The sequence below is a fragment of the Hibiscus syriacus genome, unplaced genomic scaffold (assembly GCF_006381635.1).
Source record: "Hibiscus syriacus cultivar Baekdansim isolate YM2019G1 unplaced genomic scaffold, ASM638163v2 tig00111540_pilon, whole genome shotgun sequence".
Classification (NCBI taxonomy): domain Eukaryota; kingdom Viridiplantae; phylum Streptophyta; class Magnoliopsida; order Malvales; family Malvaceae; genus Hibiscus; species Hibiscus syriacus.
In genome coordinates this window covers 1,529,398-1,654,514 of record NW_024063114.1, presented here as the reverse complement: position 1 = coordinate 1,654,514, position 125,117 = coordinate 1,529,398, and the positions used below count along the sequence as shown (strand labels likewise).

The following is a 125,117-nucleotide window of genomic DNA, read 5'->3' as shown; positions in this document are numbered from 1 at the left end:
GAATAATTTTATAAAAGTTTTATAACTAGTATTTCTTTTTCAAAATGATGATGATGATAATAATAAATATTTTATAATTTAAAAAATAATAAATTTTATATATTAAATTCTAATTTTATTAAAAATGAATAAACATTATTAATTTTAAAAGTTTATTTTAATATTTTTTATATTTTTAAACAATTAATTTTAAAAGTCAATAAATTTTTTAAAAATTTATAAAATTTATAATTTTTTAAATTATAAAATATTTATTATCATCATCATCATCATTTTGAAAAAGAAATACTAGTTATAAAACTTTTATAAAATTATTTATATTTTAAAATACTTACCCTCAAAGTTTTCATATACTATGTTATACATATTGTGTAATTTAATGCAAAAATCTTATAATTGATAGATCAAATGAATTATTATTCACTTTTTTAAAAAAAACCAATAAAAATGTAATAAAAAATAATTAAAAGTGAATAAAATTCAATAGAAAAAGAATATAAAGTAAAAAAAAAATCAAAAATTTATAAAATTTATAATTTTTTAAATTATAAAATTTTATCATCATCATCATTTTGAAAAAGAAATACTAGTTATAAAACTTTTATAAAATTATTCATATTTTAAAATATTTACTCTCAAAATTTTCATATACTAGATTATACGTATTGTGTAATTTCATGCAAAAATAAAAATTTGTCGAGTTATAAAATAATTTGCAAATGAATATTTAAAGATTTTAATATATAAAGTTTTTTTTTACAAAAACAAAAAACAAAGTTGATGTTTTTACATAAATATCACTCTAACATAAATTAATTACATATTAGGCACTATTTTAAAAATATTTACAAAATTAACACCTGAGTTTTTTACACGTTCAATAAGGCGCGTTTCAGGGGTGCGTCTTTCTGCAAAGGGTGTTAGATCGAGAAATAAAGTCCAAAAGGTACCTGATAGGGAATAAAAAAAATTAGGGTGATTTTTCAGGAATTCGCCATAACTACGTGATTTCTTCTATTTTAAATGAGAAAATATTTTAATGACTCTGCTCACCACATTATCCATAATTTTAGTAAATGACAGTAATAAATTTTAAAATAATTTTTGAAGAACAATCCACTTTTTATTTATATGTAAGAAAGGTGAAAATTCGTTTTAGAAAAAATGATATGGACAAATGTTATTAATTAGAATCACGAATGATGTGGACATCATTTTTTCATTTAAGTACTAAAGTAATTTTTTGGTCTAAATAAGTACCCAAAGTTATATTTTTGGTCAAAATAGGTATCTAAACTATTTTTGGTCAAAATAGGTACATAAAGTATTCATTTTTTTCATCTAAGTACCTAAAATATTCTTTAATTAATGTCACATGTCAACTTTTTTAGAAATTAAATGAGAATGTTTGAATAGTTTAAGTACCTATTTTGACATAAAATATTTTTAGATACCTATTTTGACCAAAAAGATAACTTTAGATATTTATTTTGATAAAAAAAACTTTAAGTACTTAAATGAAGAAGAAAACATACTTTAGGTACTTATTTGTGATAATCCTTATAAAATGCATTAATTATAATATAAATCATGAGATATAATTGAAAATTTTATAACATCATAAAACATTATGAAAATATATTTATAACATCAATTATAACATTTTTATAAAACTTGTTATTTATATTTATATTTAAGAAAAATATATTAAATTTAATATAAATTATAAAATATTAGAAGAATCTAATCTTAATATGTGTAAATTAAAAGAGCGTTCGATGAACTGTTCGTGAACCATTCATATAGTGTTTGTTTATTTTCATTTATTAAGTTAAATGAACGAGTATGAAGTACATTTTTATGTTCATTTAATAAACGAACAAACATGAACAAATGTGTGTTCGAATCATTTATGTTACGTGCAAACTCATTTGAAATATCATTTATCAACTCGTTTATAAGCTTGTTTATTTGGTTCTATTTTCCTTTTATTTTTTTCAAATATTATGGAAGGCATGGACTAAAATGAACACATTGTGAACTTTGAAGTTTAAACTGTAAGGCCTAAAAAGCTTAAGGACTAGTGGCATAATTTCATCATTTTTTGAACATATAAACTAACAAGTTCGTGAATGTTAAACGAACATATTCTTGAACGCTAAACGAACCGAACACGAACACCTTAAAAAATAAATAAATGAACATGATATTAAAAGTTTAAATGAATGCGAACCAAACATAAAAAAACTTCAAAAATAAATAAACGAACATGAACACAACCTTACTTGTTCAAGCTTGATTCATCTATCCCATTAATTCTTTCAGTGACAACTTATCTTTTTCACCAATAAAATAATAAAATGTGTCATCAACTTATATAATATTAATGTAATAAATAAAAATATTTTTATTTACCTAATACTATGTCACATACTCAATTAAACACATGAAAATAGCACGTTAATACTTGAGCACATGTGAATGTGTCGTATTAACAGCAAATATCAATCGTTAGTCAACTAACCGTTTATACAATAATATGATCATTTTGATAAAAAAAAATAAAACATTAATGACTAAAATATTTTAAATAATAATAATGGTGATTATTATAACAAATGTTAAAGAAAAACTTTAACTAATGATACATTATTAATGTTTCTCTTTGGCTTCGGCATTTTTAAGCCATTGTATTTAAAGCTTATCGATTGTTGAATTTTACTCTCTGTTATTGTTATTTATTGTATTTATTAATTTAGTTTATTATTTGCACGACAATTTAGAGGCGGTTATAAGATGATATATATTTATAATTTTTCTTAATCATTGTTAATGTACACACTCTACACACCCAACTGTTCTAACCTAAGATCTTAAGAGAGAAAAATATTCTTTTTTAACCACTGAAACCGTTCAATGGGTTCGTAACACCTCAAGTTTCAAACAAATATTAAATTAAAAGGTTTGCCAATTGATTATATAAAAGTGTTAATATGCAAAGTTACGAGCATGGTATAAATTTCATAAATAAAATTTATGAACACCGAGTGTATCAATGATAAAGTAGGGAGAAATTCATGAAGTAAACCAGAGTAGCTATCATGTTGTACACAATATTCAACGGGCATTTAATCAAGTGTGTCAAATCTTGTTGATGGTTAAGAAGATGGGACGTGTGTTGACTTTGATAAAGTTTAATTAATGCATCATGTGAGCCAAAGTCAAGGTTTGTGGGACAAATGGAGGCCAATTAGTTGGAAGCTTCGGCGTCAACTCTATCTTTAAAATGAAAATGAAAAGTTGACAAATAAGGAAAGCTTTGCTGTCCACTTGAGCTTAAGCTGCTTCAAATCTTTTAGGTGACCATAGAGTCGACATTTCTTTTGTGGTCCGTAAATCATAATTGTTCCTTTACATCAAATTTGGATCAAGTTGGAGTGTTTTGCATTGAAATTTTATTTGTCTACCAAGAGTGCTTGCTGCACTTAATATTATAATACAATTTGAATTCAGACAGTCGATGGAGGACGGAGTGAGAATCAAATACTGGAAGAGACAAAATACTTAATTTCAAAATGATAAGGACTTATTATGTATTTAATCTAAAAAAATTAGGAAATAAAAGTCTAATTTTACTTGAATTTAAACTAATAAGGACATAAAAATGCGATTAAACTATAAATTTTAGGGGAGGCAAGAACCCCTCTCACTCCCTATATAGCTTAGTCCCTAGATGAGGCAGTTGTTCCTATTAAAATTTTAATTTCTCTTATATTTTTTATTTTTTTTGTAATTTTTATTGATACTATATTTTCATCTTCTAAAAGTTTATAAGTTTATTTTTCTTTAAAATTTTATAAATTGACCATCTAATATAAGATAATGCGGCCGTTTTTAGTTATATTAATAATAAAAATGACAATAAAATTACAATCTCTCTTAAACTAAATAAAAAGTGATATGCGAAAATTGGCATAATGATATGAGGTATGATTTAGGATTAAATTAAAATATTCTTTACCAACAATTAGTTAATCTAACGGAATGAGACACTTGATTCTTTAAGTAATATCAAAGGTACAAATTTTCAAGATGTGAATAAAACAAATTGGATTGGGAGAACCGTCTTTATAATGAACTTCTATAAAATATTATCTAGATTAATCAATTAATTGACCGAATACTGGTAGTTAATTAAAAAGTAAAATATTCTTTTTATAAAAAATAATTGTCCTACTACATTAGTTAGGATCTCTAAATATAAGTGGCATATTATTAGAATTTAACAGTACTATATTTTAGTATTTTTGTACATTTTAGGATCTGTTTTAGAGATGATCATAAGATTTTATACATTATGACATTTATATGCACCCTAAAAGACTATATCACCTTATTTAATTTTAATTTATTTGTAAACATATGATGATTAGTGTATTTGAATTTGTTTAATTGAATTAATTGGAGTTTATTGATTCTAATGGTAGAAGGGAATGTTGATCTTCCTATAGATCATGGGTTCGTGTAACATCGCCTATAAAGTGTATACGTTGTCAATATGTTAAGAAAATTCTAAACAAACGCTAACTTATAATCACTCAAAACTATTAAAAAAATGACACGTTAAACAATTCAAGCAAAAGTTGTGTGATAAAATTACAATATTAAATGTGTTTTATTGTTATCCTTATTTGGTGCACTATAAGCATCGTTATTCATTGAACGTAAAATTAAACATTCAATTTATTTTCACACGTAAATTTCTAAATGACAGATGTCTAAAATGCTTATACATCAACTCGAGTCGCAATCCCTTCTCAACTGTATTTTAATTCAATATTTTATTATATTAATAGTAAAAATAAGACTTTTAAGTCATGTTTGACAATTCCATTCGCCTAACATTATGCTCTTTTATATATTTGACCTTAATGACCTAAAGTCCATACCATGGTTTGTAGTTATAAGCTAAAGTCATGTGTGAAATGGGTCGTATAAGTTATATGAACAGAAAATTATAGTTGAAATTGGTGTGATTTTAATTAAACCATATATGGTAAAATTGACCCTTTTCATGAATAAAGATATTAGGCCTGTAAACGAACAGAACGCACACGAACGGATGTATGTTCATGTTCGTTCATTTAATAAATAAACGAACATAAGCGAACATGAACATAAATGAACAAATTTTTTTTGTTCATGTTCGTTCATTAAGGAATATAACTTGTTCATTAAAGAATATAGCTTGTTCATGTTCGTTCATTTAAATAATAAACGAACATAAACGAACACAATAAACGAACATAAACGAACACAATAAACGAACATAAACGAATAAAAAAAAACTTATTCGAACACAACAAACGAATGTAAAAAAAGTAAACAACAAGAATAACAACTTAAAATTCATTAATATAACCTGCTACTTTAGAGTTAATTTGTTCGAATACAACAAAAACATACATAAATCATAAATAAGTTATATGAACATAATAAAGTCTTAAAAGTTAATTTGTTCAACAAAACAATCTTCTTGAAATCCAAACAACTTCAATAATCTTCGTAACATATTCAACTTGCCCTCTGTTCGAACATAAATGAACATAAATGAACGAACATAAACGAACATATAATCGAACGTTCACGAACGTAAATGAACGAACGAGCCCTTTGTTCATGTTCGTTCATTTAATTAAACGAACGCAAAATCTTGTTCATGTAATAAATAAACGAATATAAACAAACTTCCCGCCGCACGGTTCATGATCGGTTCGCTGAACATTCAGTTCATTTACATCCCTAAAAGATATGTTAGAATACTGGCATAATTTAATCGATTTTAAACAAATTAATTATGACTTTTAAAATTAGTGAGTTTAATTGTGTCATTTTAGCTAAGGGAAACATTTTTAGTTTAATCATTGAACTTGGAATTCAATTTAATTGATTGGAGTTATTAGGCGTGGATTTTTGTATACCAGTTTATTGCGTGAGTTCAAATTTAAAAGAAAATAAGTTTAATTTGAAGATGAATGGATAATTAATATCAATTCACAAGGCCATAAAAAAAAATGCATGAAATTGTATTTCATCCTTATAAAAAGAAACTTGCACGCAATAAAGAAAATCTGGTATTCAAATCTAATCTAAAGGTCCAAAGCAAGGTAGATTACAATATATCAAATAAGCAGCACCTTGATCAGTCGTAATGATGTAAAATCAATCATTAAAAAAAGATAAATAAAAAACGGACAAAGAATCGAAAAACATGTCAAAAAGCATAAGAAAACGTATCACAAAGGAAGATGAAAACATGCAACACGAACAGACTTATTGAAAATAAAAAAACAAAAGAAAATAAAGATACGATATAGAAAAGAAAAATAAAAAAAATAAAGAATATTGACGGTCGACAGCCAACATTAAAGTTGATGCGTCTGTCGATCGAAAAAGACAAAAAAATAAAAGAGATAAACAACATACCAATGAGAGAAAAACTAAGTTTTTAGGGTTTTTTTCAAGATTTACTTTGTTTTGATTCCATTCATAGTTAAATGTGTATTTTTTTTTCTTAAAAAAGTACATGTAAGTTAATTATTATTATCAATGATTAATAATTTTGACTTAAGAGTTATTTTTATCTCTATAGTAGACTCAATTTATTATTTTCGCATCTATATTATTTTTGCATCAATTTAATCATCAAAGTTGTTTAATTGCATAACTGTATACCTTCCCATAACTTACTGAATTATAAATCACAAGTTAGTGTTTAGGGTTTAAGATTTATAGTTTCGAGGTAATAGGGTTATGGTTCATAATTTATAATTTAGAGTTTTAAATTAGGATATGATATAGAATGATGTAATTGAGTAACTTCGAGGGCTAAATTGATACGAAAATACGACAAGGGCGAAAGTGGTAAATTAGGTCTACTATACAGTAGCATATCCTTTTGCGAATAATTTTTATCATTAAATTTAAACAATTTTATAAAGCGTGAAAAATTATGTTAAAAGAATATTCAGGTATCAAATTCGTGTATGATATATGATTTCAATGTAAAATAAAATGACTCGAATATATTAAAAAATTATAATTCAAACCAAGTGGCATCTGTAGTAAAGTAATTATTATTCTTCTTTGAATATCCAGATTTGAACACCATAAATACCAGATGTATAAGTATTCAATGTCAAAGGGTTCGAACACTAAAATTGATTATTCCTAAGGTGTATAATTTTTTTTCAATTCTTTTTAGGTTTTAATTAAATATCTATTTTGAAAATTTTTATAATTCTGATTTGTTGAATTTAGAATTTTAAGGCATTGGTTTAAAAAAATGACCATAAATTTAAATTCTATCCTCGACGTTATCGAACAATAAAAACTATCAAGTTTTAAAGAGAAATGTTAAAAAAAAGTAAAAAATAATAATAATAAATTTCTTTTACTAATGGACGGGTTCGAACATCAAGTTTTATCAATTAGTGTATTTTAGAAATTATGATTATAAAAGTTTTTTTTATCATGAATTATGATTTCCCCCGATAAATCTAAGGTGAATCCAAAATAATATATATTTTAAGATTCTCAACTAATTGATAATGAATGATTATATTCTTGGTGATGTTCGAACTCCTAACTTCTAGAAATAATTTTAAAAAAATTTAAAATATTTGTTATTTTCTTCGATATGTGTCTATATGTTTTAGTTTGTTTCAATCTGAAAAGAAAATATAAACTTAAAATAATCTTTTATATCTTTAAAATATTAATAATAATAATGTATTTTATTAATTCAATAATCTCATATGTAAATTAATAATATTTTTATTCATCTATTAAAAAACAACATTTTATTCATAAATAAAGAGTAATGTATATTTTCACTAGGCCAGTAAACGAACTGAACGTTCAGGGAACTGTTCGTGAACAGTTCGACAGGAAGTTCGTTTATGTTCGTTTATTTATTAAACGAACAGACATGAATAAGATTTTATGTTCGTTTAATTAAATGAACGAACACGAATAAAAGACTCATTTGTTCATTTACATTGTGAACGTTCGATAATCCGATCACTTATATTCATTCATTTATGTTTGTTTGTTTGTTTATGTTCTTCAGATCCGTTTGAAATATAAAGACTTAATAAATTTTAATCTTAAACCCATTAATATTTTTTAAATCAATTAATTTTAAACCTAAATAAAAAGTACTCAAATCAACTGTTGAGTCAATCAAGAGGATAAAATAGCCAAGAGAGAGTGAATTGACAAATAAAAGAATTGGTGGAAGCTTAAAAGAAAATATGAAAATGAACACAAGAATTTTAGAGTGGTTCGACTTTCTAAATCAAGTCTACATCCATTACTTTAGCTATCAACACTAAGGATTTTCACAAATTCAAGAATTTGTATCAACCTTTTAGGACAAGGTGTAATCTTACGACTACCTCAAGAATTATACCTCAAATTATTGAGAACACTCTCTCAAAGAGAAAATTACAAATAAACAAACTTTGAAAAAAACCTCACAAGAAAGTTATTTGCACAATTCAAGAACAGATAATAACACTAAACAAATAAAATAAATGAGTACAATAGTGTTCTTTGAAAGCAAAAAGAATATTGACTTGATTTTAGTTCAATGTGATTGCTTTGGCATTCTTTTTGTTTTTTTTATCTTCACATATGGTTTGAAATATTGTTTTTATATCATCTCATTCAATTCTAGTCGTTTGGGTTGTTGTAAGAGTTAATAGAGTCGTTGAGATAAAGTTTCCTGCAATAAATGTTGCCCAGACACATGGAATATCAATATTTGGGCTTGGAATCTCGATACTGCCTGCATTAATTACAAAATTTTTGACCATTGGAAGAGGAAAGTATCAGTACTGTAGTAAGAGTATCGATAGTGGTATAGATACTCTGAGAGTATTGGTACGAAAATGGTATACTGGACTGCGTTTTTATCAAAACCTCAAGGGGAGTATCGGTACTCCCATCCAGAGTATAGATACTGCATGAACAGTGTCAATATTGTTATTGTAGTATCGATACTAAAGGGTTTAAAATCAATTTTTGAATCGATTAATGTTCAACACCCTTTGTAAAACTATTTGACCATTATTTCCCGCATATGAATTTAATTTTCAAAACGAGTATGGAGTAAAAATTTAGTTTTTGACCTTGAAAAGGATTTTAATATTCAAACGATTTAATCGAATATAAACGTAAAAATTGAATATATAATATAAATTTAAACATTTTAATAAAATTTATTAAGTGAGGTAAATTAAACTCATGATTATTTAACTATTTTTAATATCTTTAAAAAATCATTTTTAACAAAAATAAATAAATAAATTTTTAACTTAATTAATTGTTGAGTTCGAATATTTGTTTAATAAAAGTTTAAAATTATTAATTAAATTAAAGTATTTCATATAATAATTATATATATTAAATTATAAAATTAAAAAAGTAAATCTAGTTTGAAATTTTAATATCGTTTTATTATAAAAAATCCAGTTTGATGATTATATATATAATACAAAATTCAATTAGATATTTACTTTGGCTTGATAGATAATATACTCACACTCTACTTTAAGACTTAATGTCATAGGCTTGAGCTTCTAAAGCAGTATTTTACATCATTTTCCCCTTCAATCACGCGGTCACACGTGATATTCTGTAATTGGTGGATTAAATTTATTAATTTGAATTAAATTATAATTAAATTAATATAATATTTAAATATTAAGGACTTAATATGTAATTATACAAAGTTTTTACCTGGGACGTCACTTCCTCCGTTAACAGTTAACGGCTAGTGGTCGAAAGAAGCACGGTGCCTTTGCGTTCTCTGTTCCTATCTATTTCTTCATATCTTCGATCCTTTTTTGTTTGTTATTGTGTTTTTTGCTTGCATGTTTTGGGTTTTATTTACAATCTATGAAAAACTTCAATTGTGTTTAGTTTTAATAAAAATCTGAGTTGTTTTTATGTTGCCACTGGATCCGCTTCGGATTCCAGCTTTCTGATTCTTCCGTTTTCAGACTTTGAACAATTAATTAATTAATCAAAATTTGTATAAAACAAAGAATGGGGATTTGAGTCAGCTGGTGGGTCCTTTGGGAAACAACTAAAGTTTGAATCTTGGCTGGGAAACTGCAATCCGATTGCTGATAAAATTCGGGGTTTTTCTTGATTTTGCGGTGTTTTGAGCGGGTTCTTCTTTGATGGCTCTGTTGGGGATAATAGTAAATTTCGGGTTTTAGAAAACGTTGATTCTTTCTGGAGGATTGTTATGGATGAAGTTGGTCCTAGTAATCAAGGAGAGCCTCGGACAACCTCAGGATCGAGCTCTGATGAAGGCTCTGCCATGCGGTGGAGGCCGAGGCAGCTGATTTTTAGGCCGTTCTCAACTACAAAAGAAGCTGATAGAAAGCTGCGTGTTGTTGTCAAGAGGCCTGTAAGTTCGCTTTCCTAATTGTATGCTCATATTTAGTTCAAAAGTTTGCTAGGCGTTTCTTTGTCATGTTTTTGGGGTTGAGTTTGAATTGTTATGGATTAAGTGATATTAGGTGGTTTTAGTTGTGGTTTCATTAGAGATTCCGTTTAGCATAAGCAAAGCATATATAAACATATAAGCAATGTGTGAGGTCAGAAGAGATGGTCCCTTATTTTGGTTAAATCTTAGATGTTTCACTAGTTGCAAATACATTATAGAAAGCTATGAATGTGAATGTGGAATGCTACTCTTATTTCGGTTTGTATAATGTGTCATAAGCTGAGTAGGTGGGCAAATTAGATTCTTATAGAAGAACTCAATGTATCAGTACTGATATTAGCATATAGCAAGATTACTGAATTGGTTTTAGATCCCACATTCTATCTACCCTGACAAGCCTTAAGCTAATACAACTCATACCATTAGCCGATGAATCAAGGAAAAAGCTAACTAGGCAGCAGAGACTCCACGAACTATACAAGTCTCAATGGGGAATGGGTACTTATTTGTTTCTCTTGCATGTTGGGTGGTTAACTTCTGTCCTGTCACCACCTTTACCACTATAGATCTTCTCCTAGTCATTTAATGATCTATTGTTCAATACCTCTATTTTTCCTTGTGCATAATGTTCTCCATTCTTGCCTTATTGTCAACATTCATGCTATAATGTCTGAATATGGTTTAATGTTTTGAGAGACAATAAGATCAGACACTAAATATTAGATCTGAATTTTGTACTCTAAAGATATACTGACATATAGCTTGACATGAAATACGAAAAAGATCTCGCCTGGTATCTATATGATTTTGTATATCTTTCACACTCAAGAAGGGGTACAAGAAAAGGCAAACAATAACTGTTTCAGGGTGCATGGACTCATATAAGGCAAATCTTTGTGCTGACATGCAGCTTTAACTGTGCAGTTGGTGGCAAGACTGACTAAGGACATAATTGAAACGTACCAAATATGCAACTCGCAATTTAAATATTCAGAAGAATTGAATCCAAAGCGGTATTTGACTAGCCCATCTGCTGGTGTCCTCAACGATGGCTATGACAATGCGAACTCAGATCTTATTCTAACAGTGAACTTTATCCTGATCAATTTAGAAACACAACGAAGGTTTGTTTCTACTTTTTATGATTTTCCCCCAATGATGTGAACTATATTTTTGAAGCATTTCTTTGTGAATTGACCTCTCATGTGCGTTTTGGATTTTCTTGATGGTGATTAAAGATTGTTGTGCTTTCTCTTTTGCTAAAACTTCCATTGTTCTGCTGATGTTTGTTAGAGGATCCAATACTAAAATGGATTTTTTTTTAAATTGACGCTTCTGATATACAGATTAGTTCTGAATGTACATTTGTTTCTTTTCATGTGGTTAGCTCCTCTAAGCCATGAAATATGCCTGCTTAGTTTCTGGCTTGTGAACTTAGAATTTGGCATGCTGGAAATAGTTGTACATCAATCTAAATATGTAGTTTTGGGTTTTCCAAGCTTGGGTAATATTTTTTTTAATTAATTTTCAAATTCAAACTGCCATTCCTCTCTTAACCACTCTCCGATTATGAAAACATTTCATGTTATAGTACGTATCCTGAGCAAGTATGGTTGCTCTTGACTTGCATAGTTCAATACTACATCACATATGTTCCCCGTGTATCAATTTTGTGTTTCTCCTTAATGATGCACCAAAATTGTTAGTTAATGCAATTCAAACTATCAATTGTGAGAAAACAAAGGAGTACCCAACCATTTGAAAAAATGAGGGTAAAAACTAAAAAAATAATTAGCAGATATCATTCATGAAGATCTGGCTTTTGGCAGCTTTATGGATATGTCAATTAAGCTTTAAAACTATTTCTGGTTTTTTTTTTCTCATTTAAATTAAGTTTGTTGAAGGAAGATTTTACTCATTTTTCAATGATTCTATGTAGATATATTGTCAAAGATGTTCTTGGTCACGGGACTTTTGGGCAGGTTGCTAAATGCTGGGTTCCTGAAACAAGCAGTTTTGTTGCCGTGAAGATAATTAAAAGCCAACCTGCTTACTATCAGCAAGCACTGGTTGAAGTTTCTATTTTGGCAACGGTGATTTTCTTACAGCTGTATATATCCTTCTTTAAAAATATAAGTTGTGAAACATCATTTTGTTTGCTTAATTGTTTGCCTTTTGCAGCTAAACAAAAAGTATGACCCAGAAGACAAGCATCACATTGTCCGTATTTATGATTACTTTGTATATCAACGGCATTTGTGCATTTGTTTTGAACTTCTTGATACAAATCTGTGAGTAATTTATGTATTCCAATGAAAGAAGATTCATCATTTGTGAATATCTTTTAACCATTAGATAAACTTTTCTTATAGGCTTTGCAGCATGTTATTGACATTTTCCCCCTGATCTAGGTATGAACTCATCAAGATAAATCATTTCAGGGGTTTGTCATTGAGCATCGTTCAGCTGTTTTCGAAACAGGTGTTTGCTGTTTGCTTATAAGCTGAATTTGGATTGACCTGAACAACGACCGGACTAGATGTAAGCGTCTGCTTCCGGTTTTCTTTTGAGTTCACCCTAACCTTTTTTATTTTATTTAGATTCTACAGGGACTGGCTTTATTAAAAGACGCTGGAATAATTCATTGTGATCTTAAGCCAGAAAATATTCTTTTATGCACGAGGTGGGTTGCTTTTTCAAGATTATTCCAGATAAGGAACTTATAATATATTTTATTTTTTCAGTGAAATTTGATATTTCTGTCCTAGAAATAACAGTGTCAAGCCAGCTGGAATTAAAATAATCGACTTCGGATCAGCTTGCATGGAAGAACGGACTGTTTATTCCTACATCCAGGTTTCCACCAATAGCTACTACGTTCATGCTGTTCATTCTTATCATTTCCTGAAGGGTCTTACAAGTGTATTTTTTTCTTCTTTTTCCCCCCTGCAGAGCCGTTATTATAGATCTCCTGAAGTTCTTCTTGGATACCAGTATCCTTTTGGCATGAATTTATGGCCTTATTATTTTCTATGTATTGATTTTGCTTATTGCTTTGTGTCATATAGCTTTGTATGGTTGACATGTTCTTTTTTTTTTTTTTGTAATAGTTTTAAAAAATGGGTTTTCAAAGTCATGTTTACTGGTTGTGGTTCTTATTTTTGTGATTAGAAAACTTAATTCTTATTTATATGTATATGGTCATGACTCATGATTGTTCATTTTAGTTTGAACCTTGATCCTTTTTCAGATATACAACAGCCATTGACATGTGGTCCTTTGGCTGCATAGTCGCTGAACTGTTTTTAGGGCTGCCTTTATTCCCAGGCGCTTCAGAATTTGATCTTCTAAGGCGAATGATAAAAATACTCGGGTATGGCTCTTGCTTTGGCTAGTACTAACATTTTCTTGAGACTGAATTTGGAATGGCTTTTCTTTGGTTGATTTGGTACAGAGGTAACTGAATATGTGTTTTTTGTCCAGATGTGAAAAGTTGTATAAGTAGTAGTCACTTATCATCAATAATCATGTGATTATCAAATTCCAATCCCTATGTCCCTTATTTTTTTTGTTAATCTTAGAAGTTCCAGCATTCAATGCAATATATATCTAATACTTTCAAGAGTTTATAGATTTCCAAAGTTAAATTGCCCTTATAATAAACGAGAATGTACAAGGAAAGAGAAACAAAAAGTTTATTTGATTTTCAAAGTAGCATATATATTTTTAACATCACACATTGAGAGCTTAAGCTCCTCTATCCCACTCTTTGGTTTCTGTTAGTCCATCTAAAAGAATCATAATCACAAATCAGATCCTGTAAGATCATTTGTCTCCTAAGTATACTTATGTTTAAATGCATGAAAATAGCTGTCTGACTAAGAAAAGACAACCGATATTGCAAATTCGGTGTCAGCTTCTCAGAATAAGGTGGAGGCATGGGTTAGGGATTCCTCACATGGGGGACACTCGCATTCCGAGGGGTGTGCGAATGGTAATGGAGATTTAAATAATACTTTGGGGGTTGATTTTCGTGCGAAGGGGACAGATGTTGGTGCTGTTCATATTCAGCAGAAGGTGGGAGATTTTTTTATTGATAGGAGTGGAAAGGAGTGGAGCATGGGGGGTGCCACTTTGGGGCAGGAGGGTGATGACCGAGGTTTTGGGCTTGATGGTAGCTTGGGCATGCGAGAGGTCTGTGGGCCTGATCAGGAAAGTCTGAGGGAGAATGCAGATGTTTCTTTGTCTGCCGATAGGCTCTTTAGGGGTAAAGCCTGTTGTGCAAGAAGTCAAGCGAATCATAGGAAGTTTAAGGTTGCTCCTAGTCGTTCCGGTAGTGTTTGTTCGTTGAGTGAAGTTTCAATCTGTTTCCATGAGAGAGTTTTTTGTAGAGGGGATAGAGGTATTCTCCCAGATGTTCGGGTTCAGGATAGTGCCTCGTCTGAGTCCTCACTCATCTTTCGTAAAGCGAGGGAGGAGGCGGCTGCTACTAGGGAAGTTTGTGACATGTTGGGGATTTCTTTCGTAGGGGGGCAACATTTACTGGAAGAGGAGATTTTGAATCTGGAGTTGTAAAGGTCTTCTAGGAGTTTGTGATTGTAGTTAGTGAGCTGAAAAGGGGTTTTAATTTTTATTTTTGTATGTCCCATTTTAATGTGGTTTCTTGGAATGTTAGGGGTCTTGGGAAGAAGGAAAAAATTCGAGCAGTGGCTAGACTTGTTAGCAATGTCAAACCAGTCTTTTTGATGCTCCAGGAAACTAAGCTGAGTTTCTGTAAATTCGGCCTATGGAGGAAGTTGGGGGGAAAACTTCTGAAAGGTAGAAGTGTCCAATTAGTTGATGGGTCTGCTGGTGGTTTAATTTGTTTGTGGAATGAAGATTTTTTTGAAGCTACAAGTGAATTTAAGACCAGCAGATTCATAGCTGTCTCAGGGAAGTTCAAGGTGGTTAATTGTGACTGTGTTATTATTAATGTGTACGGTCCGTCTGTTGAAGCTGATAAGGAGGTTTTTTTCAGAGATTTGATGGATTTTGTGCAAGGTCTAAGCCTGCCTGTTTGCTTAGGGGGGGATTTCAATGCCTACCTTGATCCGGTGGAGAAGATTGGAATGGCTCAGAATTGGCATTCAATTGATCTTTTTTCGAACTTTGTTCATAGTCTGAATCTCTTGGACCTTCCGTTAGTGGGTGGGAATTTTACTTGGTGCAATAATAGGGAAAGTGCAACTTGGATAAGGCTAGATCGGTTTTTATTAAGTGGTAGTTTCCTGCAGTGTTTTCCGAAAGTTGTCCAAAAAATGCTACCAAAGTCTTTATCGGATCATAATCCAGTGCTACTAGAAGAAGACGTTGAGAATTGGGGCCCTAAACCCTTTCGGTTTTTTAATTACCTTTTAGAGGAGGAAGGGTTTGATGGGGTGGTCCAGAATTCTGTTAACTTGTCTAATGGTCGAAGGGGTTTGTTTAGCATTCTGCAAGGTACTAAAAAAGTGATTAAACAGTGGTCCAACAAAAATCGTTTGGGGATTTCTGATCAAATTTCAGCCTTGGAAGCCAGGATTAATGCATTGGAGTTGAAGTCTCAAGGTGGGGGGTCTACTCCACGTGATAGGGATCAGCTTCTGCTGATGAGGTCTGAACTGTGGATATTGCATAGGAAGGATTATACAAAATTATTTCTAAGGTGCTGTCCAAACGGCTTGGTGCTATTATTAAAGATATAATTAGTCCCTCGCAGTTTGCCTTTATTCCGGGTAGGCAATTGCTTGACTGTGCTCTTTTGGCTAACGAAGGCATTGATTATTGGAGGAAACAAGGGAGATATGGAGTTGTTTTCAAAGTTGATTTCCGCAGGGCCTATGATTTTGTTGAATGGCCGATTCTTTTCAAACTTCTGAGGGGTATGGGTTTTGGTGAAAAATGGATTTCATGGATGGAGTGTTGTGTTTCTTCAGCCTCAATCTCAGTATTAGTGAATGGGTCTCCAACTGAGGAATTTCAGATTACTAAAGGTTTGAGACAGGGCTGCAGTTTGTCCCCTTTATTGTTTAATATAGTTGGGGAACTTTTAAATCTAATGCTGAACAAGGCTGCTGATCTGGGTCTTTTTGAAGGGTTCAGTATTGGCAGGTGCGATAATTCTTTCCATCTGACTCACCTTCAGTTTGCAGATGATCTAATATTATTCTGCAAAGACTCTCCTACTCATATCCTTAATATTAAGAGAGTTTTGAGGATTTTCAGTGTGATGTCAGGGCTACACTTAAATCTGTCTAAGAGTAATTTGTATGGCATTAATGTGGATGAGGTAAGAGTATTAGAATGGGCTAGGATGGCGGGCTGTGGAGTGGGATCTTTTCCTATGACTTATCTTGGTTTGCCGCTTTGTTCAAAGAAGAATTCAGAGGGTATGTGGGAACCGGTTGTTCAGAATTTTTACAAAAGATTAGCAGGCTGGAAATCGAATTCTCTGTCGATGGTTGGGAGATTAGTGTTGGTTAAGTCTGTGTTGTCCAGCTTGCCGATATTTTACCTATCAATTTTTGAAATTCCAGTGAAGGTCATGCAGAAATTGAACTCTTTAATGGCGAATTTTATTTGGGGTGATGTTCCAGCTAAGAAAAAGGTACACTGGGTGAACTGGAAAACTGTCTGTCAACCGTTTGAAGGAGGAGGGTTGGGAATTTTAGACTTGAGGTTGATTAATAGAGTTTTGCTTGGGAAATGGGTATGGAAATTTGCAAATGATAAAAATAGTCAGTGGAAAAAGATGATTTGCTGCAAGAGCAACGTTAGTAATTTGTCTCTTTCAATAATGAAGGTTGTTTCTCCGCACGATTCTTGGATTTGGAGAGCAATTCTAAACAATTATGTCAAAAACGATGAGGTTGGGGAATGTTTGAGAGCTAATTCAAAGATTCACATAGGCAATGGCAGATCCAGTGTTTTTTTGGCATGATGTGTGGATCAACGACTCAACCTTAAAATCACAATTTCCAAGAATTTTTGCTTTATCGGTTAATAAGTTGGGGACAATAACTGAGTTTGGTGGTTTCGTGCAGAATGTTTGGGTGTGGAACATCCAGTTAAGAAGATATTTACTCGACTGGGAACTAGATCAGTGGATTGCTTTAATGTCCTTGATTGAAAATGTATCTTTGTCGGATTCAGTGGATGATTTTCTTGGGTGGTCGGGGAAAGGTGATGGCCTGTTTTCGGTCAAGTCATGTAGGAGGTCTTTTTATAGCAGTTCAGAAGGTTTGTTCGAGTGGAATAAGTGGGTTTGGGCTGGTTTGGCTCCTCCTAGGGTGGAAACTTTCCTTTGGCAGCTTTGTCATGGTAAAGTGGAAGTTAGAGAGGAGTTGAAGAAAAGAGATATTCCTTTGGAAGACGGTCTTTGTCCACTGTGTCAATTGCATGAAGAATCTGTTGAACACCTTTTCTTCTCTTGTGTGGTTGCAAGGGAGCTATGGACCAAATTCCTTAGGCTATGGGAAATTTCTACTGCTCTTCCTCACGACCCCATTTCTCTTTTGTGCGCTTGGTCGTTTCTAAGGAAGGATTCTAGCATTTGGAAGTTCATCCCAGGGGTTGTTTTATGGTCAGTTTGGAAGGTTAGGAATCTGGTTGTTTTTGAAAAGTGGAAGGTCGACTCTACATCTTTGTTCTTCTTCGCCAGATTTAGATTGGCTAAATGGTTTCTAGCTAAATATCCTTTGGTTCGTATCAACTCTGACAATTTAGTTGGGGATCCGACGCTTGCAGATAAGTCTCAGTACTCTCATGTCCATGAGAGGGCTATTTGTTGGACTCCACCGCCTATGGATATGTTCAAGCTAAACGTTGATGGGGCGGTAAGAGGGGATAGGTTGCAAGGTGGTATAGGTGGGATTTTAAAAGATTCTACCCCTAGTACCTTAGCCACCTTCTCTTTAGCGGTAGGGCCTGGAACTCCCATTTTAGCAGAGTTGAAAGCTATTAAGGAAGGGATTGTGTTTTTCTTCTCTTCGAACTGGGCTAACAAGGGAAGATTAATTATAGAAAGTGACTGTAAAACAACAGTGGATTGGATTTCTAATCAAAACTCTGCACCAGCTTTTTTCAGTTCGATGGTGGAGGAAATTGGGGCTTCTATTTCGGCTAAGGATATTGTTTTGAGATTGATTCTTAGGAGTTGCAATGTGGAAGCTGACCAGTTAGCTAAGGAGGGGATTGGTTGATTGCTTCAAGCATTTTGTGGGAATGTTTTGTGTTGGTTTTCTGGCCGATCGGCTACAGGCCAGACTCAGTAGAGGTCGTTGTAGAATTGTACAGGGCTGTTTGGCCTGTTTGGGCAGTTTTTTGTTCTTGGTTATTTTGGGAAAGTCCCTTGGCTGTATTTTATGTATTTATTATGGTTAATAAAATTTTTAAGGCACTCTTTTCCCTCTTCCGCTGATTGATGAGCTTCTCTACAAGCTCATACAATTAAGAAGGGGTTTTTTAATGAGGCATTCAATTCCTATAAAAAAAAACCTGGTTTTAAATAGATAATCTATAAACTAAAATAAGAATTTTTAGCACTATTACTGATTCAGTTGTTATTTTGCACTTGTTGTTAACAACCTTTTATATGCATGGTTTTCTTGTTGTAGATCACAACCCCCTGATTATGTTCTAAAGGAGGCAAAGAACACAAGTAGGTTTTTTAAGTGCGTTGGGAGTATAAACAATATGGAGAATGGTGAATGTGGTGGCAGAAGTGCTTACCAAGAATTAACGGAAGAAGAATATGAAGCTGCAAGTGTTCATATATTTGGTCCAAGTATTTTTATTATTTTCTATGTTGTTGCATCTATTGTCAACCATCTTCGTCTGATAGTCATTGTTGCCTGTTTCTGTTCAGAGGGAGTTAAAAAAACCACTGATGGGGAAAGAGTATTTCGGTTATAAGAACCTTGAAGCAGTTGTTAGAAATTATCCTTACCGCAAAAACTTGCCTGAAGAGGATATCATTAAAGGTTAGCATCCGACTTCTACGTAATGTCCGGCTTCCATGGTTGGAAAATGTCTGCAGTGTGTGACTACTATCTGTTAAGAACTTACCAAGGCTGTTTCATAATGAATCTATAACAGAGGGTCAAATACGGTTAGCTTTGATTGATTTCCTGAGGGGACTAGTTGAGTTTGATCCAGCAAAACGGTGGTCACCTTTCCAGGTAATTAAAATTTCAGTTGAACGCTCCTTTATCATGCTATCCAACTAAATATGAAGCAATAATAAGAGTTTCAAGTCCATCTTGCAGGCTTCAAAACACCCTTTTGTTACTGGGGAACCTTTCACATGCCCATACAGACCGCCCCCCGAGACCCCTCAATTGGTATGGAATCTATGTGTGTAACTCTGGAATTAAAGATTTCTGAACCTTATTTCATAAATTAATATCAACTATGTAACTTTTATTTCAATTATTGACACCAGACATACAGAGGAATTGCCTATTCCTATCCTGGTTACTGTATGTATTTTTCTGAACAGCAGTATTGTCTTATTTTATATTCTAGGAATTTTTCTCTTATTTATAAAAAGTTTGACATTGTTGAAAATAATTCGACATAGAGTTTTGTGCTTGTTTGAACAAATTTTAGCAATCATTGGATAAAATTTCACTGTCCTCTGTGTGTATGCGAGTACAAAAATTCTTTGGCCATGTGAAAGATTGGGCTTTATTGGTCTTCTCATGGTTGAGCTGCTTTTCAATTGTAGTAGTCTGTCCTTGTGAATAACAAGCTTTACGAAAAAGATACACTAATCTGTTATTTTCCGGGGGGAAAAGAGGAGAGGAAAAGATACTTGCCTAATGTCTGCCTTTTTTTTTCTTGGTAGCCTGTTGCTCAAAACATCAAGGTGGATCATCACCCTGGTGGAGGGCATTGGTTTGCAGCTGGTCTTTCCCCTAATGTAAGCTTCCTAATGATCCATTATTTCTCGAGTAATAGATTTTCAGTATTATTTTAATATTAGTCTTATATTGATGTATAATTTCAATCGTATAGATTCAAAATAGGAACATGGTTCTCTTTCATAACAGTCCACAGTTCCAAATGATGCCGTATGCTCATGCAAATAGTTATGGCAGTATAGGAAGTCATGGCAGCTATAATGATAATATTGGACTTGGAAGCAGCTATGGGAGTTACGGAGATAGTAGTAATATGTTTGCATATTATTCACCTGTTGGTCCGTCTGCAATGAACATGCATCCGCAGAGCGGTACATCAATGCTTGGAAGTAGTCCTGATGCTAGATGGAGATATATGCAGTACTCTCAGGGTACAGGACTTGGTGTTAGTCCATCAGCTGGAAACTTTGCACCACTTCCCCTTGGCACTAGTCCCTCTCAATTTACTCCTCCAAGCTCATACAGTCAAATATCAGGTGGTTCTCCTGGGCACTATGGTCCCACTTCTCCCGCGAGAAACAGTTGTCAGGGATCACCTTTAAGTAAGATGGCTACAGCTGGCCAATTTAATAGAAGAAAAAGCTGGGGATATTCAGTAAGTTCCCAATCTCAAGAGAGTTCATCATCTTTGAACTGGCAAGGACAAGTAACCGATGGCACCATATCTAGCCAAGCTGAGGGACACTCTCAAGTGATCGGTGGTTTCCCCTCTCACAAGCCGTCAAATTCTAACACAGCCAACTTGAACCAACAGCTAGGTGGCATTGGAACGGCTACAATCTACTCAACTGCACAGAATATACCCAACTCCATCACACTTGGTTCTAATTTGCAACTTCAGCGTAGCACAGGAGCAACTCAAGACAAGTCAGAGGCCAGCGAGCCATTGCCCAATCCTGGAGATTGGGATCCAAATTATAGGTGAGTAGAGAACATATCCATGGGTGTTTTATCACTTGTGCCCTATTGGTTGTTGTCCCTCAAAATTCTTTTGTGCTGCATCAGGAATTCATGATACTCCTAAAATTAGCTCTAGTTGCAACATTTGGCATATACCTAAGACAATATTTCGTGTTTTTTTTTCACCCTAGTGATGAACTACTACTACAAGAGGATGGATCAGAAGAGAGCTGCTTACCAGCTGACTTTAACAGAGGAATGCATATCGGTTCAGCCGATTCATCTGTTGGAGTTGGAAGATTCAACCGTCTCTCAACCACAAACTCAAATTTATCAATTCAAAGGTAATTGCATAATCTTCTTGGCGAATGTCCCTTTCTTTGGGCTGGCTGAGTTTCAAGATGTAAATGATAAAATCAATTATTATCTTATTTTTCATTTCCCTTGCAACACGATTTTGGTTTATTCTTATATGCATACCTTTTATTTTCCCTATTGAAATCTATATAGTTGGCAGTTATGTTCCACGTGACTGATGCGGCCCAAGATGTGTTGTACATTATAGAGATGGATATGCCTAGTGTCAGATGGAGCTAATTTGTTTTTCATTTGAAGTGCTCGACACTGTTATTGACTTGTATATTGTTTGAGTGCAGACAAAATGTACCTGTAGGATTTTCACATGTAGAAGTGGGTAGCCCTCCTTCAACTAACAATTTACACGCCGGATATACTCGTCATTTGTCAAAGCATTCTCACTTCATGCCACATATGACTCAAAATTCTCCTAGCCGTTTGGGGCAGCAAACTGTGCAGCGGTTCAATCACGGCAGATCCACTGGTGCTCGGGATAGTGAATGGAATCACATGAAAGTCCAGCTCCCTGCTTCTAGCTTTAATTATGGGGGGCCACGTTCTCCTGGAAACAGTACATTCAGTAATGGCATGCCATGGGGTACTTCCTAACTTTACACTCTCAAATCACTTTTAGTTACCCCGTACATTGCCAAGTAATATCGCAGATCTACTTGTGTCGAAACTAGATAATTATTGTTGGATAATTTTGGGAATAGAATGAACTGATTCTGCGTGACTCAATCCTGGCATTGTTAATGTAGGGCGTAGGGCCAACCATCCCGTCTCAGATATTCCACCAGGTTCTCGCAGAAGAAAGGACTACGGGAGGATTGCATAACGTTGGAACCAACTCGAGTTTTTACAGCGTTGGATTATGTATTGGGTGTTTGACAAGAAATATGTACTCAAACAGTTCACTTAATTAGCGAGGTCATTATAAGCAAATGCTCATTTATTTTGCTTTGCATAAATGTTGTTTTGCTTGTCTTCCAATCAAATTGCCCGCCATGCCCATTCTTCCAATCTAACCATGTTGCCGAGATATCCAATGCAGCTGCCTGCAAGTACTCAACAAGAAGTTCATGTCTGGATCGAAGTTACTTAGGAGGGATTTAACTAGTGGTAAATTATATTTTATTTCTCATAGATGTTGAAGCTCTTTCCTTTTTGATCCGCATGGAGGTTATGTTACTCGGACAATGGTGTATGTGTCGCGAGCGTTCGGAGTATCATGTTTTCCTATCCATGTTCGGATGTGTCGTATTTGAGAGATGAAGAATGATTCTAGTTTTATCAGCAGCCTTAACAATGGAGTTTTGATTCTAGGTTTTCACCCTTTACAATGGAGTTCTGTTTAGCCAAAAGCTGTTCTGAAATCGAAGTCATATGAATGTTGATTAGGAAGACGATGAACCCCACAATTTGTACGCAACAACACGAAAATCCGAATAAGCCAACTTTTTTGTTAGGATTATTGCATTTATTCATCAATTTTGATGGAATGGAATTGAAAGAAGAGGAAGAACAAAGAAAACAAAGAAGCTTAACTGAGCTACTTTTTATTCGAAGGTTTAATATAAAAATAAGACTAAACTTTACCTAAAAAAACGACTCAGTCTCTAAAGATTTTTTTTTTTAAATGTGTGTCTAATGTTTTCTCAATTACATTTTTAGGTGTCTATTGTTATATTTTTATTTTTTAATAATAAAAATTTTATAAAAAAAGAAATAAGATTTTGAAAGTTTAATTTATTTAAAAAAATCCAAATTTTTACTCAAATTATAAAAATATTCTAAAAAATTAAAATCTCTCATTTCAACCTACGATGAAATAGTGGAGCAGCAAAAATGGAGCTACAACGAGGAAAGATCACTTAGGTTTTGATTAGAATTGTACAGTGGTTAGGATGGTGATGACAATGTGGCTTATGGACGTCGAAATTGGCCGAAATTGATGAATAACAATGACGTTGGCTTAAAATCCAAAGAACCTTTAAACGCCTCTCCACTACAAACGATGGCAGCTTAGGACAAAAGGCCAACGAAATTTTGACGGGATGAGATAAAGTTTCTGGTGATGAGGGCGGTGACGGGCATGACTAACAGTGATGGTGACGTCAGGGAAGGGAGAGGGAGAAGGGGACGAAGGTTTTTTTTTTAAATTTTAAATAAATTCACAAAATTATTATAACGTTACATGTACCACTTAACAGAGATTTTTAACGACGGTTAACATTCGAACACTTAAAATTATAACACTAGAAAGACTAAACATTTATTTTTAACAAAAAAAAATTTTAAGCACCGAAACATTTTTCAAAACATAATTTATACACTTTTTTACATATTAAAGTATTATTTGAATAATAAAAGCCGATAATTTTCCCAAATTATGAACAAAATTCTTTTTTCACTAAAATTTCGTTTAGAAGCACCGAAGACACTCTAATATTTCCCTCGCCGGCGAAGAAGTCTTTCACCGCCACTCTGCTGCACCCTCGTCTTTCTCTTCCTCGTATTTTTTCCGGGCCAAATTAATTAAGGTAATTTTTCAAACCCCAAACTTAACTTGAGTTGACTCACGAGATTCTGAGTTCTCGCTCGGTTCCCTTCCTCTGCTTCACTCTGTTATATTTCATTTTCTGTTTTCAATCCTACTGCTCCTTGCTCTGTCTCCTTCATTTCTTTTTCAAAGCTATCTGTTGGCAAAGTTTTAGCTTATGTTTTCTCTCTTCTTTTCGTTTTCGAGGTTTTTTTATGTTTCTATTTTCTTAAGCTAATGGAAAAGAAAAATGTCAACTAAATCACAGCCATCTCCATGGTTTAGGCTCCTTTGCCGGTCCTTTCAATACCCACCTAAAAATCTGCATTCATTTGCTCGGAAAATCTCCACGAATATTTTGTCGAACACCCATTACTCAAATCGTATCCCTAAAACCTCCATTAAACCCCAGTTCTCATTCTGCCGAAATATATCAACTTTTTCCTATTTCCCCAACAACCAAACAACAAAATCGCCGTTTTCTTTTACGAGATGCCATTTCTCTAGAAGCTTCTCTTCCGACAAGCTACGCTATGATGATCTTTTGGCCGATGTATTTGCTGAAATAGAACCCGAGCAGCAGAATGAAAGAGAGGAGAGGATGAGAAAAGGTTTGTATAAAGAGGATATTGATGAAGAGGATGAAGAAGATTATATGGGTGTAATGCCATTGATAGAGAAGCTTGAAAAGAGGTCGTTAAAGGAAAACAATATTCGTATAGCATTTGAGGAGCCCATGGATTCCGATTCTGAAAACGAGGATGTGGGGAATTATGAGACGTGGGAAAAGCAATTTGAGAGGAAACAAAAGATGCATGAGCAATTGCTCAAGAACTTCTGTGATTCAGGTAAACGAACAAGCTTTGTTTTAATTGTTTGGATTGCTTATGTACGAGTGCTAGTATAATATGTATATGGGTGCACATTGTGTAGAATGCTTGTTGCACACAAGCACACTAGAGTTGACAATATTTGATACTCTATCCAGAAAAACAAAACATAAGAAAACTCGAATGCCACAGGGATTCATGAATGTCTCAAAATGTATATCGACAGAAGACACAAACATGAGATGTATACATGAACTGCAGCTAAAATTTTGATTTATAAGTGATACTTATGAATTTTCATCAATTGATCTATTGTTGGCAATTACATTTCTGCATTTGACAGTGACACCTGATGACGCTTTTAAATGGATGAATAAAATTGACAAGTTTGAGGAAAAGCATTTTAAACTTCGCCCTGAATATAGGGCCATCGGTGACTTGATGAATCAACTTAAGGTTACAGAAGGCAAGGAGAAATTTATCCTTAAGCAAAAATTGAATAGAGCAATGAGGCTCCTTCAATGGAAGGAAGCTTACGATCCCAGTAATCCTGCCAATTATGGAATTATGAAGGATCAACAAGTTGGTCCTTCTGTTAATTGTGAGGAAGAAGCTGAAGAGGAGAATGAGAAGAAAATAATAAGAAAAGCTAGCGGGGATGAGGATAAAGAAGAATTTGATGACATGAAAGAGAAGGATAACATACTATTAGAGAAGCTCAATGCTATTGACAAGAAACTAGAAGAGAAGCGAGCAGAGTTGGATTATACATTCAGCGGGAAGGGAAAGATTCTAGAGGAGGAAATCGGAGACCTTGCAGAGGAAAGAAATTCTTTGACAGAAAAGAAAAGAAGACCTCTTTACAGAAAGGTAAAGTGTATACAAGACCTCCATTTATTTTGCTTCAAAGGTCAAACAGTTCAGTTATTTTTGAAATGGTTGAGGAACAGAATTCCAAGCTAATATTATTCTTACATTTTCTTATATATATATTTTATTCATATTCATTTTTCTCATAGGCAGGCTCTGCTATTTGTAGTTCTCCTCTTTAACTCCCTTTTGTCATTGAAATAGGTTATAGCATTGAGAAATTGAACTTCCTTCAACCGAATTTTATTCATCATATTCTCTAGATTATGCGAATGCACATATTCATTGTTTTTCACTGCAATCTGACTCCCCTCCTTTACGGGTCTGTACATTAATTTTCAGTACAACTTTAATCATCACAAGTATGACTCATTTGATGATATTCATTTGCATTGTGTCGTTTCAAGTAGCAATTTTTTGTTTTTCAAACAGTTTCATCTTGCATGTAACTAACTCTGTTTTTGTTGAATGATGGCAGGGTTTTGATGTGAGGTTGATAGATGTGAACCGAACTTGTAAAGTAACAAAGGTAATATCCCTTTGAATTTGTTTTGTTAAGAGATTGATTTTCATGTAACACATCCGAAGTTGATATTGTCCAGGGAGGGCAAGTGGTCAAATACACCGCTTTGATGGCATGTGGAAACTATCATGGTGTTGTTGGATTTGCAAAAGCCAAAGCCGAAGCAGTCTCAATTGCACTTCAAAAGGTAGCTTTTAACTGCTTTTATTTATACTTTAATTTATACTTGGCTGGTAAATCTAGTCTGTTCAGACAGGTATGTTTTATTCAACAAAATCTTTCAGCGTTACTCTAGAATTCTTGTAAAGTAAATGTTTTGTTGTCTATTCAAAAGCTGTACATTTTAATTTTTCTTGTGACTATGTTTTAAATAAACCTTGTTCTGGCTCTTATATAATCCCTTGGGGACAGTATAATATTAAGGATTTTGGCTTTTCTTATGATTGGTTTTTATATGGTTACTTCTTACCATGATGCTATGATTTCTGGGGTGGATTAGTGAAATCGGTTTAATTTGAAAGGTGTAAAATATCGTCAATGTTGTCCCTAATGAACATGTTCGTGAATATCCTTAATCATCTTTTAATGTCACTAGCTTGATGAATTTATGTGACATGTACTGACTCGTGTAACCAACCAACAGGCATATGAGAAATGCTTTCAGAATCTTCACTATATTGAACGACATGAGGAGCACACTATAGCCCATCCGATTCAAACGTCATATAAGAAGACTAAGGTGTGCATAAATCTATCCTTTTATCACCATTTTTAATCTCGATCTACCACTTGAGTTAATTGTTCACATTTTTTTTATGCTAGAGTTTCTCAGCATTCACTATTTTAGTCTTTTGATGGTTTGGTAGGTCTATCTCTGGCCTGCACCAACGACTACGGGTTTGAGAGCTGAAAGAACAGTTAAAAGCATTTTGCTTTTAGCTGGCTTTAAGAATATCAAATCAAAGGTAATAAAGAGTTATATAGGTTCTCTGTTTTGGTTGGGCTCAGGCATATGTTGGATATATATAGATGTTTGACGCTATTATATTTTATTATTTTTCCTGAGATTTTTCATGCTCTTAGATGATACCTGGAGTTTCATTTCTTGTACTCATATCTAGATGTGTGTCATGTATATGAGAATTTTTTTTTTGATAAAAGTTGGAGGTTTCATTAAAAACTCCCTTCGTATTCGTCCACATACTAACAAGTATGTTAACGAACATTGGAAGGAAGAAAATAGTACCTCATATTTCATTAAAAAAAACACCCAATACATCTGAAAACACGGAATACCCTCAAACGGGGATATACACCATTACAAAAAATCATAACCACCTAAAACTTAGAAGTGATAGGGTTCCTTAAAATGGTGTTTAGAATTCAACTCTTTTTATTGCTAATCTGAACAATCTTCCCAGGTTATTGGCTCTAGGAATCCTCACAACACCATCAAGGCTGTTCTTAAAGCCCTCAATGCAGTAAGTAACTCGATCACCCATATAACCCGAATAGGGTTTAAGACGACACTTTTGCTTGCAAATTATTTGGATTTGATTCGACTTTAAAAACTTTTAGTTTCTCTTGGTAATTGTCGAATCAAACATGAACTGTTGAAGGAGCCAAATTTGGACATTCTAATGCTTTAAGTAGCTTGTGAGCTTATTGTGCTCCTTTTTTTTCATTTGGAATAAATATTTTTAAATAACATTGAATATTCTCAATAGATACTTAAACTCGAGCTTGAACACAAATAATAAAAGTTTGAAGTGAAGCATGAGAATTGAGCTCATTTCTTATGGGTGAATGAGCCTAATTAAGTGAGCTCAATCAGGTTGATTAGAATAGAATACTTATGGGCAGCCTCCTGAATAACATAATAAATTGCATGTTTGCAGGTTGAAACACCGAAGGACATTCAATAGAAATTTGGAAGAACGGCTGTTGAGAAACACTTGCGGCAATGAATTTCTTGTATATAATACTATTTGGCAATAAATTTGTATCCAAGTACTTTTACCGTATATTTCAAAAATTATTATTACCATTAAAGCAAGTAATCTAGTATCTTGTGGTATAAATCATGTAGAAATTCATTGGCAAAATTGATAATCAAACTAATACCTTCCTTTTTACAGAATTTACTTGTATTCTGCTTAGTCTGTGTGGGGTTTTTTTTTACATAAAAAAATATTTTAATAAATTATTTATAGTGGGAAGAAGTTATTTAGGTCTTGAGGTATACATGTTTTCTCACTTTGCATAATTGTAAAATTTTATCATATCCATGACAATATTATCCATATTGTATATATAAATTTTCAGAAAATCTAAAATCACATGAGCAGATTATATGAAATAGATTGTGAGTTTTATTCATCTTAATAGGTGTTTTTTAAAGAGATGTATTTTATTTTATTTAAAAAGAAGGACAAGGACAGTTGCAAAGGCCGGCATCCCCTGATCCTAAACAAATTCCATTGGCTTCAGGTCCATGTCTATCCTGGCACCAACTCAGGCAACCATCCGGTGTGCAATCTGCCATCCTTATTTCTCTAGTGCAACTAAATTCATCTGCTCTTGCTGCTGCCACCTCTTTCCCTGTTTTCCCACCAATAATAGTGGGTTAATTAATATTTAAAAAATGATATTTAGAGTATTAAATCAGAATATAAACAAGTATGGATTAGAATATATAAATAATAGTGGATCTTTTATTTTTACCAGCAGCAAAAAGAACCAACATGGAAAAAACAGCAGATGCTTGCAAATTCTTCAAGGCTTTTCTCTTCTTCTTCTTCTTCTATGGAAAAGAAGATTGAATTCTTCTAAATTTATAGTGGAAAATGTCTTTGATTGGCAATAATTGATGTCTATAATATTATCTGGCAAGAATTTTTCCATCTAAATCATATTACCATATATGTTAAAACATTATTATCACCATAGAAGCAAATAATTAAAGCGGATATATTAATATGTTAACTTACCCATGTTTAAGAGCATAACAAAAGAAAGTTACTATATAATAAATACTATAAATTATAATAATTTAAAAATAAACTATAATAACCAACAATTAGTTTATCTAGTGGGATGATGCACTAGATCTTTTAAGTAAGGTTGTTGAAACGATTTTTTCTTAATGGTGAAAATGTGAGAAAGTGAGATTTTAAAAAAACACATTAATTCTTAATTATCTCTTTTAAATTTAAAAACAAATGTGATTTAAAAGACCTCTCGTTTCGAAAATTTTTAGATTTCCTTTACGATCGAAAAATACAGTTCAAGGAGTCGCCACCAATCTTTGATTAGGGTGTGATTGGGCACCCAAAAATGCTTTGTCATTTTAAATAAAAATTAATTTTAATTAAAACAACAAATTGAGGTCTGCGTTACCAAAATCTGAGTTCGGGAGTCGGTTACGTGTGGGGAAGGATTAGCACCCCCACAACGCCCTAAATCGGTACCTAGTCGATTAATTAACGTTTTTGCAATGAACTTTACAAATTCGAACTTAATTTAATTTTTGATCCCATAAAACAATGACGTAAATTTAAAAACATTCAAAAACACTCAAAATAATTAAATTTAAATTACCAAGTCGTTTTAGAAAGATAAAGGATGTTCGATTATTTACAAATATCGAGACCAGATCTTAAATATATAACAACCTTTTCTCGATATATTTAAATAAACGAACATTTCTTTTTCTTTCGTTCCCAAATTTTAGGTGACGAATCAAATTTTTGGTTTCACTTTCGGGATACACTTTTATTTTAAAATCATTAAAAGCGGACCTCAAATCAGTTATGACTGCCCACTTCAATAATTTTAAATTAAAAGGGTATTACCCTTAATCCAATTATGTGATATATGTCAAGTTATGCAAATGAGGTTATCATGCATATTATGCAAAATAATGTCATGCAAAAACTAATTAAAATATGCCATGCACTCAAACAAATTTCTAAAAAAAACTAAAAAAAAATATAATAAAATAAAATAAAATAAAAAAAATATGTATTTACGACATTAACATACATTAGAATAAAACCATATATACAATAAGACATACTATTAATAACTCGACTTCACATTCAAAATTACCATGAAGGACCAAAATAAAATTAAACTAAGCATGCAAAGTAGGAATTAACTATTAAATTAAAAAACATGCTAAGTGACTAAATTGTCAAACAACCAAAATTGCAAATTACAATTCAAAAATAAAACATAAAAACATTTCAGGACTAACATGAAAAGTGTTCATAAATATGAAGACTAAATTAAGAAGGCACAAAGATTCGTTCAAGGACCAAAATGAAAGTTCTGTAAATTACACAACCAATGTAAAAACAATGCAAAAATGGCCCTAATATGCAACTGGACTAAAATGAGACACGCTGAAAGTTAGGAGACTAGATTAGCATTCCAAAAAGAAAAAAACCTCGAATTGGGGACCACAACAGAACAGGTTGAAGCTACAAGGGTCTAATCAGCTATTATACCTAAAACACGGATTCCCCTTTGCCCACTAAACGCTGCCGTTTCACTAATCCTAATATATGATTTTTTAGGTGATGAGTTACCCTAATTTCACTTCCCTTATCCCTTCAGCCGCTCTCCCCTCTTTCAAGCCTTCATCATCTCTCGACTGTTCCTTCAACCTCACGAACGGAGCTGCCCAACATCAACCAAGCACAACACCGACCACCTCACCAGAAGAAGACCACCGGAGATCTAAACCACTGAAGACTGCAGACCCAACCCTACTATTTTCTCCTTCCAGTAACCCCAGGAGACCTCGACTACACTGATGAAAGTGAGATAAGAAACTACGCGATGCAAGTAACCTCAAACGACCCTCTTATCCTCTATTTACTAACGACAACAACATCTGAATCATCTCTAATCGTCAACTAGACCACCTAATCAAACAGGTAATGTAGATCTTTTCTCTATACCTATTTAATTTTATTTAGTTCGAACATGCTTTAAATAATAATAAAAAAAAATCATTACTGAAATAATGAAAATGGTTGAATACCTCTTGAAGCTTAGTTACTTGCGTGATCTGCCTGTTTTGTTCTTTAAACACGAAGGGAGAAATACCCTTGGTTTATATGGTTCAATTAATTGCTTTTCGACAAAAATAGTCGATGGTTTCTCGTTCTTCTGGTGAATTCCTAATCCTCTCTTGTTCTTTTTCGTTTCTATCCCTAGTTCCTCTGGTCTCTCCCTATGATCCTCCCTTCTCTTTTTTTTCCTAATACTCTCTAACTCTCTTTGTCTGTGTAATCTCTCTGCTCTCTTTTCTTCTCCCCTTCTTCTGTGTTTTTCCTTGGTTTTTATTTTCACTGTCCCCCCTTTTCTTTTTGATTGTGTTGCCTTCTTTATTCCAATGGCAGTTAATTCCAATAAAACTGACCCTCCACGTTTTTTTTGGTTTTCAACTCCCAAAAACTACTTTCATTTGCCCATGATATAGGCCCAGACAAATTAAGCATCTACAGCTGCCCCTCTTTGCTCATTGTTGTGCAACGAGAATAGAGCAAAGATCAATAGATGATCAAGTTTGTCCGGCCATTAGAACTTCAAAAGATTAAACCGCTCCTCTGCTATTTCAGGATAAACGAGACTTGGAAAAATCTTCAAATGGCGGGTCTGCTCCCTATTCTTTCATGGAGTATAAGACTCGAACAATCTTCAGTAAACGTGTCTGCTCCCTATTCATTCAGGGAGTATAAGACTCGAGTAATCTTCAGTAAACGTGTCTGCTCTCTATTCCATCAGAGAGTATAAGACTCGAGTAATCTTCAGTAAACGTGTCTGCTCCCTATTCGTTCAGGAAGTATAAGACTCAAATAATCTTCAGTAAACGTGTCTGCTCTCTATTCCATCAGGGAGTATAAGACTCGATCTTCAAAAAACGTGTCCGCTCCCTATTCCTTCAGAGAGTATAGGACTCAATCTTCAACGAACTTGTCCGCTCCCTATTCCTTCAGAGAGTATAGGACTCAATCTTCAACGAACTTGTCCGCTCCCTATTCCTTCAGAGAGTATAGGACTCAATCTTCAACAAACTTGTCCGCTCCCTATTCTTTCAGGGAGTATAGGACTCAATCTTCAATAAACTTGTCCGCTCCCTATTCTTTCAGGGAGTATAGGACTCAATCTTCAATAAACTTGTCCGCTCCCTATTCATTCAGAGAGTATAGGACTCAATCTTCAACGAACTTGTCCGCTCCCTATTCCTTCAGAGAGTATAGGACTCAATCTTCAACAAACTTGTCCGCTCCCTATTCCTTCAGAGAGTATAGGACTCAATCTTCAACGAACTTGTCCGCTCCCTATTCCTTCAGAGAGTATAGGACTCAATCTTCAACGAACTTGTTTGCTTCACTACTCTTTCGTGAAGGCTTATAGATGATTTGCTTCAAAGGTTAAACCAGTTATCTTCATCTCGATGCTTTCATATCTTCAATCTTCAACTATCCCTGGGAAACCTGTAGATATTTAAGCCATCATGCAATTATGAATGCCATGATCCTACTCATGCCTAAAATGTATGCAATTATGCAATTCAATGCGTTTTCTTCTTTGAAGGAGCTCTATCTCCTTTTGATCTCAATGGAACTCGGCTTCATCTTGGGCACAGAACGTTTGACCAGTTCACCCCAGTTAACAATCTCAATTCCATATCTCTCGGCTTAACAGGGCCTTGACTTCTTTCTTTCCTGAAAACCTACCAGTATCCATGACCAAATTTTTGATCAATGATAACCTCCTTGGGTCATCTTTTAATGGCTGAGATTTTCTTTGAATTTGAGGATTTTAGTTTCCCATAGCCACACAAGCTTACATGTTTAAACCATTGTCAACTTCAGAATACCTGCATTTTCCAAAATCTTTTGCACAATAATACAAAATGATCTCATGTACTTCAAGTTAAGCTATATGTTTTAACCTTTCAAAATAAGATGTTTGCAAAAGGGAACTTATCAAGAAAATACATCTCTTTATTTATATAAATACAGAGAATTTTAGGCAACTAAATGGCAAACTTTTAACTGGAAACAGTAAAAGAACAAAAGAGTAGGCGTCTTCAAATATCAATAATGCAAATGCTTTTGAACTGACACGCCGTTAGAATGTCTCGAGCGTAGCTTCTGTCAAAAAGATCTTCAAAATTGTGATGCTTAAGAGTATGAAGCTACTTCTAAACTCCCAAATCTCTATCATTGGATGCCCTAAACCAGTATTGAATCTCATATGCATTCAATTTCTCTTGGTTATTTCAATCGAGACTCATTAATCTTCAGTCTCATCCCTGATCCCCAACTGTCATTGTTACTATCCATATCAGGAGCTCTTTCTACTTCCAAAATTGATTCAGAACCTCCACCATACACGAATTCTGAATTTCAAACTCAACTCAAGTCGCCCTTTGCGGGTTTTCACTTGAGACCCTCCTTTTCATTTCTCTTTTTTCATTTTTCTCTTTTTCTTCATTTTTCCATTTGTTCTCTTCCCTTTTTCATTTTTTCTTCTTTTTCTTTCTTTTTGTTTTTTCCATCATTTTTCTTTTTTCTTATTTTCTCATTTTTTTCTCTTTTATTTCTTCTTCAAGCAAAATATCTCTTAACAGCATCGGAATTCACTGGATATGGTAATTCTGATCCGTCCATTTCAGTTAGGACTAAAGCTCCCCCAGAAAAGGCCTTCTTGACAACATAAGGTCCTTCCCAATTGGGCATCCATTTTCCTCTGAAATCCTTATGAATAGGCAAAATCCTTTTAAGCACCAAATCTCCCTCATGGAATTCTCGAAGGCGAACTTTCTTACCATGTGCCCGTATCATACGTTTTTGGTACATCTGACCATGACAAATAGCTTTCAATCTCTTTTCTTCAATCAAATTCAACTGGTCATACCTAGCTTGGACCCATTCTGCCTCATCAAGCTTTACCTCTGACAAAATCCGAAGTGAGGGAATTTCCACCTCAATAGGTAAGACAGCTTCCATCCCATAAACCAAAGAAAATGGTGTTGCCCCAGTTGAAGTCCGTACTGAAGTTCGATAAGCAAACAGAGCAAAGGGCAACTTCTCATGCCAATCCTTATAGGTCTCAGTCATTTTCTCTATGAGCCTTTTGATGTTCTTATTGGCCGCCTCTACTGCCCCATTCATCTTTGGGCGATAAGTGGTGGAATTATGATGCTTTATTTTGAACTGTTTACAGACCGAGTCCATCATCTTATTATTTAAATTCAACGCATTATCGGAGATAATCCTCTCTGGTAAACCATATCTACAAATGACCTCCTTCTTCAAAAATTTGCATATTGTAGACTGGGTAACATTTGCATAAGAAGCCGCTTCTACCCACTTGGTGAAATAATCTATGGCTACCAGAATGAAGCGATGACCATTTGAAGCTTTGGGCGAAATTTGTCCAATAACATCCATGCCCCACATTGAGAATGGCCACGGCGCTGTCATTACGTGCAACGGATGAGGAGGAGTATGTATCCTATCTCCATAAATCTGACATTTGTGACATTTTCGGGCATAATTGATACAGTCTGTTTCCATAGTTGACCAATAATACCCAAATCTCATAATCTGCCTAGCCATAACATGCCCATTAGCATGGGTACCACATATTCCCTCATGCACTTCTTCAAGAATCAATTTGGCTTCTTTCGCGTCCACACATCTTAACAAGATCTGATCCAGACTTTTCTTGTATAGGGTCTCACCATCAAGCACATACCCTGATGCCATTCTTCTAATGGTTCTCTTATCATTCTCAGTGGCCTGTTCTGGATAACTCTGATACCTTATATATTGCAAGATATCATAATACCAGGGGTTTCCATCTTCTTCCTCTTCGATATTGAAACAATGGGCTGGATACTCATAAGCCTTCATTTCAATGGGCATCATATTTGAATGCTCGCTCATTTTAAATGCCGCTGCCAGTGTGGCTAAGGCATCTTCCATCTGATTCTCTTCTCTAGGGAGGTAATTGAAAGTTATTTCTTCAAATTCTTCAACAAGCTCCATAACCAACTTACGGTATTCTACAAGCTTGGGATCTTTTGTCTCCCATTCTCCTCTGAGTTGGTAGATTACCAAAGCTGAATCACCATACACTTTGAGCATTTTTACTTTGCGTTCAACAGCAGCTCTAATACCCAGAACACAAGCTTCATACTCAGCCATATTGTTAGTACAATCAAAATTAAGCCGACTGGTGAAAGGATAATGCTCTCCCTCTGGTGAGACCAAAATTGCCCCGATTCCATGTCCCATGGCATTTGAAGCACCATCGAAGTTCAACTTCCAATATTTACTAATGGATGCCACTGCTTCTTCTACCGAAATAGCCATTAAATCTTCATCTGGGAAATCAAAGCTCAACGACTCATATTCTTCCGAAGCCCTGCTTGCAATGAATTCTGCTATAGCACTTCCTTTAATTGCCGTCTGGTTTACATACTGGATGTCAAATTCGGACAATAGGATCTGCCAACGAGCTAATCTTCCAGATAATGCAGGCACACCCATTAGATATTTCAAGGGATCAAGCTTGGATATAAGCCAAGTAGTATGATACAACATATATTGCCTAAGCCTTCGGGTAGCCCATACTAAAGCGCAACACAACTTTTCAATGGGTGAGTATCTTGTCTCACATTCAGTGAACTTCTTGCTGAGATAATAGATAGCCCTTTCTTTCTTCTCAGTTTGGTCACGTTGCCCCAGCACACACCCCATTGAATTTTCATAAACCGACAAATACAGAATCAAGGGTTTGCCTGAGATGGGTGGTGCTAAGATCGGAGTGCTCGACAAATATCTTTTCACTGCTTCAAAAGCTCTTTGACAATCCTCACTCCATTCCCCTGAGTTATTCTTGCGAAGAAGGCGGAATATGGGATCACACTTTTCTGTCAGCTGTGAAATAAACCGAGCTATATAATTTAATCTCCCCAAAATCCTCTGACTTCTTTTTGTGTTCGTGGGGCTGGCAAGTCTTGAATAGCCTTTACTTTATCTGGGTCTATTTCAATTCCTTTTTGGCTTACTACGAAACCCAATAACTTCCCAGATGTCACCCCGAAAGTACATTTATTTGGGTTGAGTTTTAGCTGGCATCTTCTTAGTCTTTTAAAAAGCTTTCTCAAATTCCCGATATGTTCTTCCTCTGTCTTGGCTTTGACAATTATATCATCGACATAAACTTCTATCTCTTTATGCATCATGTCGTGAAATAACGTCACCATGGCCCTTTGATATGTTGCCCCTGCATTCTTCAGTCCAAACGGCATTACTTTATAGCAAAACGTTCCCCACATGGTAACAAATGTCGTTTTTTCCATATCTTCAGGGTTCATCTTAATTTGATTATAGCCAGAGAAACCATCCATAAAAGAGAACAAAGAATTTCCAGCAGTATTATCCACTAGCGTGTCTATATGTGGCAAAGGAAAATTATCCTTTGGACTAGCTCGGTTGAGATCCCTGTAGTCAACACACATTCGAACTTTCCCATCATTCTTCGGTACTGGGACAATATTCGCCACACATTCAGGATATTTAGCCACTTTAAGAAACCCGGCATCAAATTATTTCTTCACTTCCTCTTTAATCTTGAGCAGCATCTCAGGTCTCATTCTTCTCAGTTTTTGCTGTACCGGTTTACATTCAGACTTTATTGGCAATTTGTGAACAACCAATTCTGTATCCAAACCTGGCATATCTTTGTATGACCAAGCAAACACATCCTTGTATTCTTGAAGCAGTTCTATCAAATCTTGTCGACCTCCAACTGACAGAGTGGTACCAATCTTTATTTCTCTCTTATCCTCATCCGTCCCCAAATTCAAAATCTCAGTAGGCTCTTTATGAGGCAGAATCTGCTTATCTTCATTCTCCACCATTTTCAGCAATTCAGAAGGTAGTTCACATCTCCCATCATCATCACAATCTTCAATTTCCCCTTGACATATAGGCTTCTCGAAATCAATCTCCGGGTCAGAGTCATTGACATTCATATTATTGATATTTGAGCTCCTGAAAAAAAATAATGAAAGAGAAGATATATATACATATATACATATGGGAGGATCTTTTCCCATATAAATAAATAGAAAGAAATAAATACATACATATATATACAACAAAGAATGAATGAATGAAATGCATGGGAAAATGTTTGCCATTTGGAACTAACAGAATGCATCTTTTATTGAAAGCAAGAAAAAACAAACAGCTTAACCCTTTACATAAAATCACCTATTGCCCCAGGGTATGAACAACAGGGAGAAAGTTCCAGTGCATTACTCTGTAAAAGATTTGTAAACTACAGGCAGTTCTTTCGCGGTCCAATTGTTCAACACAAAGCCCGGTGGTGCAGGATAAATGCCCATAGCTCTCATTTCCTCGGATTCATCATCAGTTATAACGTGAATGCCTAAATCTCCCAAGGCATCCTCAACCATCACCTCAGTGTTCCTCGAATTCCCTTGAAACATATGCCCCCCAGACATGAAAATGCTACTCAACGGCGGGAAGGTCATGGGTTCCCAACTAAGGTCTTCACCAGCCAAATTGACCTTTCTGATTTCTTGGCCCTTCTTAATTCCCCTCATCTTATCCCTCGAAGTTGGCTGATATCCCAAACCAAATCGATCTTTTTTAGTAATAGGGCATATGGGATTCACCGGTCCTTGCAACTGTCGGCCTAAACCCTTTCCAACTTTTGCTCCTCTTCCAAGAGTCAATTTAAGCCCCATCTTGGTACAGTTTGACAATCGAGGCTTTGGTATCTTCTTGCCTTCGGCCACAAACATAGCATTGACAAACTCTAACGATATGAAAGAACACTCGACAGCTTGCTCATCAACTTCAATATACGGAGCAGTAGTAGAAACAGAAGCAATAATGTCCTCTTCAGCATGAATACATACCAACCTTCCATCAATCACAAATTTCAGTCTCTGGTGTAATGTGGACGGAACTGCACCGGCCTGATGAATCCAAGGCCTTCCCAACAAACAATTGTACGTAGGCATAATGTCCATTACGAGAAATTCTACTTCATAAGTTGCTGGACCAATATTCAGAGGAACATCAATCTTGCCCAACACTTCTCTTTTAGTCCCATCAAAAGCTCGAACCACACTTTGACAGGTTCTCATAAGTGTACTATCTAATGGAAGCTTCTTTAGAGTCACTAAGGGCATCACATTCAAAGCTGAACCATTATCAACCAAGACCCGGGACAACACATGCCCTTTACATTTAACTGTAATGTGCAAAGCCTTCTGACTACCCATCATCCCAGAAGGGATTTCATCCTCAGAAAAAGATAAAAAATTATCAGCTTGTACATTGGAAACTAACCGATCCAACTTTTCAAGGGGCAATTCTTTCGGAACAAAAGTCTGGTTCAAAACCTTTAATAGAGCATTCCTATGGGCCTCTGAACTCAAAAGTAATGATAAAACAGAAATACGGGCAGGCAACTTGTGTAACTGTTCCACAACACTGTATTCACTGTGTTTCAGAAACTTCAAAAATTCTACCGCTTCAGTTTCGGTTACTGGTTCATTAATAACAGGCTTATCATCTTCTATCTGCACATCAACCTTTTTCCCCTTATCAACTGCAACCTTCTTCTCAGACTCTTTAGGTGGATTAAGAGAATAACACCTACCGCTTCTAGTAAAGCGTCCCACCTCATCTACTTCCTCATTCTCCTTTGTTATATCTCCCATCTGACAATCATATCTCCAAGGCACTTGTTTATTATCCCGATATGGGAATGGAGATGGAGGTGTAATAACCACTTTCGGGGCTACCTTCTCAGCAACTCGATTTTTGGGAGTAATAATTAGGGGACAACTGGCATTGTATACTCCTTTAGACGATCCTTCTGAAGCGCAAACTTCCGCTTCCTCTTCTTCAGCAATCTCTCTAAAGAACTCAATTTCTTTATTGTCCATCATGTCTTGTACCAAAGATAGGAAATCAGGACATTGCTGAATACTGTGTCCTTCACTGTTATGATACTGACACACCTCTCCACTGTTAAACTGTTCACCTGTCAAACTGGGCTTCAACAATCCTACCTTGACCATCTGGCACCACACCCAACTCATGGGTGATACTACATCACCAACCTTCCTTACAATTCTCTTTCTTTTTTCTTCAGTAATCGCATTAACTCCTGCCCCTGCATGGCTTGGCAACGGATTCTGAGCTATATTTGGCTGCTCACTGTCACCAAAGTTGATGACATTCCTCGTTCTCAAAGCTTGGACAACCTTCTTAAAAGCAGTACAATTCTCAATGGAATGCCCAGGGTTCCCTGCATGGTACTCACACTGAGCACTAGCATCATACCATTTAGGAAAAGGAGGTTGCATTGGTGTCACGTGATATGGCGAAACCACATGTCGATCATACAAAATCTGAAACAATTCCTTATAAGTCATCGGATTTGGATCAAATTGAGGCCTCTCTCTCCTCTGGTCCCTTGCCCCTTGTCTATTGTCATTTTGTGTTGACGACCCTGCTCCTTGAGGACGGGAAACAATGATGTTATTAGAATCGTACTGCCTCACATTACTAACTTCGCCTTCCTTTTTCCTCGTTGGTGGCCTCTTACTAGACTCTCCTCCCTCGAGCTTCCCACTCTTAACAGCCATTTCAATCATTTCTCCCGCCGTAACTACATCAGCAAAACTTCGATAAGGATTACCGATAAGATGCGAGAAAAAAGGAGCCTTTAAGGTGTTGACAAAAAGCATATTTGTTTCCTCCTCTTCCAATGGCGGGTGGACTTGCACTGCTACATCTCTCCATCTTTGAGCATATTGTCTAAAACTCTCGCTAGACTTCTTTTCCATTCCTTGCAACATCATCCTGTTGGGCCTAACATCCTTCACATGTTTGTATTGCTCAAGAAAAGACTTAGCCAAGTCTTTCCACGATTTAATATTAGCTCTACTCAGCTGGTTATACCATCGGATTGCCGAGCCAGTTAAGCTTTCCTGAAAGCAGTGTATCAACAATTGATCGTCCCCTATGTATCCGGTCATCTTCCTACAAAACATTGTGATATGTGCAGAGGGGCACCTGATACCATCAAACTTTTCAAAGTCAGGAACTTTAAACTTTGGAGGCAAGACCAGATCGGGAACTAGACTTAACTCCTTTGCGTCAAATCCATAGACACTGATATCTTCCTTCATGGCTCTGATCTCTCTTTCTAACTGCTTCCATTTCTCTTCCAGCAGATTGTTTTGATCCTTCTTGGCTTCTTCATCAAGGTCCGGAACTTGATGATATTGATGTTCTTCCTGATACGAACTAGATCCAGGCTGTACGTTAACAGAAGCACCGACTAGATTAATGTGCACCTTCCCGACATGAACAGGGGTCACTTGAACATTCTGAGATTGTTCTGGGGTTAACCCTGGGTGATGAAGTGGGTCTTCAGTTACACCTTCTGGCATAGGGCTTTTCCCATGTTCTGGATTTCTTCCTTCCAACATACTCGCAAACTTGGAAAACAACTCCTTTTGGGCATTCATCATATCTTCTTGCATTTTCTTGATATTATCTTGTAACTCCGACTGAGCCTTCTCAATTTGGGCAAGTTTGTCTTCCATAACTTTCTTCCTGGTTCTGTAGATATGCTTGGGATTTTCCAGTATTACTCTGTCACAGAGTCATTTTGTTATCGCTGATATTTATTAATGAATATGAAACATATGATTATGAATGAATAAAATGCGATGCAAAAATTAAATGCATTAAAAATGCATATGCAAAATGCAGGGTGTTGATCCTGGAACGACTCCTTAGAACAACTCTTTATATTAGAACGACGTTCAATTACAAAGTTGAAACATATCACAAATAAATTTGCACCATCTCTCCTATTTCTTGTACGTGTGCTAGTAACTCTACAATCTTCTGATTTTCTTCAGCCTCTGGATCCAGTTCTTCAGTTACATCAGTAGCTTCCTCAGATAGAATGACCAAATATTGAGCTATTCCCCGCGCGTGGTTTAAGTAACAAGCAATAAAATCCTCTATTTGCTTAACTCTCGCCTGAGCTCGCTCCCACCGAAAACGCCACTGTATATCCCCCTCATAGGGAACTATCGACAGCTCACTTGCTTGCCTCTGAAAATCTTGAACCATGGCTTCAAGCTCGCTCACTTGTTTTTTCAAACTTTCAACCTCCCCCTGGCTCGAGCTACCTTCCTTGTTTTGGTATCGTCGTAATGCAGTCTCTAAACTTGAAATTTTCCCTTTTAACTTCTCATTTTGGACTTGACTCTCTTGTAACCGCTGCTCTAAAGAATCATTTTCCTTCGATAAAATCTTAACTTGGTGCCTGCTTTGCTTGAGCTCTTCTTGACTCTCTCCGGCTACTCTTTTGAGGCTCGCCACCTCTTGCCTCAATTCGACAGACTTACTCGAGCTAGAACCTACTTGAGATTTTACCATTCGCTGATAAGTTGACCGAAGATCGTCAAAGTCTAGCCGAAGTTGCTTCTCTACTTTTTCAATTCGATCTGCTCTACTCTTCTGAATATCAATCTCCAATCCTTTTTGATACACTTCATCTTCTAGCTTCTGCAAAGTCATTCTCCATTGTCTCCGTTCTGCTTCGAAATCGTGCTTGGCTAACTCTAATGGAGATGGCACCACTCTCAACTGTTCCTCCACCGGCTGAATATTTTCAGGATTCACCATCGGGATATTGTCATTTACTCGACCGCTTCTCCACTGCTCGTACTCTTGAGATAACTCGAGATCATAAGTGAACAGATTCACACGACGAGTTTGCTTCCAAGCCTCAGCAACCCCTTTAACTTTAACCTTATACTGATCTCCTTTGAATGCAAAATCCGATCCTACCAAGTCCCACGTGGCTGGAATGAACTGCCTTGACCCATACTGTCTGGAAACTAGTAGCGATGCATACCCAACAGAACCCCATATACCTGGCAAAGGAACCCAATCTCGCTCTCCACATCGGTAAAGTATATCCGAAGAAGTATTCCACGAAGCTCGCCACAAAATATCTCCATCTCTGATATCCTTGAAGATGACCATCCATTTTTCTTCAGTAAAACCCACAGGCCACTCTTTGGAAAGAAAATCTTTCAAAGGCGAAAACCCCTCTAGAAACACTCGTCCTGGTGCTCTTTCAACATGTTTAAAATGATTCAGAATCCACACTAGCAGCAAAGGTGCACATCCTATAAAGCGTCATTCTCCCTCGCGCCTACAAGAACTCAAAGACCGGAACGTCTCAGCTAGAATAGCTGGAACAGGATCCACGCGCTTGTCTAATCTTTCGAACAGGTCAACAACTGATACGTCTACATATCCTAGCACTTTTGGAAAAATAACAAGCCCATAAATCCCTAAAGCAAACAAGTCAAGCCTCTTTCTCTTATCAGGATGATGAGCAATTACTTCTTTCATAGCAGCCCAAGAGATGCACTCACTGTCTCCCTTCTTCTTAATGTTTCTGACTACCCAATCTTCACTCATTCCAGTCATCAATAGTAATTTCTTCTTAAACGAAGGAGTGACTGGCAGCTTGGTATATATTCTATCCATTTGGGACCTCGGACAACGGACCAAAGCTTGATACTCCTCTATTGTTGGTGTCAGATCTACTCTACCAAATGTGAAACAGCTATAAGCCGGATTCCAGAACTGCGCCAATGCTCTAAACAGATTTCGGTCAATATGAACATCCAGAAGACAAGGAATATCGCCGTACAACTGATAAAACATCTCCTTATCGGCTGCTTCCCATCTTCCCCATATCTCTCTTAGCTCACTCAGATCATTCTGACGTACGTTGATGTGAGTGTAACCAAATAACTCTGACACATATCCAGGCATCACGCTGTCTCCATTGGTCAACTGGGACTGTTCCGACCACCTCAAAACATCTGCATTGTCCTCAACCTCTTTCCGAACCGTTCGTTCCATATTACTGGCCTTCTATATGGACATCGACCCTAAATCAACACCATGTAATGGACAATGCAATGCAACACAGAAAAGAAACAAGGCAAAAACAACAAAAGATCGGTTAGTAAACATAAAGCAATTAAGTCGGGATAATAATTTATTCAAGAATCCTACCCACATGCTGGCTACCCAATCATGCTTTATCAGATCCTACCCAACATGATATCTACCCCCATGCTTTGTTATCCATAAAAAGAAATCCTAACCGCATGATATCTAATTCTCATGTTTATTCAAAAATAAACCTAACCGCATGATATCTAGTTCGCATGCATTTATTCGAAAAAACGAAAATAAATGACTCAAAAAAACTTTTCCTTGTGTACCCTCCTCACGGGATTCTTAAGGTTCGGGTTTGGTTCAACCTAAGTTCGGGCTCTATGTTCACTATATGCCGGGTTAGGTTCTAAAGTAATAGGTTCTCGAATTGTCCTTGCCGGTGCCCCATTGGGCTGCCGAACCCTCAATCCTGGCCCATCACAGGCTTTAGGGGATCGAGTTCAATTTCGAGGGAACACACCTCCTTATGTCCATGCGGAGGTGATTACCATCACGAGGACCATAAGGCGTGAGCTCCAGGAGCGATCCACTATCCCATGCGGAGGTGAAAACCACACGAGGGCATAGTCTCTCACTCCTACTTAAATAGGACGGAGCGGGGTTTTAGCTCATGTTATGACAATGCAGCTGTGCAGTGTGTGAGGAAAAGCGAAAAAAAAACAACCAATAAAAACACTCAAAATTTCCTAAATTCACACAATTAATCTGAAATCATTAACAAACAGATCAGTACAACTATTTAATTGTCAATCAAATTAAATTAAAGAAATCAAAATACAAACAAAACTTATTAAAAACCAAACAAGGGATCAAAAATCAAATTAAAACGAATTTGTAATTTTCAATTGCAAAGACAATTAATTAATCGACTATCGGCTTGACTCTCTAAAAAAAGTCCCCAGCAGAGTCGCCAAGCTGTTGAAACGATTTTTTCTTAATGGTGAAAATGTGAGAAAGTGAGATTTTAAAAAAACACATTAATTCTTAATTATCTCTTTTAAATTTAAAAACAAATGTGATTTAAAAGACCTCTCGTTTCGAAAATTTTTAGATTTCCTTTACGATCGAAAAATACAGTTCAAGGAGTCGCCACCAATCTTTGATTAGGGTGTGATTGGGCACACAAAAATGCTTTGTCATTTTAAATAAAAATTAATTTTAATTAAAACAACAAATTGAGGTCTGCGTTACCAAAATCTGAGTTCGGGAGTCGGTTACGTGTGGGGAAGGATTAGCACCCCCACAATGCCCTAAATCGGTACCTAGTCGATTAATTAACGTTTTTGCAATGAACTTTACAAATTCGAACTTAATTTAATTTTTGATCCCATAAAACAATGACGTAAATTTAAAAACATTCAAAAACACTCAAAATAATTAAATTTAAATTACCAAGTCATTTTAGAAAGATAAAGGATGTTCGATTATTTACAAATATCGAGACCAGATCTTAAATATATAACAACCTTTTCTCGATATATTTAAATAAACGAACATTTCTTTTTCTTTCGTTCCCAAATTTTAGGTGATGAATCAAATTTTTGGTTTCACTTTCGGGATACACTTTTATTTTAAAATCATTAAAAACGGACCTCAAATCAGTTATGACTGCCCACTTCAATAATTTTAAATTAAAAGGGTATTACCCTTAATCCAATTATGTGATATATGTCAAGTTATGCAAATGAGGTTATCATGCATATTATGCAAAATAATGTCATGCAAAAACTAATTAAAATATGCCATGCACTCAAACAAATTTCTAAAAAAAACTAAAAAAAAATAAAATAAAATAAAATAAAATAAAAAAAATATGTATTTACGACATTAACATACATTAGAATAAAACCATATATACAATAAGACATACTATTAATAACTCGACTTCACATTCAAAATTACCATGAAGGACCAAAATAAAATTAAACTAAGCATGCAAAGTAGGAATTAACTATTAAATTAAAAAACATGCTAAGTGACTAAATTGTCAAACAACCAAAATTGCAAATTACAATTCAAAAATAAAACATAAAAACATTTCAGGACTAACATGAAAAGTGTTCATAAATATGAAGACTAAATTAAGAAGGCACAAAAGATTCGTTCAAGGACCAAAATGAAAGTTCTGTAAATTACACAACCAATGTAAAAACAATGCAAAAATGGCCCTAATATGCAACTGGACTAAAATGAGACACGCTGAAAGTTAGGAGACTAGATTAGCATTCCAAAAAGAAAAAAAACCTCGAATTGGGGACCACAACAGAACAGGTTGAAGCTACAAGGGTCTAATCAGCTATTATACCTAAAACACGGATTCCCCTTTGCCCACTAAACGCTGCCGTTTCACTAATCCTAATATATGATTTTTTAGGTGATGAGTTACCCTAATTTCACTTCCCTTATCCCTTCAGCCGCTCTCCCCTCTTTCAAGCCTTCATCATCTCTCGACTGTTCCTTCAACCTCACGAACGGAGCTGCCCAACATCAACCAAGCACAACACCGACCACCTCACCAGAAGAAGACCACCGGAGATCTAAACCACTGAAGACTGCAGACCCAACCCTACTATTTTCTCCTTCCAGTAACCCCAGGAGACCTCGACTACGCTGATGAAAGTGAGATAAGAAACTACGCGATGCAAGTAACCTCAAACGACCCTCTTATCCTCTATTTACTAACGACAACAACATCTGAATCATCTCTAATCGTCAACTAGACCACCTAATCAAACAGGTAATGTAGATCTTTTCTCTATACCTATTTAATTTTATTTAGTTCGAACATGCTTTAAATAATAATGAAAAAAAAATCATTACTGAAATAATGAAAATGGTTGAATACCTCTTGAAGCTTAGTTACTTGCGTGATCTGCCTGTTTTGTTCTTTAAACACGAAGGGAGAAATACCCTTGGTTTATATGGTTCAATTAATTGCTTTTCGACAAAAATAGTCGATGGTTTCTCGTTCTTCTGGTGAATTCCTAATCCTCTCTTGTTCTTTTTCGTTTCTGTCCCTAGTTCCTCTGGTCTCTCCCTATGATCCTCCCTTCTCTTTTTTTTCCTAATGCTCTCTAACTCTCTTTGTCTGTGTAATCTCTCTGCTCTCTTTTCTTCTCCCCTTCTTCTGTGTTTTTCCTTGGTTTTTATTTTCACTGTCCCCCCTTTTCTTTTTGATTGTGTTGCCTTCTTTATTCCAATGGCAGTTAATTCCAATAAAACTGACCCTCCACGTTTTTTTTGGTTTTCAACTCCCAAAAACTACTTTCATTTGCCCATGATATAGGCCCAGACAAATTAAGCATCTACAAAGGTCAGGAGTTCGAATCCTGACGTTTACCGTGCAACTTGGGTTGGGAGGTTTCCTTTACCTCAGCAGTACTTAGAAGCAATATACATGTCTGCATGAATTTTGTTATCTATTTACAAATTTAAATAAAATTTAAAATATATGTATTTTAAGTTAATATATAATATATGTATTTTACGTAAATCGTTTCATTGAATTTCGTACCATTTGTTCCAATTGCCGCCACGTAATATTTTTAATAATTTATTATTTTATTAAATTTATTTTTTAAATGAATCAGAACCAAACCCTATTTAACGATTCCGAAAGGCAGGAAGATTAACGAACTCGTTTATCTCACGAAATCTTGGTTTAGCCAAGAGAAATCGCAGATTTCATTGAGAGGAAGAGGAAGCAAAAACAAGGATTGTGAAATGGAGGAAGCGAAGTCAATGACTCAGCAGCAGCGGCAATTTCTCTTCCAGAAACAGAAACAGCAACAGCAACAGCAGCAAATGCTTCTCTTACAACAGCTTCAGAAACAGGCCCAGCATCAACAACAGCAGCAGGCGATTTCTCGGTTCCCTTCCAACATTGATGCCCATTTACGTACGACTCCCGGTGTTCTTCCCAATCGTCCTATTAACATCCATCAAAACCCTAATTCTGCCCCCAACCCTAACCCTAATCCCCCTCCTAGTTCACAACAACCACCGCAGCAGCCTCCACAATCACAGCCTCAGCAGCAGCAGCAGCAACAACAGCCGCTGCAGCAGCAGAAGCAAATCCGACCTTTGAACCAAGCGGAACTCCAGATGGCTTATCAGGATGCTTTGCGTGTTTGTCACCCTGATTTCAAACGACCTTTTTCTTCCCTTGAAGATGCATGTGAGAGGTTTGTCTGGAAATTCTCTCTTAACTTTTGAGGAAATGAAATTCTGGGTTTGTTGCCGATTCTTTTGCTTCCTTATGTTCTGGTTGGTATGGAAATGGGAAAAAAATGATTATTGTTTGGAATGGGAAAAAATAGATTTTTGTTGCTTCGTTAGTTTGTTGTTAGGTATAGTTGAAAAGCCCGGCGCTTAAAATAATGGACGAACATATGTGAGTTTTGAATAATGTGATCTGTTTACTATATTATTGAAATTTCGCTTGCATTTGTAGTATTTGTAAAAATAATCTATAGGGGCTTATTTATGCTATTTTCTAGTTGAAGTTTGTATTGTATTCCGAGTGGTGTGTGAATTTGGGCAGTTCTATAGTGTAATCATTGTATATTGTTATTTCTGCTAGAGAAATTAGGGTTTGAATGCCATTACTTTTCAGTGGTAGCAGAATTATAAGGCCATCAATAAAGATTTAGGAACAAGATATGTTGGATGTTGGGGTGCTTTCTCACATGATGAAATATGATTGTAAATGAGATTTTCAGAAACTATGCGGCAGATAATGTTGGTTTGTTTCATGTAGTCACTTTTTTAAACCTAATTCGTCTGAGGTTGATGGCATATATGTAGAAGAGTATAATATTTTGCATGTATGCATTAATTTATTGAAATTTATATGCATAAGATGGAAAAATTGTTGATGCATTGTGACACATGGCAAATTGTTGGCAAGAATTGTGGGATTTATCTACATGTGTATGACAAGTACTTGGTAAATTAACTTTTTTATGGTTTCCTAGAAAATAGGAGACAGAATCAGTTAGAACCTTATTCTAGATGTTTATGTTTGGAGATATCTTCCGTTTTAGAAATCCGTTCCATTATGGTTTCTGCTTGGTTTGCTTTATCATCTATCTCATGGGAAGAAGTGAAACAAATAAATAAATGAAAACCAGTACCATTCAAAGTTACTTGAAATTATATTCTTAAAACTGCATCTTCCTGATTGCATTGAGCTCAGCTGCATCTATTAGTTGTGTCAGTTAATGGAAATAGTCTTTGTTTTAGTTTATTGATATAGGGGAGGGGGTATGAACTGAAGACAATAGCTATTGTTTAATCGCATGTGAGGACAGGATTACAGTACAATTGTATGACACACTGACCTGTTATTTAACTCCAACCTTTGGAAGGCATTGGTTCTATGCTTTTAACTATCTCTGTTTCGAGTATTCCTTTTTCATTTCATAAGGTATATGGCCAAGATTCAGGGTATTTTACGAACCGTATTTGGAAGAAAAGGAACATAGTTAAGGATAAGAAGGCAAGATTTATTTGCTTCTCACATGAATCACTTCATCCTATGGAAGATAATAGACCTGGCAGTGTAGTTTGTTGTCATTGTCATGTTTAAGGTCTTTTTTATCTGTATAAATTGAGATTTTAGTAATTCATGTCAAATAGATCTTGGAATATTTGTGTCATTTATTGCCAGGTCTTGATAAAGTAGTGGTAATTTGAGCTCTCTCTCTTGGTACTTGAAGAATTTGCATTACAACGGTTGTGATTAAATAGTTTCTTGCTTAATGTTTTTCAAAGTGTATTTCATGAAAATGTGCAGGTTACTACCTTACCATGTTGTAGCAGATTATGAGGCAGAGGAGGATGACAGAATTCTTGATTCTGACCCAACTGGCCCATCTCGTTCCCAGCAGTGGGATCACAACATTGCTGCCAAAGTTGCAGAGTTCACAGCCACATTCGAGAAACAGGCACTTGCCTTCAACATAATATCTCGCAAACGAACCGCGGGGGAATTCCGATCCGAGGAAAGGTTGATGGTTGAGCAGGCTCTTCTGCAGGAAGAGAAGAGAGCCATGCTCGAGTTGAGATCAGAAATAGAATCTAGGGAGAAGGCTGGTCGGGAGGCTAAGATGCGAATGGCAGCAATGGTGCAGGCAGAGCAAGCTCGAGCAGAATCCCAAGCCCCTGCTGACATATTGGCCCGAGGCCCTATAAGGGCAAATGCTGTCGGATCTCAGGGAGGCAACCTTCCAATGAGTCATGACATTGGGGAGCAGTCACAGGGTGTAGGCCCTGATGAGATGATGAATGGATGGGGGAACAATGCACAGAGGGACGAAAAGGAGCCATCTGAAGATTTCTTAAATGACGAAGAGACCGACAACGGAGAGCAGAATGAATGGCGTGAAGTTGGGGAGTTTGATTTGAACAGTAGATGAGTCGTGAATGGTGGTCATTGTTGGCATTTTGATGTCTGCGTTTCCGTCCTTGTTTTTCCGTTTATAACATTTTCTTCACCTTGTGTTAGATTGTATTTATGTTGTCTTAGACAAGCGAAAGCAAGTAATTCAGTTGCTGTGATGAGCCGCTTGAGGCTTCCAATTATCCTTTTAAACCATCTTTGTAAGTAAATGAACCTATATCATTATTAGTTTTTTTCAATGAAATTGTCTTGTCCTTTTTAAAAAGCGAAGATAATGTTTCTCTATTTTTCAACATGTTATATTATACTTAAGTTGATGGTGCTTATTATTTATCATCAATTATAGTATTTAATTGTATTTGAAAAAGCGCATTTGATTAGTTGGTGAAGTTCATTTTCGTTTTCTCATACTCCCTTAGGTCATATTATAAATCCACTAGGAGCACTTTCCTTTTCTCTCCTTAGGATTAGATTTAAAATTTATAATATATATATATATATATTTACTTTTTAGTTTTTAGTTGTTGGAAATGAAGCTTTTAAATTACTTTTTATAATTTTTTAATGGTTAATATATTTTCATTGTTGGTCTTAAGAAAAATGATGAATCAATAAAATAAATATACGTTATTTTAATTGTTTTAGAATATAATTTTATTATTTATGTATTTAGTAAAACTATCTGCAATTGTTTTTCTATCACAAGATGTACTCGACTTGATTTCTAGCTTGTATAGGAAATAAGGCAGTCGCTTAAGCAACAGAAAGGTAAATTACCAAACCAATATAATGGTGCCTACTGCTTCGCTTTTCCTCTTTCTTTCTCTCCCATACATACATATGCACAAAGCAAAGGAACATATCAACCAACATCCAACTTAAATCCAACACAAGAAAGGAGAAAAAAAAGGAGAGACATTTCTTTAACCTCAAATCGAATAGAGAAACAGGGAAAAACAAGCAAGAATGCACAAAATCTTGAACATATCTACAAAATGTTGGGAAGCTGAGAATCCAATCTCTGCTGCAACTCCATCATCTTCATGGAAAGCTCCATTTTCTGCTCCTTGTAACTCTGCAACAAAAATTCTTTTCCATCTATTACCTCTTTTAACTCTCCTACTTCTCTCTTCAGCATCTCGATTCTCTCCCCATCTCCCCTTCCCTTCTCAGGGGAGCCCGAGTTGCTTTCCACATCAAGATACCCATTGGCATGGCCATTTCTTATGTCAGACGGCCAAGCTGTATCAGTTGATGTTTTCTTATTCATGCCAACATTTCCTACACAGTGATCTGCAATTGCCTTCCTCAGCCTTTGGATTTCTCTCTCGGAGTCGAACAAGTCTCTATTTGCTGCATCCAGCTGCGATTGTAAGTCGGTTGAGTGTGCCACCTGAGCATTCACTGAATTTTGCAGCTCCATGATCTGATCCTGCATCTCCAAAATCATATCATCTCTTCTTTTCAACTGTTGCCTTAGTTTCTGTATCACTTCCCGCTTGCTAAATATGTCGGAGCCTGATTCAGAGACACATGGTGAGTCAGAGCAGTTAGAATGATGGAATGGCTTCGGAGGTAATTCAAGACGATCCGGGGATGATGCCCACATAACACCATTATCCTTGTTGAACTCAGACGTGGGAACTGTCACCAGAGGGAGAACAACTTCAGATTCTGGTAACATCTGACCATTGGGTGGGTGCTTCTCACCCATGTTTTCAGCTCCTGTACATGAATCTATGAAGCATTATCAAAGTAAGAATGGAAGGAAATAGACCTTGCCTCCCAATATGAAGTGGATCATGAGGCAGAGAGAAATACAAATGCCACCCAAAGTTTCAGACTCGAGTTAATCTAAACCCTAAAACTTTCTAAACTACCAGAGTCAGTCACATATTAACATCTCAAGGCTTGAAGTGGGTACGACAAAAAACTAAGAAAATCAGAAGTTGCTAAGTATTAACACTCAAAGGCAAGGAATTTGATATTAGCATGGGATTCATAAAACGCTCAGTACTCGGTACAAAAGGAAAACGAGACTTTGTTTCTTCTACTTCCAGACAATATGGAACTATTTACACAAAGAAAAGAGATCTCGAGAAAGAAACCAAACTAGAGGATTCATAACAATTCTACTCCACTTTTATCATCCAACTGGAAAGACCAAAACAGAAGCTTTGAAAGGTGAAAAATAAAAAGGTTTTGGACATCTCAAACAGTAACATAGCTGCATCACACCTGACATGCAGTTAAAACAACCATCATCTTCTTCAGTGAAAGAATAAATGTTTGGATGTAAGCGGCAACCCGATGATCTCCTTCTGTCAGAAGCTCCATTCCCTGTAATAAACTCTAAGTTTTTAAACAGTTATCTATTCAATACAAATTATTGGAGCAATAGATATCAATATACCTTTCAAGCTGGCAGTAACATTATCTTGTTGCTTTAAGTCAAGTGCCTGCTTCAGCTTGTAACCAAATCGGACTGACAAGGTACTTAGCAAAGCACCACCAGCAATGAGAATCCAATTTGTCCCCTCAACCTTATTTTTTCTTGAACTCTGACCCCTAGATACCCGACTGTTTCTGGTATTCATTTTAAGAGCAAGTAGGGGTCAGATGGGAAAGCTCTGAATCACCCAAATATGGCCTACAGTCAGAGTGAACAACATGCAATTACTGTTCATGTAAAGCAAAAGTTCAATGAAATAGCATCAAGAGAGCAGTAAGTTCAGCAAAGTCTCACAATAAACAAAAGTGGTCTGAGACTTGAATTTGAACTAAATATAATTTATGTAAAATTCTTCAATTGAACAAATTTTTTAGATCCATTGGACGCCTTTAAATAACGAATCAATTCTCAATCTCCTGACGTCCTACGGACCTTCTAAACACTACAGATTTTGATTTTATTTTTACTTTCTATAGAGGGTTTCCTTAGGAAAAAGTGCCAATGCCCTTGGTAGATAAGCTCACAGGAAATTGAGTCAAAGTCATACATCACATCCAAGATCAAAAACCTTTTGAATAACGAAGACACAAAATTCTCCCCATGCTATGCTTATCTGGATTATTAATTCATGAAAAAAAAGCTTAGAAATCAAACAAATAAAAATCACATTAACATGAACAGAAAAGTACAAACTTTATCATCTTAATCGACAAAAAAATGAGATATCGATCAAAAAAACAAAGGGGGATAATAAATCAAAGAGCGGGCAAAGTCGAACCTCATCCAAGAAAAATTAGGGTTTAATTTGACAGGTTTTCTCAGGAAACTCCGTCAATGGCGTCGTTTTCGAAAGTGCTTGCCTCCCTTACTGTCACTGTACACCCCCCTCTCTCTCTCTCTCTCTCTAGAAATGGCAATTAACAAAGGGTTTTTCAAATGGCGGCTTCTGTTATAGGCTTCGGCTGGTAAATAATTTTCTTTCTTTCTTTTTTTCTCCTTTTTCTTTTAATTAAATAAATTAAATTTTTTAAAATATGTATAAAATCGGGAGAGTTTTACCGCTTCGTAATGCACGCGTGTCGGCCTTTGCCTTCAATTTTCCGTTAAGTTTGTTGGGTTGGATAATGATCTTTTTCTGTTTCCTTTTTAAATCTTAATTTCCCAAAAATTTCGTTCATATATATACTATTTGATTTATTTACCAATATTTTAATTATTTCTATATTTGAATGATTTTAATGATTAAAAAATATTATTTTTTAAGATCTTAGATTCGAACAATCACACTTATAATGTGTATTGTCTATAATTAAAAAATATTATAAATAAATAATATCTTATAATCAATTTATGCTATATAAAAAAAATATTATTCTACGTTCGAATATTTGATTCATTATTTAAAGTGGACGTGGATACTAATCTTGGAATAATGGTTTAAAAGCCCATAATTGCTTTCATTTTTTAAGCCTTAATATCAAAATAAGAGTACAAATTTTATTGTTTTTCTTGAATAGATGCCTAAAGAATTTTTTGATTCATCCCGATGTCTAACGTTAAAAACGTTATCACTTTAGGTTTCCGGATCGTCAACGACGTTAATTTTCCTGTTAAGTGATACTTGTCATAATTTGATAATTTTAAAAATTTTATTTAATATTAAAAAAATTATATATTAAAAAATATAAAAAATTTGAAATGACCCCAAAACTTTGAAAACCTTCATTTCAACCCTTAAAATCACGTCGACCGTCACCCTTTACTGTTGACGAAGCTCCACTCGACCTCACCTCTCGCCGACGACCAAAACCCCTATGAAATTGTGATCGATCGACGGTAAATTGACGTTTTATATCCCGTAAAACCTAGGATGAAAATCGCGATTTCATGCAATTCTGACGGCTAATTGACTACAACAACGGTGGCGTATGAATAGGAGGATGACAAGGAATAGATCGACGGCGGTGGTCGTGGCCGAAAAGGGTAGCGATGACATGTTGAAGTTAGGATTTGGGGACTTTTTTATAATTTAAGAAAAGTTAGTGTTTTGTTATAAATATATAATATTTTTTTAAAAATAAATTTCAAAATACCATATTGTGACATGTGTCACTTAATATAAGGAATTAACGACGTTGACGGTTCGAACACCTAAAATGACAACAATTTTTGTGACATGCCATTTTTATTATTAGTTTATTAGTTTATAATTAAAAGATATCACACCATAGAAAATATTAATAAAATAAGTTAGAATGATTAAAATAGAAGTAATTTAAAAATTAAGTAATTAATTTTTAAAAAAATAAATTTCAATGACCAAAATATGAGTGTAAAGATAATTGAGTGATAAATGATATAATTTACTCATAAAATGCAACATACAATAGTTCCGCAAAAAATTTAACAGTGGCATATTAAATGAAACAAAATGTAAACGTTAGATATGATTTAAAAAAAATGAAAGCTTAGATAATAAAACGAAACGATATTAATAATTTAGATAGTAAACATGTAATTTATTATTATTTTATTAGAATTATGTATACAACAATTTACATTTATTTACAAATGGATATACATAGAACAGTTCTTGTATGTGGAGACTTAATCCCATAACAAGAATCAATTTACTTCGGTTGTTAAAGAAATAGTTGTTGTTCGTAGAAGTCACGGGTTTGAGCACCAACAATGGTAGTAGAGTAATTGAATGTCCATTGTCAAATGATTTAAATATTTAGAACATATACTAATTTATAATCACTAGTTCGTTAAAAGAAACTTAATCCCACTAAATCTAGGTCTCAAGCACTTTCATTTTGAAAATACATGCAGTCTCTGTGTGTCAATTCGATTTACGTCTCTTCGTTTTCACGAAAAAGCGTACTCCAAATACTTCAATTACTAAAATTTATCTATATATACACAAAAATAAAATCAATTTCGCAACTCTAAAATATTATCTCAAATACTTTGATTTCGCTTCAAATGATGAGTTGGATACAAAAGTTATAAATTTACAATGAAAGTTTATAATTAGATTTATAAATTAAACACATAGTTGGGATATTTACCTATAACTGTTAATACGAGAAACTAACTATATAAGATAAAATAATGACTACACAAGAAAAATGTAAAAAAAATATATCCAGAAAAACTCGAATAATAAATAGATGTAAACATATCCGACTATTAGAACAATGAACTATAAGACGAGGTTTAATTATTGAAAGATCACTAACAAACACAAATCAAAACTAAATACGGTGGGGAAACTAGGCAAAATTGATCTAATTGGCATGGGTAAAAAAATTGACTCATCAGACCATTTCTATAATTAATTTGAGATATATGATAAATGCTACAATGCAAGGTAAACTTGTCATGTTCATATGACGGGTTTGCTCCAATAATAATTTTTTATTCAAACTCATCACTTCGATGTGAAAAGTTTCAAAATGTATTTTTTTATTAAATTTTTATCACATCGAAGTAACATGTTCCAATAAAAAATATTTTATTAGAACTCGTCATGCACACATGAACGAGTTTCAAGTTACTGTAACAAATAATGTAATTCCCAAAATAAAAAATATCTTAAGTTTTATCCATTATTTGTTTCTTTATAACTTCTGTCAATTTTATTGATCAATCCAACTTATTCTTCTTACAACATCGGTTTTGATGTTAGTTGTCGCTCGTCGGTTATTTTTTAATAAGAATAATTATATCTTTGTGACATATTATCTGCCTTTATGTCTTTTGGTAGCTTACAATTTTTTGCCTTTTTTTTTCGTTTATCTTTTTTCATAGGGTTTGATTTGACACGACCACGACTGATCAAGATGACGCTTATTTGTTATCCTGTTAATCTTTTCTGCTTTGCACCCTCAGATTGATTTGGATGCGCGTTTTGTGTTCGTTGATAGTTTTCTCACGTCGCTTGACTCATGATGTACCTTATGGAGTTATTAGAAATTATGTGGGTGGGGGGGAGTGAATCTTTGATTTCTCTAAAAGTTTAACAACTTATTTGGTATTCATGGTTGAATTACTGAGCTGCATGTTTGATGCTTTACGACATGCATGGAATTTAGAATGCATGGAAATTATAGTAGAGAGGTTGTTTAGATGTTACTCAACTATTACCCCATTTCCTTTATTTTGGTTTATTTATTTACTTACTATTGTTGAGTATATTTTAGGGGCTTGTGGAATCGAAAACTCCATTAAACTTCCACTACATCCAATGGTTTTTTTATAGGATTGTCAAATGGTTATTAAGTTGTTTATTGGATTGGTTCCTCAACTCAAAAACTGAAAAGATTTGAAGCATAGGGCTATCCGAACTACTCCATCACATATTTCGTTCCATTCTTGATGTCTTAATGTTCTTAAGCCGATTCTTTAAAAGAAAGCTAATTTTTACTTCTTTGGATGGTGTGCTATGTTTAGACATGCTCCAAGCTGCATTTTGCCTGTTACGTCTGTTGATTTCGTCTCTACAGAGATGCTACTTATTTCTACTCTATTTCGCATCCTTTTGCTGTTCACTCTGATGATATATGCAGTGACGGAAATAGGGGTGGAGGAAATGATTTTGCTGCTGGTTTTCTTTTGGGAGGGGCTATATTTGGAACTTTGGCATATGTTTTTGCGCCGCAGGTACTTAGTATTTACTTTCATCTTCACTTAATTTCCTGCACATATTCTGACATATCCAATCAACGATCTTATTTTTCTTTACACCACAAAAGATTCATTTTTTGGCCTAAAATTCTTGACCTTTTTAGCATTTAATTTATGGTGAAATGCTACTTTCAACCTCAAAAGTTGTACCAATAACAATGCTAAACAATGAATCTTGGCTTGTCATAGTAGATGTCATATAAGCTGGCCTGGTGAACGTAAGAGTGTATAGCTGTAGCATGCTCTAATATTTGTCAATCCGAGACTCACGATATTAAGGCGTGGCACTTGGGTTCCAAGTATCGGAAGTGGGTCTAGTAATTTTGGAGATGACATGAATACAACATGATATTCAATGCAAACAAATTTAATTCATTTTTCTGGACTAAGATTTGATACTCAAACATGATACGATTACAGTTTAAGACAATGACATAAACGTAGTCATCATATTCATATGTAGAATTGAAAGGGGGAAAAATAAGGCCCAAACGGGTTGGGACCGTTCACATCTTGGACTGCAGTCGAATGCCCCACCACTAATCTACAGAACCAATAGTTTGAGTATTTATATTTATTAAAAAAAACCGGCCCAAACCGGGTTCGAACCGGTGACAACTTGAACTGCAGTACTGCCACTGAGCTATAGACCCAATTGATTTAGGGTTTAATTTTTTTAGTATATAAAAACTGTTTTTAATTTAAAAGATACACGATAAAGGGCCCGACCAGGTTCGAATCGTTGAACTCTTGATCTGCAGTTAAGTATCCACAACAGGGTTATAAACCCAATTGCTAGAGGGTCTAATTTTTATGTAAAAACTGTTTTTCATTTAAAAGATAGACAAAAAATGGCCCAACCGAGTTCGAACAGTTGAACTCTTGATCTGCAGTACCATCGCTGAGCTATAGACCCAATTGCTTGGGGGTTTAATTTTTTTATATAAAAATTGTTTTTAATTTTTAAAAAATACATAAAAAAGGGCCCAACCGTTTTATTTGGAAGTTCTTACTTTAGGTAGAGGAGGTGGAGCAGTTCTTCCTATCAATAGGAAGGAGAGTGACGTTGAAGTCGCTAAAGAGGATCCAAGGGGATCTGATGGAAGAAGCAAGACTTCTAAGATGAGTCCAAAGATGCTTACGGCTAGCGGGAGAAGGGCAGGCATAAACTGCCGTGGCCAGGAAAGAAGAACCATCCCGAGTAGTAGTGATACGACAGTGAAGAAATTGAAAATGGTGAGCCAGAAACTCCACAGTGATTGCATGAATCATACCAGGCTACTCAGATGCTCCCGGAGAAACCTTTCGCTTCAATTCGATGCGAATTGGGGAAGCCAAGTTTAGAAATAACAGCATCGGCTCTTCCACCACTAACGCGGGGTTCCACAAAGACTACCATTTCAGGTTTATGGTGTCGGAATAATTGTTTAGCCACCAGGAGGAAGCGCAAGTCATCGCAACCCTGGACGTTCCAACTAAGAAATTTAATATCCATAAAAATAAGCAAAACGAGGAGGAAGAGAACAAACACAATTCAAGCAAGTCCACAGCACGATCTCCTCCCAAGCCTTGATTTGTATCTTCAGATAAAGGTTCTGATATAATGCTATGTTCAGCAGAAAAGGAAGACAATGGTTGCTCGGGGTGAGGCTCTTTCTGTTGTTTATCCGGTGGGTCACCATCTTGTTTATCGGTATTTGTTCTTCAGATAAAGGTTACGCCCATTTTGGATCTCCATCGGGTCAGGAGGGTAAGGGTTCACGGTATTTGGGTTTTCGTTCTCGGTTCTCATCTATAACAATGACTGAATGTTTTTCAGGGTTGAGGAAAGTAGCATTCCGGGTTGAGGTGTTCACACGTGAGCTGCTAGCTTTTGCATGGCCACAAGAAAGTGTAGGGAAATCATAGAGCTTCAAGGATAAGGGTTTTCACGATGGTATGGCTTTGGTTTTCTTAGACTGAGTGATCGCTTTACCTTTACATTTAGGCTGAACGATCGGGTTATCTGGGGGTTGAACAGCAGTAAGAGCAGGGTTGGGGTGTTCATTATCAGCATCGGCCTCCAGATCAAAGATCGGATTAAATCTTGAACCCATGGCTACTGGTGTATCTGGACGAGACTTAGTTTCAACTTGTTTTTTATTCGGGCGTCGGGGTCGTCGAGTGGCTATCATCCATGGACCACAAGAAGTGTCTTTGGTTGGTTGATTAACCGCTGGGCGCTGGGGGAGGGGACGAGTCTGATTCAGTCTCGTTGGCAGTGTGAAGGCCCGGACAATGTTCTTGATTGTGGCCGTATTTTCCACAGTTGAAACAAATTGTCGGCAGGGATTCATATTCTACTATCTGAACTCTTCCGTTTACCAAAAGTTTAGATATCAAAGGTTTTGGAGAGATCAATACGAACGGCCATGCGCGCGAAACGTCCTCTCTTGCCCCATTCAGTTTGGTAGTCAAGTTTAATCACCGGACCAATGGATTCACCGATCTCCGTTATTAAACTTTTCTTGTAAAGGGTGACGGGAAGGCCGGGCAAACGAATCCAGACCATTATTTTACTAGGAAAGGGACTCGTCGTTGAGAAACCCGATGTCCATGGTTCCACAGTGAGATAGTGTCCAAATAATGTCCAAGGTCTCTCGGTTAGAGCATGAAGGTAACCAGCGTGGGTGCGGAAAGTCACTAGAAAGTAATCGTTTTCGATATCCATTACCTTGAGAGCTTGTTTCGGCTTCCAAAGTTCGTGAAGTTTGGAACGCAAAATCGTATAACCAATCCGTTGCCCTAAAAGTTTTACCACGACTGTTTGATCCAAGCTTTTTTCTGCCGGGGCTTGAATACGATCTGAGAATTCAATCGATATGATGCCATCAATGATAGTCCGAGTGACATCTCCGTCATGGATTTCAATATCTTCTTCATCGAGAATTTCATCAGACTCTTGAGGGTCCGTTGCTTGATCGTTCATGAGAGTCTTTATACGAGGGAACTGCGCCGCTGTGGGTGTTACTGCTGTCAGGTGGGGCACTATTGCCAAGGGGAGTGGAAGAAAAGAGAATAGCTTGGCCGCCACGATCAAGAGGATCGTCATCAAGCCTACGATGCTTTCTAGGGTTTGGTTATTGAAACACCCATTCAAACGGATACAGATAAAAATTTATTTGACTCAATTCATAAAAACATCTATTACAAAGAATTAAAACATGGTATACACTCAAGCAATTAAATAATAGGAAGAAATAAAACAAAAATAGTATTATCTGTATTAGACCAAGAATTCACAAGATGTTTCTAAATTGAAACAATTGTAAATATACACTTACATTAAATAACATAAATTCCAAAACCCTAATCCTGAACTTCACCATGCAAAAATTATTATTTATGCTTACAAGAAATATACGTCCAACAGACAACAACACGTGGCAATTTCAGTAACTTGGGTGAATCATTACATCATGTACATGTCTAAATCAATCACTTACAGATGTCGAACGTTGGAAAAAACCACACGTCCAAGCCTCCAAGTTGCCAGCCTCAATCCATTATGTCCATAAAAATAAATATGCAGAGCTTTCATCAAACCCAAAAAGATAATAATAATAATAACAATAATAATAAAAAAAAGAAATTAAAATAGAAGAATCCGGTGAAGTTCCTTCAAGACTAAGTATTGAGGAAGTAGGTCAAATAAAGTAGAAGTTTAATTTAAATTATTAATTATATTTTTTAGTTCATTGGCTTAGGTTAAGATAATGATTCGATTCAAGATTTTTAAGCTATAGATAAACACCTTCCCAAACACCACTCACCACTCCAAAGTAACCCACTTTCTTTTCCTAGAAAATTTGCTCTGAAGACAAGCTGGAAGGTGATGGATATTGATGAAGAAACGAGCATTACTGTCAGAGAAATCAAACCAAAGAGCAGAAGAATCATGGTTAGGCCATAAGCCCTTGTTGCGTATATATATATATATATATATATATGTATATATTTGTTGAATACTTTGCATATGAATACTGTTATGGAGAAGATGATGATAAAATGAAGTTGGGGTTGTGATTAAATATAGGGAGGAGGACCAGAAGATGGTTATGAGGAGTGGCCGCCATGGCTGATACCACTGCTTCAAACAAGCTTTTTTGGTCAATGCAAGCTCCACGCCGATGCTCACAAGAGCGAATGCAACATGTATTGCTTGGATTGCATGAATGGCGCTCTCTGTTCTCTTTGCCTGTCTTACCACAAAGACCATCAAGTTATTCAGGTATATATATAAATCTTTTATTTCTTTTATAGTTTGTCTGATGAATATTGGAACCTAAATTTAGGGCCTAAATGAATAGAGCTTGAACAAATAAGGGCGTGTTCGTGTTCGTTCCTTGTTAATGACATTTAACAAGGATTTGAGCAAGTTTTGGTTTGTGTGTTGCAGATAAGGAGATCATCGTACCATGATGTGATAAGGGCATCGGAGATACAGAGACTTATAGACATATCTGGAATTCAGACATACATAATAAACAGTGCTCGGATAGTTTTCTTGAACGAAAGACCACAGCCTAGGCTAGGCAAAGGTGTCACCAACACCTGCCATGTCTGCCACCGCAGCCTCCTCCCTTCCTTCACCTTCTGCTCTCTCGGTTGCAAGGTCATATGATATTATTACAGGACATCAAAATGATTACTACATTTTCTTCTAATTGCTGAACCAAGAATATTATTTTATTTCAGGTTGTTGGGACATCCGGGAGGAGAAATAGAATCTGCAGAGAGGAAGACGAATCAGAGGGTGAGTGGATGAATGCAACAAGTAGCTTCACGCCGTCAACGCCGCCTCCTCTGGCGAGGAGGAGGAAGGGAGTTCCTTATCGAGCTCCGATGGGGGGTCTCATTATACAATACTAATGTATATAGATATTATACGACAATAGTTAAATTATACCAATGTAACAATGTTATTACTGCATAGAAATGGGAAAACACATCAAGAAAAAAATGTATATTAGAAAAGAAAGGGTTAGATAAGAGACGTGCAGGGTTTTTATTGTTTATTTACGAAACTTTCATACTGTATATTGTTGGTTCAAATGTATATATAAACTGATATATTATATTTATAGTAGAAGTTGGAGTAGATTTGATGATACGCATAATAAACAGAGTACATAATGTATGATGATCAAATTAGAATCAATGGTTTGTGTTCTAAACAGATTGTAGTAAATTACATGGCTTGTGTTCTAAACATTTGTTTCTCTTGTTTTTCTTTTTTCTCCTACATTTTCCCACAAAACACAATAAAAATTTATTTTTTTTAAAAAAAGCATTATAAATGGGATTTTTCTTTTCTTTTTCCTCAAGCAAACTAATTAAAACCTGTTGAGTTTGATTCATTGGGTGCAGGATTCAGCTAATTCAATATGGCTAATTCTATTTTTGAAAATTTAAAATTATTAAAGTTCAACCAACTTAATTCAATATGAGAAAGAAAGCTACCCAATGATCAATTGTTTTAAACTCGGATTCAGGTAATTCAGTTGGCTACCCAATGATCAGTATGTTACATAACCACAGAAACCACCCTTTACAGGGAGCACAAAATACACAGCTCGAAACAATGAAGCAGATGTGATTTACCAAAAAGCTGCAATTACAAGACAACCTCAGCTCCATTTAAATGATATGTTCCTGAACAATCAAATGTGATCTCTCCTCTTAGGCGTCTCACCCGATTTTGGGATAACTTTCGTACTCTGATGTCCTCAGCAGCGCTGACGACGTGTTTCTTCTAACCCTGCAATCAAGCTCCAGCAGTCTCCATTTCCCCACACTGAATTAAACAGACATATGTATGAGTGCTCTGAAGAAAATATGAAAACTGAAACCATTTAAAAGCACTCAATAACAGTGGCGAGTGTTCAACCTTTAGAGGGTCCCTCGATCCAGGGTCCATTCATTATATTCAGAATGCTACAAGCCTCACTGTATTCTAGGTTCGGTAGCAATTTTGGGGTAAGAAGGAAACACCTGCCACAATGTTGGAAACAAACTTCACGCCACTATATAATGTATTTCAGAAACAACTTAAATTCAAAAACAAAAAACATGCAAACTCTAAAAACAAGAAACAATTAATATAAGAATCAACAGTAGCTGGTACCATAAAAAGGACAAAGACAATTGGTATGTCAACACTCAACAGCTGCTACTGAACTTTGGACCAGGAAGAGATACAAGCCAAATTAATTGGTTTGGTCCGCTACATTTTTTTTTGATAGGAATAGGAGGTCTCATTAAAAAACCTCCCTCATAGTTGCCTCTTGAGAAGAGACAACTAGCGGAAGGAGGAAAAGAGTACCTCAATATATTAATAAACCAGAATTACATACGACTATAATTTACATCACCCGAAATAAAATACCAAACATAACCACTAACACTAAGGACATTCAACCTATCCCCTCCTTAGCTAACTTGTCCACTACATCAATCCTCTTCTTTTTAGTTAATGCCAACTTTTATATTTTTCATTTCTTTTTCTTTTATAAATAGGAGAATCAACTTATCACTGGCCATATCATCTGTTCTGTGCATTTTATTCCCAGTCTATCCTATTATCTTCATTTTTGTTATATATACAGATCAGATACTTTATAGACACCACATGCTGATGAGTACATTTGTATCAGGAAACTTTTCAATGATAACTGAACTTATAACACAGCTTTTTAAAGATTAGCCAAATCAAGGTCAATCAACTAGGAGTTACAAAAAGAAAAAACATTTCCTGGAAAATGTTTGTTCTTACTGTGGGGTGTTTGGCTGGCTGGCCGCCCTTACTAATTGCTGAAACATCTTCCTTTCATTGATGGGGTCCATTCCTGGGTGAGGAAAGAAGAAAGACTCGAGAAATATCAACCACAAGGATTTTGATGCAGCAGGTATCCGTAACATGGTGTGTAGAAGTTGATTCGGGCTTACCTTGATTAATCTCGTCAACCACTCTAAAGGGGCAATTAGTGAGATCTTGAAGAGAAACAAGATAAAGAATAGTTGAAACTGAACGTTCCTACAAAGAAGAAATTCAAAAATTGAAGCAAAAATAAAATGCTTTTCCAAATTGATTCATGATTAAGAATTTGATTGAAATACCCCTCCAGATTGATGGTGAGCACTGAGAACTTGAAGTTGACCTGATTGCCTGATGCACAACACGAAAAAGAGAAAAAAAGGATTCAACAGAATTAATCACTCAGAAACATAAATCACATAAGCAATTCTACATGTCGAAAAAGCAGTCTGAATCATTGTATATTATATAACATAGTGTAGTGAAATGAAACAAAGGGCATATATCACACACTAGAAAAATAAATAAAAAATAGGAATACTTATCTAACCTGTTACAAATCATTAAGATATATATATACATAAACCGGTCTAAATAATTAGGTGTTTGACAAAGTTATACTCCTAAATGGGCACAGTTTATGGATGGACAAACATAATACTAGAGTTAGTCTGTTTACATTTATTCCTGTCCAACTGCCAAAAAGAAGTGATTAATAGTGTATGAAATAACTTTAATAGGATAACATGACACAGGAGTTGCATTATTTGATAGGCAATGAAAAACTTAAGGAATTATCCAGTCAGAAAACCATGTAGATTTCAAAAGCAATAGTGACCTTTATCAGAAGTGTTTATTGGTGAATGGATTCCTCAGCAGGAAAAGGAAAAAGCCAACATTTACCATTCAAAACACTAAATCTCATGACATTAATGTTCAAATATTAACTTTAAGCCAATATTTGATTCAGTTATTTTAACCCCAGGCATCATAAAGCTTTAAGAACATGAATAGCTAACTGTATCATCAATTAATATAATGATATTTATTGACTGCATACAATCTGTTAATACTGCAAAGATTATCCATTAAGCAATAACCATTTATGTTGAAAAGTCTTTTGTAAATTGTAATTGATCCCAAATATTAATAATATCTCACATGTCACTCCAAAACTGAAAATAGGCAAATCGCATATTTTATTTTTAAATAACGCAAAAACCTGACCCCAGACTGAAAAATTGTAGTATTGGTGAAATAACAAGTTCGGAAACCCACCTGAACTTCACTTTTATAAGAATTCCAAATTGATCAAAATCATTGTCATGCTCATCTGAAAGAAAACATTGAATCAGAAGAGGAAACCACAGCTTAGCATATAGCGAACTCTTCAAAAGGTAATAAGATATAATACCCAATGAAACTTCCCCAGCAACTGCCATCTCTTGGAAGTTACGACTAAAAGTTTCATTTATCTGACTAACAAGATTTCTCAACTTCGGGAGCCAATTTCCCTGCATGCAAGAGTTACAAGATCTATCAAGGTATTGAACAAAATTGAGTCAAGCCTTTCCACAAGGTGGGGTGCGTTATAAACCTTCAAAGTCTTAAATGACTGTATTGAAATCGATAATGTATTCATGGGGGGAAATATTAAATTTAGTTTCCAGTACCCTTTTTCTTGCTTTCCAAAACATCTTAGCCATTGCCAAGACAGCTTTAAAACAGAAGTTCATGAGAAAATGATAAAAAAGAAATTAGGAGAAAAAGAATAATGTTTCCTCTGCTGCTACTTTTTTTTTTTGCTATTTGCTTTCGCTGCTTCAAGAGTTTCTAGAATGTAATTGCAAAAGATAAAAAATCATATTTGATTAAAGTTTGATACATAATTTATATATAACACACGTACAAAGATAATTTTTCAAAATAGAAGTAACATCATCCTCTTTTTGGGTACTATTAAAATAATGTGTTCTAATGTTTTGAATTTTTTTTGTTTTATCTTTTGGAAGATTAAATTTTATTCTTCCAAAAAAGATTATAAATGTTTCTTTTTTCTTTTTTAGTACATTCAAATTTGGGGGACGGGTGTGGGTTTCACTACGTTGAACCCTGAATGTTAATGTCAACATGGACTTGAAGCCTTGCAAGTCATTTTGCAACTAGACCAACAGCTCAATTGAATTTTAAGGCTAAATCACTAAAGAAAAAAGGCTTACCATCTCAAAAAGAATATGATTAATGCTTCTGTTACACCTAAACATGTCCAAAGTTTTTTACTATACACACCCTCTTTTTCCACAGAATCTGTTAGTTGACATGGACAATGTTTAACTCCTAGACTTGCACGCATTAAAGTTGTATGACCAATTATCCCACTGATAGAAAAGAGTACCTACTATATTTAAGAAGGCCCCTCATGTCTAAGCAGTATGAATAACTATGATATTTCTAAGAAAAATGCAAAATATGGTAATTCGACTTTTATTCTATCCACCCATATGCCCCGATGTCCAACACTGATAAGAAAATTTGATGATGTATTGTTAAGAGAATCAGAACACAGTAACACACTACTTAGCACTGCAGTAGAAGCCATGTCATTTTTTGGGTCAATGAACTTATCCCTCTGTTAGAAGTTTTTAGTTTTTAATTTTTAATTTTAAGATTAAGAAACTTCTATATTTCAAAATAGAAAAAAAAATTAAAAAGTAAATTTATTTCTAAAACATAAAAGATTAAACTTTTTTACATTTTTCTGTTCTTTTCTTAATCTTTTAAAATCTATTGTTTAAAAAATAAAATTCTAAAATAACTATTTCTTTTAATATCATTTTTACCTTCCATTTTTTTTAACAAAACAAAATGTTTTTTCTTTTCTTTTGGCCTTTTCTCATCTCTCACCTTCTCTCTTTTTTTTGTCCCTCTTTCTACCAACAAATATGGCCAATCTAGGTCGGATTTGACATTGGCATAGCCAAAAATAGCCTTAAAACAATTTGGATCTGCCACACATTTGAAGTGGACCAACCTGTTTTGAGGCAGTTTACAAAAATATTGTCGCTGAATGTAAAACCTCAGGTAGCAAGATTTCACCCATGATTCACAAAATTCGACTATTAGGGAAGGAGAATGGGAGAGAGAAGAGAATGGATAAGCAAAGAAGGAAAGAATGGGAAAAAATAATTCTTTTAATTATTATTTTTAATAGATCTTATATTCTTTAAAATTTTAAGAACTAAACAAATTTAATTTATTTTATAAACAAGATTATGCCAGATGCCTGTTCTAATCATCACCTCAAAATGAGGTAGAACTTACTCGGCGACATGTCACATTACAGTTGGCCTGTTGGCATGTAATTAGATTTTCCTAAAAGTGTTGATGTTAGGAGTTAGGACACATTGATAGACAGGATGAAAGTTCGAGTACTGTATTGAACATCTTTTTAGTAATTGTACTGTATAAGATGGGTACCTAGAAGATTTTCCTTACTAAAGGTAACACGGTACGGTAAGATTTTCCTTACTAAAGGTGACGCGTACGGTATACCCACAAGCAGGAGAGAGAGCAGTCAGAAAGAGGAGGGAACATGTTATAAAGAGCCAACAGTAGAGTCCCATTTAGAGAATATTCCAAATAATGCATGTACTTTTCTTAAGCCTCACATGACCACAATAATCATTACCACAATCCACTAGGCAGTAATATCATCTACTTTCATAATGCCACAATTCATATTTACAACAGGTAAGACGACTTCTCTCACCTTCAGGGCATCTATCTCGCCTAAGCACCTTTGAAGTTCCTTTCTATCTGTGTCTAGTTTTGCAGAAATGGTTTCTATCTGTAATATATGCACTATGGATGAGATTTTTGTACCATACCAAAAAAAAATGAAGATAACACAAAAATACCTGACGTTCACGATCTTGATATTCCTGCAGTATGTTTTGGTTTAGGAAAACAATAGAATTGGCTTGAGAAATATTGTCTTGTATAGCAGCCTCCAACTCCTCAATCGTAGTTGGCATCTTCAGATAAACTAAGAAAAATTAATAAATGGAAATATTTGGAGACAAAAAGGCACAAACAATTCAAGTTGGACTGATATACAAGCTTGTGTTCAGAAGAGGCTTTTGAAACGAACATTTCACACATATTAATATTATATTTGAACAAAAAAGAAGAATCTAGATCATTTATATTCCTATTTAAAAATAAAGCCAGCAAAATCAAAATCACCCAAGGAGTTGAAATATGAAACTTGTCTCCTAATCTGATTGACTTAATGTTAGAAAGAATATTAATTGATTGCAAATTCCAGCCGCAATTCATGGCAATCAAACTTGATGCACGTATAGATTATTAGTTAGCCAGTCTTCTTCACAAAAAAATAGATATTCCCGTGGGATTGAGCCAAACTCCAGCAGAGTTGCTTTTAAGTTGATTCAGTCACATGTCTGGAATCGCACTAGTGAATTTGTGAAGAACTTAGTACTTTAGATGAATGAAGTTTTACTTATCCAAATTTGTTAACCTGGAAACATAGGTGCTCATAAAAAATTTAAAAGAATAATAAGCTTTCAAGGTTCCTCTTCAACTCAAAGTCAAAACAAAAACAAACCTCAAGAAATAACTTTTGAAGTTCAGGAGTAAGGGTGGCAATTGATTCAGCAGTTCTCTTGGCAGCTGATAGTTGTTGATGATAATCCTTTACTTCTTGTTGACCTAATCAAGAAGAAAATTGGAAGTTTTTGGAATCGATATAGTGAAAATTCAAAGAAAAAAAGTCCCAGGTAATTCTTGGATATAGCATTCCTGTATATCCTACCTTAGTAATTAAGTAAATCATTGGTTTTTTTATTTTCAGTTCACAACATTCACATTAGGGCTTAAGCAACAAAGCACAGAAGATTTAAACTATCAAAAAGAAAATTGCTTATACCCGAGAAAAGAAACTAATGATGGACACACAGAAATACCATCAATTGAAGAAAATAAATAAATACTCCACCAAAGGACCCATCTCTTAGACATTTACATTAGCATTAATGGAGCAAAGAAATACATTTATGTAAAACCCTTTACAAACATAAGAAGAAAGACAATTCTGAATATTAGAACTTGAACAAATGAACCAGAAACTATTTCCAGACTATGAACCCTAGAACATAAGAATGTTCAGCATATTAAATGCAGAAGGCAAGCAAAAATGCCATCCGCCTTGACAGGCTTCTACAAAGAAATGAACCTAGAAGCTACATTTAAATAAATAAATAAAAACTAAAAAAAAATGGATCTAATAACTCACAATTCTCTAAGTTCAATGATGCCTGGTAAGCAAACTTCTCATGCTCCTTGAGATTGGCTTCTGAGTCTCTAATCTATATAACATTGCAAAGCCAACAAAAACAAGGGATTCATGAATTAGAAATACCAAATTGTTTAGTCAAAAACTTATGCCATCATTTTGATACTTAAAAGAGGTTACAATTGTCAAGGACATTGCTGATAGGCTTAAAGATTTGGAGGGTGTTATTAGATGGGTTGCTAAGACAGCTAATATCAAGGCAGATGGCTTAGCTAAGGCTGGAATTGGCTAATTAGACTGTTGATGTTAGGGGTGTTTGTTTTTTGTTTTCGGGTTGTTATGTAAGAGGGGTGATTCTTGATGTTTTTAAAATTTATGTATACATTTTGTTATTAATGAATTCTAAGGCACTATTTTCCTCCTTCCGCTGATTAAAGAGCTTCTCTACGAGTTCCATTAATCATGAAGGGGGTTTTTAACGTGGCCTTCCCTTCTTATAAAAAAACAAGAAGAAATATCAAAATTTTTGGTCATGAGTTTTGTAAAATGCTGATGCAAAACAAACAATACACTCGACAGAAATTGGCATATCAACTCCGAACATGCCACACATAAACGGCAAAAATCAAGACAGCCTTTCATTGAAGGGGAAAACAGGGGGGAGGAAGAGAATGGGAAGAAAGAAACAATAGTGTTGGGAAGTACTGAATGTAGCTAACCAATGCCCTTATGAACATTAGACAATTGAATCCAGCATTAGAATAGAAACATAGAACAAGAAATAAATACACTATTTTGAATAAGAGTGAAAACAAATAGGGGGACAGAAGCACCAATTGAGCCACCTGATCCTGGTGCTCAATCAAAAAGATGCAGTAATGAGATGGATAAACTGGGTAAGAGAAACAGTAGAGAGATGGGGTGAAAAGTGGAACAAGGGTGAGAACTAAATAAAGAAAAAAAAATTGAGAAAGCCATGAAGCTAGCCAACTGTCAGCCGCAAGAGGCCAGGGCAAGGAAGAAGACTAGGAGACAGAGAAAGAGAAGTGAGTGAGGAGGGTGTTAAATTTGAAAACTAAATGACAACAGAAATATAAAAATTTCAAGTACATAGAAAGATGTCATTTGCTCAACAAATGGTGATAACAAGGCTTTGTCTAGTTTGTTCTAATGAATGATTGATAGATGGTTTTGACACATGTTAAAAAGGACACAAGACAGTTTTGCCACGGATGAAAATGAAATTTGGCAATAATTTTTTATCATGTTTTTTCACCCGATCAATAGGAAAGAAAGTTACTTTTGCATATTTCACCAAATAATACCTTTGCATCATATTCAATAGAAACCATATGTTTCTCAGCATAACTCCATTTGCAGGAAACAGCTTCAACCAGCAAATCCTATTAAAACAGAAAGGTGAGTACTAACAATACAAGAACAAAGTAACTGAGAATATATACTGCATTACGAAGAATAACAGCTCGTAGCTTATTTCAGACAGAATCTACAATTATTGTCTGCAAACACAAGAACAAAAAAGGTGCTTGAAAAACATCTTTACCTTAAGTTTAATTGCATGTTTAAGACGCTCAACGTTTGATCTCGTAGCTTGGTCAATGAGCTTCGCCACAGCTATTTCCACATCACCAGTTTTCACCAAGGATGATAATTTTCTTTTCCGTTGTTCTGCATTCACATTAATCATAAACAAATCATGAGATGGAATAAGAAAATTACTAATGGCAACCAATGAAACTACAAAACTTACCAACACAGATTTCCAATTCTTTCCGTTTTTTCATCTCCCTTCTTGCTGTATCAACCATCTCCTCCTGCAGAAAGTATGAATTAGGTATAAGTGGAAAGATGAGCTCCACAAGGTAATGCTAATTTAAGGTTTATTTTGATTCCAAGCCATGCATATAAAATCACAAAATAAAGCTAAACAAAAATCGCATGCATGTGTCAGTATAGAACATTTGGTTAAAAGCTTTTATGGAAAATAAAAGAAACTTCATTCTTTTAACACACCCGCTGCTTTTGAAGTTTGGCTGCTTCATCTTCAACCAGCCTTTGCTGAATCTGAAGTGATTTTATGCCTTCCTCCACATCAGCAACAGACTTTTCAAGCTCATTCTTTCTGGACCTCAGTTTTTCAATTTCTCCACTATCCAAACCTTTAAGAAAAGACCTTAGAAAATTCCAAGTTTACAGTTTGTGGTGAATCTAGAAAGGGAAAGGGCATACCACAAAGTAGAAGACGTGAATCATGAACAGGCTCTACTCGTGCTGACATTTCATTATCACCATATCTAGAAACAGACCAATGATAATGGTTTTGAGGAGTCCAGAAATCTAAAATTCCCAATCCTCTAGCAATATCATCAGCCTTCTTATCAGTTTTGTCCGACCCAATATACTAATGGGAGCAAGTGTGAGGAAAAAAACGAGAATGAGATACCAGAACAATACTTCAAAAAAATTACATCTTTAAATTCAGGTGAAATATATATGTTGACCAAGGAAGTTTAAGGCATACTGAATGCTCTAGAGCAAATTGTGATGTCAAAACCTCCTTTACAGCAGTGGGAGCATCAAAAACCTGGTCAAGCCGGGAATAGATGCCAAGTTCACACATCTACTCAGAAACATGAAAACGTACACAAATATCAAGTTGCTAGGATCTGCTTGGATCAAATATGAATTGTGTCATCATAAGAAATACCTGCTTAGAAATTTCAAAAGGTGCTTTCCGACCAGATTCTTCTCTTGTATTATTTAGAATGGGAACATCAAACGGCTGTAGGTTCTTTACAAGAAAATCCCTATCACTGGAATTTTGAGTGATGAAAGACTGAAATCAAAGAAAAGTGAACATATAAATAGTTTATCATTGTTTCCTACTAAATGGTAAGTGCAAATTTCACATAAGGTGTACAAAATTTTGTGTAAAAGAGAGGAGTTTGATGTTCGTTCATTGCAAATTTCAAAACATACATATATATATATATCAAAACCAAAGAAAAGATATCCTAACCGCATAACCAATAATGAAAACAAAGAATACAAGAGAGAGGGAGTTCTATAATAGGATCTAGAGGATTATATCTTTAGTCCAATATTTCAAAACCTTTCTTTCTTGAGAAACAAGTCATTATTAGTTTTAAAGCAAAATTTGCAAGATCCTGTTACAGGCCAAAATGAAACCAGTATACATATTAAGCTTAGTTAATGGCCAAAATAAACCAGTAGATCATTGTTTCCTATGTCCATGTTCCTTCTCATAAAAGAAACAAGCTTGACCCGAAAGTCAAACAGGAGGTTGTATCTGTAAACGAGCTAAACTTTGAAGGGCTCCTAAACATGCAGGACCAGACTTTAGGTCAAGTACCATTTCATCGCATGTTTGGCTTACCAGTGAACTACAGTTAACCTTTTAATCCTTCATATTATGAGTTTCAAGCCATTATTTTGGCTTCAACGGAGAGCTCATATGGGACCGCATTTGACTTAGAGCTCACTTAACTAAGTCGAGCCAAGTTCAAAACTTTCTTATGTCTGATTATGCTCGATTTAACTGACTTAAACTTATCAAGCTGAGCCTCAACAAGGCAAAACTTAGCTAAGCTACCTACTGCATCAGCAAATTGGGAAAGATTTGGAAGAAAGCATCAATTTGCAACCCCTTGCATACATGAAAATATGGTATGTTTGAAGCCATGAATAAACACTACACTCTTATTTCTTAATCGTTCTTGTTCCAAATTACTCGAGAGTTTAATGCACAATATCTTGACTATCAGCATCATTTCCTACCAGATCTTCTACCAACATTTTCTAGCCAACTTACTTGTATAACTAAGAACTCTGAACGGTAAAAACAAGTGCTGTACGCAATATGAACAAACCTCATACAGGAAAAATTATGCATAAACTGCAAAGCAACAGGGATTCTAAGCATATGCTTGGACATAAATAAACTCACAACGAAAAAAGTATGCGATGTGATTTTGTAATTTCTGCTTGCTATAAAAATATAGAATTTAGAAATTCAAAAAATAAGTAAATTAGGAAAATAAAGAGACAACATTAATGCCTACCTTCCAGATGTAGTAAGCAACTTGACCTTCCAAGAAGTTAGCATGGACCTCATTTGACACATTTACCTAAGTTTTGCAGAAACAGAGTAAGGAGATATAGATATATTATTAATAATATTAGTCTGAATTATTAAACACGTACCTCAAGCAATACAGGGCCATAAACCTCCTTGTTCAATTTATCACGATTCTGTTCCAACCACTGATAAGCATCAAATATCTTATCAGCGCCACTTTTCTTTAAAGCATGTAGACGTTTGTTTTTAGTATTCTCCATATCTCTCAAACTGCAAAATTTGGAAAAGATCAAAGAAATCAACAAACAATTCAAATATTTTCAAATAGGAGACAAACAGAAGTTGAACCATTTACCAATCCACACAGTTCCTCAGGTCCGTTTTCATTTGACCAAGAGATCTTTCTTTCTCCTTTTTCTGCTGCATCATTTGCTGAGCAGAAGAAGTTAACTCCACAATTTGACTTTTCAATCTCTCCTGGTGAAAAGAAGTTAGATTAACATCAGAAGGCATAATTTCAAAATTGTCAAAAACATACAGAAAATAAACATCAGCAGTAAATTTCTGACAAAAGAAAAACATAACGCTTAATTATCCTACCAAATTCTTCTAAGACTACATATATGGATAATTTTCTTCAAATTATAATATCAACTCTATGAAAGAGTACTAATATTGCATATGTCCCAAAAAGAAAATCAGTTCATCTTCCCAACTTCTTGGAAAATTTTCCCAATTACCAAAAGTGGATAACAATTTATTCTTCATTTTTCTATCAAGTATTAACACATTCACCATGATTTCGATCACCACAAATGATCAAGTATTAAGGGAAAAAGACAATCATACAAAAACGAACCATATCACCCCCATTTTGAACTTATAATAAGAAATTAATACTTAGGGACAGAAGTGGCTAAAATCCACGTTAATATCTCCCAGAAACAGATAACTATAAGTCTGCTATGTATAAAATCATGGTTTACAACAATTTTATGCTGTACATAAGGGATTCCAAAGAAGTAATAACAAAAGCAAAACCATTTGGCTTACAATTTCCTCCTTAGGAGGCTCATATGCAGGCAGGTTCTGAAGATCCTCTTCAGCATCGGCAAGTTTCTTTTTAGCCTCTATAATACTTTGTTTGCGAAAATCTTCTTCTCTCCTCAAATCTTCGATTTCCTTATATTTACCTCGTGCATGCACTGCCTAAAATTGTGGATTTGATTCACATATCAATATAAATTATTCAACCACTCATGTGACTAAATACAAAAAAAGAAAGAAATTAACAGAAAAAGGTTATGACGTTCAACACACCGCCTCATTCTCTTTCTGCAGAAGATCATTCCGTTTCTTAATATTTTCATTCATGAGATTGTTTATGCGTTTACATTGATCCTCCAGTTTTGTTTTCTCCTGCTTCTGTTTTCTGCAACCATTAATTTTTTAATGAATATTTTCACTATAATTAGAAGAAATATAACAATAGACAATACACTCAAAGGAAGGACAAAAGAATGTAAGCATTCAAACGAAAATCCTCCAGATCAAAATTTAAAGACTTAGCTATAACTTCATATAAAATGTCCAGTTAACAATAGAAACTGTGATTATTTAGTTGATCTACCGATCACCACTCTTCATAGAAAAATAATCAATTTTCTAAAAGAAAGAAAATAATTGAAACAGAAACTTGTAAATTTTAATGCTAACATGCAGTTTCAGTTAAATGTATAATGTCTACACATGGAAGTGAACAGAATAACCAATGAATAGAGTTATTGATACAATTAAAATAACCAAGCCATCATACTCAATGGGAGCCTTGAATGCAATCAGTGTCTTTGCAGCTTCATCCAACTTCTTCTTAGCCTCTTTTCCCCTCTTTTGGGCTTCCAAGTATTCAGTCTTCTTCATATCATACTTCAGCCAAGGCAATTTCTTTTTCATAGAATCAACCTAAATTTACCACAAAAATACTTCAATATGTTGTGAAGCAACTGAGGTAATAAAAAATAATGAGGCAAACCTTTTCTAAAAGTTCATCTCTTTGGCGAACACGCTCAACGTCTTTTTCTTGCTCAGCATTAAGGGATATCAGTTGTTTCAAGCTTTCGCCCATTGTGTCTACAGCCTAATAAAAATGGGTGAAATTCAAACACATTGGTTTGTAAAATTAATAACACCCAAAGAATTAGAGTTCGAACTCACTTTTTGATATTTTTTTTGTTCATGGCTTTTTTCTACAAGGGCACAATGTTGCACAGGAAGTTGAGGATCACCAACTGCTTTTTCAGTCTCTTCTAGGAGCTGAATGGGAGTTAATTTCGCAAACTCGCAAACACGGTCTTGTGGTAAGAACTATCCCAGAAAATAACCAACCCACCCCCACAAACGAGAAAGGAACATAAGTGATACCAGTAAACAAATTGTCAAATACAAGGAGAAAGAAAAGAAGAAAACACGGGTATTTGCAGGCAGGACATAAATACTATCAACTTCAACCAAGAGAAAAATAAAATTTCAAAATCCAGATATCGGTTACTGAATACAAGATTAGAGAACGAAATATGAACTTGTATCCAACCAAGTAACCAGCTAGAAGTACCAAGATAAATTGATATTATCTATCGTTAGAATTTGAATAAAAAATATTTGGCATCCGTTAATATCCATCACAAATATGATTTGGTTGAACAAAACAAGGCAAAAAGGAACACGGAGAGAGAGTTACAGGAGAGAGAGACTAATGTAAATCACAACCACACAGCATCTACTAAAATGCATGATAATGCACCAAAGCTAACAGAAGAACATCCGAGTCTTAATGACTATATGTTTGTATTTAAGGCTCAAGGCTTCATAAGTTACACAGAGGCTGCTATTAATCAAAGCCTGCTGATAATAAATGTATAAAAGTGCAAAGCTGAACTCCTCTAGCTTGGATTTTATGTCCATGGCTCAAACCACTTAAAAATGATGAATTTTGAATCTTTTAGACTCTAAGCAGGTAGAATCAGCATGCGATTAAAATATGTTGGTCTTCAGTTTGGGTCTATGTTCTGCAACTTCTTTTTCCCTTACAAAAGTACCATGAGCAAAGAAGCAATATTGCATTATCATAGACCATACTCTTCCTCCAATTTAGATATTATAACCCTAAATTCATTGAAAAAATATTGCAAAAGACAGATTCTAAGACAGGCCTTTTTCCCCCTGAATTCTTCTACAGTTCTGCAACAGAAAACAATTGTAAAGCTTTTTATTGAACTATTGAAGCAATGAATCATCCCTGTTAAGATTGGCACCTTACAATATTTCAAGATATTATTTTAAAAAGTAAACATCCATTTCCAGATGTTTCTGTTCAATATTGGAATATGCTCAGAATATAAAATCATAAAATCTTGTCAACAAACATTTGAGAATCTGATTCATCAGATTGAGGCACTCTTTTCCCCCTTCCGCTTTTTACTGGAATATCTTTTGGTGTTCTAGTAATTATGAAGGGGTTTTTTTAACGAGGCCTCCAATTCCTATAAAAAAAATCATCGGATTGCAAAATGTCTTTCAAAAATAAAAATCTGAATTAAGAATGGCTCAATAGTTTCCTTTGCTTCAAACTTTCAATAAATAATCGTTCATGAATATTTACCAAAGCACACTTAAGCCAGGCACACTTGTATGCACCTTTTGTATCAAAAAGGCAACCAGCTGATCAATAGCACCTTGCCGAAAGGCTTTGAGGAAGTTCACTTTATCTAAACCTTAGAACCTAGGCACGCCTTGATAACGGTGCAACGAAGCAACAAAAGATAGTTTACAGTGACCACCTCTCAAAAAATATTCATTTATATCTAGTCTCCCAAATGAAAATTTTGCAACAGGAAAATCTGACATGAAACTATCAGGACAAGCAAGTACATAAAAACAAACTCCGTAGACAGTATGCTCAAAACCACTGTAAAATGCTATGTCAGATAAACATCAAACATGCAAATTCAGTCACGAATGTGAGCTAAGAAAGATGAAACATGTAATTTCCAAACCGTAGTTCCAAAACTCACTTGTGTCAAATTGTTGACTTGGATGTTGAATCTTTGAATGACTTCCAATATCTCTCTTTTGGCCATAGATTTGCCTGAATCAACAAATCATTTGTAAGTAAAATCATATTATACTTTTTTCTTAATATTCCTTCTTTCTAATAAGAAAAATACTAAATCAAGTCTATAACACCAATGGGGAATTTCCTTCCAGAGAGAGAGAGAGAGATTTCACAACAACTAATCTATAAGAAACTTGGACCATACACAAAGAAAAACATAACATAGAAGATATATAAACAAGATGATAGGAAGCCCTAGAAAAATCAGGCCAGTTATCGGCCAATCCACTAAAAGCAAAGAGAAACTTCTGTGGCATGCAAAATTCTAGTACAAGAAACAAGAAGTAAAATCACCCAATATAGTGTAAATCTGATAAATTTAGTAAAATCAACCAATATAGTGGAAATCTGATAAATTTAAGCATGAGTAGCTCCTAAAGTTGACTTTATAGCCCCTTCCAATCAAATCCAACCAGCGAACATATATATTCCATGATTGACCGAAATGTTCTTAACAGAGAGTGAGGCATATAGAGAATTTAACATCTAACCATTGTACAACCACTCTGACTTGTTACGTGTATCTATTTTACGGACAATTGTGATCTGCTCTTCCTTAGTGTAGCCCCTCAAAGAAATCTTAACATATCCTGCACCTTCCCCTCGCTTCACATATGCACCAATTCTTGTAGCCCTCCCAAGAAGCTGTACAGAATCAAACACCCCTTTTCTTAAACAGGCTACAAAATATAAGCTATAGAGTCAACCAAAGAATACCAACCTGAGGTTCACCGCCGAGACAAAGTGCAATAGCACATACAAGAGAGCTCTTACCAGAACCATTTGGTCCTATGACAAGGTTTAACCTAGGTCCAGGTTTGCATACCAAGTGATTGAAAGTCATAAAATTGTGGAGCTCAATCTCGGTGATATTTCCTGGCAAATAGTCATCTTCGCCCCTGGACAAAAAAAGAGTGAAAAATCCATTTATCCCAATTACATGATTGCTCAAATTATGATAATGAGAAGTATATTAATTTAAAAAAATCTCAATTCTCTTTTTTTCTCGCATTTCCCTTCTTCCACAAACACATTTTCTCGGGAAACAGCCGGACAAAAGAAATGTGTGAGTCCAAATAACTCTATCTCCTCTTATCACCAACAACCAAGATTTGAAGTTCAAACGCTCATTCTCTCAATTGATCCTCTATGTGCCCCCCCCCCCCAAAAAAACAATTTTCCCACGCTTTTTCATTAACCAGTAGTGACACTGAATTTCACTCTACAGTAAAGATAAAGGAGATTTCTTTTCTTAAAAAAAACCCCTAATTTTTTAACCCTGAAGAATACAGCAGCAAAAAAAACAAAAAGGCATGAAAGTGTAATATCACCTTGAAATTTTGGGGCGCTTGACGCGAGGTTCCTCCATTGGAAGAACAAGAAACAACGAATTGACAAGACAGTTGCAATTAGAACGTGACTTTGGGCAATGAGAATTTATTTAGGATAAAGGTAAAACCAATTGAAACCGTAGAAGATGATTGAATCAGACCAATTGTTCATGGAATTAGAAAAACCCTAATTTCCGAAAGAGAAAGAGAGAGAGTGTATGTGTGTGTATAAGCTATAGTAATGGCGGGAAACTAATCAGCCGAGCCGAAGAAAGGTTCTATCAATATGAGTAAAATACATCAATCATTACTAAACTTGACTTTATATCCTATTTTACTCACTTTACTTTAAATTCGTTTAATTTCTTCAATAAACTTAACATAATTAATATTTTTAATCACATATAGATGCAAAATGTATTTTTGTTAATAAAACTTTTTAAAACACACCATTTTAACATCGTTAAATATTTAATGATTGAGTGACCAAAAATAGTAATTATGTTAAGTTCAATAAAAAAAATTAAACAAATTTAAAGTGCAATGAATGAATATGAGAGAGTGAAGTTAAATGATGATTGGTGTAATTTATCCATATCAAGTAGACCCCACTAACATGCACACATTTTTTTCATAGAAAGTCCTAAGTTTTATTAAGGCAAAAGGGAAAATTTTGACAATGTAGTAAATTAAATTTATCAATTTCGTTCCTATCGTATTTTTGCATCAATTTAACCCTCGAGGTTATTTAATTGTATCATTCTATAACTCTATCTCTAATTTAAAACCCTAAATTATAATCCTTAAAACATAAACCATAATCCTAGTACCTCTAAACACTAACTTAGGGTTTTAAGTTAGTAGAATAGTATAGAATGATGCAATTAAATAATTTTGAGGGGTAAATTGATGCGAAAATACGATAAGAGCCAAAATAATAAATTTGGTTTACTACAGACGCAAAGGTAACTCTTAAGTCTTTTATTAAAAATATAAAATATCCATAATTACAATGAAGATTTACAAACATAACCGTAAACATAAACTAAAGTATAATTAGGACATTTTTCTATAACCGTTGACTCAAAAACTAGCCACCTAGATCATACAATGACAAAAAAAATAAAAGATTAAAAAATCTAACCAATGCTCGAACAAAATAAATATATTAAAAAATCTGATTGTATCGGCAAACGAACCACAAAAGGTGATGAAGCTATTGAAGACCACTAACAAATCGCAAATCAAAGCCATACAATGTGAGAAAACTATCCACGAATGCAAAACATGTATCCAAATTAATTCGATGGTCAAAAGCAGGGAAGATCAACATGATAACAAATAAACACAATCTTGATCAGTCGTGGCGATGTCAAATCCAACCCTGAGAAAAAAAAATAAAAACAAAAACAACGGCAAAAAACGTAAATTACCAAAAATTAGAGAAAAACGTGATACAAAGACATAAATAAACGTGTCATAAAGACAAATAACATATCACAAAGACATAAATATTTTTATTAAAAAACTAAAAAACAAAGAAAAAAAATACACAATTAAGGGACAATTCGAATAACTATTATATTACATGTTATATTTTTTTAAGATTATTTCGATTTTTTTGGAAATATATAAAAAATATTTTAGAGGGGAAAAAAGTATATATTAAGTTCGCAATTATTAATTAATTTTATTTATGGCTAAATATAGTGACAATGAGAGATGTGGTATTGAAAGTTTGATAGATGAAAATTGCCAGAAGTAATTCATGCTTTGAATGGTAGGGATGAAATTCCTCCTGCATTATCTCGTTCTTTATATTACTCAGTGAAATTATGATTATTTTTTTTATTAATTTGAAGCGATTATAATATGATATGTTAGAAAGATTTTTAATCATTTAATAATAAATACATAAATATTTTTACAGATATTATGCTCAAATTTAAATCATCAAATAATAATAAATATCTTTTAACCACTATGGCAGTTATAATTATTCTGACCCCATGGTAACCCATTATTTAAGTAGCACCAGACCGCAACCAACCCCGGTTTATTCAATGGTCACGGAGACAGGAGATTGGAATTGGAGCAGGTTTTCCAATAGACTTCTGATGCAGATTTGCCACCGCATTGCAGCAACTTATCCACCTAATCCTTCTCTGTGGGTGGATAGGCCTGGGTGGAGATGGGATCCGAACAATGGATTCTCCACAAAATCTGGCGTATAATGCCTGGTCTAAACCGATTCAAAACACTGCAGCAGATTCTTGGCGTTCTATATGGAGAATCCATGTCTCGCAAAGGATCAAGGTTCTCCTTTGGATCGCTCTACATGGTATGTTGATGACGAACGATGAACGACAGCGGCGACATATTGCTTCTTCAGGCCAGAACTCGTTATGCAATCGCGATGTGGAGTACATGATTCGCGTTCTCCGCAGGTGTTCTACTGCCTTTAGTATTTGGCGCAGGTGATAAGAAGCGAAACCCTTCATGATTTGATGTTAATGTTTAACAAGGAGTGGATCCTGTATGATTTGAAGGTAACTTTCCTCTTAAAAACAGACATTGGAAGAAACATTTTGCGAGTCTCTGCTGGAAGATATAGAAAAGGCGATGCATGAGTTTTATTTCAGGCTGATTACATCGAGCATGAGGACTTACTATCTCAATGTCTTATATTTAGAAATGAGATGGTGGCAGCTGAAGAATCTGCCATGTAGTTATATACGGGCACAAACACGATGATTGAGCATGGTCATAAATTCTTTAATATATTTATTTTTCAATAGAATTACATTTTAGTTTGCAGTGATAAAAATTTAGCTTTGGATTATTATTATTTAAAATGTATGCTGAAATTCGTTTAAAAAATTTCAAATAAATTTGTTTTAAATATATGTTTATAAAAATTAATTAATTAAAATATTTTAAATAAATAGTTCCAGACCTTATAATGCAATATATATATGTATATATGACTATGATACGTTAATTATAATAAATATATATACACATCTATTGTTTTATAGTGAAAATGATTTATTAATCTTTGTAATGACCAAAATATTTCATTCAATTTATTTAATTAATGTCGTGTACCTATATCATTTGTATTATATGAGATTGGAATCAATAAGTATGATTCATATATATCTGAATTTGATATAAAAGAAAATCCTCTAATTATATTAAACTATTATTATTATGAGAGGGTTAATATATCATCTGAAATAATATAATGTCATATAAAGTCGACCGCAATAGATGTTAGAGACCATTGTACCTCTTGAACAATTTAAATTATTATATAATTTAGATATATTTTTTATTTTCTTATTAATAATTTAATTTCGCACCTTTAAAATTTTGTAATATTATACCTTTTAATTTGAGGTAAAGCATATAAATGGTCTCCCAATGATAAGGCGTTACTTTGTTGAGTCACCAATTATTAAAAGTTATAAAATGATTTTGAAATATATGTCGTTGTTTAGTTGAGTTCATCGACTATTAAAAGTTATAAAATGGTTACCCGACTATTTATATGTTCAAAACTCGTCATTTCTTGTTAAAAATGTTGTTTGAGGTTGATGTTAACATGTTGATTGAGATATGTTGAAATTTGATCCTAGAACTGTTTAGTTGTATTTTATGGATTGATTATCTATTTATATTAAATCGTCGAGTCAGTACATGAAACATTATGTCGTCGAGCCAATTATTGAAAGCAACGACGATACCAATAGATATCAATAAAATACGATTTTATCATATCTCAGTCAACATATTAATGTCCAACTCAGACGACCGTCAATTTTTTTACCAAAAAATGACGAGTTTGGAACATACGAATAGTCGAGTGAACATTTTGTAACTTTTAATAGTAAGAGGGTTTAACAAAATAACACCCTTTAATCGTATGACTATTTTCTAACTTTTAATAGTATGAGGCTTAACAAAGCAATACCTATAGTTAAGGGACTATTTGTGTACTTTACCCTTAGATGTTTAATATATGAGAAAATAACCTCAGTGACCGAAAATGCCTTATAATATACGATTTTAACCAACTTTTTTGCATTTGCGAAAATGACCAACAAATTCGCAACGCGAACTCCAATTTCGCAACACAGTTTCCAAATTCGCAACGCGAATATGTGAATCGCATTGCGATTTTCTAAATTCGCAACGCGAATATGTAAATCGCAACGCGAATTTGTAAATCGCAACGTGAATTTGTAAATCGCAACGTGAATTTGTAAAATCGCAACACAGAAGTCAAATTCATAACACAAAAGTCAAATTCACAACACATAAGTCAAATTCACAACACAGAAGTCAAAGCGCGTTTATTTTCGCAATATTAATTTCACAACACAAATGTAAACAATATTATCGCAAATCATAAATTAAAACCCTAAATCACAACTCAGTATCATCTCTATCTCTCACTCTTTACGGTGATATCCATCCCCATCTCCGACGAAATCCGTCCACATCTCCGACGAAATCCGTCTATCTCCATCTCTCATAGCAACCCTCACAACCATTCACGGTCAGAAATGAAAAATCTACCACCGAGGGTTAGTTTTTTAATCTCTTATTTTTATTTTAAATTTTTTGTATTATTATTATATTTTTCTTATATTGATGATAAATTTACTGGTAATTTCAATATATAGATTAACCATTTCACTTAGATTGCTTAGTAAATTCATTCGGTTGCTGCCAATACTGCTAAACTGTTTAGTCTTTAACCATGTGAAGTTAGTATTTGTCTTTGTTTTGTCTTTTTGTTGAAGAAATTCAATTCATTCAAGTTTCAATTTGCAGAAGAATAGTTTTTGAAACTTAAATTCGCAACACGAAAATGAAAATCGCAACGCGAATTTAGTTTCGTGTTGCGATTTTCATTTTCGCATTGCGAATTTAAGTTTCAGAAACTACTATTCTTCTGCAAATTGAAACTTGAATGAATTTACATTACTTCAACCAAAAAACAAAGACAAATACTAACTTCATAGTGTTGCGAATTTAAGTTTCAAGAATAAACTACTACTCTTTATGTTGTCATTGAACCTGCACTAAACCTATATGTTGTCCTTTTAAATGTTTTATAAGTGCTTACTTCTGGAATTTTATCTGATGCATTTTGTGAACTATGATGGAATAATGACTTGGGTGAATACCGTGCTAGTTTGAATTATATTTGGCTTTGTTTTCACTGTTTAATATCATGTCTGTTTATAGTGTATAATTTGTAGTTTTTGGTATATCTAACTTGGTATGTTTATTATTTTTGTAGAATTTTTTTTCGGCTCAATTGACCTTAAGGAATAAATTAAGCCTAGCCACTAAAATTGCGTCGACGCTTACACCTCTACAAAGAAAATTGTTTGAGGATACTTGCTTCGGGCCATGGCTGAAAGTACAACATCCGGGTGGAGATGATATGTTGACACATTTGTTTATTCAGACCATGACTAACGATCTACCCGAGAGGATACAACGTGGTGATGAAGAGATATGGTTTCATTTTCCTCCGGCGTATACTTGTTTTGGGCGGGAGGAGTTTTGCTTAATCACTGGTCTACGCTTGGACAGGATGAAGTAACCCGGTACACTAGTCATATCTCCTGCCCATCATGGTTATCTCGGGTTTTTCCTGAGCTGGCAAAGTCGAAGCCGAGTTTACACGTCGACGACTTGAAGAGATAATTTGTTAAAGATGGTTTTACTCGGATGGATGGCCTTGATGTTGTCCGAGTATGTCATTTATTACTTTTGCATGCCAGTTTTTTAGGCAAAGAGGGCAGACAACCTATTTCTGAGGACCTAAATGCATGGAACCTGTTTTCGTGGGGTTCATATCTATGGAAAGCTACCTGGAAGAAGTTGTCGTCTGCCTTTGAGGACCGAAAAAGTTTGTGGGGCGATGGTTCTAAATATACTTTGGCAGGCTTTATTTGGGCCTTTAAGGTAAGAATTTCTATATAATGTTTCCAAATTTATAATTAATTATTTAACAATTACGGATGTTTGTGTATTATATTGTTTGTAGATTTGGATATTTGAGGCTTTCCCCAGCATGCGGACATATGCGATAAAAAATTCAAATGATATTCCTAGGGCTATTACCTGGAGGAGGATCCGCCTATTGGATTGGGAAGAGTTACTCCCATATACGACGATGAATGATGTAAGTTAACACACAAATACTACCATATATAAACAAGTTATTACTGTTACACGTTTAACTTTGTTTGAGCTTTTATATTGTCAGGAGGCCAACTATCCATTACAGAGGCTGAGTTTGCCACTGATTGGTGGCAAGCTACTAAGCGGTTTTTTGATGGGACGGATGATGAGCACCCCCTACTTTGAGAGCCATCACCTGATCGGGCCGATTCTACAGCTCGACACCCGAAGCCATCACCTGATCGAGCCTCTTCTCCACCTCCACCATCATTTATTCCATCACGTCATCGAGCCTCTTCTCCACCATCACCTCATGATAGGCGACCGAGAAAGAGGCTACGACATTTATCTCCCTGTTCTCCACCTCCACGGGATGAGTTAGGGGAGTTACGTGATGAGGTTGGTGCTTTGTGTCATGAGGTCAGTACTTTACGTGAAGACAATGGTGCGCTACGTGATGAAGTACAGTCTTTACATGGTGAGGTGGATGTTTTTCGCGATAACAATAGTGCGCTACGTGGTGAGGTATCTACTTTACGTGATGAGGTAGCCGCTCTATGTGAGATTGTTTCATCGTTGCAGAATGAGGTTCATACTCTACGCAATGAGGTAAATTTTTTTAATACTATACTAAAAATGTAAATAACCTTTTTTCGGCATTATTTATTTATTTATTTACTGATTTATGTATTAATTTATTTTCAGCGGCCCGATAAAGTAGATGCTTTATGTCGGGTTTTTCTTGCACGACAGGGTTCACGCATCAGACGTCGTGCACGTGCCATTACGTCTCCTTTCACCCCACTAGTGCCAAGACTCCGTAAGAAGAAGCCCGATGCACCTGCCATCGTTTAAGAGGCACCTCCTATCGTTCAAGAGGCCCCTCTCATCGTTTAAGATGCCCCTCCCACCGTTCAAGAGGCCCCTGTCATCGTTCAAGAGGTCTCTCTCACCGTTCAAGAGCCCGATTCACATGGCGTCATATGTCGACATATTGATAAACCCCCTCCCGTGCCCGATATGATGGATGCAAGTTGGCTTTCGTATGTGTTACCAGCCAGTACCATTACTCAGCAGGAGAGGGGAACACTACCGGACACAATTACGGATTGTAACACCCATAACCCGTATAATTATACCTATACAGATTATAGATGTTACCCGAATTTCTTAAAACCATTTCCACTTTTTCCAAGTGATATAAAATTTATTTTCTTAAAATGGTAATTGATATTATAAAAATATCATATCATATAAATCATGTTTCGTTGTAACAAATTCAATTCAAACGATTTTTTATATATAGTGAACAGTGTACAGTGCGAAGAACAGTGGGGGAATTGATTCCTTATATGGGGAATCGGTACCCCAAATGCATTATGGAAAAACTTTACTTAAAACCGTGGTTACTGTTCATACTACAGTAACTTCCGAAAATACCATATAAATTCATAAAAAATTAACCTTTCATCACTATAAAAATTTCTAAAATTTATTCAACAAATAAATTGAACATTTTCAAATTACATGCCACTATCTAAAATCAAATTCCATTGTAGGATGTCTTACTGATATTGAAACATACCTCTCGATGCTTGATGTCACTTTGAACTCTTTAATCCACTATTGGTTTTTTACCTACGCGTGAAAATCATCACACGCTAAGTATAAACTTAGTGAGGCAATTAAAACATTTAACAGTGCAATACAATTCATGCATGATTTTCAATATCAAAAATCAAATTTCCATAAAATCATTTTACTAACATATCCAATATTTTACCATGATCAAAATAATATAAAATCTCTTACCATTTATCCCATAAGCTCGTAAGCTTATTTTACCAAAATACTTATCATTTAAATTCCATAAGCTCGTAAGCTTATTTTTCCAATATACTTGCCATTATTCCGTAAGCTCATAAGCTTATTTGCATGGTTGCCATTTATTAACCAATAAAACATAATCCATAAGCAATAACCCATATTAAACATTGAGGACTCTGGGTATACGAGTAAAATACATGCACCGTAGTGCTAAACCTGCACTAAGCTTACGCCATAGTGCTAATCCGGACAATACACGTAAGGTCGTGCCCACCACCTACACTAAGCTTTCGCTATAGTGCTAATCCGGACATAAACCTGCACTTAGTGTCCTTACACACTATAGTGCTAATATAAACCTGCAGCTGGTATACTCTATGGCATGCCAACTATACCCTGTCCCTCAATGACTTACTTGGGCATATAGTCTATTTTATACAATTCATCCATGGCAAAGTATATTATCAATATTTAACATTGGGCAGTTCATACCCGAAAACATTCATGGTAAAATGTCACATTTTTCATAATCAATGCATTTTGATTTCATACTGTGACATTTCAATGTCATGTCAATTTATAAAAATATGACATAATATCATGCTGATATAAACAAGGTCGACTTATCACAAGTCTTCTTTATGATGTATAAAACATCCACGTATAATTTCATGCATGTATTGCACTCACCTTGACACTTTATGTCTTTCAAAATATATGAGCCTCACTATTGTCCACCATAAGCCCTTTTTATATTCGATTTGCTTCGATTACAATTCAATCACAATCTGTATAAATCACCATTCATAACGATTTCATATGTTAGTATTGTACTAACATAAACACATTCCAAAATAACTCCAACATATATTTGAACTCATTTTCTATCCAAATACTCAATACTTAATAATTCCTTTTAACATTGGAACCAAGTTTTTTCAATTTACACAAAATGATCCTTCACCATTTTATCACTTAGATTCTTAATATCAAAAATTCCAACATTGAAATTACTATCATTCAAATGCTTTACAAAGGCATAATTATCTTTAAGTACCCCAACTCTACAAATGTTGTAAATAAACCACAAATTTTTTCAAACTTCCAAAACAGTCATATATCACATATAACTCTCATTTTAATTCCAAAACAACATTTTCCAACATAGTATATCAATTATACTACACTTATACAACAACCCATCAATTTTTCATATTCAGACAATTCACACTACCTTCAAAGAATCAATAGTCTGTATTGATATACACACTGGAATGCAATTACGTTTCTTCCTTTGAAAACTAGACTCAAATATGAATCTATCCATATAAAGAAATCCTTATAATTCATTCTGTACAGTTTATGGTGAATTTTCAAAGTTGACCAACAGAATCTGTTTTGCAGAATCGACTGTCCGATTTTTCTGACCTTTCCTTGGTTAAAAATTTATATCTTTTTGTATACAACTTGAAATTGATCCCCGTTTGTTTTAAACAAAACTAGATCGATATATGAACATAATATATAAAAATAATCTCTAAATTATTTTTATATAATTTCTGGTGAATTTTCGAATCTACTGTCAGATTCAGAATTCAAACTGTTTTCTTTAACTTCATTCTTAGGTCCTTCATCATTTCTTACAACCAATTCTTTAAAATCACTTAACTCTTAAAAACCCATAAACACAAGAATAAAAATCCCCTTCATCAACTCAAGATGAACTTGAACATGAAACCCTAATAATATTCATGTCAAAATGTAGAGAATTGAAAGTAGAATATTTTTCCTAATCACACCTAAGTGTAATTCTCAACAAGATTGCTTCAAAATTGAAAACAAGAATACCTACCTTGCAAGCTTGGAGATGTCGGTCTTGGATGAAGAAGAAGCTGAAATTGCTCTTCCATTATTGATATTTTATGATATAATAGTCTAACACATTCTTAATAATATATCATAATGGAATTTTTTTATTCAACACCATATGAAATTCCATTTTTGCCCTTAATGAATCTCCATAATCACCCTAAAGCCAAGCCATCTGATCATTATCATATTACAAAGTCACACATGTATTATTTTGACTTTTATTTCCGAAATTCACCTTGAATTTTCAAAATTTGTGTTTTAGTCACTAAATTCCACTATTTCGATTAAATATGAAAAATTGCATATTTCCAAACCAAATTTATCTGATCCAAATATTAAATAATATTTCTAACCATATTATAACATCCTTCAAATTTCGTAAAATTCCAACTCGATCTGAAATACCGATTTCTTAACGGCTTTGTCCCTTTTAATTTTTCTTTACCAAAATTCCAAATCCAAAAATATGATTTCTATAAAAACTTCATTCTCAAGAGTAAACCATCTATTTATGGAATAAAATTCTTTTTAGGAAATTATCACTTAATTCCCTAAACTTTTTCCAAAATTTCTACTTTGACCATAAAACTTTCCAAATTTTCATTTTGGTCATTATCTAAATTTTTGGGGTATTATACGGATAATACCCTTTGGGCTAAGACCGCAGTTGATTTTTATCTACATGAGCGGAGCAAGGGAATTTATTAGGGGTGTTATTCTGACATATGCAAACTCGACGATATTATTCATTTGTTTCTTGATCGGTCTTGGTGGGGTATTTTATTAGGGGTTGAAGATAATGGCTATCTCGAAGGGGCGGTAAGTCTTATATTCTTCTTATATTGCATTTTGATTAATTTTTTAAAATTTATTAATAAATTCACTAATATATGTATTTTTTTATAAAACAACATATTGTTTCAAATTCGCAACGCGAAAGTCAAATTCGCGTTGCGATTTTCGATTTGCGATTTCGCATTTCGAATTTGACTTTCGCAACAATCACAACGCGACAATCGCGTTGCGAATTTGACTATCGCAATGCGAATTTGACTTTCACGTTGCAAATTCAAGGAAAACACCTTCAAAAAGATAACAGACAACAATCTGATAAGTGATAAGAACTGGACAAATCATAGCAATGTTCAAACTCAAGTTACTAATGATTGTCTAACTGAAAATGTATGCATTCACACATAAAATACACATAATACAACGTTTGCATTTAAAAATCACATAAGTTAATAAGTCCCAAAAGGTGAAGCCGGTTGTGATTGAGATTTTGATTTTGATTTCCTTTTGTTTGGCACCATATGAGCTTTGGATTTTGATGAGGATCCATATTTTGGTAGAGGAAAATATGATTGTGATGGCACTGGTGATCCACAGGTCAACCTTGTATGACCACTTTCCTTGCACCAACTACATGTCGATATCCTCTTCTCTTCACCCTTAGACGGTATACGATCGTGATTTTTTGGTCGGCCAGGTAGCCTGCTATCCATGACTGGTGGCAAAACTGTTTGTAAGTCATCTGGTATGTCACACTCAGAAGGATGTGGAATAGGGTAGACAATCTCGGCATAAGTCTGTCGATATACTTCTGTAGTGTAGCAATCCATAGCGTATGCGCTTGAATCATCTTGGTTTAAATGAAGAGCAACTTTTATAACATGGCCACACGGATAACCAGATGTTTGTCATTTCATACAACTACACATCTTGCATTTAGATCGACAGCCCATTTAGTTATTATAATACTTCAAACAAGTGTTTGAACATGTTTCAACTCTCCATGATGTTGACTTCACAACACGTTTCGTATCTTTTTTTTCAGTCCATGGTGTAACACGACGTTCCAATTTTCCTGTAAATTTAAATAAATAATACTTGTAAAATATATGATAAGTTATGAATTTAAAGAAATAATACATGCATGGTTTCTTTTCTTGTAGTACCACTGTTGAATAGAGGCTCGAAAAAACTCAATTAACATAGTAATGGGTAATTTCCGGGAATGACGACTTAGAGCGTTGATTGATTCTGCAATATTAGACGTCATAAAACCATATCTTGCTCCAAGTTGATGTACTATTGACCATCTTTCAAACCCGAACATCTTCTAGTGTTTGAGCACATTGAGGCAAAACACGTCTTAAACAATTTATATGCTTATTAAAATCCACTTCCCGATAAACTTTTACAGCCTTCCAGTATGTCCATTTGTGATTTTTTATAGCAGTAGACTTTGATTTTAGATTTCTGTACAAATGAACACCACAAAGTCCATGAAAAACATATGGGAAACACCTTCTAATAGAATTGTCAATTGAGTTTGTCCTATCAGATATGATTGTCAGATTGCTAATAGGACCTATGCAATCCCTAAGATGCCCCATAAACAATGTCCATGAATCAGAGGTTTCAGATTTGCCAACCCCATAAGCTATTGGCAGTATCCCAAGGTATCGACCTTTCAAATGTGCTCCGTCAACTATAATAACTAGGCGCATGCAAGTAATAAACGAACGAATCTACAAAAATAATATACACAAGACATATAATCATTTAAATGTGAAATGCATGTAACTAACAAAAATGAGTCAACAAAATTATATTGATTTACTAATCGCAGCACCAATGGCGATAAACAACAACTCAAAGCATCCATTTCTATCTGTTTTGATATGAGTTACCGACCCAAGATTTTTCATCTTTAAATTGTGACAATAAGCCGACAGTTGGGCAAACGATGCTTCTAGAGACCCCCTCAACAATTCCAAGACATAACATTTAGCTCTCCAAGCTTGAGAATATGAGATACTAATCTTGAACCGAGCATTCATGTCAGTCATAATTTCATGTCCTCGATATACTCTGCCATTCAAAAACATTAACTCAGCCAGAAAGCTACCCAACACCTTTTTGTTTGTCTGTCTATGGTGAGGAAAAACTTGGGTTCTTGAAAATGTATATTTATCAATAAAAGTCCTAACTTGAAACATTTCGCAATCTTTTATCCTCTTTGCAATCATATGCCACATACAATTTTTGTCAATCATACACTTTGTTTCGAAATGATATTTGCTTGATTTGTTAACTTTTAGTTGATAGCCATCTTCCACACATTTCGTATACAAAGCTATCTTCAAGTCTTCCTTTGTATCAAAACAATCATCTTTCTTGATACGAATAACTTTTGTATAACAATCAACTGCTATCTTTACCAACTCTTCTTCCGGTATCTGAAGTAATTCTGGCATATTCCAGTTATACTCATGTGGCATTTTCTTCTTTTTCTTTTCTTCAGAGACTTCTTCTTATTCTTTTTCTTCTTCAGGGTTATATGAATTACAGAATTGATTTTCAACATGTTCATTCACAGTCGTAACTTCCTCCTCATTATCATCAACAACATCTTCCTCGGCAGCGGCTGTTTCATCATCAAAATTCGGGTATTGACCAATATCAAAATCATTACACGCAGGGTCTGTTTCTTCTTCTGAAACATCATCAAAATCCGAGTATTGACCAAGATCAAAGTCCGGGTATCGACCAAGATCAAATTTCGAATACTGACTAGTACTCACAATTTTTTCTGTTAGCTCATAATCGTCTAACTGGTCAATACGAAAATCAGAATTTGGTGCTGAAAGTTGATTGGGATTTGTATTAAGAAAATGTTGTGGGTTTTGAGATTGTGTTTGGTATTGGAAATTTGGTGAAACAAAATTTTCTTGATGATGAAATTGTGGTGGAACCATTAAATTTTGAGGTTGATAACAACGTTGTACATTGTGAGCACCATAAACTGGGATTGAAGAACTTAGTTGATTACTAGCCGCTACTGACCCAACTTCACTACTTCAAGGTTCAACAACATACAATGTAACATCATCTTCTTGCGAAACACTAATGTAAGCAATGAATCGTTCAACATCTTCATTGTCGGTTAACAAATAAATTTTACATTTTCTCTGATAAGATAACTTAAATCCACTTAGAGGCTCTAAATTCAATTTCTTTACAACACGTAACATTAGAGTTTCATAAGTTAACTTTTTTAATGACAGTTTTAGTTGAAGAATCATGGGTAAAGACACATATTGTAAAACACCATGAACATTCTCTCATAATCCTCCAAAACACAAATCTATCCAAACATGATCAACATTAGATAATTTCATTCTATAAATTGTAAATTGATTTACTAAACAAACGAGCTATAAACTACATATCATCACTAACTTAGAGAAAAACATACATTTTTTAAGTTGATAGTTGATTATTTGGGAGAGAAAATCATTGAAAAATTATATATAAATAAAATTATGTAAAAAAAATTAGAGATGGAGAATGATGTTGTTGGATATAGGAACGGATGTCGCCGGATAAAGTGATAGATGAAGATGGATTGAATTGCGATTTAGGAATTTAGGTTATGAGTTGCTTATGCTTCGTAGTTATATACCAAAAAGATTTGTGTCGCGAAACTAAAACCTGTTACGAAATTAAATTTGTGTTGCGAATTCGAAAATCGAGTTACGAATTTGAAATTCAATGTTGTGAATTTGACTTCTTTGTTGCGATTTTCTAAATTCGTGTTGCGATTCACATATTCGCGTTGTAAATTTGGAAACTGAGTTGCGAAATTAGAGTTCACGTTGCGAATTTGTTGGTCATTTTCACAAATCCAAAAAAAAATTAATTAAAATAGTATATTATAAGACATTTTCGGTCACTGAGATTATTTTCTCTTAATATAATTCCTAAAAGTTTGTAATTCCAACGTCTATCCCTCAATTATCAACTAAAATTTCAACATTTCAATGAGAGTTTGAATGTTATTTGATAAATTATTTTATATCATCAATAAATATATGATATTGAACCTTTTTAGACAATTACAAACGCGTAAAATAGGGAATCTACACTACACCTACTACACCGACTTGTGAAGATGATGAAGGATGTAGAGAGAAGCAGAAGGAGGAAGATACAAACAGAATAAGTAAGCAGATCCATGCCAGTGTTGATTGACACCATTTTGCTTCTTTCAAACATCTTCACTAAAAGAATCATCACTATCACATGCCCCACCTTCGTCTTCAGTTCATCCAGTGAACTTATTTTCATCCATTTTGGCCTCTCCTGCATTGCATCCACAACAATTCATTTAACCAGTTAGACACTGTTTGTAGCCTGCAATGTATCTAAATGGGCATTTCGAGTAGGCCAATTCCAGATAATGCGAAAAATCGAGCTGTGGTCTAACCGGATTCATGGACAAATCTAATCGAGCTGTGGTCCTAATCGATATAGAGAAGACTATTACCTTCATGGCGAACATTCCCAGCAAGGATGAGCCTTTAAGGGCACGATCGACGTCGGCTGGCAATTCTGGGTTCAAGTTACTGAAATAATCCATACAATCCCATACGAAGATTAACATCACAGTCCCAGCAAGATAAACATCTGCAACATTATACACACTGATTCAAATATCACCTCATTTGCAGCTATTCCCATTTGCCACATCTCTGATAGTATCAAAACTTTTTATTTATGTCAATAGTGTTGGAGAAGTTACCAATAGCTTCAACCAACCGTAGGACCATATTCCCAGTGTGAATCCCTTTAACACAGCTTGTCCAATAGACCTTGTAAGCTTCAGCAATATACACACAACCCAGCAAACGCTCATTAATAAGTACGCGAAAATCATTACAAAGAGGTAATCTTTGATTCCCATGAAAATATAAACAATAAAAAAAAGGTGGGAATTAGATAGTACATTTAGAAAGCATAACAATGAACCGGCCAACGAACCTCCAACGGCGAAAAGAGCCAAGAAACGGAAGTCAAAAATTGTCTGCACCAACACGAATTAGCGTAAGCTTGGGGTGGGGGAGAATTGAGGATATGGATAAACACCGAAACTCAATTAATACCTTTTCAATGTAGGACTCCGTTGAACTAGCAAGACCGAGTAACGATTTACCATTAGGATTGGCTAAGGCATAGTTTAAGCTGCCTGGATCAGTGGGTCTTGACGATTCCACTAAGTGATTTGGGGGCTGATGAGTTTTAGATGACAAAACATTTTCACCGGTTGAATGAGGAGTTGCGGGTTGAGGGGAAGAGGAGCTTGAAGTAGGGAAACAACGACTATGACGACGGTGGTGGTGGTGGAAAGCGGTGGGTGAAGGGCGGCGCGTGAGGGTGGAGATGGCGAGTGGATTAGTAAAGACTGAAGCAGAAGGCAGAGCCCTTGAGGAGGATAAGGACAGATTTTTGCTAGAAGATATCATTGTGGGGTTAATTTGTTTATTAATTGACGGTAATGGAAATCAGATAAGTAAGAATCTTTGTTTTGTTTTGTTTTTTTAGGAAAAGTAATTCAATGATTTCGCATTATTTTCTAGGGTAAATTATAAATCTTTATCACTAAATTTTACTCTCTCATATTGTTTCATTGAACTTTAAATTTTTTTAATTTTCTCCTTGAACTAAATACATTGGATTTTTTCCGTCATTGAACTTCACTCTATCTCCTATTTCGGTCACTCCATAATTTAAATAGTTTATGGTGTTTAAAATAATGCCATTTTTAAAAAAACATCAAAATGATATTGTTTTGTATATATATAATTGACCATTTTAACGTAACTATTTAATGGTTGAGTGACCAAAAAATGCAATGTAAATTTCGATGAGAAAATTGAAATATTTTAAGTACATTGAGAGAAATAGAAGAGATAGTAAAATTCAGTTATTAAATTTATAAGTATGAAGTATAAAATTAGATAAACTATGAGGTGAATACAATGACAGTAAAATTATAGAACAAACAAAGATTTTTTTATAAATATGAGGTAAATATAAGATAATATTAATTCAAAGATTCTCAATCAATTGATAATAAACACTCATACTCCTGTTGGTGCTTAAATTCAAGACTTCGAGAGAGAATAAAAAGTCTCTTAAATACTAAAATCACTTGGTTATTGCGTGAAATTAATGATGATGAAATATAAAAATATTAAATAAATATACAATCTAAATATAAGACATGAACTAATAATATTATTTAACATGATGGATTTAATAACAAAATTAGACTGATATTTCAAAATTGAAGAATAATAAAAATAAAAATGAATAAAATAAAGTACAATAACTAATTCCGTAACACAATATATTAATAAAATTAAAATTTTACACGGTGACGGATCCATAAATATCGTTTATATATTGACGGATTCGTAAATATTTTTTAGAAGGAGTACATGTATGTTATTAATATAAATTTTTTAAATAAGATTGATACAATTTTTTTTAAAGGTGAACACGGTTTATAATAACTAATAGAAGAAAATTTAGATTTTAGAGTAAATATGTGCCCATCTTCACCGAGTTGTGATCCGCCACTGCGTTTACATCTCCATCCACGAACACAACTCTTTAGACTCTTGACTCACTTGCTACACCCACTTCTAAGACGATAATATAATGGTGTTCCTTGTTCTCATATGTAATAGGGTAAGGGAGAGGTAAGATAGTAGACTGCCCCCAACACCATGTTGAGAGCAACATCCGTAAAAGACTTCCGAATTATGAAATGCCTTCCGTGGGACTCGATCTCACAATCTCAAGATTAAGAACCTTGTGCTCTACCAACTGAGCTGGATAGTCATCTCACTTCTAAGACGATAACTTGAGCCAAATACAAATGTTATCTTCTTTTGTTTTGTATTTTTGTCTTGTCCCCCTTATAATTGAGACAAATTGCTGCAGATTTTCATTTGCAATTAATTTTCTTTATTGTTATCAAACATTTTTTTTAAATCACATTGTAAATTATTGTAATTTAAATTTGAGGTTCTAAACATCTTAAAATCATAATGGATGAATGATACATATAACAAAAATATTTAAATTAAAAATAAACTCAACTTATTTGTTTGAACAAAAAAATTATAACAAAGTTCTGAATCTTATTTCTTTGTTATTTTTCTCTCTAAATCTACCGAAATTACATGTGTAAAATTAAAAGTATATCAATAATATATAATCTAAAAATTCAAAATAAAACTAGAGATATAATATTACTTAAATAAAAAATAAAATACTAAATTTAATTAACTTACTATATTTTCACCTATTTTTCTTGCTCTTCCTTCTTATTTTTTAGTCTAGTTTTTTTCACCTATTTAACACAAAATATCATCACTCTCAAAAAAAAATTCCGTTATCTACCCCTATCATTTACCTATACACAATATAATTTATTTTTTAGAAAAATTATTAATACCCCTATCCTATAAATATATACCATTCTATTACATTTCCCAAAATCTCATGCACTGTACAGCTGCCCCGCCAGGTTCAATTCAAAACAATGCTGCAATTTGCAGTAATATATTTTAATTTTAAAATATTAAAAACAGTAAAGACGACCGGAAACGATATCGCTTTAATTATTTTAATTAAAAATTTGAGTTGAAAACCTAAAAGGAGGATCGAATATGATGATTTTACAATTACCGCAGAGTAATTGGTCTTATGCATCTCTTGGTAAAGCAGCGTCATACCTTCAAACAAATTTCAGTTCATGACTTCAAGTTCGAGTTGAGTTTGAAAATTTTAGGTTCATGAGTTTTTGAATCGAGTCGAGTTCGGCAATATCCGAGCTCGACTCGACTCGTTTACAACCCTATTCCTACCTTCAAATGTTCTCATGTATCGATAATGAAAGATAAAACAAGATTGACACATGGTATTTTATGACTAATGATGTCTTCACATTAAACACTTCGAAATCTCATAATAACAACGATTCATTAACCATCGAGATCGTTTAATTCAAAGTATTCACTTTTAAGAGATTTTCTCATGCTTAAATTCTACTATTCCTCCAAATATTTATATAATAAATAAGTAAAATAAGAATGATATCTTCAAATATATACGGCTTTGCTTATATTGCATGAATTCTCCTAAAATAGCCTCAACGGGTGCGTCTAAACGACACAGTTTAACTAAGCTAATACCAAAATAACAAAAGATCTATATATTGTCCACACCGTAACGTCTTCGTCGCCATAACTTCTCTCCCTAAGGAACAAAAAAAAAAACTTCCACTTCCTTTAAATTTTGCTGGAAAAAAGGAAGCAAAGGGGAAAAGAAGATTTTTTCCGGCGAATGAAGGTTTGATCTTTTTGCCATAAACGGAACTTCATGGAGGTTAGTGTAATTCTTCGTGAGTTTCTCTCGTTTTCGTGTATGACTGTATCTTGTTTGGTTGGTTAGAAAATTGATGACAATTCATTTTTTTCCTATTTCATTAGAAATGTCTTGAGTTTTTTTTTAATTATTTAAGGCCTCATTTATAATTAGGATACTATCTAATGTTAATTAGTATAGCATTCTGCCATTATTATGCCGTTTAATATCTTCCTTTTTCGTAATATAATATAATATAATAATACTGCCATCTCTTCTCTGCTTCTTATCAATTATATTTATATTTTTATATATTACGTAATATTAATAAGTTTTTTATTATATATGTTTATGGATTTGTTGCAGACTATTTACGGATCTGTCTCATTTCATTTCATTGTGCGTGTATGATCATATGCTAATTAGAAGATTTAGAAAGTTTACAAAATTTAGCTCGTGCTCAGGCTTCCACAATTTGAATTTTACAATTTTGTATGTTTGCATGGCAGCATGTGTCTGGGAATTTTGTTTTTGATTTAGCCATGTTTTCTCGGTGAAAATGCGTGTAACAGTGGGGAATAGAATACATTGTTGTCCCGATTTTTCATATTCGGACATGGATTTAAGAATACAGTCCTCCAAATACATAAAAGAATTTTGAAGAATTGAACATGAACACATTTCTGTATCCAACATTCACATCAAAGTACAAGTAATATAAATAGAACATGCTTGATCAGTTTTGAGGTTCACATGGTTTTTTTTTTTTCCTATTTATCAGATCCGATCAGTGAAAGTGAGTAACGTTTCCTTGGATGCATCCGAGAACGATATTAGAGAGTTCTTTATCTTCTCCGGTGAAATCGAATACATTGAAATGCACCGGTTAGTTGTTACCATATAAGGTGTTTGAATTTCACTGTCCCTTTTTTATTTGCATGCTCTTCTCCACCGTAATAGATGCAAAGAAAAAAGGTGGGAAATTGTTGGAATTACTTCTCATGCCTTCCGATTCATGTAGTTGTTCCAGTACAGCGATGTTTTGAATTCTTCTGAACACTTTCTTCTGTAGGTTTCTCACTGCTTTTGCTTCGTTTTCTTTTTTCTTTTCTTTCAGTGATGATGAGCGATCACAAATTGCATACATTACTTACAAGGATCCACAGGGAGCAGAAACTGCAGTTCTTCTTTCAGTATGAACCTGTCTCATTTCTTATGTCTTATGTGCTTGTGAAAGCCACACACTGTAATGCATTGCCTGTGGAAAGATCATACCCTCATAGTCCATGCCCATGTTTGAATGTGTAGGACATAGAAAATGAAGGGTCCAAGTAGCATAGGTTTGAAGTATTTTATAGTAATTGTTTTAACTGAAACTTGATGTCAAGGAACTGACCAAATCTAGTTCCACATTTCAATGCTGTTAAAAAGCCTTTTGACTGATGTGTGATTAATTTTTGAACAGTTTATTTGATTTCACAAACCATTCAGCATCATGCGGTAAAACAGCAGTACATGGTTTTCATTCCAATCTTAAAGTTGATTGATTGAACAGTGAAATTTTCATTCTGGTCGTATTAATTCGAAGTACATGGTTTTCTTCAGGGGGCAACAATTGTGGATAAGTTTGTTAGCATAGAGCTGGCTACTGATTACAAGCCGCCTGCTAATGCTTTCACGACACCGGTAGGACACTACTTTAATCCGCTTTGGTTTCTCTTACTAATTAATGATCTTTGACGTGAAATAATTGTTTGATCACTTTAGGCAACAGGGGATAGTGGCCAGGCAGAAGCAGTTTACACGAAGGCAGAGGATGTGGTTAGCACCATGCTAGCCAAGGGATTCATAATGGGCAAAGATGCATTGAACAAAGCAAAGGCCTTCGACGAGAAGCATCAAGTCACTTCGACCGCCTCTGTGAAGATCGCTTCCCTGGATCAGAAGATCGGTTTTTCCGAGAAAATCAGTGCAGGCAGCATCGTGGTTAATGAAAAAATGAGGGAGGTGGACCAGAAGTATCAGGTTTCCGAGAAGTCGAAGACCGCATTGGCAGCTGCCGAGCAGTCCATCAGCACCGCCAAATCTTCCCTCATGAAGAACCGTTATGCTTTGGCTGGAGCCGCGTGGTTCACTGCTGCATACAAAAGGGTTGCCAAAGCAGCTGAAGATGTGGGACAGAAGACAAGAGAGAAGGTTTTGGCCGAGGAACAAGCTCAGAATCCAGAGGACCCAGCACATGGACGTGTTTAGCACTCCCAGAGCAGGTCCTGACGCCAGCGAAGAACCTTCCGATCCCTCACCCGAACCAGGTTTACTCCTCGACGGTGGAAGAAAATAGAAGGATAGCTCATTGCTGTACTCGGTAAGAAAGATAAAAGATGGGAAGTATTTATTTTCATCAATTGTTCAATCAAGTTTAAAAGAGCGAAAGAATACATACTCTTAATAAACACGTATGGTTTGTTTTATGCATTAAAATGAAAAAGTATTTTTCTCTCTCGTTTTTCTTTCTTAAATACATTCAACTCCCTCCTTTTTTTTTTCACAATGTATAATAAAATGCACAATAGTTTGTCACATATTCTTTAGATATTCTTAATAGAGTTCTCAACATGACAATCTTATCGTACAAATTTTCTAAACTAAAATTGAGTTGAATTTAGATAAAAAAAATGTCTCTAACTTAGATCTAGATAAATGATAAATAAAATGTATTATACTGGAGTAAGATTCTGATAAACTAAAAATTTAATTTGACCCAATCTATAATTATCCCTAATCATGATGACGAATACGACGGTGTAACAATGCTCCGAGTGAAATTTTTCCAAACCGGTCACGTTAGTCACTAGACTTCAATCAAGAGCCTTTAAGGAACCTCTTTGGTTTGTGATAGGGGATAAATCAGAATTTTGCTTTAGCAGTCAAAATATAACCGCAATTCTTGAGGGTTAAGGTATAAACTTCTCACTAAAAATTACTTCAATAGATGTATAGAACTTTTAGAGGGATCATAAGAACAATATAACCATTTGAATCAAGTTTGTGTCCGGTTATTTATGTGATACTGATTTGGTTGTAAATATGGGATATAATTATAAAGAAGTTTAAATATTAATTCACTATATTATTTAAATTTATACTACATTTAACTGATCATAAGATTTTTAAAATAGTACAATTCGGATTGAAACCTAATCAGCCCATAAATTAATAAATAAAAACTATTTAAATATACATAACGATATTATTTTAAAATTATTATTTCTCTCAAACTTCTTTAGCAGGAAGGCAAATAGATTATAATAACTCCAAAGGAAATTAAAGAAGGTAAGGTTTAAATTCTAATAGCACCTTTTGCTTCGAACTTTTAAAAAATTAGTTTATTCCTTTAGAAGTATTTGGTAAAATTTAGCTGATAGCTAATATGAGTAAAATGACAAATAAGAGTATGATACATTTAGTTGTTAAGTATATATATATATTTTATAATACTTTAGTCTTTATTGGGGTGAAATTATTCAGATAAAATGCTTTTGACAAAGAATTATTCATTAAAAAATTAGTGATTATTTTTATATTTTTAAAAATTTTGAATATATATTTTTAATATTTACAAATATTAACCTTGTGAGATTGATACATACTATTAACTTTATATAAAATATTAACACTAAATTTTTTTACTTTCATGTTTTGCTATATTTTCTTAACTAAAATATATTTGAGAATCTACAACTAAAAATTAGAATAATAAAATAAAATTTATTCAGGAGAGAAGCAGATTATAATGGAAGCTATTTCATTATATTAGGTTTTATGGTAAAAATGTAATTATGTAAATAATAAGGTCAAATATATCATTTAACATCTTGTTTTGCAATCAACGTTTCCAAATCATTGGATTTTTCAGCGTTTTCATTTTCAGTTTATTTTGTACAATCAACTCTTTCAAAAAGATATTTATCAAACATTAAAAATAAAGGGTTTAACTACCAATCATCTATTCATGCTCAAATAAGCTAAAATCTTTTCAAAAATATTGTCAAATTATTTAAAATAAAGTATAAAAATTAGACAAGTATGCACGAATCAACTTACCTCAGTGGTTAAATGAATTGTTGTTATTCCTAGAAGTCACAGGTTCGAGAATCAACGACTGCAGCAGGATGATTGAACGTTTAATGTTAAATGATTAAGAGTCTTTAAAACGCATGCTATCATTTGTAATCACATTAATTTAATAAAAAAAATTAGAAAAATATGAAATATAAGCTGATTTATAATATTTCATATTTTTCTAATTTTTATACTTTTTTTTAATAATTTAATACTATTTTTAAAAAAAATAATATTTTATAGTTTTAAATATTTAAATATGATTTATTATTTAGTTTTTTCAATAAAAATAAAATAATTTATACTAAAATTGATAAAATAATTAATATAGCCTAATAATTTAATTTAACAACAATTAAAATTTTAGCAGTTAGAAAAGATCAAACTTGCTTTACTCGGTCCTTACGCTTGCTTTGCTTTGCCGTCTTCTCCTTTTCTTTTTATCTCAATTGAATTTCAAAGATAAAGTAATTACCCTCTCTTTTTTTCCTTCCTTTTTTTTCTTTATATTTCATCAAATCTCGGTGGGTTTTGCTTTCTCATTTACCTGATCTCATCTATTTCGCCTCAATCATAACTGTAAGCAAAGTTTGTTTGTTATGATTCTTGTTCTTTTTTCCTGATTTTGATATTGAATTATGTAGGATCTAGGTATAGCTGACCCAGTTGACTTTATGAACTTGATTTTTTGTTTTAAAAAATAATTTCTGCCCTGCATTTAGTAGTTAAGTATTATCCCTTTCGAAGCTTTTCCATGTTTAACTTGTCCATCTATGCTGCTACAATGGATGAGTAATTGGTATTTGGTTTTAGTTATTTGAGCCATTAGATTTGAATTAGGTAGTTTTTTTTCTTTTGTTTTCTTTAGTCAGCTACTTGATCGAAGTTTTGGAGGTCTTGAAGTTGATTTTTTTATAATGTGAGTTGTTTTTGACTATTTGGATATAAGGTTTTTGCTTTTTAGGGCTTTGAAATCTTGATGCTATTAAAAAAATTCAAGATAATTTGTTAGATCTGCGAGAAGTTATGTGGATACATCCTAGGAAAGAAAGTGAAAGAAGAAGAACCCCCCCCCCCCGGATATTTAGTTTTCTAATTAAGCATGATGGGGCAATTCATAATTTTTTCTGTTTGATTATAATGCTGTTAGGCATTTGGGAGTTTATGTTTTCATGGAAGATTTACTTAAATGAAATTTTATATTAGAAATTCTGCCTTCAAGGTAGATGCATCTAGGCATTAATTCATGCATACATTTGATCAAAGATGTAATTTTGGTGTTTTTAAGGTTTGGTGAAAATGGAAAGAGAGTTGATGGATAAAGTTAATGCTTTTGGTGAACGCCTCATGGTTGAAGGAGCTGAGTTGGGCAGAAAGATGAGTGCTGGCATGAGCTCAGTGAGCTTTAAGGTGAAGGAGCTCTTCCAAGGCCCGAATCCAACTGACAAGCTTGTTGACGATGCTACCTCTGAGGCCCTTGATGAGCCTGATTGGGCCTTGAATCTTGATATATGTGACATGGTCAATCACGAAAAAGTGAACAGCGTCGAATTGATCCGCGGAATTAAGCGGAGGATAATGTTGAAGAGCCCAAGGGTACAATACTTGTCCTTGGTCTTGCTTGAAACTTTTGTCAAGAACTTTGAGAAGGCATTCTCAGAGGTGGCAGCTGAGAGGGTTCTTGATGAGATGGTTAAGCTAATTGATGATCCTCAAACTGTTGTCAATAATCGGAACAAAGCTTTAATGCTTATTGAAGCGTGGGGGGAGTCAACAAGTGAGCTCCGCTATTTACCTATATACGAGGAAACTTTCAAGGTAACATCATAAATTATTTATCTAGTTCTTTGCAGCTGGTGGAAGTGAGTTGAGTAAATATTTTTTTGATAGAAAATATATGGAGGCCTCATTAAAAAAACCCCTTCATAACCTTCATGTTACAGCAGTAACCTGAAGGACATTGGAAGGAGGAAAAGTGTGCCTCTGAAATTTATTAATAGAACATTATTACATAACCTGTTCCAAACACCCTCTACCCACAACATACAGCTAGAAACATAACAAAAACACCCATAGTAAATATGATTATTTAATTTCATTCTCTATGTTTCCTGAGGTGTGTATCTGAGTGGAAGTCATGTGTGAAGTTTATTCCTTTGACTGCTATTAAGCCTTGGGGTTGTTGTTATTTTGAGTATTTAGTCTATAAACTTCATTAAAACATGGACTTGGAATTTTTTTATTCCGTGAAAGAAACATATATTTTATTGTTTATTTTGTTAGTTTATTAGAAGATGATCAATTCAGAAAACCCTTGAATGAGCTTTGTCAAACAGTTACTTGACTGGTAATGTTTCTGTGCATCAATGTCTCTTGACCTCTGTGTGCTTAGGGTTACATTATGATTTAATATACAGTGCACTGTGCTACGAAAGATAAAGCCTTGTGGCTTGTCGATTAATTTTTTTTGAGATTTTCTCCAATGTTCTTTCCCCCTTTCCCTTAGAGTTTAAAATCAAGGGGTATCCGCTTTCCTGGCCGTGACAATGAGAGTTTGGCACCTATTTTTACCCCTGCTCGTTCAGTTTCGGTGCCAGAGGTGGATGCCAGTCTTGCACAGCAGCTTCAGCATGATGTGCAGCTTCAGCATGACGTTCCTGTTCAAAGGTTTTCTGCTGAACAAACGAAGGAAGCATTTGATGTCGCAAGAAACTGCATTGAGCTTCTTTCGACAGTGTTATCCTCATCGTCCCAGCAAGATGCTCTTCAGGTATTATTGTCTTCTTTATTACATTTTTTAGTACCACTTGCTAACTTCATGTACCAATAAATTATGTTTCCTCTCTGAAAAGATTTGTCTTGGAAGAATGAGTCATTTGTATGTTTTCTCAATCATCACTTTGTTTAATAATTTTCAGTATCATGTTGGGTGTAGTGGGCCTTTAATGTGCAAAAGATCATTTTATCAGTCAATGATTTTGCCTTTTTCCTGTTTTCAAGGAGGAAATCACTTTCTTTAAGTTCTCTTAAATCTTCTGTTTTCCATTTATGATCTGTATTAGACAGTCGTGCTTAAGGTTTGTAACCTAATGCATGTGAACTTTCCTCAATAATAAATATTGGTGAGAATTCTGATGTCCCCAACAGTATCGGGCTTTTACTTCAAAGGTTGAAGGGGATGTTGTGGACTTGTTCTGCGTGCTATGCAACTGGTAAATTAGAAGTTATACTTTGTGATAAGGTGACATATCAGTAAATTAGATATAAACTTGGTTTATTTGCTGATTGTTGATTGCAAGTTAAGTTGGATTATTTTGAAGATCTTTGACAATGTGACAGATGGAGTTTTTCAAGTTTAGACTCATAACATCATAATGATGTTCCAAATGATTTAGTTGTTCTTGAGGTCACAGCAATACCTAAATGATTCTAAACCTATATGTTCATGTGCGGCTTCTTGTAAAAACGCAGATGGAGAATCTGGTCTACATAGGGCTCTTTAAATCCCACTAAATTATATTTGCTTTGTTGGCAGGATGACCTGACAACCACACTTATCCAGCAATGTCGTCAGTCCCAATCCACTGTTCTAAGAATCATTGAAACTGCCGGAGACAACGATGTGCTGCTTTTTGAAGCTTTGAACGTGAATGATGAGATCCAGAAAGCTCTCTCAAAGTATGAAGAGTTGAAGCCACCAGTGGTTCCTCGTGAGCTGGAACCTGCAGTGATTCCTGTGGCTGTTGAAACCTGATGATTCGCCTCGTCATGCAAATGAAGATGTCTTAATTAGAAAAGCAACAGGTGCCCGACATGGAACCCATGGTGGAAGCAACGATGACATGATGGATGATCTTGACGAAATGATTTTCGGTAAGAAAGGTGGGGGTTCATCCGAAGGGGCCCAAGATTCAAAGAAGCAGCAAGCACCAAAAGATGATCTAATCACATTCTGACTCCATAGTATAAGAACAACGGAAGGCCTATGTAGGGCCGTTTTAGGCATTCATCCGAAGTTTGGAAGTAAAAAACACGAAAGGATTGTCAAATTCTTCTTTGACATACTAGTACTGGAATGGTTGTTCCTGCAAATTATGTGTACGCAATTCATGCCTGGATTTTGCTTTACTCGAATCTTTGATGAGTGTAGAATATACATAGACGGATGTGATGACTGGATTGTTATGAGCAGAGAATAAAGCTATGCGGCTCTTATATTAATGGCCTCTGTCTGCTGCTTTCCAAGACTTTCTATTAAGTGATGAATCTCATACCTGAATGGACATGGTATTATTGATTAGTTTTCACCTTGAAACAGTGAGTTCAAAAAGCCGGATTTTAATATTTGTAACTCGGATAAGAAAGAGAGGCTTGTCGCCATGCCATGCTTAATTTCGAAACGCTTAACTAATATACAAATGGGCCACTGAGTTATACAAAATTTCTCAAATTGATATGTGGGTAGACATTACTAGTTTTGTTGCCCTCTTGAATCTTATAAGCACGTCAATCAATTTTTTAAGTTTCAACCACGAATTTCTCTGTTTTAATTCCACCATCAGCTATGGAGCCTTTTGTGGTGTTACGTTGCGGTCTTTTTCGTGTGATTAAAGCTTGTATTTTTAAGGCTAACACTCGATTTTCCACTACATCTTTTTCATGGATATAATTGGCAATTTTCGGCTATTTGAATACTTTTGAAGGGTCCCCCCCCTCATGAGAAGTTCCTTTATTTCTCGTTTCCAAAGTTGCCGAGTCTAGAAGAACTCTGGGATTATACCAATTTTAAAACATTACTACTTAAGCAGAAGAAAGATCATCAGTTCCCACCAAAGAACTAAGTGACAAGACATCCTGTTCTGTCCTGGGTGGGAGGAAACTTCTTGTTTTCATTCATGTACACCATATAACGTTCTCAAAATTTTACAAATGGAACATCACAATGGGGGTTGATATAACATAGTTTTTTCGTTAAATGCAAGGTAAGCGCCGGATATGAGTAGCAAACCTTGAAGTGGATCCTAGCTTCTAGTGTCTTACAAGCTTCCAAAAGGTAGTAACCCAACATGGATAGATCCTCCTCTTGTCGGGACATCTTGTTAACAATGAAAATTGAATCCGATTCGAATATGCATGGGTCCAACTATACTCGCTAGCCAACGAAAGGAGCAGCATTGAACGTGTGAATCTCCAATAAGCCAGCTTCAACACAACCTGACGATGCTGCAGCCATTCCTCCAAGTAGCTGACCAAAAGAGTCACGAGCAATAACACCTACAACTGCCATCCTCCCAATGGGTTCAAAAGCACCATCTAGGTTAATCTTAACATAGCCAGGATGGGGAGGTTGCCATTTCACCTAGCCTAGAAGCGACGACGTTCCGGGAGAAAGACGCATAATCCTCACTCTCCCCAGACTTGGTTCATGGGCAATAAGAATTTTTGTTTCAAGTATTTGACATTGATAGCCAATATCCATGGGGTTGCCATTTGTTTTCATGCACTTTAAAATTCATTTCGTTCTAAAGATTCCAAAGGAGAACAAGAAAGCAAGCTAGATCATCAATCTTCATGGCATAGATTACCAAATCGAGCAAATCTAATGGAGATAGAAGTTGACTAGACAAAACCCACCTTGTGCTCCGGCACAAATAAAAGTTTCCTGAGCATATGCACAGTCACTCAAGACATGAACGATCGTCTCTTCTTCCATTCCACACATTGGACATCAACCTTCATGGCAGAGATTGCCAAATCGAGCCAATCTAATGGAGATACAAGTTGACCAGAAAAAACCCACCTTGTACTCCAACACAAACAAACGTTTCCTGAGCATATGCGCAGTCTCTCAAGACATGAACGACCATCTCTTCTTCCATTCCATACATTGGACGTATACCATCACTTATTTCGGCTTCACACAAACGCTTACCAACTGGTAAACCACCATGAGCTACTTGCCAAGTAAAAATCTTAATCTTGGTTAAAACCTGCAGTTTAGCAACTAATTTCTAAAATTTGGATGTGACCGTTGTAGAATGAGATGGTTGTTGAAGCCATCAGTATCCCGAATTAACAAAAAAAAAACACGAGTCATGGTTACCCCAAATAATCACATCCCCATTTGTTGGAGCGATAGGTGTTTTCAAAATCAGTTCAGAGTTTATAGGATTGAAAATTTGTCGTACCCTCGACTCATTCCAAGAAGTCGTCCCTTCCTGCATGAAAATCCAAGTCTGAAGTTGTTGCGTAGGAAGATAAGGTCTCCCAAAAGAGAGACTAACTTTGATCCACCCGAATCATCTTTCGTCATGTGTTCACTATTCGAATATGAAGATATAACCTTTAATGATACTCCGAACACTTTTTATAAAAATCTAATTATACTTCTATCCGACACTTGCACCCGAATTTGAATAATATAAATCATAATCCATTATTTGACCCAATCAACAGAGTGACTTTGCTAAAAACATCAGTTATGTGAGACCTAAATTAGGAGTAAACCAAATAGCCCTTTCATATTGACAGTGGGAATCCCCTAGCCTTAAACCTCCATTAAGTAATATTTGGTAGCTCATAGTTTGCAGTACACTCCATGGTCTGATCTGAGACGGACGTAAAATTTTATGTTTGAAAGGTGAAGTTTTGAAATTTTAGGAAGAGATGAACTTATAAAATTTCAGGGCCGATAATAGATCTTCAATAAAGAATACATAAAAAAATCTAAAATATATGATAATTTTAAAATTTCAGAGAGAATAACAACCCCTACCCGCCCCTTTTGATCCATTATTGATTCGTTTTGAACCTGTCATATAATATGCCTTAATTCAACCTTTTCCTCCGTTTATCTTCTTCTGTTCATGACATGCATGATTTCAGAAGCAACAACCACGTTATGTGTGATTTGTATTTTCTTGACAGGATTTATATGTAACAACCGTTTTTGGAAACCAACCACACAAAAAAGGAAAAAGCATTGAACACACTTTCAGGTCTTCCTCACTGCCAACAAACAGAGTCAATTAATGTTAAACATTTTTTTCCCATTTTTCCTAAAAAAAATATTTATTATTATTTTAACCAGAACATGCCCTTAGTTTCATCTTCATCTTCATGCCAATCCCAAATCCATTCCAAAGAGATGTTTCTTGCCCACAAAGCTTCTCCTCTTTTTCTCCGCAGATTCTATCCCCAAGCTTCTATTAAGTTGAGATGTTTTCCCAGGAAATTCTATGTTTCTGCTTCTCTTAACACCATAGCTGCTGCTGCTGCCTCTGGCTCCACCGTCCTTGGGGCCGTCTCTTCTGCGATTACCCAACTGGATGTTACTGCCGTTGCTATTGCCTCCGGGGCTTGCCTTTCCACCAAGGTTGACTTGTGGCCCAAAGTGGAGGAGCAACAAGGTACCCTCTTGTTTTAATCCTTTTTGCTTGGGAGTTTCCTGCAGTTTTGGAGTTAGAATTTTACTTATTTTTATGCTTTTATAAATTATAAATAATTTTCTTACATTAACTTTGGTAGTTACAGCTTCCCCCCCCCCCAATAGTTTAACATAACGTTTATTAATAACTTTCTTCCCCAGGTCTTGTAGCCTTAGCTTACAATGAATCACTTGCTTTGCTACATTCTTTACATATTTTGAGCCCACAGGATGTTGCTTTTGATTAGGCACCTTGTTTTTAGTATTATTACACTAATTATTGATTGTTTATGGTTAGCTTATCAGCAAGACCGCGACTATAATTTATGCTCTTTATAGTTAGCAATCGGAATCTCCTGCATTCTTTCTTTTTTCTCGTTAGATGTAAAACCATTCATTGTCTACTTACTGAATCATTTTCTTCATCTTTTCTGTTCTCAATTCCCGTGTTAACAATTCCATTCAATGTGGTGCAGGTTCTTTTACAGTGGAAGGAATAGATGTGACTGGCTATCCTATATTTAGTGAGACAAAGGTTTGCCTTGTCTCGTTGCCTCATGACTTGCATATAGTCCTCTTCTTCCACTAAAATACCGAATTTGTGAAGGCAGGTGCAAAAGGGTATTGCATTTGCAAAAGAGCTCACCAAGGGCAGTTCAGGAAAACAGGAGATCCATACTTATCACACTGCATTCATACAGGAAGAATCTTAGCTATGTTGATTCCATCAACTGGCTTACGAGTATGAAACTGTATAACCAACTATTACTAAGTTTATTGTATTTTGTGTTTCTGTATTATTTTATTCTTCTGATAATCTTCCATCAGCTTGCCATTCTCTCTCTCTCTCTCTTTGTGGGTTTTTTCTACGTGTTCTATTCACTCACAAATTGCATATATGGTGCATTTATTTCCTTCCTTGGCATATCAGCTTAGGGTTTTCCTTCATTAATCCATCTCTATACGTGTAGATCAATACAATATGACCATTACTCTCTTCCAGAGAAGTTAGGGGACCATTATGGTATTATGCAGCTACAAGGATTATTCCCTATGGTAGGGTAGTAAAACATCTTACCGTAAAAGCAATATCTATTCTGATGTTTTAAACAGTAACTACTAATTATAGACATTTTGATGTTAATGGTTAACAGTTGGTCCTTACGTAACAATGAATACATGGATTGATAGTTGATTAAACTTGAGAGATGTTGGTATGGAAGCTTGGTTCATGCAGTGTTATGCTTAGAAATTTGCAGTCTTTCTCATTATTAGAAAAATGTAGCTCTTAAAAGTTCCAGGGTTGCTCAAAAATTTGCTTCACTTCCTATTAGCTCCTTAATTGAGGTTGGAAAGTTTACTGCAGGCAGTTGACACAGTTGTGGCTGGGATACTACATATGTGGTTGATGATACATGTGAAAGTTTGTTCAGCATAGAAGCAGAATTTGGTGATGACGTAGCCAGGTTGGTTGCTGGTGTTTCTAGATTAAGTTATATAAATCAGGTAAGGTCTTGATTTTATTTTGTGTCGTCTGTAGAATCATTATCCTTTATCTTTTTTTTTCCTTTTCATTACAAAGTAGCTTTAAGCAGTAATCTTGCCTTGAATCTTAGCCCTTTAAATAGGATATCTTATTATTGTATCTTTTCTTATGTTTGTGATGCGATAGGGTCTTGGAGAGCTGACTCCAGTCATGTAAACCATAGTTGTTTATGACGTCTGATATGGTACATTTGGGAAAGAAATGTCTCACCGATCGGTGGAAATTATAGGGAAACCATGACTATGTTACTGTCAATTTAGAGAGTTTAAATTCTAAGTTCTTGTCCTTTATTCTTATTGTTTTTTAACCTCCTAAACCTAGCCTGGACGTTATGCCTATGTCTAGGTGATTACGTATCACATTCAAAATTTTTATTTTTAAAACAACGTTGAAATCCACATTTCATTCATATATGAAATTTATCCATAATAAAGATTTATACGATAAACATATATAAATACATATTTTAGAAAACCATACAAAACATTTACGGAACAAAATATTGGTAATACGGTTATATCTAAAAACGATAGCAAAATACATGTCACCAAATATAACTGAAAAACATATAGAGAAATACGTTCGTACAAAGTAAAAGTAGTCGATCTCCCCTGATGCCAAATCTGTTAGATTACGGTCTGCTGTTATCTAAAAAGGTTAAAATTTACAGAATGAGCTAAAAAGCCCATTGTGTTCCATACAGTGTATATAAAAAGCATACTGATAAAAATATTCAGTAAATCGGTTTATGCAAAATGTCTTTAAAAATATGAACACTACCCCCATCCGATCACAACATAATCTGGATAATCTGCACAAGATTTATACTCTTTCTCGATTATATTGGAAATTTTTTGTCAAATACAAAATAAAATTCGAGAAACAAATTGGCTGTCATATGTTTACCATCATGAAACTAATAGGAAAATGTGTTGCAGAAACCCCAAGTTAAAAGGTTCTAACTGAGGATCCAAACTTTTAATGTTTCGTACTCGTTATATCATGGCAATAATGTAGTTTCAAGGAATTTTCCTTTTCAGAGAGTGCCAAGATGTCTTTCTTTCCTATGAACTTGATGCATTGATTGGCTCTAAATGAGATTTCAGCTTCCCTCTTTTTTTTTTCTTTTTTAAATGTATGTAATAATAATTCTGGCATCAAGTGTGTGCACATGTCTGGAAGCATGAATGCTGAAGAAAAGGGGTTGGAAGGTGTTGTGGCAGTAAGTATGAAGATGAGCAAATGATGTAATATAAAATAGGAAACTTAATTATGAGTAATTAGTTTCTGTTGTTTTATGTATGTAGGATCTTTTGGAAGCAGTGGTTCCTTTTGATGTCTTATTGTATCGGAGAAAACAGATTAACTTTCTTAATAATCTTGGAAAAAGTTCAGAGATGAAACCAAAACCGAAGGTTGTGCAGGATGCTGGTACTGCTCTGGCATCTCTTGTTGTTTGTGAGGAAGCACTTGAGAGAGAGTTGCTCATATCAATTTCGTATGCTTTGCTTGTCTTATAATCTGTTCCTACTGTTTTTTCTAACAAACCATTTTGCTTTATTTATTAATTCTAATTCTTGTGTATCTAGGAGCAACTATTGTTAGTTTGGTTATTTTCTTCTACGTGCTTTCTCATGCTCCTCTTTTTGCTGCAGTTGTGTCCCAGGGATGGAGGTTACTTTATCCAGCCGACTAAAAAGTTGGTATAGTATCTACAGCAAGGTATGAGTAGGCTGTTAGAATTAAATGTAGTCAAATCCCTTTTCTTGCCTTGGTAAGTTTTCGTGGGACATGGCTAACTTTGAAGATGTAAAACTGCAATAATTTTGTAGCTGCGGTTCATAGCTGTAAGTTCTAGCAGTGGAATGGTTTGATAAGACAGCTAAGAATAAATCAAGGATCCAATTCCTTCTATGCTTGTGAACCCTTATCAACATATAGTACCTATATAGGAGACTTTGCACTGTAAAAAATGTAACGATTCATTGGATCCTTTAAGCATTTCACTTGGCCATCAGAAAAATATTATTAATAAAGTTAGAGCTAAAATGTGATTTGAAAATCTTTTATGAAAAAATAAGCAAGCAGTTTCTGGCTCAGAAACCCCTTCGTAATCTCTGTTGATGTTTAGTTTGTTTCTTCATCTTGCTGTAGATGAAAAGGAAAGATGTTGGCATCAATATATGATGCACGTGCATTGAGGGTAGTTGTTGGAGACAATAATGGAACCCTACATGGTCCAGCAGTTGAATGTTGCTACAGTCTTCTCGACATTGTACACAGGTAATTCAGTGTGTTTCTTTTCTTTTCTTTTGTTTTATTTTATAGATTTTTTGATAAGTTTGTGTAGAATTATTTTTAGTTATGTCATGGATTTAATGAAATATATATATATATATATATATATAAGGTAGAAAAGGACCATATATATAATTTTATGTTTTATGTTTGTGGATAATTTCTTTGGTCAGTGGTAGCTATATTTATAAGAACTTAGAAGTTCTCAGTTTTAACAATAGTCATAAACCAAGCTTCTCAATGATGATGCCTTTCTCTTAAGCAATTATTATGAGTCACCTATCCTTTTTCTGCTGGCTTTGGACTCCAATTGACGGTGAGTTGATGTAGAAGTTCTCTGTTTTAACACTAGTCATAAACCATACTTCTTAATGGTGATGTTTTTTCTCAAAGAAATTATTATGAATCACACGTCCTTTTTCTGCAGGCTGTGGACTCCAATTGATGGTGAATTTGATGATTACATTGTTAATCCAAAACCCAGTGGTTATCAGGTAATATTTTGCAAATTTTCACAGATATATTGAAGAGATGAATATATCAACATAGTCATTCACAGACTACGGCCAACCATGTATTTAACAAGCTTCGCGACTGACAATTAATGTATGTATTAAGTTTCTGCCTTTTGATACACCGATTTAGGTGGTAGCAGTGAATTGTTTACGAGAACTAAAACATTCTTATTGACTAGATCTCTTAAAGTGAGTTGAAGATCATTTCAAAGGTAACATTAATTTTGCACCAAGAAACAGTGTAAATCTTAACTTAGATTCATAATGATTAAGCTGTAAATCCTCCTGATTTCTTAGTTAAAGTAGGGCCATGGAGACGGTATATTTTTGCTCAAACAATTTGTTCACCTATCATTCGATTTCAAATCCCTTCACAATGCATCTTGCAAGAAACATATTTTATAACCAAGCATATTAATTGACTTGATTAACATACAAACAATACAACGCGTGAAGTTTTTTAGATTTTAAATTGTTTTTAATCAATACAAAGTGAAATTACAACAGTTCTCCACTTCTTGGAGCAGAAAGCAAATATATTTTTGGTCTCATTTCTGACAATTTTTTCTCTGCCAATTGCAGTCTTTGCACACTGCAGTACAAGTTCCGATTCGAACACAGGTTCCGACTGGCTTTAAAAGAAACTGGAAATGATTTCTTCCATAAGCACTCGGATGAATCTGAATTCGAAAAATCATCCTATCTACCAGGAGATCTTGATGATCCAAATTCCATGGACTATGATTCGTTTCAGAAATATAGCTCCCTGAAAGTAATCGTTATTACCTAATAATCTTCACATAATTAACTGGTACAGATTACATCCACAAGTAGATAAGGAGGGAGAGAGTTGCTTGTTGCTGTGAACTTTGGATTGGCTGCTTCTGAAGCAGTAGTTGACAGAAGGTCTCCTTTCCAAATAAAGCGATGGGAAGCTTACGCAAGGTTATTCAAAAAGGTGCTTGTTCATTTCTAATCTTGAATTTCAGTCGAGTACATTCCAATGGATAATGCTATAATCACTCCTTGAAGGTACACTCATCATCGGTCATATGTCTCTGGACGGGCCCATGTCTAACTGCGTGGTTTCCATGGGAGATAATAAGAATTCCTACATCTACTGATACAAAATTGGGTTTAATCTAATTTTCCATCTGCTGCCTTCGTTATATTTGCTAGTGCTAGGACTTTTTGGTTCTTTCCGAGCATAACTTGAGACTCAAAAATTTAGTGCTAGATCAGAATATAAAGGACTAAAATCTAAATCTTCAAAATCTTTTCATAGGCTTAAAATTTTATAGTCTTATAATCGAAATTCAACTGTGGGTTGACTTCTTGTTAGCTTTTGAAGCTACTAACTTGGTTTGCTGCTATAAATATACCTTTGCCGGGACGGCATATACCATAAGGTAATTAGCAAGCCCTTAATGGGGAAATTAAATGTCTTCAATTTCTCCTATGATGCTTATGGTTTTTCGAATTCGGGTGAGGTATTTGATATTTTCTTAACCTTTTTTTTAATGATATTTTCTTCCTGTGGAATAAGGAAAAGGGACACTTTTAGAATCCAAGAAATTGAAGTACTCATCTATTGCTCCAGAAATTAAACAAGTTTCTTAATTACTTGATTTTCATTTTCTTATCTTTTCACTTGATTCTCTTGGCAGCCATTTTTGAGTGTTTGTAAAGATCAATAGTCCATCCCTTATTTTTGGGTATTTCAGATTTTTCAACAGTAGACATATAATAAGCTTTTCGGAACTTCACGCATCAGTGAGCTTTTGGCTTTTGATTCTTCCGGCATCTCCTTTCCTGGCCTTTTAACTTCAACTGAGCATTACTTGGTCAACCGTGAGAGGATTCCTTTACATCATTAAATGATTTCCATGCAGCAAGACCAATTCGAACGTCTTTTGCCAACCTTCATTCAAGTGATCGATTTGACAGAGCATGAAGAATCCGAATATTGGACAATCATGTCTGCTGTTTTTGAAGGCAGACCAATTGAATCTATTGAATCAAGGCCCAACCTGGATTTTGTTGCTCCCAATTCCATTGAAGCCAGCATCAACCTCAAGGTTTGGTTACAATACCGTTTCTGGACATGTTTCAGTTGTCGAAAGTATGACTTTCCAAACCATGCTGAAGCTGTTGATCAAACTTCCTAGTTCTAGCAACACAGTTAATAGAAAACCCTTTTCTTTTAATTTGATTTGTTAGCTATAAGACCTAGAACTCTATATTCATGAGACTTGAACCTAAGACCATCAATATGAATATGTATTCAATTGTTTAACTAAAAACTTCTGTAACTCGGATCATGCATACATGTTAATTGCTTCACCACTTTAGTGATTACAAGATCCTCTCTAGTCATGTATTGCCTCCCTTTCATACAATGTAGCCGTGTTTTCGAAGAGCAACTACGTTCACCTCTTATCAGAACGAAATGTACTGGCTGAGTTCTGACTAAGTTATACAGGTACGATTGCTAAGGGCAATGTTTCAATGGGAAGATCAACTACGTTCGGAATCGAGTTTCAGGACACAAGATGGCGGCACAAGATATAGGTAAACGCGGTAGAAAAACATTATTTTATTGACCAGATTTTTCTACCGCGACTACCTATATCGGTAATTGATAATAATAATTAAACCATTAAAAATAAGAGAAAATAACCTCAGTGACCAAAAATCCCATATAATATACGATTTTAACCAACTTTTTCCGGATTTGCCAAAATGACCAACAAAATCGCAATGTGATCGCTAATTCGCAACGCGATCTCCATTATCGCAAATTCGCGTTGCATTTTCGCAATGCGATAGTTGAAAATCGCGTTGCGATGGTCTACAGTATCGTTGCGATTTTCCCAATTCGCAATGCGAATAAGTAAATCGCAACGCGAATTGGGAAATTCGCAATGCGAATAAGTAAATCGCAACGCGAATTGGGAAAATCGCAATGCGATACTGACTATCGCAATGCGATAATAAAAAATCGCAACGAGATACTTACTTTCGCAACACGATACTGACTTTCGCAACGCGATTTACATAGCGCCATTCATATTAACGCGTATTTTTTTTTCAAATTCCAAACACATATTTTTCTTAATAAATCGGAAATGAACCGTCCACAGTAATCGCAACTCATAACCTCAAACCAAAACACAACACTCAGTCCCATCTCCATCTCTCACTCTCTACGGCGAAATCCGTCCCCATCTCCGAAGATTTCCGTCCCCATCGCCGGCGAAATCCCTCACAACCATTCACAGTCAAAAATCCCTCACAATCATTCAGAAATGGAAAATCAACCTCCGAGGGTTAGTTTTTTTTTTATTTTTATTTTGAAATTTTTGCATTATTTTAGGTTTTTCATATTGAGATTGATGACAAGTTTACTGGTAATTTCAATAATAGATTAACCATTCACTTAGATTTCTTATTAATTCATTCGATTGCTGCCAATACTGCTAAACTGTTTAGCCTGTGAAGTTAGTATTTGTCTTTGCTTTGTCTTTGGTTGAAGTAATGCAGAAGAAGAATAGTTCGAGAATGAGAATCGCACGCGGAAATGACTATCGCAACGCGAAATAAAAATCGCAACGCGAAACCAAATCGCATTGCGATTTTCATTTCGCGTTGCGATTTTAATTTCGCGGTTGCGATTTTCATTTCGCGTTGCGATTGTCTGGGTCGCGATAGTCATTTCGCGTTGCGATTCTCTCGTTGCGATAGTCATTTCCGCGTTGCGATTCTCATTATCTCGTTGCGATTTTCATTTCAACCAAAGACAGAACAGTGTTGCAAATTTTAGTTTCAAGAATAAACTACTATTTATGTTTATGTTTTGTTTTTGGTATATCTTGACATGTAATTTTTGGTATATCTAACTTGGTATGTTTATTGTTTTTTTGTAGAAATTTTTTTCGGCTTCATTGACATTAAGGAATAAAGTTAGCCTAGCCACTACAATTGCTTCGAAGCTTTCACCTGCACAAAGAAAATTGTTTGAAGAAACCTGCTTCGGGCCATGGCTGAGAGTACAACATCCGGGTGGAGATGCTAGTTTGACCCATTTGTGGCTTCAGACCATGACTAGCGATCTACCCGACAGTATACAACGTGGTGAGGAAGAGATATGGTTTCATTTTCCACCGGCGTATACTTGTTTGGGCGGAAGGAGTTCTGCTTAATCTGGTCTACGATTCGGACACGATGATGTAGGCCTGTACACTCGTCATATCACCCCCCCATCATGGTTATCCATGGTTTTTCCTGAGAGTCAATAGAGAAGCCGAACTTACACGTCGACGACATGAAGAAATTGTTTAATAAGAAAGATGGTTTTACTCGGATGAATGACGTCGATGTTGTCCGAGTATGCCTTCTACTACTTTTGTATGCCGGCTTTCTAGGCAGAGAGGCCAGACAACCTATTCCTCAGGAGCTAATATTATGGTAGAGGACCTAAATGCATGGAATCTGTTTCCGTGGGGTTCGTATATATGGAAAGCTACCTGGACTAAGTTGTCGTCTGCCTTTGATGACCGCAAAAGTTTACGGGCGATGGGTCGAAATACACTTTGTCAGGCTTTGTTGGGCCTTTAAGGTAAGAATTTCTATATAATGTTTTCAAATTATAATTAATTATTTAACAATTACTAATGTTTGTATTATATTGTTTGTAGATTTGGATATTCGAGGCTTTCCCCAACATGCGGACATATGCATTAAATCCTCTGATGATATTCCTAGGGCTATTTCCTGGAAGAGGAAACGTATGTTGGATTGGGAAGACTTAATACCATATGCGACAATAAATAATGTAAGTTACCACAAATACTATCATATATAAACAAGTTATTAATAGTAGACGTTAACTTTGTTTTAGTTTTTATATTTTAGGAGGCCAACACTCCATTAATGAGACTGACACCCACGGAGGCTGAGCTTGCCACTGATTGGTGGCAAGCTAGTCAGCGTTTTTTGATGGCACGAATGATGAGCAGCCTCCACTTCCTCCACTTCGAGAGCCATCACCTCACCCAGAGCCATCACTGATCGACCCGACTATACACCTCTAACGAGCCATCACCTATCCCGTCATCATCGAGTCTCTTCTCCACCATCACCTTATGATAGGCGACCGACAAAGATGCCACGACTTCTATCTCCCTGTTCTCCACCTCCACGGGATGAGTCAAGGGAGTTACGTGATGAGGTCAATGCCTTGCGTGAGGAGATCGGTACTCTACGCGATAACGATGGTGCATGGCGTGTGGAGGTGTCTACTTACGTGGTGAGGTTGCCGCTCTACGTGAGATGGTAGTATCGTTGCAGAATGAGGTTCATACTCTACGCAACGAGGTAAGTTTAAGATTTTCCATATTTAACTTGATGATAAATTTACTCGTAATTTCACTTAAATTAACCATTTCACTTAGATTGCTTAGTAAATTTATTCGGTTGCTGCCAAACTGCTAAACTTTTTACTTTAACACTGTGAAGTTAGTATTTGTCTTTGTTTTGTCTTTTGGTTGAAAGTTTGAAATATATTTATCTTTGTTTTCACTGTTTAAATATCATGTCTGTTTATTTACTGATATTTGTATTTTTATTTAGCGGACCGATAAGGTGGATGCTTTACGTCGGGTTTTTCTTGCACGACAGAGTTCACGCATCAGACGGCGTGCACGTGCTATTAAGTCTCCGTATACCCCAATAGTGCGAAGACACCGCAAGAAGAAGCCCGACTCGCCTATCATCCCTCAAGAGTCCACTCCTATCGTTGAAGAGGCCCCTATCATTCCTCGAGAGTCCCCTCCCACCGTTCAAGAGGCCACTGTCATCGTTGAAGAGGTCCCTACCATTCAAGAGCCCGATTCACATGGCGTCATATGTAGGATTCTTGAGAAACCCTCTGACGTGCCGGACATGATGGATTCAAGTTGGCTCTCGTATGAGTTACCGGCCAGTACCATACCGGTATCTGAAGAGGAGAGGAAACAACTATCGGACACAATTCTGGATAACCCCTTTGGCTAAGACCGCAGTTGATTTTTATCTACACGAACGAAGCCAGGGGTGTTTCACTGACATATGCAAGCTCAATGATGATATCTATTTGTTGCTTGATCGGCCTTGGTGGGGCGTATTATTAGGGGTCGAAGACAATGGCTATTTCGATGGAGGGGTAAGTCTTATATTTTTCTTATATTTTCATTTGATTAATTTGTTTAAAAATTAATGTAATTCACTAATATATGTATTTTTTGTAAAACAGCATATCGATGCGTGGGTGTCACGTCTACTAATAATTAGGAAAACTTAAGGAAAATAAAGAAATACACGGTATACAATAATGCCGACGGCTTTTAACGCAGTTCACTTGAAGAATCAACGAGATGAATCATTTGCGTTGGGCAATGGACAAGCTAAACTTTATCCTGCATGGTGGGAGGTCGATAAGGTTAGTGTTTATTTTAGATTGAGTTTAAAGGTATTCATAAATAAGTGCGCAAATGAATGAATTATTACTTATGATTGCAGATGTTTATCCCTATTTTGGAACGTAACCATTGGCTTCTCGTCGAGCTTCAGATCCCATCCCTTAAGGCAATAGTATATGACATCATGATAAATTACATATCATTGGCTGATTTAAGAGATATTATTAAGGGATGGAGCTCTTATTTGGCTAAATACTTGGATGCGATAAATTATTGGACTCGTTCTGGAAACAAGAAGCCAAAGAAGCTCAATATTACAGTTAGCAGAGACGAGACCGCACCACAACAAACGAAATTACTCAGAGGGGATTGTGGTCCTCTCGTATGCTTGGCGTTGGACCGTTTGATCACAGGAAGTATAAAGTATCTACCTCCCACCGATATAGATAGAGCTGCAGTAGGCTTGTGGTTTCGAAATTATATGGCTAGATCGATATATACGAGACGCTTCCTACCTGCATCCGCGTTATAAAAATGTCCATAAACAATTGGTATATTTATAGGCTTGTGGTTTGAAAATGTTTGGTTAAGTACCTAGAATTCAATAATTTGATGTTTGTAGGTTTTAGATGTGTAGAAAGTGTTGTTTGAGCAAATGTTTGGTTTATGCAGGTTAATCTCAGAAGTGAGCTGCGTGAAAATGATGTATGGCTGCAAAAGTTGATTCAATAGTAGAAGTGTTATTTTCTCTAATAATTATTGCTTATTTTTTGATTGTTTAATTGATTTGTAAAAGGTGATTTGTAAAAGTTGATTTGTTTAATTGATGTTAACATAATTCTTATTTGTGCTTGTTTAATTGATTGAAATGTAATGGTTGATTTGTTGATTTCAATATGCATTATGTTGAAGGCAAAAAGTACTATCGCATTGCGAAATGAAAATCGCAACGAGAGAATCGCAACGCGAAAATGAAAATCGCAACGCGAAATTAAATTCGCGTTGCGATTTTCATTTCGCATTGCGATTCCCTCATTGCGATTTTCATTTCGCATTGCGATTCTCTCGTTGCGATTTTCATTTCGCATTGCGATAGTAATTTCCGCGTTGCGATGTACATTAAGATGATTGCCTATTAAGTGATAACAACTGGAACAGATCATAGCAATTTTCAAACTCAAGTTACTAATACATGCCTAACTGAAAATGTTAAAAGTTCACACATAAAATCTACATAATACAACGTTTGCATTTAAAAATCACCTAAGTTAACAGTCCCAAAAGGTGAAGCCAGTTGTGATTGGGATTTTAAAGATGATTGCGATTTTGATTGCCTTTTTCTTGACACCATATGAGCTTTGGATTTTGATGATGATCCATATTTTGGCAGAGGAAAAGATGATTGTGATGGCACTGGTGATCCACATGTCAACCTTGTATGACCACTTTCCTTGCACCGACTACATGTCGATCTCTTCTTCTCTTCACCCTTAGACGGTATACGATCGTGACTTTTGGTCGGCCAGGTAGCCTTCTGTCCATGGTTGGTGGCAAAATTGTTTGTAAGTCATATGGTATGTCCCACTCAGAAGGATGTGAAATAGGGTAGACAATCTCGGCATAAGTCTGTCGATATACTTCTGTAGTTTAGCAATCCATAGCGTATGTGCTTGAATCATCTTGGTTTAGATGAAGAGCAACTTTTATAACATGGCCACATGGATAACCAGATGTTTGCCATTTCATACAACTACACGTCCTTGCATTTAGATCGACAAGCCCATTTAAGTTATTATCCAGTACTTCAAACAAAGTGTTTGAACATGGTTCAACTCTCCATGACGTTGACTTCCCAACACGTTTCGTTATCTTTTTTTCAGTCCATGGTGTAACACGATGTTCCAATGTTCCTGTAATTTAATAAATAATACTTAGTAAAATATATGATAAGTACGAATTCAAAGAAATAATACCTGCATGGTTTCTTTCTTGTAGTACCACTGTTGAATAGAGGCTCGAAAAAACTCCATTAACATAGTAATGGGTAATTTCCGGGAATGACGACTTAGAGCGTTAATTGATTCTGCACTATTAGACGTCATGAAACCATATCTTGCTCCAAGTTGATGTACTCTTGACCATTTCAAACCCGACATCTTCTAGTGTTTGAGCACACTGAGGCAAAACACGTCTTAAACAGTTTATATGCTTATTGAAATCCACTTCCCGATAAGCCTTTACAGCCTTCCAGTATGTCCATTTGTGCTTTTTTATACCAGCAGACCTTGATTTTAGATTTCTATACAAATGAACACCACAAAGTCCATGAAAAGCATCTGGGAAACACCTTCTAACAGCGTTGTCAATTGAGTTTGCCCTATTGGATATGATTGTCAGATTGCTAATAGGACCTATGCAATCCCTAAGATGCCCCATAAACCATGTCCATGAATCAGAGGTTTCAGATTTGCCAACCCCGTAAGCTATTGGCAATATCCCATTGTTAGCATCCATGGCTACTGCTAATAGTTTACTCCAAGGTATCGACCTTTCAAATGTGCTCCATCAACTATAATAACTGGGCGCATGCAAGTAATAAACGAACGAATCTACAAAATAATATACACAAGAAATATAATCATTTAAAATTTAAATGCATGTAACTAACAGAAATGAGTCAACAGAATTATATTGATTTACTAACCGCAGCACCAATGGCGATAAACAGCAACTCAAAGCGTCCATCTCTATCTGTTTTGATATGAGTTACCGACCCAGGATTTTTCAGCTTTAAATTATGACAATAAGCCGGCAGTTGGGCAAACGATGCTTCTGGCGACCCCTAACAATTCCAAGGCATAACATTTGGCTCTCCAAGCTTGAGAATATGATATACTAATCTTGAACCGAGCATTCATGTCAGTCATAATTTCATGTCCCCGATATACCTGCCATTCAAAAACATTAACTCAGCCAGAAAACCACCCAACACCTTTTGTTTGCCTGTCTATGGTGAGGAAAAACTTGGGTTCTTGAACATGTATGTTTATCAATAAAGGTCCTAACTTGAAACATTGCGCAATCTTTTATCCTCTTGCAATCATACGCCACGTACAATTTTGTCAATCGTACACCTTGTTTCGAAACGATCTTTGCTTGATTTGTTAACTTTTAGTTGATAGCCATCTTCACACATTTCGTATACAAAGCTATCTTCAAGTCTTCCTTTGTATCAAACAATCTCTTTCTTGATACGAATAACTTTGTGTAACAATCAACTGCTTTCTTTGCCAACTCTTCTTCCGGTAACTGAAGTAATTCTGGCATATTCCAGTTATACTCCCGTGGCATTTCTTTTCTTCGGGGACTTTTCTTCTTCTTTTTCTTCTTCAGGATTATATGAATTACAGAATGGATGTTCAACATGTTCATTCACAGTCGTAACTTCCTCCTCATTATCATCAAACAACATCTTCCTCGACAACGGGTGTTTCATCATCAAAATTCGGGTATTGACCAATATCAAAATCATTACACGCAGGGTCTGTTTCTTCTTCTGAAACATCATCAAAATTCGTGTATTGACCAATATCAAAGTCCGGGTATTGACCAAGATCAAATTTCGAATACTGACTAGTACTCACAATTTTTTCTCTTGGCTCATCATCGTCTAATTGGTCAATACGAAAACCGGAATTTGGTGCTGAAAGTTGATTTGGATTTGGATTAGAGAAAGGCTGTGGGTTTGAGACCCACTTAGTTGATTACTACCCGCTACTGACCCAACATACTACTTCTAGGTTCAACAACATACAATGTAACATCATCACTTGAAACATTAATGTAAGCAATGAATCGTTCAACATCTTCATTGTCGGTTAACAAATAAACTTTACCATTTCTCTGATAAGATAGCCTAAATCCACTTAGGGGCTCTAAATTCAATTTTTTGAAACACGTAACATTAGGGGTTCATAAGTTAACTTCTTTAATGACAGTTTTAGTTGAAGATTCATGGGTAAAGGCATATATTGTAAAACACCATGAACATTCTCCCATGACCCTCCAAAACACAAATCTATCCAAACATGATCAACATTAGATGATTTCATGGTTGTAACTAAACAAACGAGATGTGAAACTAAGACCTGTTGCCGGATGGGGAATGATGTCGTTGGATATTGGAACGGATGTCGCCAGAGAGAGTGATAGATGGAGATGGAATGAGTTGCGATTTAGGGATTTAGGTTATGAGTTGTTGCTGCTGCGTATATATACATACACAAAAAATTTGGCTTGCGAAACTAAAACCTGTTGCGAACTTTGAAACTCGCATTGCGATTATGTATTATCTCGTTGCGAAAGTCAGAATCGCGTTGCGAAAGGCAATCATTTGACCATCGCAATGCGAACTGCAAATCGCAACGATAGAATCGCAATGCGAAATGAAAAAGGCAACGAGGATTAACATGCATAAACTTTTAACAATTATTATTGAATTCTAGGTACTTAACCAAACATTTTCAAACCAAAAGGAGTATATATGTTAATAAAACTTGCATTATGTGTATTTTATGTGTGCACTTTTAACATTTTCAGTTAGGCATGTATTAGTAACTTGAGTTTGAACATTGCTATGATCTGTTCAGT

The 125,117-nt window shown here is 34.8% G+C and overlaps 9 protein-coding genes and 2 pseudogenes across 12 annotated transcripts; 7 read left to right on the top strand and 4 right to left on the bottom strand.

Annotated features, from left to right (window-relative positions):
- Positions 1-9,884: 9,884 nt before the first annotated feature.
- LOC120164562 (dual specificity protein kinase YAK1 homolog) lies at positions 9,885-22,675 on the top strand. 2 transcript variants are annotated; one of them, XM_039174258.1, is made up of 18 exons: positions 9,885-10,483; positions 11,447-11,646; positions 12,462-12,615; positions 12,704-12,813; positions 12,934-13,003; positions 13,123-13,205; positions 13,300-13,378; positions 13,475-13,515; positions 13,773-13,895; positions 19,156-19,300; positions 19,407-19,521; positions 19,637-19,719; positions 19,807-19,881; positions 20,388-20,462; positions 20,558-21,384; positions 21,555-21,707; positions 22,020-22,318; positions 22,482-22,675. In XM_039174258.1, the coding sequence occupies exons 1-18, from the start codon at positions 10,319-10,321 to the stop codon at positions 22,556-22,558; spliced, it is 2,874 nt and encodes a 957-aa protein (XP_039030189.1). In that variant the 5' UTR covers positions 9,885-10,318; the 3' UTR covers positions 22,559-22,675. The 2 variants fall into 2 exon arrangements, with proteins under 2 accessions (XP_039030189.1, XP_039030188.1); XM_039174257.1 differs by having other exon boundaries at positions 13,291-13,378.
- A 1,496-nt stretch (positions 22,676-24,171) lies between these two features.
- Positions 24,172-28,466, top strand: LOC120164493. The gene is made up of 8 exons (XM_039174197.1): positions 24,172-25,110; positions 25,436-25,962; positions 26,441-26,491; positions 26,565-26,672; positions 27,129-27,224; positions 27,352-27,450; positions 27,907-27,966; positions 28,384-28,466. Exons 1-8 carry the CDS (start codon positions 24,513-24,515, stop codon positions 28,408-28,410), a joined length of 1,566 nt encoding a protein of 521 aa, XP_039030128.1. The 5' UTR covers positions 24,172-24,512; the 3' UTR covers positions 28,411-28,466.
- Positions 28,467-47,254: 18,788 nt separating this feature from the next.
- On the top strand, positions 47,255-50,248 carry LOC120164546 (putative uncharacterized protein DDB_G0271606). Its single transcript, XM_039174243.1, has 2 exons — positions 47,255-47,816; positions 49,430-50,248. Exons 1-2 carry the CDS (start codon positions 47,356-47,358, stop codon positions 50,049-50,051), a joined length of 1,083 nt encoding a protein of 360 aa, XP_039030174.1. The 5' UTR covers positions 47,255-47,355; the 3' UTR covers positions 50,052-50,248.
- Positions 50,249-50,844: 596 nt separating this feature from the next.
- On the bottom strand, positions 50,845-53,446 carry LOC120164513. Of its 2 annotated transcripts, none has more exons than XM_039174224.1 (4): positions 53,227-53,446; positions 52,449-52,685; positions 52,274-52,375; positions 50,845-51,760 (listed from the first exon to the last, which is right to left on the bottom strand). In XM_039174224.1, exons 2-4 carry the CDS (start codon positions 52,630-52,632, stop codon positions 51,024-51,026), a joined length of 1,023 nt encoding a protein of 340 aa, XP_039030155.1. In that variant the 5' UTR covers positions 52,633-52,685; positions 53,227-53,446; the 3' UTR covers positions 50,845-51,023. The 2 variants fall into 2 exon arrangements, with proteins under 2 accessions (XP_039030155.1, XP_039030154.1); XM_039174223.1 differs by having other exon boundaries at positions 53,266-53,446.
- A 6,104-nt stretch (positions 53,447-59,550) lies between these two features.
- LOC120164645 lies at positions 59,551-60,270 on the bottom strand. The gene has a single exon (XM_039174312.1). It carries the CDS (start codon positions 60,268-60,270, stop codon positions 59,551-59,553), a length of 720 nt encoding a protein of 239 aa, XP_039030243.1.
- A 696-nt stretch (positions 60,271-60,966) lies between these two features.
- LOC120164588 lies at positions 60,967-73,565 on the top strand. 2 transcript variants are annotated; one of them, XM_039174279.1, is made up of 6 exons: positions 60,968-61,119; positions 61,255-61,449; positions 61,618-61,833; positions 61,917-62,115; positions 67,908-67,913; positions 73,553-73,565. In XM_039174279.1, the coding sequence occupies exons 1-4, from the start codon at positions 61,054-61,056 to the stop codon at positions 62,088-62,090; spliced, it is 651 nt and encodes a 216-aa protein (XP_039030210.1). In that variant the 5' UTR covers positions 60,968-61,053; the 3' UTR covers positions 62,091-62,115; positions 67,908-67,913; positions 73,553-73,565. The 2 variants fall into 2 exon arrangements, with proteins under 2 accessions (XP_039030211.1, XP_039030210.1); XM_039174280.1 differs by lacking the exons at positions 67,908-67,913; positions 73,553-73,565 and having other exon boundaries at positions 60,967-61,119; positions 61,917-62,194.
- Positions 62,725-79,079, bottom strand: LOC120164587 (structural maintenance of chromosomes protein 5-like). Its single transcript, XM_039174278.1, has 30 exons — positions 78,972-79,079; positions 78,362-78,539; positions 78,132-78,285; positions 77,540-77,613; positions 75,684-75,833; positions 75,502-75,606; positions 75,286-75,431; positions 74,790-74,901; positions 74,523-74,678; positions 73,825-73,946; positions 73,595-73,739; positions 73,453-73,518; positions 72,078-72,206; positions 71,892-71,990; positions 71,600-71,771; positions 71,384-71,529; positions 71,121-71,184; positions 70,914-71,038; positions 70,675-70,752; positions 69,350-69,422; positions 68,663-68,766; positions 67,953-68,069; positions 67,805-67,882; positions 65,450-65,549; positions 65,314-65,368; positions 64,338-64,386; positions 64,167-64,254; positions 63,994-64,066; positions 63,109-63,212; positions 62,725-63,015 (listed from the first exon to the last, which is right to left on the bottom strand). Exons 1-30 carry the CDS (start codon positions 79,007-79,009, stop codon positions 62,948-62,950), a joined length of 3,168 nt encoding a protein of 1,055 aa, XP_039030209.1. The 5' UTR covers positions 79,010-79,079; the 3' UTR covers positions 62,725-62,947.
- Positions 79,080-93,758: 14,679 nt separating this feature from the next.
- On the bottom strand, positions 93,759-95,188 carry LOC120164644. Its single transcript, XM_039174311.1, has 5 exons — positions 94,829-95,188; positions 94,707-94,749; positions 94,468-94,545; positions 94,213-94,352; positions 93,759-94,028 (listed from the first exon to the last, which is right to left on the bottom strand). Exons 1-5 carry the CDS (start codon positions 95,186-95,188, stop codon positions 93,774-93,776), a joined length of 876 nt encoding a protein of 291 aa, XP_039030242.1. The 3' UTR covers positions 93,759-93,773.
- Positions 95,189-98,102: 2,914 nt separating this feature from the next.
- On the top strand, positions 98,103-100,536 carry LOC120164515 (binding partner of ACD11 1-like; the record flags this gene model as incomplete). Its single annotated transcript, XM_039174225.1, has 5 exons — positions 98,103-98,123; positions 98,884-98,987; positions 99,220-99,295; positions 99,708-99,788; positions 99,870-100,536. Coding segments are annotated over 5 exons (768 nt in total), but the record flags the coding sequence as incomplete, so codon positions are not given.
- A 2,102-nt stretch (positions 100,537-102,638) lies between these two features.
- On the top strand, positions 102,639-106,414 carry LOC120164658 (annotated as a pseudogene).
- A 2,911-nt stretch (positions 106,415-109,325) lies between these two features.
- LOC120164642 lies at positions 109,326-116,177 on the top strand (annotated as a pseudogene).
- The last annotated feature ends 8,940 nt before the right edge of the window (positions 116,178-125,117 follow it).

Excerpts from the sequence above, each read along its gene's own strand:
- LOC120164562 (XM_039174257.1), top strand. The coding sequence starts at position 10,319 with ATGGATGAAGTTGGTCCTAGTAATCAAGGAGAGCCTCGGACAACCTCA. Across the intron at positions 13,379-13,474 it reads CTGTTTATTCCTACATCCAG|AGCCGTTATTATAGATCTCC; the intron begins GTTTCCACCAAT and ends TCCCCCCTGCAG. Across the intron at positions 21,708-22,019 it reads TCAAATTTATCAATTCAAAG|ACAAAATGTACCTGTAGGAT; the intron begins GTAATTGCATAA and ends GTTTGAGTGCAG.
- LOC120164493 (XM_039174197.1), top strand. The coding sequence starts at position 24,513 with ATGTCAACTAAATCACAGCCATCTCCATGGTTTAGGCTCCTTTGCCGG. Across the intron at positions 26,673-27,128 it reads TCTCAATTGCACTTCAAAAG|GCATATGAGAAATGCTTTCA; the intron begins GTAGCTTTTAAC and ends ACCAACCAACAG. Across the intron at positions 27,451-27,906 it reads TTAAGAATATCAAATCAAAG|GTTATTGGCTCTAGGAATCC; the intron begins GTAATAAAGAGT and ends CAATCTTCCCAG.
- LOC120164546 (XM_039174243.1), top strand. The coding sequence starts at position 47,356 with ATGGAGGAAGCGAAGTCAATGACTCAGCAGCAGCGGCAATTTCTCTTC. Across the intron at positions 47,817-49,429 it reads CTTGAAGATGCATGTGAGAG|GTTACTACCTTACCATGTTG; the intron begins GTTTGTCTGGAA and ends GAAAATGTGCAG.
- LOC120164513 (XM_039174224.1), bottom strand. The coding sequence starts at position 52,632 with ATGAATACCAGAAACAGTCGGGTATCTAGGGGTCAGAGTTCAAGAAAA. Across the intron at positions 52,376-52,448 it reads TGTTACTGCCAGCTTGAAAG|GGAATGGAGCTTCTGACAGA; the intron begins GTATATTGATAT and ends AGTTTATTACAG. Across the intron at positions 51,761-52,273 it reads TTGTTTTAACTGCATGTCAG|GAGCTGAAAACATGGGTGAG; the intron begins GTGTGATGCAGC and ends ATTCATGTACAG.
- LOC120164645 (XM_039174312.1), bottom strand. The coding sequence starts at position 60,270 with ATGACGATCCTCTTGATCGTGGCGGCCAAGCTATTCTCTTTTCTTCCA.
- LOC120164588 (XM_039174279.1), top strand. The coding sequence starts at position 61,054 with ATGGATATTGATGAAGAAACGAGCATTACTGTCAGAGAAATCAAACCA. Across the intron at positions 61,120-61,254 it reads CAAAGAGCAGAAGAATCATG|GGAGGAGGACCAGAAGATGG; the intron begins GTTAGGCCATAA and ends GATTAAATATAG. Across the intron at positions 61,834-61,916 it reads TCTGCTCTCTCGGTTGCAAG|GTTGTTGGGACATCCGGGAG; the intron begins GTCATATGATAT and ends ATTTTATTTCAG.
- LOC120164587 (XM_039174278.1), bottom strand. The coding sequence starts at position 79,009 with ATGGAGGAACCTCGCGTCAAGCGCCCCAAAATTTCAAG. Across the intron at positions 74,679-74,789 it reads TGCAGAAAGAGAATGAGGCG|GCAGTGCATGCACGAGGTAA; the intron begins GTGTGTTGAACG and ends CCACAATTTTAG. Across the intron at positions 73,519-73,594 it reads ATGGCCCTGTATTGCTTGAG|GTAAATGTGTCAAATGAGGT; the intron begins GTACGTGTTTAA and ends TGCAAAACTTAG.
- LOC120164644 (XM_039174311.1), bottom strand. The coding sequence starts at position 95,188 with ATGATATCTTCTAGCAAAAATCTGTCCTTATCCTCCTCAAGGGCTCTG. Across the intron at positions 94,546-94,706 it reads GGCTCTTTTCGCCGTTGGAG|CTTACAAGGTCTATTGGACA; the intron begins GTTCGTTGGCCG and ends ATATTGCTGAAG. Across the intron at positions 94,353-94,467 it reads ACGGTTGGTTGAAGCTATTG|ATGTTTATCTTGCTGGGACT; the intron begins GTAACTTCTCCA and ends ATAATGTTGCAG.